This window comes from Phacochoerus africanus, chromosome 5 (assembly GCF_016906955.1).
Source record: "Phacochoerus africanus isolate WHEZ1 chromosome 5, ROS_Pafr_v1, whole genome shotgun sequence".
Taxonomy (NCBI): domain Eukaryota; kingdom Metazoa; phylum Chordata; class Mammalia; order Artiodactyla; family Suidae; genus Phacochoerus; species Phacochoerus africanus.
The window spans coordinates 22,482,462-22,600,450 of record NC_062548.1 but is presented as its reverse complement, the minus strand read 5'-3'; the positions used below and the strand labels follow the sequence as shown (position 1 = coordinate 22,600,450).

General features: G+C 45.5%; 2 protein-coding genes, 1 long non-coding RNA gene and 1 other non-coding gene across 7 annotated transcripts; 2 read left to right on the top strand and 2 right to left on the bottom strand.

Moving 5' to 3' along the window:
* Nucleotides 1-15,994: 15,994 nt before the first annotated feature.
* LOC125128543 (small nucleolar RNA SNORA31) lies at nt 15,995-16,119 on the bottom strand. Its single transcript, XR_007135250.1, has one exon. It is a non-coding gene; the product is annotated as a small nucleolar RNA SNORA31 (small nucleolar RNA).
* A 23,491-nt stretch (nt 16,120-39,610) lies between these two features.
* On the top strand, nt 39,611-50,139 carry AQP8 (aquaporin 8). The gene is made up of 6 exons (XM_047779133.1): nt 39,611-39,698; nt 39,837-40,090; nt 43,550-43,676; nt 45,864-46,078; nt 48,286-48,420; nt 49,845-50,139. The coding sequence occupies exons 1-6, from the start codon at nt 39,687-39,689 to the stop codon at nt 49,891-49,893; spliced, it is 792 nt and encodes a 263-aa protein (XP_047635089.1). The 5' UTR covers nt 39,611-39,686; the 3' UTR covers nt 49,894-50,139.
* A 10,443-nt stretch (nt 50,140-60,582) lies between these two features.
* Nucleotides 60,583-76,879, bottom strand: ZKSCAN2 (zinc finger with KRAB and SCAN domains 2). 2 transcript variants are annotated; one of them, XM_047780263.1, is made up of 8 exons: nt 75,769-76,218; nt 74,205-74,391; nt 71,470-71,561; nt 70,744-70,870; nt 67,444-68,127; nt 64,675-65,166; nt 61,592-61,632; nt 60,822-60,989 (listed from the first exon to the last, which is right to left on the bottom strand). In XM_047780263.1, the coding sequence occupies exons 1-8, from the start codon at nt 76,171-76,173 to the stop codon at nt 60,921-60,923; spliced, it is 2,097 nt and encodes a 698-aa protein (XP_047636219.1). In that variant the 5' UTR covers nt 76,174-76,218; the 3' UTR covers nt 60,822-60,920. The 2 variants fall into 2 exon arrangements, with proteins under 2 accessions (XP_047636218.1, XP_047636219.1); XM_047780262.1 differs by having other exon boundaries at nt 60,583-61,632; nt 75,769-76,879.
* A 151-nt stretch (nt 76,880-77,030) lies between these two features.
* On the top strand, nt 77,031-113,710 carry LOC125127358 (uncharacterized). Of its 3 annotated transcripts, XR_007134920.1 has the most exons (5): nt 78,827-78,855; nt 81,808-81,901; nt 85,355-85,456; nt 112,558-112,590; nt 112,780-113,710. It is a non-coding gene; the product is annotated as an uncharacterized LOC125127358 (long non-coding RNA). The 3 variants fall into 3 exon arrangements; XR_007134921.1 differs by lacking the exon at nt 78,827-78,855 and adding an exon at nt 77,031-77,108 and having other exon boundaries at nt 112,558-113,710; XR_007134919.1 differs by having other exon boundaries at nt 112,558-113,710.
* The last annotated feature ends 4,279 nt before the right edge of the window (nt 113,711-117,989 follow it).

Here is a 117,989-nt window from a genome sequence, read left to right as displayed (position 1 = left end):
TCTCACCAACAGTGTAGGAGGGCTCCCTTTTCTCCACACCCTCTCCAGCATTTGTTATTTGTTGACTTGCTAATGATGGCCATTCTGACTGGTGTGGGGGGTAACCTCATAATAGTTTTGATTTGCATTTCACTAATAATTAGTGATGCTGAGAATTTTTTCATGTGCCTGCTGGCCATCTGTATGTCATCTTTGGAGAAATGTCTATTTAAGTCTTCTGTCCATTTTTCAATTGGGTTGTTTGTTTTTTTGTTGTTGTTGTCATTGTTGGGTTGTATGATTTCATATTTTGGAGATTAAACCTTTGTTGGTTGAGTCATTTGCACAAATTATCTCCCATTCTGTGAGTTGTCTTTTCATTTTTTTAATGGTTTCCTTTACTGTGCAGAAGCTTTGGAGTTTAATTGGGTCCCATTGGTTTATTTGTATCTTTATCATCTTTATTCTCAGAGGTGGATCAAACAAGATGTTGCTGTGATTTATGTCAAAGAGCATCCTGCCTGTATTTTCCTCTAGGAGTTTTATAGTGTCTGGCCTTACATTTATGTCTTTAATCCATTTTGAGTTCTTTTTTGTGTATGGTGTTAGACAATGTTCTAATTTCACTCTCTTACATGCAGTTGTCCAGTTTCCCTAGCACCATTTATTAAAGACACTATCTTTCCTTCACTGTATGTTCTTGCCTCCTTTGTCATAGATTAATTGAGTATAGGTGTTTGGGTTCATTTCCGGGCTTTCTATCCTATTCCATTGATCTGTGTTTCTGTTTTGTGCCAGTACCATACAGTTCTGATGACTGTAGCTTTGTAGTAGAGTCTGAAGTCAGGGAGCCTGGTTTCTCCAGTTCCCCTTTTTCTTTTCAATATTGCCTTGGCTATTCAAAGTCTTGCGTGTTTCCATAAAAATTTTAAAATATTTGTTCTAGTTCTGTAAAGAATGTCTTTGGTAATTTGATAGAGATTGCATTGAATCTGTAGATTGCCTTAGGTAGTGTTGTCATTTTGACTAAATCGATTCTTCCCATCCAAGAGTATGGTATCTTTTCCATCTATTTGTGTCTTCTTTGATTTTTTTCATCAGTGTCTTACAGTTTTCAGAGATAGGTATGTTGTCTCTTGAGGTAGAGTTTATTCCTAGGTATTTTATTCTTTTTGATGCAGTGGTAAGTGGGACTGTTTCTCTGGTTTCTCTTCCTGATCTTTCATTGTTAATATATAGAAATGAAATAGATTTCTGTGTATTAATTTTGTATCCTGCGAATTTACCAAATTCATTGATGAGCTCTAATAGTTTTCTGGTAGTGTCTTTAGGATTTTCTAGGTATAGTATCATGTCATCTGCAAACAGTAATAGTTTTACTTCTTCCTTTCCAATTTAGATTCCTTGTATTTCTTTTTCTTCTCTGATTGCCATGGCTAGGAGTTCCAGGACTAAGTCGAAAAACATTGGTGAAAGAGGACATCCTTGTCTTGTTCCTGATCTTAGTGGAAATGCTTTCAGTTTTTCACCATTGAGAATGATGTTAGCTGTGGGTTCATCATAAATGGCTTTTATTATACTGAGGTAGTTCCCCTCCATGCCCACTCAGTGGAGAGTTTTATTTTTGTTTTTGTTTTTGTTTTTGTTTTTTGTCTTTTTGCCTTTTCTAGGGCCGCTCCCGTGGCATATGGAGGTTCCCAGGCTAGGGGTCCAATCGGAGCTGCAGCTGCCAGCCTACACCAGAGCCACAGCAATGCGGGATCCGAGCTGCGTCTGCGACCTACACCACAGCTCACAGCAACACTGGATTGTCAACCCACTGAGCAAGGCCAGGGATCGAACCTGCAACCTCATGGTTCCTAGTCAGATTCGTCAACCACTGAGCCACAACGGGAACTCCTCTGGAGAGTTCTTATCAGGAATGTGTGTTGGATTTTGTCTAGTTTTTTCTGGATCTGTTGAGATGATCATACGGTTTTTATTTTTCAGTTTGTTGATGTGGTGTATCACATTGATAGCTTTGCAGATATTGAAGAATCCTTGTATCACTGGGATAAATCCTACTTGATCATGGTGTATGATCTTTTTAATGTATACTTGTATGTGGTTCGCTAATATTTTGTTGAGGATTTTTGCATCTATGTTCATCAGTGATATTGGCCTGTAATTTTCTTTTTTCGTGGTATCTTTGTCTGGTTTTGGTATCAGGGTAATGGTGGCTTCATAGAATGAGCTTGGGAGTGTTCTTTCCTCTGCAATTTTCTGGAAAAGTTTCAAAAGAAGAGATGTTAACTCTTCTCTGAATGTTTAGCATGAAGCCATCAGGTCTTGGACTTTAGTGTTTTTTTGGAAGTTTTTTTGTTTTGTTTTGTTTTGTTTTTTAATGGATGCCTCTGTGGCATGTGGAAGATCCCACACTAGGGGTCAAATCAGAGCTGCAGCCAGATCCTTAACCCACTGAGCAGGACCAGGGACCGAACCCGCATCCTCACAGACACTATGTCAGGTTCTTAACCCCACCGAACCACAGTGGGAACCCCTCCCTACTTTTTCCTGTCCTCCTCAACTGGGTGGCCACGTTCTATTGATTTTTTTTCAACCGCGATGATTTCTTGTAACCATCTCCCCTATCCTGCTGCCAGCCCACTTCAGCCTTCCACACTTAGCCTTTCAGACTGTCATTCTCTACCTCCTGCCTCCCCATCTCCCACAGCCAGCCTGTCCTTCCTAACCCTGAGCACCTTCCCACAGCCAAAGGCTGTCAGGGCTCCTTGCTTAGCAACTTACCCAGCTCTTAGCCAGGCAAGGATATTGCTCCAGGAGGGAACCTTAGCCTACATTTACGGTCTTGTTCTCCAGTCGCCTGACACTGGGTCTCACCTGCTGCTAGTCTCTCTCCTTGCCCTGTGCTTTCCTTAGGATTCATCCCAGCAGAGCTGCCCACCTTCAAAGCCCATTCCAGATGTTGACGGCCTTGTCCCTTTCTCCCTTTCATCATGATGTTGCTATTAGATGCAAGAAGAGATGAACAAGATATACATATTAGAAATGCCCTTAAAAACCTTCCATTCTTTTGAAGAAGATGGACAGTTAAAGTTGTCTTGCCATAAAGCATAGCAGGTAGCATGTGGGAAAGCCATGGATTTACCTAACAAGAGCAGCTCAGCCATTCAAAACCGGTCAAAGAGGTTTGGGGGAGGAAAAGTCCCATAAAGAAGAGACGGAAGAGTGGCCTCAGCATGTGTGAGAGAGCTGCCTCTGTGCCACCCATGATCACCAACTGATACTTGTGTTTCTAATTGCCTTACTTGTATTAACTTATCCTGCCCTTATGAGAACTCCGTCATATCCTGTTTTTATCCTCATTTTTAATGAGGAAATCAGGGCCAATGGGGATTTTGTAATTCATTCAGCCGTCTAGCCAACAAATGATGGAACTGGATTTGAAACCAGGCAAGTTGGCTCTAGAACTTGTGCTTTTGTTTATATATATATATATCCCTTCTCCCCTTGCCCCAGTCAGCACATAAAAATTCCCCATCACTATTGCTTGAGGATGTGGTTGCCCTGGTGCCTCAGTTCCTTATTTCTGATACAATTTACATTTATTAAACTGGCTTATTTCCCATTTGAGGGCTGCCCTAGGTGCCATTGATGAAGAATGATCGTTTTCTTCAAAACCTTAGGCTTTTGAATATATAGTAGCAGAAGTGACATTGTAGGAGTTCCCTGGTGGCCTTGCAGGTTGAGGATCTGATGTTGTCACTGCTGTGGCTTGTGTTCGATCTGTGGCCCAGGAACTTCTGCATGGTGTGGGTCAAAAAAAATGACATTGTAAACAACAACAACAAAAAAACCCCACTACCACTGAGTTACCATATGATCCAGCAATCCCACTCCTGGGCATATATCCAGAAAAGATAAAAACTCTCATTTGAAAAGATACAAACACCCCAATATTCATAGCAGCATTGTTTACAGTAGCTAAGGCATGGAAGCAACCTAAATGTCTCTCAGTAGAGGAATGGATAAAAACAATGTGGTGTGTGTGTATACACGCAAAATGGACTATTACTCAGCCATTAAAAAGAATGAAATAATCCCATTTGCAGCAACATGGCTGGACCTATAGATTATCATACCGAGTGAAGTAAGAGAAAGACAAATATCATATGATATTTATAAGTGGGATCTAAAAAAATGAAACAAGAGAACATATTTAAAAACACAAATAGAGTCATAGGAAATTCAAGGTAACCAAAGGAGGAGGTGAGGAGGAGTAAATTAGTAGTTTGGAATTAACAGATACACACTACTATCTATAAAATATATGGGCAATAGGGACCTACTGTCTAAGCACAGAGAACTATATTCAGTATCTTGTAATAACCTATAATGGAAAGAATCTGAAAAAAAAATTAAAAACTGAATCACTTTGCTGTACACCTGAAATTAACACAGCATTGTAAACCAACTGTACTTCCACAAAAAAAGGAAAAACAAAACCAAATACAACCCAAAAAACACCACCACCACCAGTGTGTATCTAGAATACCTAGTTTCAACAATAGAATTTTTTTTTCCTAATTTTTAGGGCCACACCTGTGGCACATGGAGGTTCCCAGGCGAGGGGTCTAATTGGAGCTGTAGCCACCAGCCTATGCCAGAGCCACAGCAACATGGGATCCAAGCTGTTGTGTGACCTACACCACAGCTCATGGCAACACTGGATCCTTAACCCACTGAGCCAGGCCGGGGATTGAACCTGCCACCTCATGGTTCCTAGTCAGATTCGTTTCCACTGCGCCACGATGGGAACTCCAGCAATAGAGTATTGATTGAAGGATATCTTCAAGGACCTGGGGTTTCTCTTTGTGCTCTGTCTTCCTTAGTATGTTGCCTTTCAGTTTTGTTTAACAAAAAATTAAAATCAAAGTAGGTGCTAGAGCATCAGGCATCACAACTTCATTCATGGTAGGAAAAAAGATAGGTCTTTTCTTTAGCAGTCTCTCTCTCTCCTTTTTTTTTTCTTTTTTCTTTTTCTTTTCTTTTTTCTTTCTTTCTTTTTGTTTTTTCTTTTGGTTATTCTCACAGCATGCAGAAGTTCTCGGGCCACGGATCCAACCCACACTGCAGCAGCAACCTGAGCCACAGCCGTGACAGTGCCAGATCCTTAACGCACTGACTCACACAAGAACTCCTGGATGTCTCTATGTTTTAATTTTATTTAATTATTTACGCAGCACCCATGGCATGAGGATTTCCCAGGCCAGGACCAAACCTGCACCACAGCAGTGACCCAAGCTGCTGCAGTGACACTAGATCCTTAACCCACTGAGCCGCAGGAGAACTCCTTCTATCTTTTCATCCAGAATAGAATTGTTCCCAAATGTGTTTGTCTCATAATAAGAGCTGGGTAGGATTTCCAGATAACATGCAGGATGCCCAGTTAAATTTGAATTTCTGGTAAACAGCAGATTGATTTTTGTTGTTGTTGTTGTGGTACATGTGTCCTATGGGAAATTAAGATTTAACTGGGTGTCCTCTATTCTTATTTGTTAAATTTGGCAACACTAGAACTTGGTCTACTTGCAAGAGAGGGGTGGGAAATAGAATAGCTGGCCTTCTGGCTTTTATAAATTCAAGACGGGCCAGAGAGAAAGAAACTGGAATGCTTTCAGATCATCCGCCACGCTGTGTGGAGTCATTTTGATAATGTTTGCTCTACTGCCCAGGGAATATTTTTGTGTCATATCAGAAACTTTATGAAGTCCAAAGCAGAGTGTAACTAAATTTTCATCTTAGGCTTTTTTACTTTCTTTTTTTTTTTTTTTTTTTTTTTTGAGCGGGGAGGAAGGCGTGGCATGGATGGGTCATGACTAAAATGCCTCTCATGGGCAGGGTATATGATTTTATTCTGCTTTACTTTTTTGTATCCTCCTGTTCCACAGAAGGAATTGAGATGGCTAATAACACTCTATCAACACAAAAAGGCAAAAATACATGCTCTGGGGAGATGGAACATGAGTTTTTTCAAAAGAGCCGACAGATGTGTAAATTTTGTCTCACACAGGTACTGAAAGTGGGCTACAAATTGACTTCCCCAGAGTCCTCAGAAGGATTGAAATATGATTCAGGTCCCATAAAAATCACAGCCAGGCTCCTACTCAAGAGAGGCACAACTCTTTTGACACAGAGATGCAGGAAGCTTGCCCTGAGCATCCTCAGTAGGATCTCCAAGCATCCTCATTGGGATCTCAGAGCATCTTCAGTGGGATATCTGGGCATCCTCGGTGGGATATACGGGCATCCTCAGTAGGATCCCTGAGCATCTTCAGCGGGATCTCTGAGCATCCTCAGTGGGATCTCTGAGCATCTTCAGTGGGATCTCTGTGAATGCTTGGGGCTTGGCTTTGGGGCTACTGCTCCAGGGTCCCTTGACGCCAACCAATGACCAAAGGGAAATTCCAAAACAAATAAGGCCAAAACAACACTGTCCAGTTATAGAGCTCTGGCTCACTAGAGTTGATACCAGAGTAGACTTTAGAATATCTGGGGGAAAGAAAAGGCCTGTGGAACAGACTATGTAAACATTGCCTCTCCAAGCTGGACATTATTTATTTATTTTTTCTTTTTTGCAGCCGCACCTGTGGCACATGGACGTTCCCAAGCTAGGGGTCGAATTGGGGTCACAGCTCCACACGTGATATCATATGATGTTTGTCATTCACGGTCTGACCACCTTCACTTAGTATGATCATCTCTAGGTCCATCCATGTTGTACTTACACGTGGAATCTAAAAAAAGGAATACAAGCGAACTTATTTGCAGAACAGAAACAGGCTCACAGATTTGAAAACAAACTTACTGTTACCAAAGAGGACAGGTGGTGGAGGGGGATGGACTGGGGGTTTGGGATTGGCACATGCACACTGAGGGGTAGGGAATGATTGGCCAGTGGGGACCTGCGATGTAGCACAGGGAACTCTATCCAATATTCTGTGATGATCTATGAGTGTACAGCAGAAATGGCCACAACCTTGGAAATCACCTCTATGTCAGTAAAACTTAAAAAAAATGAAAAACATACAGCACCGGGAACTCTATCTAGTCACTTACGATGGAGCGGAATGGAGGATAATGTGAGAAAAAGAATGTATGCATGGAGGTGTGTCTGGGTCACTTTGCTGTCCAGTAGAGAATTGACAGAACACGGTAAAACCAGCTGTAATGGAAAACATTAAAATCATTTAAAAATGTAAAAAAGATTCTCTTCAATACAAAGCGAGTATAAACAAATACAAAATGAAAAAGCGATAAAACAAAAGACAACAACAACGGACTTCCCGTCGTGGCTCAGTGGTTAACAAATCTGATTAAAAACCATGAGGTTGCGGGTTCGGTCCCTGGCCTCGCTCAGGCCTTGCTCAGGTGAAGGATCCGGCGTTGCCGTGAGCTGTGGTGTAGGTTGCAGATGCAGCTCAGATCCTGTGTTGCTATGGCTCTGGTGCAGGCTTGGCAGCTACAGCTCCGATTCGACCCCTAGCCTGGGAACCTCCATATGCCGCAGGTGTGGCCCTAGAAAAGACGAAAAGACAGGAAAAAAAAAAAAAAAAAAAAAAAAGCTCCTGAGGGCCAGCCAGGTGTAGGGGCTACAGGTTATCAGAGGAGAATGAAATAGCCCATTCTAGAGGCAGAGCTTCATTCAGGGGACATGCTTCCAGTGTCCAGGGGGCCCTTCTACACCCTTCCTTAAAACCCTACTCCTTTCCATGGCACCCAAGATGCAAGGCCCTGCGTGTTCCAGCCCCTCCTCACCCCTCCTTCCTCACTCCACGACCTCCTTCTAGCTCTGCCTTCCTTCTTTCCCTCCCCCTACCAAACTCTGTCTTTGCCACAGGGCCCTGCAATCAGGGTGGTAAGAATCACGGGATTGGATGGAATTCCCGCTGTGGGGCAACAGGAACCTGGGAGCGCTGGGGTGCAGGTTCAATCCCCAGCCCCGCACAGTGGGTTAAGGATCCTATGTTGCCTCTGATTGGATCCCTGGTCCCTGGTCTGGGAACTTCATATGCCAAGGGGAGGCCACCCCCCCCCAAAGAAGAATCATGGGATTGGAGGAGTTCCCATGGAAATGAACTTATTATCCATGAGGATGTGGGTTTGATCCCTGGCCTTGCTCAGTGAGTGGGGGATCCAGCATTGCCATGAACTGTGGTCACAGACACAGCTCAGATCTTGCTTGCTGTGGCTGTGGCTGTGGCGTAGGCCTCAGCTGTAGCTCTGATTCACCCCTAAATCCATATGCTATGGGTGCAGCCCTAAAAAGCAAAAAACAAACAAACAAACAAACATGGCATTGGAGATACATGAAATGTAGCCAGTGATCAACACTCAAATTCCTTGGTTTATTGCCCATGATTAGCACACAGCACAGGTTAAAGTAGGGATAAGAGGGTGTGGAACCACCCCGAGAAGTCCTGGAAGGAGGCATCTCAGCCCAAGAGCAGCTGTCTCCCGGCCAGCTTCGGGTCTCCGCTGCCTTCTGCTCCAACAGGGCCATGGCAGCCTCCGTCCGGAGCAGCGCCCAGGAGCCAGGTTTTGGGTCCTTCAGCAAAGAGACTTCAAGTCATGTGGCTCAGTGGGCTCTTTCTAAGTAAAAGTTCCCAGGGCAAGGTAAGCAGTTCAAAATGGAGTCACAGTGGCTCCTGTTCTAGTCCATCACATTCCTTTTTCTTTTCCTCTTTTATTTTTATTTTTTATTTTTACCATGGCCCCTGCAGCATGTGAAGTTCCCAGGCTAGGGGTCTACTGCAGCTGCAGCTGCTGGTCTACACCACAGCCACAGCAATACCGCATCCAAGCTGCATCTGCAACCTACCCCGGCAGCTCAAGGCAATGTCAGATCATTAACCCCCACTGAAAGAGGCCAGGGATCGAACCTGCCTCCTCATGGAGACACAGTCAGGTCCTCAACCCGCTGAGCCACAAGGGGAACTCCCTTCCCGTCACATTTCTTTTCTGTCCCTCTAAGATGCTCCCAGCCCTGCAGTGAACGTTTCAAACCAACCAATGTGGGCATTCACTTTGGCCACTGTGACTCCATTTTGAACTGCTTAACACAGCTTAAATGCTGTGACATCAGATGAATAGGACTCATCATAACAGAAAAGGAATCACATCATAACACAGCCTCTGCTGGCCTTTGCACCTGCTGTTCCCTTTCCTGACTCAGCCTTAGCTCTTAAAGTTGAGACATCACCTCCCCATCACCCTGTGTAAACTTCCTCCGGGGTTGTAACATGACATCCTGTTTTTTCTTTTTATAAAGCCTTTATGGTCCTTGCCTGAACTTGTCATCGTTTTTATTTATTCCACAAGCATTTATCAAGCATGTCCTATGTAGCAGGCACTGAGAGACAGTGGGGCAAGTGAACCAATAAACCACAATAATTACAGGGCTCATGTGACTCAAGTGACTCCAGATGACTCAAGATTGTCATGGTGTGAAAGATGACGCAACCCTACCTTTATCAACACATTTGATTTTTTTATTATTATTTTATTTTCTTTCTTTTTCTCTTTCTTTTTTTGCTTTTTAGGGCCATACCTGAGGCATGTGGAGGTTTCCAGGCTAGGAGTCGAATCAGAACTGCACCTGCCAGCCTACGCCACAGCCACAGCCACAGTGGCGCTGGATCCGAGCCGCATCTGAGACCTACACCTACACCGCAGCTCCACAGCAACGCCAGATCCTTAACCCACTGAGTGGGGCCAGGGATCGAACCCGCAGCCTCTTGGATTCTAGTCGGGTTTGTTACCAATGAACCACAGTGGGAACTCCAACGCATTTAATTTTTAACTACAAAAACATTGGGATTCAGATATGGGGGGACTCAGGAACTCTCCCCAGGGATGGACACCCCAACAAGTTAGGAACACGGTCCTGAACCCACACTGGGCTCTTGTTTCACATTAGTCAACTTAGGGACCAGCACAAGAAGAAAAAAAAAATGTCTCCAGTAGCAACAAGTCTTGCAAGAAGGCAGGTGCTGGTTAAGTGAGGGCGCCTTTCAAGGCCAGACCCGTTGAATCCCTGGAGGGACAGGCAGACAAGTTGGGAAACAAGATCCAAGATCTTGCTAAGCTTGATGCTGGAGAAATCAGCCTGCCCTGTCTGCAAATAGAACCTGCTAAACTCAGCGGTCCAGTGAGTAATAAAATGACCTGGGAGAGCTCCGGGAACTCAGGTAAGGCCCATTGTTCTGGTTTCATCCTCCCATTGTTTCCCAATTGCGGAGGAGTTTGGGTGCTGGGGGCTGAAACCTCTGGGTGCATCATGGCTTCCAGACAGCAGAGGAGGGGGAATTTATAAAGACCCAAAGCCTTTTTTTTTTTCTTTGGTCTTTTTAGGGCTGCACCCCACAGCATATGGAGATTCCCAGGCTGGGGGTTGAATCAGAGCTGCACCTGCCAGCCTATACCACAGCCACAGCAACGCAGGATATGAGCCGCATCTGTGACCTACCCCACAGCTCACAGCAATGCTGGATCCTTAATCCACTGAGTGAGGCCAGGCCTCAAACCTGCGTCCTCATGGCTGCTACTCAGATTCATTTCCACTGACCCCTGATGGGACCTCCTGAGAATTTAGAGATACAAGGAGATGGGACTCATGAAGGAAGTGAGAAGTGGGGCTAGTCCTTGAGTGGGAACCAGGGGATGGGACCTTGATAAGATCAAACTGGAAGGAACATTCAATGAAACCACACAAACACATTGGAAAAGGAGGCACAAAGGGTAGCTTTTCCCTGGTGCTGGTGATGAGATTAGATTAGATTGCAAAGCATGGCCATAGGACTTCTGGAGTCTCTTTCTCCACTCCTTGAATCAGGAGTGGCCAATGGGACGATAAGAAACAAGAGGCGCGCAACTTGACAGGTGCCTGTGCATTGGGGTTCATCTTCCCTTCCTCTTCTTGGGAAACCACTGTGGTGACAACATGGTGGATAAGTCCGGGGTTGGCCTGTTGGATGAGAAGATGATGCAGCGCTGACCTGCACTGTCCAGATGAGGCCCTTTCCAGACCCAGGACCCAGTCAACTCGCCAGCTGACCACAGATGTTCAAAGGAAGCCAGAAGAACTGCCCAACTGCCTTGTAGAATCATGAGTTAAATGCACGGTTCTTGTTTTAAGCCATGGCATGTGGGAATACTTTGCCACCCCTCAGTAGCTAACCAGTCCAGGTCGGGGAGCAGGTTGGGGAGAAGAAGGTGCATCATTGGTGGATTGGTTTCTTCCTTAATGCTTATTGTGTGTCCAGCTGTGTTCGGATTTAACGATGCAAGGGCAGGGGTCTCTACATTCACAGAGCACCAGCCGGCAGTGGCCTCTGATAAAAGGCTTGGTCATTTCAGTGTCTTATGTGAGTCCAGGCGGGTGCTAGGGGAGGTACCGGGTGGGGGGGGTGGGCGGGGAGAGATGTGTCAGCTGAGATCTGAGGAAGTGCCAGGTGAGCAGGACACGAGGAAAAGTTAGAGGAGATGAAAAAGGGAAAGAAGGGAGTTCCTGGAGTTCCCGTCGTGGCGCAGTGGTTAACGAATCTGACTAGGAACCATGAGGTTGTGGGTTCGGTCCCTGGCCTTGCTCAGTGGGTTAAGGACCCGGCGTTGCCATGAGCTGTGGTGTAGGTTGCAGACGCACCTCGGATCCCAAGTTGCTGTGGCTCTGGTGTAGGCTGGCGGCTATGGCTCTGATTAGACCCCTAGCCTGGGAACCTCCATATGCTGTGGGAGCAACCCTAGAAAAGGCAAAAAGACAAAAAAAAAAAAAAAGAAGGGAGTTTCTGACTGGAGCGCAGGATGCCCTGAGGGGAGGCTGGAACCAGGTGCTGTGAAGGGGCTTCTCACGGGGAGTCACAGAGCTGCCCCCCCTCCCCCCAGGCACTCGCAAGGATGCTTCTAAGGCATCCATCCCCAATGGAAGTGCTGTTGCCCCCTACGTGGCCAAAATCAGTTCTCGGCGGGTGGGTTGTAGCCCTCCAAGAGTCACAGTACATAACAGGTATGATATGTATCTGCGGTATTGAAACCTAATGGAGGGGTGATTAAGAAGAAAAAAATGGGAATTCCCGTCATGGCTCAGTGGTTAACAAACCCAACTAGTATCATGAGGACGGGGGTTCAATCCCTGGCCTCGCTCAGTGAGTTAAGGATCTGGCGTCGTCGTGAGCTGTGGTGTAGTTCGCAGACACGGCTCGGATCCTGCGTTGCTGTGGCTGTGGTGTAGGCTGGCAGCTGTAGCTCTGATTTGACCCCTAGCCTGGGAACCTCCGTATGCCATGGGTGCGGCCCTAAAAAAAGACAAAAAACCAAAAAACCAAAAAAAAAAAAAGCAGAAGAAGAAGAAAGAGAAAATGGCTAAAAAGCCTCCATAGAGGGGGAATCATGCAAAAAGGTGGAGAACTACTGTTTTCAGGGAATCTACTTCCAGATCCTCACCCCATGCAACCTGCTGTCTTTCTCCAAGGCCCTCCTCCTACTTCTAGGGAGAGTGTCCTTCTCCCTCATCCTGAATCTTTAACTGCTGTTTTGTCCTGGAAGTTGAAACCTGGGGTGGAGGAACAATGAGAAATGCTGGATGGACACTGAGAGAGTGAATAAGTAATAATAATAATAATAATAATAATAAATAATGACCAAGTATCAAATCTTTTTTTTAGATTCAAAGGAGTCTTTGCTTTCAAGAAAATTGAAGGGGGATATGATAGCTTGTCAGTATTCTTACATTTAAAAAAAGCAATAGGCTTTAAAAAGAAGATGTGGTACATAGTATACACAATGGAATACTACTCAGCCCTAAAAAAGACAAAATAATGCCATTTGCAGCAACATGGCTGGAAATAGAGAGTCTCATACTGAGTGAAGTCAGTCAGAAAGAGAAAGACAAATACCATATGATATCACTAATATGTGGAATCTAAAAGAAGGCACAAATGATTCTATCTACAGAACAGAAGCAGATTACAGATAGGGAGAGCGGACCTATGGTTGCCACGGGGGAGGAGGGGAGGAAGAAGGACGGATGAGGAGTGTGGGGTTAGTAGATGTGAACTATTATATGTAGAATGGATAAATAATGAGGTTCTACTGTACAGCACAGAGAACTCTATCCAGGCTCTTGGGAAGAACATGATGGAAGATGGCACGAGAAAAAGAATATAATATATATATTATATATATATATAATATATATAATGCATATATATATATATATGCATGACCGAGTCGCTTTGCTGTACAGCAGAAATTTACACAACATTGTAAATCAACTACACTAATTAAAAAGATAAAAACATATTAAAGAATAGGTTTTCAGCATATAAATCAAAAGGTGTTCAAAGGTTTGCTGTAGAAAACCTCTTCCCGTGCCCTTCGTCTGTTTTTGTGAACGATTTCTCCATGTCTACATCTATAAAAATGAAAACATGGAAATTGAATTGATATCAAATGCTGTCATGTAGAAATAAGCCATAGTCATCATGGAATACCTGAAACTCATTGAATGAATAAGTAAAACCTGCTCTATCCATCTCATTTAAAGAGGAATGTCCAATAAAAATTTATTTTTTATGTTTAATCAGTAATTATCAACATGTGTAGTACCGTAGGGTTATACTAATCAAGGGTCTATGACTAATAATTGTAATGACAACTCGATCCAGAGGGAATAAAATTAGTATTTGTCTTTTTTTTTTTTTTTCTATTTCTTTGGGCCGCTCCAGCGGCATATGGAGGTTCCCAGGCTAGGGGTCGAATCGGAGCTGTAGCCACCGGCCTACACCAGAGCCACAGCAACGCGGGATCCGAGCCGCGTCTGCAACCTACACCACAGCTCACGGCAACGCCGGATCGTTAACCCACTGAGCAAGGGCAGGGACCGAACCCGCAATCTCATGGTTCCTAGTCGGATTCGTTAACCACTGCGCCACGACAGGAACTCCAAAGTTAGTATTTGGAGCCGCTGGTCACAGACAATTTATAAAACTATTTCTCTCTCATCGATCTCTTTCTCTGCATATATATAAGATATATATACTCCAGGAGTTCCTGCTGTGGCACAATGGGTTAAGAATCCAACTGCAGTGGCTCAGGTCACTGCAGAGGTGTGCATTTGATCTCTAGCCTGGCACAGTGGGTTAGAGGATCCAGCACTGCCGAAGCTGTGGTGTAGTTTGCAGCTGTGGCTCAGATTCAGTCCTTGGCTTGGGAACTTCCATATGCTGTGGATGCAGCCATTAAAAAAAAAAAAAAAATTGAAAACCTATGTAGGGAGTTCCTGTTGCGGCTCAGTGGGTTAAGAATCCGATTAGTATCGGTGAGGATGAAGGCTTAATCCTTGGTCTCGCTCAGTGGGTTAAGGATCCGGCACTGCCATGAGCTGTGGTATGGGTTGCAGACGTGTCTCAGATCTGGCATTGCTGTGGCTCTGGTGTAGGCTGGCAGCTACAACTCTTATTGGACCCCTAGCCTGGGAACCTCCATATGCTGCAGGTGCGGCCCTAAAAAGCAAAACAAACAAAAAAACCCTCTGTGTGTATAGTATGTAATTTTGTTTGGGAGAGCTATGATAGAGTAATAAATAAAAAATCTTGAGCTTAAAAAAGTCAGGGCGGAGGTGCTTAAGTAGAATGAAAATGCACGTTCAAGGGGTAGCAACTACCATGGAAAATTTCTATCTGCTTAAGATGATTTGTTTATTTTAAAAGTAGATTCTGAGTGGATATCAAAGTGGCTACGGTATCTGCATGCCATTGTGTACCTTTAAAAGAATGACCCAATGGTCTTAAAACTACAATGTTTATAATATACTGGATATACCTTCTCTGCAAGTACAACCCACACATATGCAAACATATCCTTTAAAAAACCACACAAAAGCAGTCATGCCCTAAATGCTATAATTTAGCTTGTTTTTCTTCATTTTATAAAACATTTATATTTTCATTTAGAAAATTTAGCGATTTTTCCATATGAATACGTATTAACTTATTACCTCGTATTACCAATTACCTCATTTTTTTCAGCTTGGTTTAGATGTTGCAGGATATATTCAACTCCTGATGGACATTTCAATAATTTCTCTTTATTTATTTAGTTATTATTTTTTCTTTTTTAGGGCCACACCTGAGGCATTTGGAAGTTCCCAGGCTAGGGGTCGATTTGGAGCTGCAGCTGCTGTCCTCTGCCACAATAACAGCAATGTAGGATCTGAGCTGCATCTGCTACCTACGTGGCAGTTTGTGGCAATGCCAGATCCTTAACCCTCTGAGCAAAGCCAGGGATTGAACCTGCATCTTCGTGGAGACAAGGTTAGGTTCTTAACCTGCTGAGCCACAATGGGAACTCCTCATCTTTTATTTTTATATCTAGTCTTGCAACTGATACCTCTGAACACATGTGCTGGGAAGTCTTTGCGCATTTATCTGAAGAGTCAATTTTTTAGCAGTGACATCGCTGGATCAGAGGGACTGTATTTTACATTTCGAGAAGTGCTCCTCCGATTTTCTTCAAATAGATTGGAATTTCCACTAATGAGGTTTGAAAGCGTCAGTTTTTCACATCTCTGTCAGTCCAGGAAAAAATATAAAATGCCCAATTGGCTTAAAAAAAAAAAAAGAAGAAGAAGAGCTTGTTTTGATTTTCATTCCTGTAACTGTAAGTAAGTTTAAGCCATAATAAGTGAGGTTGAGCAAATTTTCATAGATTCATCAGCTATTCCTTATCAATATCTGCCTTATTAAAAACTGCATTGTCCTTTTCTTATTAATGTATGAGTACTTTGTCAATTGGGAAATTAACGAACCCTTTTCGTCAATCACAGGTGAGGCAAATATTTTCCTCTATAGTTTACTCTGTTTTTCGTCTTTGTGTGCGTGTGTTTGTCTCTCGATATTTTGTGTTTTCAATAAAATCTTGAACAAATTAAGCCTTTTTTTTTTTTTTTTTCATGGCCTCCTGTATTCCCCCATTCAGTCTGGGCTGTCACCATCGACAGACCGAAAGCGCAAGGATGCTTTGTTCTTGCATCTGGAGTGGACACGTGACAGGAACTGCTCCAGGCCTGTCAAATAGATGCATTCAAAAAATTAAGCCATGGACTTCCTGTCGTGGCTCCGTGGAAACGAATCTGACTAGTATCCATGAGGCTGAAGGTTCGATCCCTGGCCTCGCTCAGGGAGTGAAGCATCTGGCCAGGAGTTGTGCTGTAGGTTGCAGATGCGGTTCAGATCCCGAGTTCCTGTGGCTGTGGTGTAGGCCGGCAGCTGTATCTCCGATTCGACCTCTAGCCTGGGAACCTCCATATGCCATGAGTGAGGGACCCTAAAAACACAAAAATAAATTAATTAAATGAATAAGCCTTTTACCTTGAGGCAGTTGCAAATTCATAGGCAGTTATGTAAGAAAAGGCACAGAGTGTTCTGGAGTACTCTGTCCCCACGTCCCCTAATGGGAACAAATTACAAACTGTAGCACGAAATCACAGCCAGAATATTGACAGTCAAGATACAAAACGTGGAGTTCCTGTCATGGCTCAGTGGTTAATGAATCCGACTAGGAACCATGAGGTTGCAGGTTGGGTCCCTGGCCTTGCTCCGTGGGTGAAGGATCCAGCGTTGCTGTGAGCTGTAGTGTAGGTTGCAGATGCAGCTTGGATCCCGTGTTGCTGTGGCTCTGGCGTAGGCCGGTGGCTACAGCTCTGATTCGACCCCTAGCCTAGGAACCTCCATATGCCATGGGAGCAGCCCTAGAAAAGGCAAAAAGACAAAAAAACAAACAAACAACAAAAAAAGATACAAAAAGTTCCCTCACCACCCCAAAGATCCCTTTTAAGACACACCCATTCCCTCCCACCCCCACCTCCTCCTTAACCTGACAACCACTAAAGAGTCTCCATTTCTGGAATTTTGCCATTTCAGGAAATGTTTTATAAACAGGCTCATATGATATTTTACCTTCCGGGACTGGCTTTTTCTCGCCCAGCTTAATTCTTTGGAGGTTCATGCAAGTTGTTGTGTGCATCACTGACTTTCATCACATTGTATCAAAGGCACACACTGTCATCCCGATGTATGCCTGGTTTTGTTCTTTGTTTTCTGTTTTTCTTTAATTCAGGGCTGCACCTGCAGCATATGGAGGTTCTCAGGCTAGGGGTTGAATCAGAGCTACAGCTGCTGGCCTACACCACAGGTACAGCCATGCAGAATCCAAGCCGCGTCTGTGACCCACACCACAGCTCACGGCAATGCTGGATTCTTAACCCAATGAGCGAGGCCAGGGATCGAACCTGCGTCCTCCTGGATGCTAGTCAGATGCGTTTCTGCTGAGCCACGACAGGAACTCCCTGATGTATCACAGTTGATGTTGACTTTGATCACAGAGTTTCTGCTCTTCTTTGCTCCCCTTTCCATACCGTCCTCTCTGTCTTTTTTGTCTTTTTAGGGCTGAACTTGCGGCATATGGAAGTTTCCCAGCTAGGGGTTGAATTGGAGTTGCAGCTGCCAGCCTACGCCACAGCCACAGGAACTCGGGATCTGAACCCCATCTGGCACCTACACCCCAGCTCACAGCAACGCTGCATCCTTAACCCACTGAGCGAGGCCAGGAATGGAACTGGCATCCTCATGGATCCTAGTCGGGTTCATTACCACTGAGCCACACCAAGAGCTCACATACTCTTTTCTTTGGAGGGAAGTGGCGATTCAGAGCCCACCACTAACAACTAGGGAGGTATGTTCCACTTCCTTTTTTTCTTTTTGGCATATGGAAATTCCCGGGTTATGGGTCAAAGTGGACCTGCATCTGCCACAACCACAGCAACACTGGATCCGAGCTGCATCTGAAACCTACATGGCAGCTTTCAGCAAAGCCAGATCCCTAACCCACTGAGTGACACCGGAGATCGAACCCACATCCTCAGGGATACTAGTCAGGTTCATAACCCACTAAGCCACGAGGGGAACTCCCAATTTAGAGTTAATTTTTATATGAGACTTCGGTTGAAATTCCCTTAAATTTTTTTTGGGGGGGGGGGCTGTGGATGCCTAAAAGCTTAAACTTCTTAATTTGGATAAAATGCTATCTTTCCTCCCATGTATTGCTTTTGTACCTCTGTCAGAATTGTCTTTTTCTGTATATGCCATATGTTCTGTGTTCTGTTCAGAAAGGTCTTTCCTATTTCAATAATAAAAATCCGCTTTATTTTATGTTTTTTTACATCTAAATTTTTTGCTCTGTCTGAAAGTTATTTATTTGCCTGTAAGAAAGAGGGAAGGATCTAGTTTTCTTTTATTTCCCCAAAGATTAACCTAGTGCCCATTTTCCTTTTACTCCCACTGATTTAAACTCTACCTTTTATCTTTTTTTTTTTTGTCTTTTTGCCGTTTCTTGTGCTGCTCCCTCGGCATATGGAGGTTCCCAGGCTAGGGGTCCAATCGGAGCTGTAGCCACCGGCCTACGCCAGAGCCACAGCAACGCAGGATCCGAGCCACATCTGCAACCTACACCACAGCCCACAGCAACACCGGATCCTTAACCCACTGAGCGAGGCCAGGGACCGAACCCGCAACCTCATGGTTCCTAGTTGGACTCATTAACCACTGAGCCACAACGGGAACTCCAACTCTACCTTTATCTTAAATTCCTAAAAATACTCAGGACTGTCTCTAGGCTCTTTATTCAGTTCCAGTGGCTTATCTGTTTCTTCTCCAGTTCTAAGCTATTGAATCTATTTTTTTCCTTTCTTTTTTAAATTTTTTATTGAAGTACAGTTGATTTATACAGTTGTGATGATTTCTGCTATACAACACAGTGATTCACTTATGCATGTACACACATCCATTCTTTTTCAGATTCTTTTCCCATCTAGACCATCACAGACTGTTGGGTAAAATTCCCTGTGATATACAGTAGGCCCCCCTTGTCCTGTCATTCAGTATACCTCAGTGTGCCTGTGCCAATTCCAAACCCCCAGTCCAGCCCACCCCCCACCACCTGTCCCTTTTGGTATCCATAAGTTTGTTTTCAGAATCTGTGTCTGTTTTTGTTCTGCAAATAAGTTCATTTGTATCCTTTTTAAAGAGTCCACATATAAGTGATACCATATGATGTTTGCCTTTCACTGTCTGACTTCACTGAAATGAAAATCTCTAGGTCCATGCATGTTGCTGCAAATAGCATTATTTCATTCCTTTTTATGGCTGAGTAATATTCCATTGTATACATGTACCACATCTTCTTTATCCATTCCTTGATAGACATTTAGGTTGCTTCCATGTCTTGGCTATTGTACATAGGGCTGCCCTGAACATTGGGGTGCATGTATGGTTTCAAATTACAGTTTTCTGTGGATAGATTCCAGGAGTGGGATTGCTGGATCATACGGTAGCTCTATTTCTAGGCTTTTGAGGAACCTCCATACTGTCCTTCATAGTGGTTGTACCAATTTATGTGACCACCAAGAGTGTAAAAGTGGAACAACCACTATGCAAACAACCACATGGAGTTGTTTCTATTTTAAATGTCATTATTTGGTACCCAGTAGAACTAGTTCCCTCTGATTCTCTTATTTCTCAGCACGCTCCTGGCTGTTCTCACATGTGTGCATTTCTTGGGTGATTCATTAGCAAATTTAGTTAGCTCTTCCTCAAATGTTCATTCCCTCTTTCCACTTTCGGGGTGGGGGTGGAGGTGGGGGTGGGAAGGCTGTTGCCCAGCCTGAGACTATAATTCCCAGGCACCCTGGCATGTAAGGAGTGGCCATGTGCCTAGTTCTTACCAATGGAATGTGTGTGGAGGTCACAGGGGTCACATTTGTCCTGCTGTGGCTAAGAAGCAGTCTGCTTCTCTACCTTTTCTAGTCTCCTCCTCCTGGAAGGCAAACCTTAAAAATCATGGAGACACCAAATGAAAGCAGCTTGGTCCCCCCAGTCACTGCATGGACGGCCCCCTGCTCAACACTAAGGAGTGATTAAAAAAAAAACCCCAAAACCCCAAATCACATATTTAATGTGTTTCGCCACTGAGATGAAGGGTTTATGTGTTACAACAGCTTATGTTATTTTAACAAATATATTTATTTATCATTTTACCAAATTCTCCCAAACTCCTCTTGTGTTATTAAATGTATAACTTAAAGAGAAAACTAACCTCATTATAGTACTGAATCTGATCTCTTTCCATTTAATGAAGCCTTGTTTTATGGCCACTAGAAGAACTTAAAATATATCTTTGTACCATCCAAAGATAGGGACAGTTAATACATTGTTAACCATATTTCAGATATTTCTCAGTGCAGACATATTGTATATGTATTTAATTTTACCTAAACACAATCATACGATACATACTGTCATAAACTACCTTTTTAACTCCAAGTTTCTATAGCAATTCATAGAGATCTACAACAGAACTGGCAATTTTTTTAAAGGGCTGGATGGTTAATATTTTTGACTCTGTGGGTCAAGAGGATATTATAGGGATACTTAATAACTATTTAAAGTGTGAAAATCTTCTTAGCTTTCAGTCCATAAAATAACAGACAAAATAAACTAACCAGATTTGGTGCACTGGCCTTAGTTTTCCAACCTCTAATATGGTATCATCATTTAAAAAGCCACTTATTTATTTATTTATTTTTATTTTTAAATTTTTTTGGTCTTTTTGCCATTTCTTGGGCTGCTCCCGCAGCATATGCAGGTTCCCAGGCTAGGGGTCACATCAGAGCTGTAGCCACTGGCCTACGCCAGAGCCACAGCAACACGGGACCCAAGCCGCGTCTGCAACCTACACCACAGCTCACGGCAACGCCGGATTGTCAACCCACTGAGCGAGGGCAGGGACCGAACCCGCAACCTCATGGTTCCTAGTCGGATTCATTAACCACTGCGCCACGACGGGAACTCCAAAAAGCCACTTATGTAAATAGTAGTCTTCTGTTAATATACATTTATGTCGCTTCCATATTAATTGGATATTACAGATAATGCAACAGTTATACACAATCCTTGTGTATAAATCTTTTCACACTTATCTGTTTACCCTTAAAGGGTAAATTCCTAGAAATAAGACTGGTGGGTCAGAGCATATGATATTGAACTCTGCAATACACATTGTCTAAATTGGTATGTATATTCCCAGCAAGTATGTACAACAGACCCTCTTTCACCACAGCCTTATTAACACTGAATATTCTCAATCTTTTCATTTGTTAATAAATGAAAAACAGACATTTTGTTGATGTTCTTACACTTCTTTCTTTAGTTACCATGGCTATCTTTTCACACATTATTGTGAATTTTTTATTTACAATTCCCTGTTTGCATCTTCTGCTCTTTTTTCTCTGTTTTGTCTTTTTTTCACATTGATTTATAAGAGCTCTTTACATAGTAAGGATAGTGGCACTTTGTCATTTGTGTGCAATAGTTTCCCCAGTTTTTAATTTGTCTTGTTTCTGGTAATCGTTTTTCTTTCCTGATTTAAAAAATACATATTTTATCTTGTTTCAGGTTAATAAAACCTTTTCCTATGTAATTGAAGTCTATGAATTTCAGGTCTCTCATAATTACAGAAATATTCACCCATGTTTTATTTTACTGCTTTTATGGTCTCTCTTTTACATTTTAGCCTTTGGCTCATTTAGATTTTATTTTGAAGTACAGAATGAGGTATACAGGTTTTCTTTTATCGTTTTTTTTTAAGCACTATTTAGATATTTTTAACTCATGATTATGAACTTGAACATATATTTCCATGCATATATTTGGTCTAAAACTACTTATTTAAAAAACCTACCAGCTATCAAAGAATTGAGTATTTTGATTCAAGCAAATTATTCACTCCCGGCCCTACATGAAGGATTTCTTGAAAAACAAGGCATGCCTGATCTTGAACTTGGAAGCAATTTGTATAACAACGATAAATTCTTATTATTCAGGTTTATAGCATTGTTTTTATTTCTCCTGAGCACAAAGATAAAATTATTTAGAATTGGCGTTCCCATCGTGGCGCAGTGGTTAACGAATCCGACTAGGAACCATGAGGTTGCGGGTTCGGTCCCTGCCCTCGCTCAGTGGGTTGACAATCCGGCGTTGCCGTGAGCTGTGGTGTAGGTTGCAGACGCGGCTGGGATCCTGCGTTGCTGTGGTTCTGGCGTAGGCCGGTGGCTGGAGCTCCGATTCGACCCCTAGCCTGGGAACCTGCATATGCTGCGGGAGCAGCCCAAGAAATGGCAAAAATACAACAACAAAAAAAATTATTTAGAATTGAGAAATACAGGTCTGTGAGTGCTATCTATCTGTACTCTATCTGTATATCTACCTATCCTTCCATCTACCTATCCATGTAACCATTACTTGTGGAAATAAAGTGGTTTGCAGAGTGAGTTGCCAGACCTAAAGAGCTAAAATAAAAAAGAGTATAAGATGACATGTCACCACGTTTGAAGAATGTAAGTCAAGGCACAGTTTGGAAGCAGTCTTGGTTGAAATCTAGCTCCATGTGTCATGGGTGCTTGGTCTTGCCAAGGCCCTTTCCTTCTCTGGGCCTCAGCTCTGTCCTTTGTCAAATGGATTGACAATGAAAAAGTTTGCCTCACACAGTTGGGAGGACTACATGAAATAAAGCGAGAGTTCACTGTGCCTGGCATTTGCCATTGATATCCAGGTGCTCTTAGAGTTGTGATTTTTTTTTTTTTTTTTAAGGGCTGCACCTACAGCATATGGAAGTTCCTGGGCTAGGGATTGAATTGGAGCTGCAGCTGCAGGCCTGTACACCACAGCCACAGCGACACTGGATCTAAGCCACATTTGTGACCTCCACCACAGCTTGTGGCAATGCTGGCTCCTTAACCCACTGAGCAAGCCCAGGGATTGAACCCGCATCCTCATGGATACTATGTCCGCCTCTTAAACCACTGAGCCACAGTGAGAACTCCAGACTTGTGATCCTGACTTAACATTCTTTTTTCTTTTTTTTTTTTTGTCTTTTCTAGGGCCGCTTCCCGCGGCATATGGAGGTTCCGAGGCTAGGGGTCGAATCAGAGCTGTAGCCACCGGCCTACACCAGAGCCACAACAACGTGGGATCTGAGCTGTGTCTGCAACCTACACCACAGCTCATGGCAGCGCCAGATCCTTAACCCATTGAGCAAGGCCAGGGATCAAACCCGCAACCTCATGGTTCCTAGTCGGATTCATTAACCACTGTGCCACAACAGGAACTCCTGACTTAACCTTCTTAACTAATCTCACACATGGGAACCCACAGCTTCTGTGTCATTATGTCACAGACCAGCTCCTGACTAAAGAGTACACTTAGCTGAGTCCTTGATCTCTGGCATTTTTTCTTGTCTACTCCTACCTACCCCATGACTCCCTGGGTCCTACTCCCATTACAGGCGAGTGTCATGTGACTTCCATTCTTGCCCCATCCCAGAAATTCCTGGCTCGCCTGTGGGTGAGAAAGTGCCGTTCCCCGCAGAGGTCACCATGTCCTTTGAACCCTCCACTTTGGGCTGCTGGCTGGCATCCCACTTAGTCCTCGCTTTCCCTTCCCTTTGAGGATAAGGAGCCTCCTTAATTCTCACCTAAGCACTCGCATTCCTAAAGAGGATGGCTGGGAATGCCAGTGACTGCTCTGTCGGAATTTCTGGCATGGTGACAAAGGAGGCACATGCTGTCTGTTGGCCCAGGGTCAGGGCAACATGGTAACAGCCATAAACTCCAGGGCAATTCATCTGAAGATGGATTTTGCCCTCCCATTCTTCCTTTATGACAGTTATTTATGTGCCTGACACATCTCCCTGATTTGACTGTAAAATTCACAAAAGATTATCTCTTAAAGTTATTTCTTCACCATCTCTATTCTGGATGGGCAGGCGTGCCACAGGTTGACTAAAATGATGCCCCACCTCCTCCCAGTGTTGGTGCCAACAAACCAAAATGTCAGAGTTTGGAGCAAAGAAAGGTTTATTGCAGGGCCATGCATGAAGAAGGGTGGGTGGTGCTCCCCAAATACCCCAAACTCCCTGAACTAAGTTTGCAAAGCATTTTTAAAGGCAAGGTGGGGGGAGGGGGAGTGGTTGGTTGTTGCAAACTTTTTGATACATAAATACTTTGTTCTTGCAGCTGTCCACAGAGGTCAGGTCACGATGTTCCCAGAAGCTTCCAATAAGATACATGGTATATTTCAGAGAGGAGCTAAAGCAGAGGATGGGTGAGGGGGAGGGCCTTCTCCAGGCAAGGCCCCAGGGGGTCCTGTTTGGTTACACAGGAAGAGCAAGTAGTAGCTATGGAAGAAAGAGTATATGAAACAGGATTCTTTTTTTTTTTTTTTTTGCAAGGAACAGAAACCCACCTACAACTGCCTTAAGAGAGAAAAAAAACTAAAACAACCAGGGATGAGAGTTCCCATTGTGGCTCAGTGGGTTAAGAACCCAACTAGTATCCATAAGGATGTGGGTTCTATCCCTGACCTCACTCAGTGGGTTAGGGATCTGGCATTGCCGTGGCTGTGGTTTAGGCAGGCAGCTGCAGCTCTGATTTGACCCCTAGCCTGGGAACTTCCATGTACTGAGAGTGCGACCCTAAAAAGACGAAAAAGAAAAGAATAGAAAGAAAAGAAAAAGCAATCGAGGGAGTTCCACTGTAGTGTGGCTGGTTAAAGATCTGGCATTGTCTTTGTGGCAGCTTGGGTGCAGGCTTGCTCCCCAGACCAGTGCAGTGGGTTAAGGATCTGGCACTGCCGCAGCTGTGGGTAGGTCATAGTTGCAGCTCAGATTCGATCCCTCGTCCAGGAACTTCCATATGCTGCGAGTGTGGCCAAAAGAGAAAAAAAAAAAAAAAAGAGGGATTGTCTGCTTTCCCCCCATGGAGAAGAGGTGCTTCATCTTTATTAATTCATTCATTCAGTACTAATTATCTAGCACCTCCTCTGTGCCAGGCATGAGCGATACACAGCAGAAAGAGACAGTCCCTGCCTTGCTCTGAAGAAACTAACAGTCCAGAAGGGACACAAACATTAAACAGATACTTCCATATACTTGTCTGTGGGTGAAATAAATACTCTAAAAGGGGACAGAGCAGAAAAGACAAATGGACAACTCTGAATAAGTAATGATAGAAGGTGTCAAAATGAAAACAGAAATTCTCAGGCAGCAAGGACAGACCAAGTACCAAAAATACCTACAATCAGACACCCAGTAGTGAAACTTCAAAACCTCAAGGATAGGAGTTCCCATCGTGGCGCAGTGGTTAACGAATCCGACTAGGAACCATGAGGTTGCGGGTTTGGTCCCTGCCCTTGTTCAGTGGGTTAACGATCCGGCGTTGCCGTGAGATGTGGTGTAGGTTGTAGACGCGGCTCGGATCCCAAGTTGCTATGGCTCTGGCGTAGACCGGCGGCTATAGCTCCAATTCGACCCCTAGCCTGGGAACCTCCATATGCTGAGGGAGCGGCCCAAGAAAAGGCAAAAAGACAAAAAAAAAGACAAAAAAAACCCCCTCAAGGATAAACAGGTACTCATGGGAGTTCCCACTGTGGTGCAGTGGGTTAAGAACCTGACTGCAGCCACGTGGGGCACTGTGGAGGCAGGAGTTTGATCCTTGGCCTGGTGCCGTAGGTCCAGCATTGCTGCAGCTGTGGCATAGGTCAATAGGCTTGGATTTGATCCCCGGCTTGGGAAATGCTATGTGCCACGAATGCGGGGGGGGGGGGAAGCCACCAAGAGGGAATTATTAGACTCATTATTCACAATAACCAAAAGGTAGAGGCAATCCAAATACCCATCAACAGATGAATGGCTACACACAATGTGGCCTATCCAGAGAATGGAATGTCATACAATCTTTAAAAGGAAGGACATTCCGACACCTGCTACCATATGGATGGAGCTTGAGGACATTTGCTAAGTGAAACAAGCCAGACACACAAGGACAAATATTGTATGATTCCACTTGTATGAGGGACGTGGAGGAGTCAAATTCAGAGAGAAGGTAGAATAGCAGCTGTCAGGGTTGGAGGAGGGGAATGGGGAATTTGTGTTTAATGGGGACAGAATTTCAGCTTGAGAAAATGCAAAAATCCTGGCGATGGATAATCATGATGGTTATACAACAAAGTGGAATGTATCTAATATTGCTGAATGGTACGCTTAAAGATGGTTAAAATGTTAAATTTTATGTTATGTGTATTTTACCTTAATAGAAAATTAAACGAAAAAAAGAACCAGTTGTAATTGGGAAAACTTTCCCCTGCTTTCCTGAAAGAAGGCAACCTTTAACCCCATACACTTGACAAGGCACTAATTCAATGCACTCATCCTAGACTTTGCCTAGTGCAGTGCTCTGCAAACAGAAGGGGTCATTAAGAATCTGCTAACTATATCCATAAAGCAACTTGAGCTGTTCTGGCTGCATTGCCAGCAATAATTTCTGAGCAAACATTAAGGTCATCAACTCCAAGTGCCATGACACAGCCCTGGATGCTTGGGGTCTGGGCAGGCGCCTCAGCATCTTCTCACAAGGCCTTCACCATCGGCACCTTGTGGGTGTTGGACGGAGGAACTTCCCCCAAATAATCCACATCCGCTTGTGTTTGTAACCAGCGTTACTCCCCAGAGCACATCTGGAATCACCTGGAGACCTTTTTGGTCCTCATGACTCAGGGCGGGTGCGAGACCATTAGAGAGGCTGCTAATCCTCGTGCAATGCACAGGACGTCCCTCCAGCAAAGAACTATCCAGTCCTAGATGTCAGCAGTGCTGGGGCGGGGGGAGCCAGCCCGGGAGTCCTCTGCAAGGGTTCCCCCCCCTCCACCCCACAGAAGCATGCACATACACAGGCACACATGCATACACACTCACCCTCACTTCTGCCCTTAAAGGCACTTTCCTGGCCTTTGTTCATTTTCAATGGGTTATAAGAAGTTAGAAACATCTAGAATTATCTTCTTGCTCAATATCCTTTAAAGCAAAGGGCCATGCAATACATTCGCCTTGACTTTAGTTCTGTGCCTGGGGTTTTATATAACAGAGCAGCGGCAGATGGAGGAAGAATGGGATTAGGATGCTCCTCCGTCACAAACAAGGACCTTACTCTCTTTTTTCCTGGGTTCCAGTGACCTCCCCTGAATTCAGCAGAGAGATGTAAAAAGCCAATCAAGGCTGACACAAAAGACAGACTTTCTAGAGGTCAAAGAGGAGGGGAGGGGCGCATGTTGTTTGGAAAACTATGTTCAATATAGTTACCTGGTTTTATTTCGAGAAATGCATATCGCATCTGTGTGTCTTGAGAGGTGGTATTACTTAAAGCATGTCGCAATTTCACACTTTGATTAGAGTCAGAAGTTAAATTTTACATTTGACTGGCAGAAACTCTCTTTTACAACAAAGTCATAAAAATAAAAGAAAAAGCAAGGAAGTTGCTTTTCATTGTTCTACTCCTGCTTTTCAATGTTTTACACCCAGTTAGCTTCTGTGTGGATGAATGTGGCTCAGCAAATTTCAAACTCGCCAAATAATTCAAGTAGCTCTTTTCCCTCTTTCAGGTTAAAAACAAGTCTGAGTGTTTTTCTCTAAGTTTGTCATAGACTTTAGACCCTTTCTTTTTTTTTTTAAGTCTTAAGATTTAACATTTAATTTTTTGTTGTTTATCAACTTCACCTCATATCTAAACTCACCATCCCATCTTTTCTCCCATTGTTGGGGTTAAATACTGCTCTAAGCTTTTGAGAAAATCTTATTTTTCTCATTAGCCTAGATTTTCTGAATAAATTAGAAATTCTGGAGAAGGAGGAAAAGAGAGAATAGAATAAATTTGGAGAAGATTCTTAAGCCCAAAATCTGTTCCCTAATTCTTCCCCAGAGCAGTATTTTCTCATCTGGGAGTCCATTTTTGCAAATCAAATCAAATCATATGAGTTTGACTCATAAGAGAATGAAAGGACAAACCAGACTAATAGAAAAGTTTGCTAAACACATAATTGATAAAGGATTCATCTCTAGACTATGTCTAGTATTCTCCAAACTCAGTAATAAGAAAACAAAGAGCCACATTGTAAAAAAAAAAAAAAAAAAATGGCTTAGAGAGTTCCCATTGTGGCACAGCAGAAACGAATCTAACTGGTAACCACGAGGTTGTGGTTCTATCCCTGGCCTCACTCAGTGGGTTAAGGATCAGGCGTTGCTGTGAGCTGTGGTGTAGGTCGCAGACATGGCTCTGATCCTGCGTTGCTATGACTGTGGCGTAGGCTGGTGGCTGTAGCTCTGATTGGGCCCTTAGCCTGGGAACTTCCATATCTGCAGCTGCGGTCCTAAAAACCAAAATAATAACAATAAATAATAATAAATTAAATAAAATTTTAACATGGCTTAAAGATTCAGACATTTCAGCCAAGAAGATAGGCTGAGGACATACACAGGCATGAAAGATGTTCAACAAAATTAGTCAATATTAATGCAAATTAAAACCACAACAAGACAATAACCAACAAGGGCCTACTGTGTAGCACAGGGGCCTATACTCAATATTTTGTAATAACCTAGAAGAGAAAAGATTCTGAAAAAGTATATTTGTGTTCAGAATCTTTTCCCTTATTGCTGTGCGGTATGCCTGAAACTAACACAATGGTGTAAATCAACTATACTTCAATAAAAAAATTAAAAACTAAAATAAGATAGCACCATATGCCTATTAGCACCTAAAAGTCTCCTATCTTATAACCACTTTGGAAAACAATGTGGCAGTTTCTTAAAAGTTAAATGCTCACCTACCTTTCTACTCGAATTCGTTCAAGAGAAATGAGAGCATATGTCACTACCAAGACTTGTACAAAGAATGTTCATAGTAGCTTTCTTGGTAACATCCCCAAACTGGGTACATGTCCAGCCATGGGTGCATGGATTAAAAACAGAATCCCACACACCAGCTGGAAGCAATGAATTTCAGACAGACCATGAGAGAGAGGGGTTGAAAGTACGTACACAGAGTGAAAGAAGCCAGCTGAAAAAGACCACAGGCTGTTTGCTTCTACTTGGTTCTAATTTTAATTTTTTATGCAATTTTAAAAGGTTACACTCCATTTACAGTTATTGCAGAATATTGGCTATATTTCCCCTTGTCATACAGCACGACCTTGGGAGCCTGTCTTGCACCCAATTAGTTGGTACCTCCTACTGCGCCCCTCTCACACTTCCCCACCTTCCCTCCTCACTGGTAACCACTAGTTTCTTCTCTATACATTTGATTCTATTTCTAGAAAATTCTAGAAACTTCCAACTAATTTATAGTGACAGAAAACAGCTAGGGTCCTGAGACACTCTGGGGTGTCTTGACTGTGGTGTTGGTTTCATGGATATATCCATATGTCAAAACATCAGTAATACACTTGATGTGGAATTGGTGGTCCATTAGTTATACTTCAATAAAGTTGTTTTTAGAAATAATTGAAAAAATTCCAAGATATTTCTGGGTTTTTTAAATTAATTAATTTATTTAGCTAGTTTACCTCTTGCAGAGATATTGTGCCTGTTAAAGTTGGCACATACATTTTGCCTGTAAGATGTGCCTGGGCTCTGGAGTTAGCAAACCAATTCTGACCCGGATGACCTATGACCTTTAGTGAGTCACAAGGTCTTCAAACTGAGGTTTCCTCATCTGCAAAGTGGAAACAACACCCACCTCAGGACTCTCATAACGAGCCATCGGGGTGATATTTGTTAAATGTTCAGGACAAGCCTGGGATAAGGCTTGCTCACCAATAACCTGTGCTGTTATCACTGGAAATTTCAGTGACTGGAATAATAAGGGGCAAAGGTGAAATCTGATTTTTAAAGGCAACTTCTACACATGCACAGTTTTATCTTTATGGGGATAAAATGTTGCAGGCAACAACGGCAGAGACTGAATTCAGAGTTCTCTTCTCAGATAGCATTGCTTTCCTACAAATTGCCTCTTGGTTCTGTCCAGAAGGCAACTTCCTAAAATAGATTGGGTTTATTTTTAACTTTTTATTGAAGTCTAGTGTACACACAGAAAAGTACACACATGGTAAGGACTGGATGAATTTTGACAAAGTGAACCTGCCCTGTAGCCAGAGTGCAGATTGAGAAACAGAAAGTGTCTAAAGTCTCCACATGCCCCATCGCAGTAACTACTACCTCCCAAAGCTAACAGCATGGCCAGCTTTGCTTATTCTTTTTTTCTTTTTCTTTTCTTTTTCTTTTTCGCTTTCGCATTGCACCTGTGGCATATGGATGTTCCCAGGCCAGGGGTCAAATCAGAGCTATAGCAGCAAGCCTACACCACAGCCACAGCACTGCAGGATCCAAGCCACATCTGTGACCTATGCCACAGCTTTTGGCAACACCAGATCCTTAACCCACTGAGCAAGGCCAGGGATCAAACCTGCATCCCCATGGATACTAGTTGGGTTCTTAATCCACTGAGCCACAATGGGAACTCCTGTTTTTTGTTTTTTGGGTTTTTTTTTTTTTTGTCTTTTTGCCTTTTCTAGGGCCGCTCCCGCGGCATATGGAGGTTCCCAGGCTAGGGGTCGAATCGGAGCTATAGCTGCCGGCCTGCACCAGAGCCACAGCAACGCTGGATCCGAGCCGCGTCTGTGACCTACACCACAGCTCATGGCAACGCCGGATCGTTAACCCACTGAACAAGGCCAGGGATCGAACCCGCAACCTCTTGGCTCCCAGTCGGATTCGTTAACCACCGTGCCACGACAGGAACTCCAGAACTCCTGTTTTTATAATTATAACCATTCAAATAGTTCTCAGATTTGTCTATCAATGAACAATAATGAAATCAATGCCCCGTACCTATACTTTTAACAGAGTTTTCATTTCTTTCTTTTCTTTTCCCTTTTTTTTTTTTTTTTTGTCTTTTAGCTATTTCTTGGGCCGCTCCCACAGCATATGGAGGTTCCCAGGCTAGGGGTCCAATCGGAGCTGTAGCCCCCGGCCTACGCCAGAGCCACAGCAACGCAGGATCCGAACAGCGACTGCAACCTACACCACAGCTCACGGCAACGCCAGATCGTTAACCACTGAGCAAGGGCAGAGACCGAACCCGAAACCTCATGGTTCCTAGTCGGATTCGGTAACCACTGCACCACGTCGGGAACTCCTTTCTTTCTTTCGTTTCTTTCTTTCTTTCTTTCTTTCTTTCTTTCTTTCTTTTTCTTTCTTTCTTCTTTTTCTTCTTTCTTTCTTTCTTTTTCCCTTCCTTCCTTCTCCTCCTTCCTTTCTTTATTTCTTTCTTTCTTTCTTCTTTTTTCTTCTTTTCTTTCTTTCTTCTTTCATTTCTTTCCTTCTTTCTTTCTCTTTCCTTCCTTCCTTCTTTTTTTGCTTTTTAGGGTTATATGTGTGGCATATGGAAGCTTGCAGTTCAGGGGTCGAATGGGAGCTGCTCCTGCCGGCCTACACCACAGCCACAGCAAGGCCAGATCCAAGCTGTGTCTGCGACCCACACCACAGTTCACGGCAACTCCCGATACTTAACCCACTGTATAAGACAAGAGATTGAGCCTGCATCCTCTTGGATACTAGTCCACTTCTAAATCTGCTGAGCCACACTGGGGACTCTCAGAGTTTTCATTTTGCTAGGACTGATTTTCCAACATAAGGCTGGTTGGGTCTAGGGATAGGTGAATTTAAAGCTTTAATAAATATTGCAGTACAGGAGTTCCCATCACGGCTCAGTGGTTAATGAATCCGACTAGGAACCATGAGGTTGTGGGTTTGATCCCTGCCTGGCCTTGCTCAGTGGATGAAGGATCCGGCGTGGCCGTGAGCTGTGGTGTGGGTTGCAGACGTGGCTCGGATCCCACGTTGCTGTGGCTCTGGTGTAGGCTGGTGGCTACAGCTCCGATTCGACCCCTAGCCTGGAAACCTCCATATGCCACGGGAGAAGACCTAGAAAAGGCAAAAATACCAAAAAAAATATATATATATATATATTTCAGTACAAAATACTGTAGCAATTCACACTTTCCCCAGCAATGCCTGGGTTTGTCTATTCCTCCATCTTTGTCGGCAACTGGATATTAACCACCCTTTAAACTTTTCAGTTCTGTTGCTTTCATTTGCATTTCTTTCTGGCTATTATCTTTTCATATGTGTTGACCATTTGGATTTCCTCTTCTGTAGAGTTATTTAATTTTAAAGCTATTACTATCCAACTAGTAGAGAAAATGATAAAGGCAAAAAAAAAAAAGATGACACTATGGGAACATTCTGATTCTTCATGTGAAATATGCCCATAGTGAAAGCTCTTCAATAAATGGGAGACGCTATTACTACCATTTTAACTGTTGTTCCAAACGTGCAGACGATGAGCAAAGAAACACTTACTGATGAGACATCGCACTGCTCCTTCAGCCCTAAGACCTTCTGGCTTTAAAGGGTTCTGAAATAGCCGATGTTTGATGTCTGGTTACTACGGACTCCAAACACATCAGCCTTTGAACTGGACTCTGCGGGGGAATAAATAGGCTGCTAGTGGCTTCTACAGGGGAAGGAAGGTGCTCAGGTGCAAACTAAGCCTGCAATCTGAGCAGCAAGGAAGCTAAAAACTAATCGCTCCCAATGTGGCTCTGTGGGTTAAGCACCCAACTAGTATCCATGAGGATGAGGGTTCAATCCCTGGCCTGGCTCAGTGGGTTAAGGATCTGGCATTGCCTGGAGCTGTGGTGTAGGTTGTAGATGTGGCTCAGATCTGGCGTTGCTGTGGCTGTGATTGATGTAGGCTGGCAGCTGCAGCTCTGATTCAACCCCTAGCCTACGGAAATTCCATATGCCCCAGGTACAGCCATGAAAGAAAGAAAGAGAGAAAGAGAGAAAGGGAAAAGAAAGAAAGAAAGAAAAGTGAAAACAAGATTCATGTCCAACAACCCACTTGCCCTGAGCTCCAAGTGAGCAATCATACACTGAAAACACCTGCCGAGCTATTTAGATAGAAATAAAGCCACAGTTTCAAAAGAGTGTGAGGGGGTTCTGCTTTAAGTTTCTGTGATTGTCTACAGAGCACACATCTCAGGATCAGCTTGAATTATCAAGCATCGGCATTGCTACAAATAGAGCCCATTTCAAGAAGAAATTCTTAGACTGAAAAACTTCTCAAGCTGGAATATTGGGAGGGAGTTTATCAGCTAGAAAACTCAACTTCCAGTGCCTGAAAGAGAAGGACGTGTATTGTTTATATTATTATTTTATTTGGTTTATTTTTTGGGCTGCACCCATGGCATGTGGAAATTCTCTGGGCCAGAGACAGAAGCCTGGCCACAGCAGTGGCCTGCGCCACAGCAGTGACAATGCTGGATCCTTAACCCACTGAGCCACCAGAGAACTCTATTGTTTATTTTAGATTTTCCAAAACTTTCTTGGTTTACAGTGTTCCTTGGCCAAAAAGTATACCCAATAGCTCTCTTTATTAGGTCCAAAAAAGTTAGTATTAATTAAATTGAGTTCTTAAATAACTTTCATTCTTCCTTAAGTACTATAGCTACTTCCCATGGGTTATGTATACCTTTGGGGCACTGCACAATTCCTCAGACCTTGGAATCAGATGGGACACTTCTACCCTCACTTCCTATTCCACATTGATTATTGATTTTCATGCAGTACCTTATCTTTTTTTTTTTTTTTAACCACCAGAAAACCAGCTTTGCAAAGATATGATGTAGCGGAAAGGAATGTAGGGCTATTTAATATAAAACTGAACTACCTTGAGCTAATAATAACTCACACATTGTCTGACAGATATTGGGCATCCCTATATTTCCCTTGAAGATTTAAAATATCCACAGCTCCGGAGTTCCCATCGTGGCGCAGTGGTTAATGAATCCGACTACGAACCATGAGGTTGTGGGTTCGATCCCTGGCCTCTCTCAGTGGGTTAACAATCTGGCGTTGCCGTGAGCTGTGGTGTAGGTCGCAGACGCGGTTCAGATCCTGTGTTGCTGTGGCTCTGGCGTAGGCGAGTGGCTACAGCTCCGATTAGACCCCTAGCCTGGGAACCTCCATATGCCGCAGGAGTGGCCCTAGAAAAGTCAAAAAGACCAAAATAAATAAATAAATAAATAAATAATTAATTAAAACAATAGAATATCCACAGCTCCTTTATGAGTTCATTGTGCTCTCTGGGGGTGCTCTCTAGGAAGTGCAAGATAATTTAAAGAGAAGTTAGGACAAGAAAGCAGGAATAAGTGATCTTGGAGTTAGTCTGATGGCTTGGGGATATCTTCAAGGAACCATACTTCCGGCACCTCGTGATGTCAAGATAGTTGCCGTGGTGCCAGCATCACATTTTTTTTTTTTCATGACAATGCAACGGTGACTATGAGAAAGGAGGGAGGAGTGCAACCTGCTTTTATACTCTGTCTGGATCTGGTGGTGGATGCCAGAGGGGCCTACAGATACAGAGATATCTTGAAATGTTGCCATCCAAACAAAGACAAAAATGAGAGGCTTTGGTCATGTCAACCAGACCTGGGATCGGGAGACTGAAAAGGTCCCCAGTACAGCAGTTTCTTGGGAAGACACAATTTCCCTAGTCCACCAGTTATTGGGTGGTTTGGGGAGACCAGTACATTGCCTGTGAAGATATCAGGTTATACAAAAGTTCTTGTGTTGTGGAAAGAAGCTGTTTTGCTTGAATGACATTGTTTTTCTCTGGAGAGCCACTGGTTTGGCAGCTACTGAGTTCAGCCCTAGCTCCAGCAAGGGAGGGGCAGCTGGTGAGCATGGATGCCTAGTTGGCCCACGAGTCAGGGAGGGCAAAAGAGAACTCCAAGCAAAGGGAACAGCCTGGACAGGGAGGAGGGCAGGGCACATGGCCCCTCTGATATACCTCGTACAGCTCACGTGGCAGGAGTTGATTTAGAGGCGGGACTCATGGCCCTTGTGGTTGCTATGACAGTGTGTTTGGTTTTGCCCTGGACACCCCAAGGAGGTGCAGGGAGAAGGTTTGAAGTCAGAGAGGGATGTGGTTAGATCAACAGTTTGGGGAACCACAGCGCCCACCCACCATGTGGCAGAAATTTCTGGCTGCTCACAAAATGCCTTCCTTTACCCTCTTGGGTGCACCAGACTGCATTTCCCAGACTCTCTTGTGTTCTGATGAAGCCACATGACAAAGTTCCGGAAGTCATATGTGGATGGAAATGCTATTTGCCATGACATCCCCCCTGCTCCATCTTCCTACCTTCTCGTCCCCCATTCGCTGGCTGGTGGAGAAGATCCGAGGTCCTAAATAGTGGATCTCCAAGGGGGAAGTGTCCTGCTCCCTGAGTCACCATGTGGTGAAGGGCCTGCCAAGGACTATTCTGTGAACAATGAATCATTGAAGCCATTGAAATATTGGGGTTATTTGTTACCCAGGTTGGCCTATGCTGACGAATGCACATCATAGTAAAGAGCTACTAGTTACTGGGCACTTGCTGTGAGATGGACACTGTGCAAAAAAGACACTGTCTCATTGAATCCACACAACCACCTTATGGGGATGGGTCCCCCCATTAGGCAACTTTTATAGATGAGGAAACTGAGGCTGAGAGAAAAGCTAGAGGGTCAACGTGGAGGAGCCTGATTCCCAAGCCCAGATGCAAGTGCCACACTGTGCCCTGCTGGCTGCCAGTTTCAAAGGAAACTGAGGAGTTCCTGACGTGGCACCGCAGAAAGAATCCGACTAGGAACCATGAGGTTGCGGGTTCGATCCCCGGCCTCGCTCAGTGGCTTAAGGATCCCGGCACTTGCTGTGAGCTGTGGTGTAGGTTGCAGATGTGGCTCGGATCTGACATGGCTGTGGCTGTGGCGTAAGGCTGGCAGCTACAGCTCCGATTGGACCCCTAGCCTGGAACCCTCCATATGCTGTGGGTGTGGTCCTAAAAAGACAAAAAAAAGAAAGAAAAAGAAAGAAACTGAAAATGTCCTTCAATGAAATTCTAAAGCATGAAAATTGGGGGAGACAAGAAGACCAGAGGAAGAGTTATTGTAGTCATAGCAACAGCCGGAAGTTCCTACCTGTGAGCGGAGTAGATGTTAATTATGGAAGGACTGCATGCGAGGTGTTCCCTGCCAGGTCTGCATCTGGCAGATGTAAAATAAATGTTTGACTTATTTTTCAAGAGACTAAGCAAGAACTGATGAGGGCCTGGGTGAAAATAGGAGAGAGACATTCTGGAAGCAGCACTTGGCAGGACTTGGGCCAAGAGGGAAGAGACGGGGAAGCTGACGGATGACAATCTTATGTTGCCATTTGCAGGGACACGGGAGGAAGGGTCTGAGAAACATCCTGTACAATGTGCAGTGGGTTCAGAGGGGGAGAGAACAGTCCTCGAGATAATCAGCAAGAGAGCAGCCCTGAAACGTGCAGTTTGGTAGAGGCCTCGAGCTGGAAAGAGCTCTCAGCCAACTGTCAAACCCTTGTTCAGAGACCTTTGCTTCCATCCTGAAGCAGATATTTTTATCTATATGACCTTGGGCAGGTTACTCTTTGTACCTCGTTTTTATCATCTGAATAAGGATAAGAAGTCGTAGGACCTGTATAGGTTATTGGTGGTTGTGAATATACACAGAGTGCTTAGCACAGCATTAGTTGTCAATCAATGGTGGGAATTTTCATTAAAATTGTCTTATCCCCACCTATGGAATGGGAGAAAATAGGTTCAAATGATACAACTGACAAGGGCCTCATCTCTAAAATATACAAACGACTTATACAACTCATCAGCGAAAAAACCAACAACCCAACTGAAAAAGGGGCAGAAGACCTGAAGAGACATTTCTCCAAAGAAGACAGACAGATGGCCAACAAGCACATGAAAAAATGCTCAGCATCAGTGATTATTAGAGAAATGGAAATCAAAAATACCATGAGGTACCACCTCACATCTGTCAGAATGGCCATCATTAATAAGTCCACAAATAACAAATGCTGGAGAGGATGTGGAGAAAAGGGAACCTTCCCACACTGTTGGTGGGAAGGTAAATTGCTACAACCACTGTGGAAAACAGTGTGGAGGTACCTCAGAAAAATAAATATAGAACTATCATATGACCCAGCAATCCCACTCTTGGGCATATATCCACATCAAACTTTCCTTGAAAAAGACACATGCACCTGTATATTCATGGCAGCACTAGTCACGATAGCCAAAACATGGAAACAACCTAAATGGATGGATTAAGAGCTATGTAGTATATATACACAATGGAATACTACTCAGCCATAAAAAAGAACAAAATAATGCCATTTGCTGCAACATGGATGGAACTAGAGATTCTCATACTGAGTGAAGTAAGTCAGAAAGAGAAAGCCAAATACCTCATGATATCACTTACATCTGTAATCTAATGTAAGGCACAAATGAAACTTTTCACAGAAAAGAAACTCACAGGATTGGAGAAGAGACTTGTGGTTGCCAAGGGGAAGTGGGAGGAAGCAAGATGGACTGGGAATCTGGGGTTAATAGATGCCAACTATTGCATTTGGAGTGGATAAGTAATGAGATCCTGCTGTATAGCACTGGGAACTATATCTAGTCACTTGTGATGGAACATGATAATGTGAGAAAAAGAATATATATGACTATGACTGGGTCATATATGAATGACTGGGTCACTTTGCTGTACAGTATAAAATTGACAGAACACTATAAACCAACATAAGGGAAAAAATAAAAATCATTTTAAAAATAGCAAAAATAAATAAATCAAGTTCTCTTATCCCTGGCATTACTTCTCTCTCTATACACACAGCACTCAGATCATAGTTATGGGCACTAAAGAGCATCTTTGTCTGTCTTGTTCACTGCCACATTTCTTGCCAGCTCTTAGGGTAATGACCGGTTCACAGGAGGTATTTCAATATTTCTTGAAAGGATGAACAAGAAAATCCATTTTCCTCCCTCCCTTCCTTCCATCTATCCATCTGCCTGTCTTTTCAACTAGCTCTTTTTTCCATCATCCATGCATGCATCCATCCATCCATCACCTTAGAGAAGCAGCAGTGGACATGATTTTTTTTTTCAATTATGGGAAAATACACATAACCCAACATTGTTCAGTTTAACCATTTTTAAGTGTATATAGTTCAATGGCATCAAGCATAGTCACGTTATGGTGTCACCATACCACCAACCATCTCCAGAACTTTCTCACCTTCCCCAGCTGAAGCTCTGTACCCATTAATCAATAATGCCCCCCCCCCAAAAAAATAATGCCCCACTCACCCCTCCTCCCAGGCCCAGGCAGCCACCTACTACTATCAGTCTTTATGCATCTGACTACCCTGGGGAGCTCATATCAGTGGAATCACACAGTATCTGTCCTTTTGTGACTTAGCCCCCAAGTTCTGCAATCACAAAAACTATTGATCCTGGGAGGTTTAACTTTCCCGAATCTCCACTTCTGCATCTGTAAGATGGCTCTAACAATACTAGCTGCCTCATTGCATTGTTGTGAGGTTTAAATAAAATGCATAGAAGGTACTTAACCCAGTGCCTGGCAGGTAGGTGCTCGATAAAAATTTCAGTGGACATAAATATATGTTCTAAATCAGCAGGCACTGGTATTGTGCCTATCATGTGTCTGGTACTGTCATAAGCACTTTATTATATTAACTCATTTACACAACACCAGGAGCTCCTGCTGTGGCTCAGGGGTAAAGAACCTGATTGTATCCATGAGGTTGTGGGTTCAATCCCTCGCCTCACTCAGTGGGTTAAAGATCCAGCGTTACTGTGAGCAGGGGTGTAGATCGCAGATGCAGCTCAGATCCTGCGTTGCTGTGGCTGTGGCGTGGGCTGGTGGCTGCAGCTCCGATTAGACCCCTAGCCTGGGAGCCTCCATATGCCAAGGGTGCGGCCCTAAAAGGACAAAATAAGTACATAAATGAAAAGCAGAAGAACCCCATGTCATTGGTACCGCTACTATTATGCATGATTCAAAGGGGAGAAAACAACGGGGGCAGAGAGTTTATTCATCTGCTTCACAGAGGAGCTGGGATTGAAATCCAGGCAGCCTCCTGACAAAGTCTGAGGGCTTTACCATTGCCTCTGCTGCCTCAGGAGCCAACTGTCTGTCTACACCCTCAGCCCTGGATCAGCCGATCAGCTTGAGCGCGTGGAGGTGTAGGGTCCTCAGATACGAGGAGACCCCCTTGGAAACATCGCTGAAGATGAGTTTACTTCCCACGTGCGGTCTTGAGCTGGCGGGGCCCTCCTCGTGTTCCCTCACATAGGTGGGTCTCCTCGGGGCCCTGGTGACCGTGGGAGCCGGGGAGCGGGAAGCTGGACCCTCTATCCCTGCCCAGGAAGAGCTGGCACCCTCTCCAGGTGACAGCTGAGCCAACCAACGCCTTTTCCTGTTGGCAGAAAGCTCAGCAATCCTCACTCACCCCTTGCCCTACCCAGTTGAGATGGAAAAAAAAAAAAAAAGATTTCCTTTTCTGAGCCTCAGGGCCACCTCCCACTGAGCCTTATTGCTTTCTCAACACCCTGTGCAGCCCTTTAAAAGAGGCAGAGCCTGCAATGGGCTGGCAGCCCCCGTCCTGGAGATAAGTGAGTCCTGGCCGGGAGAGCAGGTGCGGGTGGTCCCAGCCAGCTCAGGTGACAGCCCTGTCCACACGCGCCTCAGCTCTGATGTCTGCAGAGGTAAGTCCACCGCGAGCCTCTTCCTCTGCAGCCTGGGCATCCGAGCGGGTGCTGGGAATTCATCCAAGATTAGGGCACCGGGGGCTTCTTTGGGGGCTCCCCTCCCACCTGTGTCCCTCTCCCGTTTCCCAATTGCAGGCAGCTGCCTCCATGTGTGACCTGGAGTTTGGGGGCATCAAGGTGAAGGAGCCCAGCAAGGGGGGCAGGTGGCGTGAGGGCTGGTATGAGCGATTCCTGCAGCCCTGCCTGGTCGAACTGCTGGGCTCGGCCCTCTTCATCTTCATCGGCTGCCTGTCGGTCATTGAGAACAGGCCGGACACTGGGCTGCTGCAGCCGGCACTGGCCCATGGGCTGGCCCTGGGCCTCGTCATTGCCACGCTGGGGAACATCAGGTGAGAACAGCTCAGAGCACTCAGCCTGGTTCCAACCTGGGGGCTGAGCTGTTGCAGGGATCCCGGGCACATGCCCAGGAGCCCAGGAGCAGTGTGGATAAGATTGGGGACCGGGGGGGGGGGGGGGTGCACGTTTCCATTGCGGCTCAGCAGGTTGAGAATCCAACTGGTGTCCCTGTGGATGCAGGTTCGATCCTTGGTCTCACTCAGTGGGTTAAGGGATCCTGTGTTGCCACAGGTTGTGGTGCGGTTTGCAGATGTGGCTTAGATCTGATAGTGCTGTGGCTGTGGCGTGGGCCAGCCGCCACAGCTCCGATTCGACCCCTGGCCTGGGAGCTTCCATGTACTGCAGGTGCAGCCCTAAAAAGAAAAAAAAAAAAAAAAAAGAAAGAAAGAAAAACAAAGAAAAAAGAAAAACAATGTGGGTGTAGACTGGAGGGTCAGGCTGCCTGGGTTAGAATTCTTGATTTTCAGCCTGCCAGCTCTGTGGCTTTGGGTGGGTCACTTTTTAAATCCACAATTTCCCACCTATGAAATGGGAACAGTAGAGCATTTTCTTTCCTTTTTTATTTTCTTCTTCTTCTTTTTTTTTTTTTTGTCTTTTTGTCCTTTTTAGGGCTGTATCCAACGCATATGGAGGTTCCCAGGCTAGGGGTCGAATCGGAGCTATAACTGCTGGCCTACGCCACAGCCACAGCCACGCCAGATCCAAGCCACGTCTGCAACCTACACCACAGCTCACGGCAACACTGGATCCTTAACTCACTGAGCGAGGCCAGGGATCGAACCGGCAACCTCATGGTTCCTAGTCGGATTCGTTTCTGCTGCGCCACAACGGGAGCTCCAGTAGAGTATTTTCTATGTCTTATTTCCCAAGAGAACACAGGTATAGTGCCCACCATAAACTATTCTATTCAAGCACTTGGCAGATAGCAATTCATTTCATTCTCCCAACAACCCCATGGAGTAGGTACAGTTACTAACCTCCTTTTCCAGCAATGAAGGACAGAAGCCAGGTAATTCATCCCAAGTTTCATGGCAGAGCCAGGAGGCACATTCCAGCTGTCTGGCTCAAATCCAACACCCCACGGGGGAGGCGGGAGAGTGAAATGATGTGAAGGGCTTTGTCCGGAGCAAGTGCTCGGTCGCTGTTGGTTGCTGTGTTCACACTGGGACGGGGTTTTCGCTCCAGCCCAAGGGGAAGCAGAGCTGTGCAGAAGAACCCACCACAGGGCAGGGAGGGCGCCGAGGGGCTCCTCTTGCATGGCCTTCCCCTGGATGGGGGCTCCACCTAGAGGTGGTGGGCTCCCAGGAGAACCAACCACAATGATGAATGTCTCAGATGGGGCACTTGGCAAGGGGAACTAGAGCATGGTTGGTCTACACTTAATCTTGCCCAGAAAACAGATCTGAATAGGGAAATCAAAATGTCTTTTTTTTCTGGAGCTTCCTTGTGGCTCAGTGGGTTAAGAACCCCGACATGGTGTCTGTGAAAATTCGGGTTCAATCGCTGGCCTCACTAGTGGGTTAAGGATCCAGCATTGCCACAAGCTGCCATGTAGGTCACGGATACAACTTGGATCCAGTGTTGCTGTGGCTGTGGTGTAGGCCCGCAGCTGCAGCTCCAGTTCGACCCCCTAGCCTGGGAACTTCCATATGTTGCAGGTGCGGCCATTTTTTAAAAAAAATATTGCTTCCCTGAAAAGCGGAATGGACAGAGAACTTTAGCATTTCTCCTTAAACATCCAAGGGAGGCTGCAGGTGGAATGAAAAAACGCAGTCTTGGTTCCAGGGGGCGTGGGGTTGAAGGCAGCATTTGTCACTGCTTAGCTGGGTGATCTGGGAGTGTACCTGAACCTCCCTCTGGGCCATGGTCTAGATGGGGAGATGAATAATAGCTAATATTTCCTGAGTACTATGTATGTAACACTCTGTGTGATCATGCATTACTTATCTTTTCATGTTTTAAAGTTTTATTGAAGTATAGTTGACTTACAATGCTTTGATCATTTCTGCTGTGCCACAAAGTGATTCCCTTATATGTGTACAGACATCCATTCTTTTTCAGATTCTTTTCCCATGTAGGTGATCATCAGTGATCTTTGCAATAGCCTTTATGAGGTCGGGGTCATGGAGGCACAGATGGGTTATATAACTTGCCCAAGGTCACACAGCTCTTCAGTGGCAAAGTTAGTTAGGGTTTGAACCCAGACTGGCTGGCTGGAAACAGGTCTTATGTAATGCAGGAAACTGCCTATCTGTAATACCAGCCTTTTTTTTTTTTTTTTTTGCCTTTTCTAGGGCCGCTCTCATGGCACATGGAGGTTCTCAGGCTAGGGGTCGAATCAGAGCTGTAGCTGCTGGCCCACGCCAGAGCCACAGCAACGCGGGATCCGAGCCGGGTCTGCGACCTACACCACAGCTCACGGCAATGCCAGATCCTTAACCCACTGAGCAGGGCCAGGGATCGAACCTGCAACCTCATGGTTCCTAGTCAGATTCGTTAACCACTGCACCACGATGGGAACAAAATACCAGCCTTTTTATTCAACCATTTGTGCACAGGGCTGGGCCAGACAAGTTAGACCAAGTCCTTGTGTCCAGAGCCGTGGTCCTCGGTCCAGTCTCAGCTCAATGCCTGGTGTCCACTGGGGATGGGCAGGCCCATTGGTGGCTTCGAAACCTCTGGGATGACATGGGGGAGGGTCTTGGGGTCACTGTCCCTCTTACTGGGGAGTGTTCGTTTCATGCACCTGAGGCATCTGGGGGACTAACCTTTCAGGATAGCTCCTCCATCTGAGTGGGATTGGACAGGATATTCATGGGGGTAGCAGGGCACCGGGGGGCCTCCTGGCTCTGGGACCTCGGCTGGTTGAGCATCTTGGTCAAAAGACAGGCTCTTTACCCATAACCAATGCAACCTGCCCCATGGAGCCACCTGGAACCTGCCCTTTGGCTCTAGGTTCGGCTTTGTCTACCTCTCCTTCACATCCCAAACTCCAGATCTCAATTCCCAACTTAATCGTCAACCTCTGACCTCACTCCTGATCCCAAATGCCACTTCCATGAACTTATAGTCTCAATTTCATACTCAATGTTAATCACACCTTCAGACCAAAACCAGGAATTTTATTGGCTGAGTAGTTCAACCAATCAGGAGCAGTGGCTCAGGGCCTGGTTACTTCTAAGGGGAGGCCAGGATGCCCCTCTTGGGCTGTGGACTTGAAGCCGGGGGCCTCATGCTTCCTCTGGGCCATCCTGGGTCTGGGGCAGGAGGGGGCAGAGCTGCCCTCCCCTCCCAGGCCTCCCCTGTATCCACGGCCCCACCACCTGGCACCTCAGTGGAAACGGGTGTTCTGCTTGGGCCAGCCCCTGGTTGACTCTGGCCGCCAGGGGGACTGAGGGGACACAGTGGATGCGCCTTGGCCTCACGACCCCTTCTGCTCTCGTGGGGGACAGTGGCGGACACTTCAACCCTGCGGTGTCCCTGGCAGCCATGCTGGTCGGAGGTCTCCACCTGACGATGCTTCTTCCCTACTGGATCTCCCAGCTGTGCGGGGGGCTGATCGGGGCTGCCTTGGCCAAGGTGGGTGAAGCCCAAGGGGGCTGGGCCGGGGGCTTTGGCTCTGATGGGGCTACTGGGGTGAGTGGGGTGTGGGGGGGTGGAGACGGCACAATTCTTCTCCTGTTGCTTCCAATGGGACTGGGTGAACCGTTTCTGCTGGGGAGGGGACACTCTAAGGGCCTTTGGTTTCCTCCAAACCCACCCTGTTCTGTCCCTATCTGGACACAGCCCTCCCTGGAGAGACCAGGAAGCAGAATTCAGGACTTGAGGTTTCTCTTCCTGAGTCCATTTCTGGCTTCAGGTAATCCTAATGTTTTTTTGCATTCATTCATTCATGCATTCATTCACTTTTTGTTTTTCTTTTTAGGGCTACACTTGAGGCATATGGAAGTTCCCGGACTAGGGGTTGAATCAGAGCTGTAGCCACCGGCAGACACCGCAGCCATGGCAACACCAGATCTGTGACTTATCTCACAGCTCACGGTAGTGCCGGATCTGTAACCCACTGAGCGAGGCCAGGGATCGAACCTGCATCCTCATGGAAACTAGTCAGGTTCATTACTGCTGAGCCACAACGGGCACTCTCCATTCATTTTACATTCATTCCGCAAACATCTCTCACTAAATACCCACTGAGGGTACAGGAGGCATGTGATTATTCTCCCTGAGACACTCCTGAACCAACCTGTGTTCTCCAGTCCTCCTGTCTTTACACTGAGTCACTCTGAGAATTCCCGCTATGTTGCAACGGGATCCGCAGCATCTCTGCAGCGCCAGGATTCAGGCTCCATCCCCAGCCGGGCACAGTGGGTTAAAGGTTAAATTTGTGCTGCAGGTCGCGATGGCACCTCAGATCTGATCCCTGGCCTGCGAACTCCATATACCATGGGGTGGCCAAAAAAGAAAAACAAACCAAAAAACCGAGTTACTGTCCCTTTGATGGGCATTCTCAATGGACTTCTCATCCCAGCAGAAGGCTGGCTCTTCCTCTCAGCCACAGGATTTTCGTGCCAGGCAGGGCCTTCTTCCTCCCTCTTTGCCTGCCTGACTTCCCTTTTTCCTTCTTCCCTTCTCTCTCTCTTCCTCCTGCTCTTCTTAAGTCTCAACCAGGGGCTCTTCAAGATGGTGGGAGGTGGGAGGGTGGAGGTGGGGGGGTGGAGGTGGGGGGGTGGAGGTGGGGGGTGGAGGTGGGGGGGTGGAGGTGGGAGGTGGGATCCGGGAGAGGGGAGGAGGGAGGGGGGAGGGGGCGCCCTGGTAGCCTGGCCCGTGGGGGGCGGGGCTTCTTCTGTGGCTCTAAACACCACCCATGGCAGACTTTGGTCTCGAATCTCATTTTGCTGCCTTCCCTGCCTTGATCTTCTCAGGCCCCCAGTCCTTTGAGACCTGTGTTCCCCCGTCTGTGTAGAACGGAGCCCAGAATCTTCCTACACTGCTTCTCAGTGGAAAGCAGAGGCCAGAAGCGCCCTCAGGCGGGGCCTCTTGCAAGCTTGTCCAACACAAGGGAGACCCGTGTGGGGGCAGCAGCTGCCCTTCTGGAGAGGGCCCCGCCCAGCCCTGGAGGGCACGCCTCTCCTTCAATTCAAGAGGGTCCTGCTTCACCTGAAGCCAGTGTCGGTCCATAGAGGGCGCTCACTCACCACCGGGGCCGGGAGCTATTATTATTATTATTATCACGCCCACTTCACAGAGGAGGAAGCAGAGGCACAGAGAAGGCAGGACCTTCCCCAAATTCAGGGGAGCAGCAGAGCCCAGCCCAGATTAGGGTCCTGGGTGCAGAAGCTTGTCTGCCCTGCCATCCTCCCTCCCCAGGGGCCGTGAAGACCCCAAGGCTGATTTCCTGGGAAGCCAGTGGAGTTTAAAGTTCAGGGCTCATCTTGGTCCCTTGGAAGGGGCCTTTTAGAGGGCTGGCCATGTGTTTGCAGAGTTTGTCAAAGTAAGGTGCGCTGGTATTGGCTCTCAAAGAGGGTCATCTAAGTGGCATCTGCTTCAGCCTCACCCCACCTGGGGCACTGCTGGGTTAACTCTTTTTCACAGATGAGCAGAATGAGGCTCAGAGAAGTCCAGTAGCTTAGGCAAAGCCACACAGCAGGAAGTGGTGGAGCAGGGATGCAGATCCAGTATGTCTGACTGCCTTTGACCCTTCCCAGCTTTCAAGGATAGGGTCCCTCCTCTCAGCTCCCAGCTGAGGCGGAGCACATGTCTCTGCAGGCAGTGAGTCCTGAGGAGAGGTTCTGGAATGCGTCTGGGGCAGCCTTTGTGACGGTCCAGGAGCCGGGGCAGGTGGTAGGGGCAGTGCTGGCAGAGATCATCCTGACGACACTGCTGGTGCTGGCCGTGTGCATGGGCGCCATCAACAAGAAGACGCAGGGTCCTCTGGCCCCATTCTCCATCGGCTTCTCTGTCACCGTGGATATCCTGGCGGGGTGAGTGCCCCTGGGCTGTGGGACCCCAGTGCTCAGGCAGGGGCCCAGGCTCAGCACTGGAGGTCACAGACTCAAATGGTCCGGGGACAAGGGGAGTGGGCTGGCATGAGGCAGACAGCAGGGAGTGGTGGGGACTGTGGTATTTACACAGGCCACCACCATGCAGTTCTTTTTTTTTTATTATTAAATATAGTTGATTTACAATGTTGTGCCAATTTTTGCTGTACAACAGTGACCCAGTTTTATATATATAAAATATATTATATATAAATATATATAAAGTATATATATATATAAAATATATATATAAAATATATACTGCCAGCCTACACCACAGCCATGGCAATGTGGGAACCTTAACCCACTGAGTGAGTCCAGGGATCAAACCTGCATCCTCATGGACACTAGTCGGGTTCATTACCATTGAGCTATGATGGGAACTCCCTACTTTTTAAATATTGTTTTCCATCATGTTCTATCCCAGAAGACTGGATAGTTTCCTGTGCTGTACAGTAGGACCTCATTGCTTATCCATTGTTTTTGTTTTTGTTTTTTTGTCTTTTTGCCTTTTCTAGGGCCGCTTCCCGTGGCACATGGAGGTTCCCAGGCTAGGGGTCGAATCAGAGCTATAGCCACCAGCTTATGTCAGAGCCACAGCAATGCCAGATCAGAGTCGCGTGTTCAACCTACACCACAGCTCATGGCAATGCCGGATCCTTAACCCACTGAGCAAGGCCAGGGATCAAATCCGAAACCTCATGGTTCCCAGTCGGATTTGTTAACCACTGCGCCACAACGGGAACTCCTGCTTATCTATTCTAAATGGAATAGTTTGCATCTACCAACCCCAAACTTCCTGTCCATCCCCCCACCGCCCCCGGAACAAGTCTGTTCTCTGTCTGTGAGTCTGTTTCTGTTTTGTCAATAGGTTCCTTTGTCACCGCCAGTGCACTTCTGAAAAGCTATTTCTATGTGGGAATATGGGCTCCTAAACCTTCTAATTTCATTCCAGGGAATTCAGAAGACTGGATTTTAATGTGAATTTTCTAATTTTTGTAATATCAGCAAAACATTTCTGTAGGCTGTTTATCCAGCCACTGGGCAGCCAGGTTTCAGCCTCGGGCTTACAAAGAGCGTCCCTACCATGGTCTCATTTATCTTGAGACTTTCAGTCTTGGGGAGGGATTAAGGAGATCAGGTTGGGTCGGGGATTATTTCTCCTCTTTTATATATGAGGAAACTGAGGCTCAGAGAGGACATAAGTGACTTACTTAAGGTCATTGGGCAGTGGCACATTAAGTGACAGATCTGGGATCTCCTTCCTAAGGGCAACCCCTTTCTTTCTCTTGCACGCGGAACCAAGCCTAGCCTTTTCCAGCCCTGCCATCCAGCCGTCTTCCTTTGGGAGGGGGAGCTGGGGAAATGCAGGTGCAAAGTTGTGGTAGTGCTTTGCTGCCCCCTAGTGGCTTTGGCTTCACTTACAAGCCTGCTGACATGCATTTGGCATCTGCTCCTGGACAAGGCTCAGAGGGGAAGCGTGAGGCTTGACAGAGGGCCCCAGCTTGAGTGAATGGGGTGGGGTTACAGGCACCAGGACTTGGTGGATGATCCTGGGAACCAGTCGCTCTGTGGGAGATGCTGGGCCCCCAGCTTACAGCACCACAAAGGCCTCAGCTGGGTCAGCTAGATGAAATAAACAGTTGCAGGTGGTTAATATGCAAAACATGGGCTCTAAATGCATTTTCTCATTCACCCTTGACAATAACCGATGAGATGTGTACTTTCACCTCAAATGAAACACAGACAGGTTAAACAAAGGTTACAGCTGGGCTGGGTTGAATCTAGGTTGGCTTGACCGCAAAGTTCATAGAGCTGACAACTGCTAGATTTTGCATTTGGACTTTGGAGAAGGCGTAGCTCCACCTTCTTTCCTGCCATCAGTAAACAGGCGCGCCTTGCTGGCCATTTCTCTAGAAGGGTCTGTGGGAGTGGCAGACCGTCCGCCCAGGAAGGAGTCAAGCCTTTTACCTCCTAGTGTGAAAAACCTCTTGACCTGTGTCTTCTTTGGAACCTCCCAGAACCCCGTGATATAGTAGCTTAGAGAGGGTTTCCAGGTGGTGTGTGAGGCCCAGGTGGGGAAATGAACTGGGGGGAAATGGGGGTCCTTGGCTGGGATTCTGCTGACCCGTGTGGCTGGGTGTTTGCAGCGGTGCTGTGTCTGGAGCCTGCATGAATCCCGCCCGAGCCTTTGGACCTGCTGTGGTGGCCAGCTACTGGGACTTCCACTGGATCTACTGGCTGGGCCCGCTCCTGGCCAGCCTGGTTGTAGGAGGGCTCATCAGGTAGGACCGTGACACGGGGTCCATCTGGTTCCAGAGCATCCAGGGCTAGAGGGCTAGGGTCTCACTGGGATTTGATGAAGAGAAGAGGGAGCCTTCTTCAGACGCAAAGATTATGGCTCTGGGACCTCTGGTCGCAAGCAACAGAAATCCATCTGAACACAGCTTTTGTCATAAAGGGCAACTCACGGGCTTCCATAACTGAGAAGTGCACAGGTAGCTCTGGCTTTCAGTGGGAGCCCAAACAACTTTGTTAGAGCTTAGTCTTTCTCATAGGCTCTACTGTCCTCTGTGTAGGCTTCATGCTTAAACAGGCTCTCCAGCAGAGGCAAAGATGCCCATCAGGCCCTCTAGGCTTACATTTTAGCAGCTTAGTAACTGGAAACAGAACTACAGCTTGTATACACGTCTTGGGTCTGCTCTGCTCAAGGTTGGCCTGGTCCAGCTTGGGCCGTGTCTGCCTCTGAATCAATCCCTGTAGCCATGGGACCAGGCAGCTTTATTGGCTCTGTTTGGAGCCTGTGTCTAATCCTGGAGTTGGGGTGAGATCTGCCTCACCTGAACAAGGGTATGGACTGAAAGTAGGGGAGGGATAGGTCCCCGCAGGGGTGCTGACACCTCTGGGGAGCCTAGCCACTTAGAAAGCCAGGTAAATGGTGCCCCCAAGAGCACGCATGTCAGGAGAGGCCATTCACATTCACCACGTGAGCAGTGCCCCCTGGAGTTATGCAATGGCTAAAGAGGTAGGTCTTGTTATCTGAAGGATCCTATCTGCTTGGCTCCTCCTCCAGCTCTCTTCTTGTGAACCTCGAGGATCCGTGGGGCCCCACTCTTTCTGCTCCAGGTTGTGCAGGTATACAAGCTGGTACAGCACCCACTGTCTGGGAGAGGACAGTCTCTGGGCTGGGCTGATCTACACTGCTTGCGTCGCCGCGCATCGGTGGCGCTGGCTTAGCCGATGGCTTGATGGAGAGCATCACCAATGATTCTTGGATGCTTTCAGAATGGTGGAGATGGGCATCTTCCAGAAAAGGGTTGGAAACCCAGCAGGAGGAGTGTCTCCCTCTCCCCAGGGAGATCTGGCTGTGAGAATTTTGGGCCTGGACACCTGTGATAAAGGGCCGGGTCTCTCCTGGAGACTCAGAGACCTCACTGGGCTATGTTTTTTTTTTCTTTTTCTTTCTTTTTTTTTTTTTTGTCTTTTTAGGGCTGCACTCAAGGCATATGGAGGTTCCCAGGCTAGGGGTCCAATTGGAGCTGTTGCCACCTGCCTACACTAAGCCACGTCTGCGACCTACACCCCAGCTCATGGCAACACCAGATCCTTTACCCACTGAGCGAACCCAGGGATTGAACCCGCAATGTCATGGTTCCTAGTTTCTGCTGCGTCATGATGGGAACTCCTTTTTTTTTTTTTTTTTTGGTAGGTTCTTTATCGGAGATGGGAAAACTCGCCTAATTCTAAAGGGACAGTGAAGCTGAGATGGTGGGATTCCTGCTGCCCCAGGGGCCCTCAGTGGCCCCATCCTGGACTGCAGACAAGACAGCTCTGCCTTTCCTGCTGGGGCAGAGCTCCCGAGGAGCAAGTGACCTGCGTCCCCTGACTTGGGCCTGGCCTCTCAGGTGGGCCAGGTTCTTCGACTTCCTTTGTGGTCGTCAGAGACCTCAGCCTGGGGAATGTGTTGCCAGCGCCGCCCAGAAGGAGGTGGCAGCAGCACAGCAGAAGAGCTTTTCTTGACAGGGGAGGTCCCAGGAGCAGAAGAATGGTTGGAAGAGGTGGCTGTTTATGTATCTCTGTTCATTTCCCTCATCCCCTTTCTCCTTCTCTTGCCCCCCAATACCTCTGTTCTAGAGCGTCTTCTGTGATCTAGTTCCCTGCTTCCTGAGCTGTCAATCTAGCTTTGCAATAAATAGCCCAGTGTTTCCTTGTGCTGGCCTTTCCTTTCAGAAATGGACACTGCTGGGGAGGAAGCAGAAGCCCGGCTTGGGTCCTAGCTGACCGCAGTCTAGCTGCAGCCCAGCTTAGTGCAGGGCTAGGGTGGGTACCGAGAGGGTAGACCTGCCCCGAGCCTGTCTCCCACTCAGCCAGACCTCCTGGCTCTCTGCCTAGACTCTGGTCAGAATCAGTTTCAGACCATAGACCTCAAGACTCAGATGAAAAGCAGACTCCAGGGTCTATTTTCTTTTCTTCTTTTTTTTTTTTTTAGAACCATACCCACGGCACATGGAGGTTCCCAGGCTAGAGGGAGAATCGGAGCTGTAGCCGCTGGCCTACACCACAGCCACAGCAACACCAGATCTGAGCCACATCTGCCACCTACACCACAGCTCATGGCAATGGCAGATCCTTAACCCACTGAGTGAGGCCAGGGATTGAACCTGTGTCCTTATTGATACTAGTTGGATTCGTTTCTGCTAAGCTACAGCGGGAACTCTCCAGGGTCTGGTTTTATGCAGAAAACAGACTGACCCCACTGCACTCTGGGTGGGGATGAGGGTGAATGAGGGGGTGGGCCAGAGCTGCAAGGATTTCCTAAGGAAATATATAATGAGGCATAATACATGTCTGGAGAGACAAGGGCATTTGGATGGAAGATATGAGTATAACGAATAAGAATAGAAAATAAAAAGACTCATTCTGAACTCAGACCTTACAAGTAGAGTGTCTATCTTCTAAGAATCTATGGGTAATTTTTGGAAGATGATCATTCTAATACTGCAAAGAAGTGCTAGGGAAAAAGAATTCTTTTTTTTTTTGTCTTTTGTCTTTTTGCCATTTTCTTGGGCCGCTCCCACGGCATATGGAGGTTCCCAGGCTAGGGGTTGAATCAGAGCTACAGCCGCCGGCCTACAGCAACGTGGGATCCGAGCCACGTCTGCAACCTACACCACAGCTCACGGCCACGCTGGATCCTTCACCCACTGAGCAAGGGCAGGGATCGAACCCGCAACCTCATGGTTCCTAGTCGGATTCGTTAACCACTGCACCACGATGGGAACTCCAAGAATTCTTAACAAACAAAAACAACACCCACTTCTACCAGACGAGCAAAATACTCACCTGAGTGAAAATGAAGAAAATGCTCACTGGAGAGAATCACCAGTTTCATAAGAGATGATCTACTGAGAAAATAAATGAGCATTATATAACCAAACATCCAAAACATTCTGGAGAAAAAGACAATTACAAATTGAAGAGTTCCCACAATGGCACAGTGGGTTAAGGGTCTGACTGCAGCAACACGGGTCACTGTGGAGGCGCAGGTTCCATCCCTGGCCTGGTGCAGTGGGTTAAATGGATCCAGCATTGCTGCAGCTGTGGCGTGGGTTGCAGCTGCAGCTCAAATTCAATCCCTGGCCCAGGAACTTCCATATGCCACGGATGCAGCCATAAAATAAAAAAAAAATAATAAAGTTTTAAAACCACATTTGAATAACAATAAGCCTAAAGAAATGAAAAGGGAGGAAATAACATAAAATGTTAAAATGTTTAAAATGTGTAAATGTTAAAAAGTTTAAAATCAGAAACAGGCAAATGGGAACACTCACAAGGAGTGAAAAATGTTAAAAATTAACATATCCTTTGGTGAAATAAACAATGAAATAAACCTTTGGTCAATCTAGTAAAAATATGTACGTGTATACACACATGTACATATACACACACACAAATACACACATGCATACACGTGTACAGCTAACACTTATTGAGTGTTTATTATGTGCTTGGCACAGTGCTGAATGCTTTACCTGCATTATCTCATGTACTTCCCACAACAATCCTATGAGGTGGTGTGGTGGGTTGAATAGTGCCCCCCCAATTCATGTCCACTTGGAAACTAGGCATTGACCTTATTTGGGAATAAGGGCTTTGCAGAAGTAATTACACTGAGAGGGTCAAGGGGAGACCATACTGGATCAGAGGGGGCTGTAAATTCAATGAGTGACAGAAAAGGTCACACAGAGACACAGAGGAGGTGGCCATGTGGAAGAAGGAGGGAGGCAGAGTCGTGGTGTCATATGACAGTACCTGGAGTCCCCAAGAGCTACAAGAGGCAAGGAAGACTCCTCCCCTGCAGCCTCTGGAGGGGAGTCAACTGCTGACACCCTGCTTTCAGACTTCTGACCCCCAGAATGATGAGAGAATCAATGTCCGTTTTTTTTTTTTCCAATTAACTATGCTTAAAAAAAATTTTTTTTAAATGTCTATTGTGGAGTTTCTGTCCTGGCTCAGTGGTTAATGAATCCGACTAGGAAGCATGAGGTTGTGGGTTCGGTTCCTGGCCTTGCTCAGTGGGTTAAGGATCTGGCGTTGCCGTGAGCTGTGGTGTAGGTCTCGGACTCGGCTTGGATCCCACGTTGCTGTGGCTGTTGTGTAGGCCGGTGGCCACAGCTCCGATTAGACCCCTAGCCTGGGAACCACCATATGCTACGGGAGCAGCCCTAGAAAAAGGCAAAAAGACCAAAAAAAAAAAAAAAGTCTGTTGTTTTAAGTCACCAAGCTTGGGGTCATTTGTCTCGGTGGCCCCAGAAAATGAATGCATGTAGGTGCTCTTACTCATTTTCCGGTGGGAGCCAATGGAGGTTCCAAGAGATGGTCCTACCCAGAGTCCCATGGTTAGGAGATTGGTAGAGCAAACATTTAAGATCAAGTGTGTTTAACTGCAGGTCACACGTCACTGTGGCTGAATGGGGGACAGTGTGTCTCCTGCCTTGTCTTCTACTTGCCCCACAGTCCCCCATGAAGAGGGAGACAGAAAGACATGTATCATACGTCTTCTCACTCTTCTCACTTCTCACCCAACTTGTATTTGGGTTTCAAATCCTGGTCTTCAGGTCAATTTCTAGACCCTAGGTTCTCCAGAGGAAAATTGCTGTTTGGCTCCATATTATTTGGCTTAGTATTGGTTGTATAGAAGGGACCAAGAATTCGCTGACTGAGAGAATGGCACAGGCTGCTCCTAATGACTCCCAAGTCCATTCTGAGCCTAAAGAGTAGAATCCAAAATTGACCCAGATCACCTAAATGTACCTCAATCCCACTTCCTGTTTTCTCAGGAACAAGGAGGTCACAGAATTTTAGGCTGTTAGGAATTCTATGGCAGTCGTAAAATGTCGTTGCTCCAAGTGTGGATTCTGAGAAAGATCCAAGTTTAAATGTTAGAATATTCACTTTTTTGGCTGTATAGGTTTGAAGAAGCTGTTGAACTTCTCTTAGCCTTAGTTTCCTTATCTGTCGAATGGGAGAACTGCTTCAGCATGCTGGTGAGAATAAGTAAGATGCTTGTAAAGGGAGTTCTCATTGTGGCTCAGTGGTTAACGAATCTAACTAGGAACCATGAGGTGGCGGGTTCAATCCCTCACCTCGCTCAGTGGGTTAAGGATCCGGTGTTGCTGTGAGCTATGGTGGAGGTGGCAGATGTGGCTTGAGTCCCGTGTTGCTGTGGATGTCGCTGTGGCTGTTGCTGTGGCTGGCCAATACAGCTCTGATTAGACCCCTAGCCTGGGAACCTCCATATGCTGCAGGTGCAGCCCTAGAAAAGACCAAAAAAAAAAAAAAGACAAAAAGATTAAAAAAAAAAAAGATGCTTGTAAAGCATTAGCACAATGCCTGGTACCTAGTAAGTGGATGATGTGATAGATCTTCTATTTATTATCCTTTAATCAAAGGTTTTGAAACTTGCAGTTATCAGAATCACGGCAAGGGGGTGGAGTTCTGGTGAGGAGATTCTAAACGGACTTTGCACATATGTGTTTTTCTCAATCAGGATCTTTGGGACTCTTCAGCGGAAACGGTTGGAAACCACTCATGCTGTCCAACCCCAAAGCCCAGAGAGACTAGCTAAATAATTTGACTATAATCACACAGTGATCTGGTGGCTGAGCTCATTGAGAATCCAGATTCTGGTGGCTGAGCTCATTGAGAATCCAGGATTTTGGACACACCCTCTAGTGTCCTTCCCACTGCAGCAGCATGTGCTACTTCAGACCCTTGGAGCACAGATACTGACTCATTTCCTTTTGCCAGAATTGGCTTGAGTCCTCACCCGCCACGTTGTTGAGAAGCCTTGCTTTGCGTTCTTGCATCTCTCTCTCTCTCACCAGACAGTCCAAGAACTCTGAGAGTTTAAGCGATCCAAAAGGGATTTATGCCAATCTTCTGCCTTTATATCCTAACTTTTTATTTAAAAAATTAAAAAATATCTATTGTAGTTGATTTAAAATGCTATGTTATTTCTGGTATATAGCAACATCATTCAGTTACATATAAATACATACATATTCAGTTTTATATATATATATATATATACACACACACACACATGCACATATTATTTTTCAAGTTCTTCTCCATTATAGTTACCACAAGATACTGATTATAGCTCCCTTGCTATACAGTAAGGTCTTGTTGTGTCTCCAGCTTATATAGTTCAGTCTATCTGTTAATCCCAAACTTCTAATTTATTCCTCTCCCATCCTCCTTTGGTAACCATATGATTGTTTCCTATGTCTATTTGTTTTATAAATAAGTTCATTTGTATCATTTTTTTGGAATCCATATATAAGTGACATCATGTATTTGTCTTTATTTGACTGACTTCACTTACTATGAAATTCTCTAGGTCCATCCATGTTGCTGCAGATGGTATTATTTCATTCTTTTTTCTGGCTGAATAGTATTCCACTGTCTATATGGACCCCATCTTCTTTATCCATTCATCTGTTGATGGTCCTCATGTTCTAACTTTCGACTTCCTGCCGGCTGCTGCTACCAGTTGCCTGTCTACCACAAGGTGCTGCTGTTGGGAGTGGTCCTCAGAGATGAAATGTGCTGTAGCGGAGTCACGGGTGTCAAGGCCAGTGTGGTTTCCGGAAAGAGGGGTCCTTTACAGACAATGGTGCAACGTCCATGCCAAGCACCCCTTCATGCGCTCTGGGCTCCATGCTCATGTATCTAAGCAAACCTTAAGGCCAAGGCCTCATCTCTCTTCCCACACCACCATTCTCCTCCAGAGTCCTACCACCTCGGAACAGGCTTAGGCACTTTTCTCTCTCGGAACCCCAAACCACTCCTTCTCTTCCAAGTCCCTGGACTCAGTTTTGACTATGCTCCTTTTGGTGTTTGAAAAACACATTCTTCTAATCTCCTTAATTCCTGGTTTATAGGGATGGAAAATTTGTAGCCTTAGAGGTTCAAAGTGTCTCATCTAATTCCAAGCCCTGAGTTGGTTCACAGACCTCAATCTCTGTAACGGAGTGGAAGACCAGGTAAGCTCATGGAAGAACTCTGATGTAACGCCACACACAGATATTCTGAGCTTTTATTTTTTATTCCAAGAAGGTTGTAGCATTTACTCAAATATAGAAACATACAGGGAACCTAAGATACGGACTCTGAGCAGTTCTAATTCTTGAGAACCTTGGGTGCTACTGCAGTTAGCTGCTTCTAAAGTCCAGGTGAGAGATAAACTTTGCCTGGAATCTAACAGGTTTTGGTGAACTGGCTCTCTAAATCCATCCTTTGGTTTTCCTCCCGTTCCTGAGTAGAGTCAGAAATATATCCAGCAAATGGCAAAATCTCCACACTGACTCTGTGACCCAAGGAATTGGAATTGTTATGAGAAGAAGGGCTAAGAATTTTTTTTTTGTCTTTTTTGTCTTTTTAGGGCCACACCGGTGGCATATGAAGGTTCCCAGGCTAAGGTTCTAATCGGAGCTGTAGCCACCAGCCTACGCCAGAGCCACAGCAACGCCAGATCCAAGCTAAGTCTGCGACCTACACCACAGCTCACGGCAGCCCCGGATCCTTAACCCACTGAGCGAGGTGAGGGATTGAACCCGCCACCTCATGGTTCCTAGTCGGATTCATTTCCACTGCACTACGACAGGAACTCCTAAGAATTCTTTGTGTGTGTGTGTGTGTGTCTTTTTGTTGTTGTTGTTGTTGTTGTTGTTCCTATTTCTTGGGCCGCACTCGCGGCATATGGAGGTTCCCAGCCTAGGGGTCGAATCGGAGCTGTAGCCACCGGCCTACGCCAGAGCCACAGCAACGCGGGATCCAAGCCGCGTCTGCAACCTACACCACAGCTCATGGCAACGCCGGATCCTTAACCCACTGAGCAAGGGCAGGAACCGAACCCGCAACCTCATGGTTCCTAGTCAGATTCGTTAACCACTGCGCCACAATGGGAACTCCCTAAGAATTCTTTAAATCAAATAGTAAACCAGGAGCAAGAGTGTATCTGGGGAAATCGTGTGAAGGCTTGTTCCACCGTTGAAGGCTGTGGGCGCGTGCCCTACTGAGAACACACTCAGCGTGTGCCTCCAAGGCGAATTCCACTCTAGGATCAGAGCTGAGTGTGTTCTGGGACAACGGCTGGGACAACCATCAGAGAACTGCTGCATGGGAATAGCTGTGGGCTCCCAAGAGATCCACTGCTGGCTATGGGGGACAGCAGTGAACTGGGCAGATTCTGAAATCCCCTTGAGCTACGGGGGTCACCTTTTATTACCTCTTGGGTACCTTTTCTTTGCCCTTAATAGAGGACACCCTTTGCATTACGGCAAAAACCAATGGGAGTCATTTATTGTAGACATTTATTTCACATACAAGCGTTCAAGACGACATCTTCAGTGGACGTTAATACAAAACAATGAGCAGACGTACACTTGCAGCTGGAATGCATTCAGAGGCAAAGGCTTATCTCTACGCAAGTTACTCAGATGCTCCTTGCATCTGGGGTTTCCCTGGCTCCCTCAGAGTCGCGTCTTGTCTGTCATTGGGCACCAGAGCTCGCACAACAGGCTCTCGTCACGGCAGCTGCCTGCCACTGCCTATGGAGGTGACTGCTATTGGATGGATTTGTCTTTTCTCCTTACTGATCGAGCTCCTGCACTGCTCACCGCATCATCTTCCTATAAAGGAGGAAATGGATTCAGCACGGCCTGAGGATGCCTGCGGCGGGTGAGGCAGGCCGGTGGTCTGGTCTTAGTGCAGCTTCCTCACCTGCGCTGTGCTCCATGGCCTCACAAACCTTCGAGCCTGAGTAGTCTTGGCGATCATGCCCAACTTCTTTGCAGGTAAGGCTCTCAGGCCCAGAGAGAGGCTCATTTGTCAAACTACGCTCAGGAAGTGGTATCGACAGGGCTGAAATCTATCTTTTGGCTTCTGGTCTAAAGCTCATTCTACGTGGCAGGCTGTCCTGAGCTGTTTAAGGACATTTTGACATGTTCTTCTTTAAAAAAAAAACTAAGCTTTTTTTTTCCCCCCAGATGAATAAAGTAGGTTGTTTGTGTAATAAAAACAGGGTAAGAACAGGGGTATCATGGGAGTAACCAAGGAAGCCTAGGCAGGGATACAAGCCAGGTTCCACAGTGCCTTGGGGAAGAGGTCAGAGAATAAAATGCTTGTTTACACCACTTGTAAAAATAAGATTTGGGCTAATTTTTAAAGGTATAAGACAGGATGAAATAAATATAGGTTTTAGAGAGCAGGTTGAGGTGAGTTGTAAGTTTTGTTTTTGTAAGTTTCTTCATTCCAGCAGCCAGAACAAAGAAAAGCAGTAAGTTTTATATATATATATATATATATATATATATATATATAAATAAATTCACAGTGCTTGTTACTTTTTTTTTTTTTTTGCCTTTAGGATCAGAGTTTTCCCTAGTACTGAGCCCTAAGAAAAAACTATCCTATGGACCTTCATAAAGGCAGTGCTATGTGATGTCAGAGACACATTAATCAGAGGAGGTATGGTCATCTCAAATTTCATGGTCCACCTGAAAAAAAGATAGATGACAAAGAGTTTTGGTCTAAGATGGTGGACTCAGACTTTCTATTTCTTCAGAAGCAGAAATGAAGTTTATTAAGTAAATTTAATACACGTTCAAATACCCCAGTTACAACTGGGTATGGGGAAGGGAGTCCAAATTCCACCTCATCTTGACCCCAGACATATGAGACAGACGGAATGAGTCTGTCCCACTGGAGAGGGAAGGGTCTTGAGCCTTTCCTGTCAGTGGGGGAACTGAAGAGACTGAGGTACAGAATGTGATTTTAGGCAACTAGAAGGATTCTTTTTTGCAGGTGAAGGTAACTTTTTTCATGAATAAACTTTTGATCTTCTGTAACGGACATGAAGGTAACTGGCATTGCCTTTGCTGCAATACTTCCTCCATCAGATTGCAAGTTCCTTGAGCACAGACACTATGCCTTTTTTTTCATTTTCATATCCCTCACTGTGCCTAGAACATAGCCTTACACAGAACAGTGCTTAAGAAATACTTAGGAGTAAATCATCTACTTTCCCGAATCATGCTTTGATATAATTATCAATCCTGGGGACCTATTACTAAGTGGTGGTTTCTACTAATGCGCATCTTCTCCAGTGCTGGAATTCCAGACCGTCTACACAATAGAAGCACACACCCACTGGCACCACACACACCGTAACTGCGGCAGGCACATGACCAACATGAAACTACGTTTACCATGAGCAGCCTAGAATTCAGACAACACCAAGGCAATCAACCGACTGGGATGTGAACAAACAGTAACATGTCTGACACGTGTAGATAAGAAACATTTATCAGTGTTTACCTGAGTCACCTGTCTTCCAACAGGCCACACCCTATTCTGGCACCATAAGCCGGATTTCTTTCTCCACTGCCTACCCTCCTTGGGACTTAGTTGAACAAGTTTCAAAAGATTCAAACATAGTCAGATGTCTTCAAAAAAGACAGCATCTGACGAAGGAAAAGAGATGCTGAAAAGAATAATCTGCACACAGTCCTGACTCTGGTTACCTTCCCATGAAACTTAGGACTTCTCCCTCCTCCAAGCCCCTGAAGTTACCTTCACATGAAGGGGATAAATACCACTGGCCTCATCCTGAAGTCAGCCTTGGCTGCCCAAATCCTGGTTTTCATCTGTGATGTCCAGAAATGAACCATCTCCTCATCTGAACCTTTCTTTCAATATTTATTGGGCTACTGCTGGGGATGATCAAAGAGATTTTTCAGACCACCATCTAAATGAGGAAAACAAAAACAGTATCCTGGACGGAAAGGTTCTGTACATATTTGCACCTTCACTCAGTGAGCCATGGGATGGTCCCAGTTCCTCAGGGCTCTCCAGGGGAGATTTATGCTCCTGTGAACAGGGACAAGAAGCCTCAGAAAAGAGCATGGCACCCTTAACAAGCAGCCCTGGAGTGTTGGTCTGGACCAAGGTGGCTACCTGACCTAAAACAGGACCGAGGGGTCCACTGGTCTTGGGGATACGGAACACACCTCGATTCTTCCCTACCCACTTAGAGTTTTAGAAAACTATCGTTGTATGTGGTTATACTGAAGTGTGTGGTTGGGAGGCAGGAAATGTACCAACGCTATGGTCATCTTCTAGATGAAAACCTTGGAAGTTACACACTCAGAACTAGAATGTGTCTGAAATTCTCCTTTAGTGAGACACACCACAAGCATGCAGGTGATTCAAATCTGAGGAGGCCATGGTGGTTCACAAGAGTCAGACAGGACACCCAGAACCATGAAGAGGTACGTGTGGGACATATGAGAAACAGGAAAAGGAACTGGATTACTTAGCAGCTGGAGAAGCCACAGCCACGGGGGGATTCAGTCTTCAGGGACAGAAAAGGTGAGTCTCTCAAGGACGATGGTCATTAGTTGCTTCTCATCTCTGTGGAGGGCCAGGCATGGTTCCAGTGACAACGCAGGGATTCCACCCCAGCCGTTTAGAGCAACTTCTGGATGCAGAAAACGGACGCTGCAGCAGGCTTCGGAAGGAAACAACAAAATCTCCAAGCTCCTTTTTTGAATATCTTCAAAACCAGGATGGGTCTGATGTGGATCTTCTCAGACTCCTGAAAGGTCTATGCAAACACAAAACACTATGATCAAGCTGCACCCAGGATCACACGTGGCAGACAGTGAAAAAACCCGAGCATTTTTTATCTCCTTGGAAGTGGCTCTCGCCCATACTGAAGGCTTTGGATGTTGCTGGATTTAGAGATCCCATAGCCATGGCCTCGGCCTGCTGAAGGAACTTCACTCTGCACTCTGACGCTGTACCTTCCCCATTGTGTTAAAGGAAAAGCTGAGACACACAGATGGGGGAGAACAGACCGATCGAGGTAGAGGCGGAGGTGAGAACAGGATCCAAGTCTTTATTTATACTCGCAAGCTTACTCACACTTTAGAGCTAAGAAAAGATTGCTTCCCAGAGTGGGATGAGGGTAGAGCAGCTAAAGGGACGTGTGGGAAGGGCTCATCATCAAAAACTTGTCCTGAACTGGTCAGTCTTTCCCTTCTGTGGGTTCTCGGGGGAATACAGAGCTGGAGGGTGGGGCAGGAGCTTCTCTCTGGTGTGAACCTCCCGGTGTTTGGCGAGAACAGAACTCTTGCTGAAACGTTTGCCACACTGGGCGCATCCGTAGGGCTTCTCACCGGTGTGTATCCGCCGATGTTCTCGAAATCTTGTGCAGTTATTGAAGCTTTTTTCGCAGTCCGCACACTTGTAGGGATTCTCGCCGGTGTGGACTCTCCGGTGGGCGCTGAAATGAGAACTGTTGGTAAAGCTTTTCCCACACTCCCCGCACTGATAGGGCTTCTCTCCAGTGTGGGTTCTCTGATGAATAATGAGACTCGAGCTCTGACTAAAGCATTTCCCGCACTCGCCGCATCTGTAGGGTTTCTCTCCCGTGTGGATTCTCTGGTGGGCGCCGAAGTTGGAGGAGTCGTTAAAGCTTTTCCCACAGTCGAGACACTTAAAAGGTTTTTCTCCTGTGTGGATTCTTTGGTGTCTGATTAGACTCCTGCTCCTACCAAAGCACTTCCCACAGATGCTACACTTGTAAGGGTTTTCCTTCTGGTGGGGCATCCGGCACAGAAGGCGGGCACTCCGCCCGAAGCCTTCTCCGTACCTGAGAAGCCGGTAGGGCCTCTTCCCCAGGAAAGGCCTCTGATGCACTACAGCTTTCCCCAAGTCTCTAGGCTGAGCCATCGGTTTTCCCTGTCTGATTCCTTGAAGGTTTTCCCACTGTCTTCCTGAGATGCATTCTCTTTTGTGATGTTTGCCTGGATCAGCATTCTGGGAAACAACCCTTTTGGCCTTTTCTATTAATGCCCTGTGCTGTTCCAGGTCCTTATAGATTACCTGTGTTGCATCTTCCTTGAAACTACTTCCAATTTCAAAATCTGAAAAAAAAAAAAAAGAACATGTCAGACCAGTCCTGTATTAACATCAACAGCATGGCTGACGGGCCTCAGGTATTGGGGTCTCCACATGCTTCAATGGCCTCAGTCTTCCTGGTTCACCGGGCGGGGGTGGGGGGCTGACTTTCTTTCAGTTCCATGAAGAGCCAATAACACCCGGCACCAAGTAAAGCCTTCAGAAATGTTTCCAGAATTGAATTAGAAGTCAAGCCAATATTGGAGTTCCCGTTGTGGCACAATGGTTAACGAATCCGACTAGGAACCATGAGGTTGCGGGTTCGATCCTTGGCCTCACTCAGTGGGTTAAGAATCCAGCATTGCTGTGAGCTGTGGTGTAGGCCAGTGGCTACAGCTCCGATTTGACCCCTAGCCTGGGAACCTCCATATGCCGCGGGAAGCGGCCCTAGAAAAGGCAAAAAGACAAAAAAAAAAAAGAGGTCAAGCCATTATTCCCCAGCTGTATTCTGATTAACATGGGGGCAAGTTAGCATCTCTCCCTGAAATTCTACTTCAGTTCATCCTCCTTTCCAAACTTCCCATCCACACTAGAGCACACTATGCTTCACCAGTGTTTGGAGTAGATTCTAATGATCAAGTCCAAATTCCTCAATGGATTTCTAAGTTCACCAACATCCAGTCATAGCCTATCCGAGAGTCTTTCTTTCTTCTCGAATGTTCCTGTCACTTTGGGTTTCTGCCTGTCTCACAGGTGGGCCACATCTAACTCAAATCTTGTTCTGTTCACCGGAATGGAGTTATCTCCTCTCTCCTGCATCCACACCCCAAGGTACATCTTGGACCCAGCCTTCCTGGGAAGTTTTCTCAACAGGGAGCATGGCGTGGTGAAGAGAACCAGATGGCTCTAGTTCTGATTCCATCCTGATCACTTATTAACTGTGGGGTTTTGGTATCAACATTTCTTCCTTCTTTTCTTTTCTTTTTTTCTTTTTTTTTTTTTTTGTCTTTTTAGGGCTGCACTCTCGGCATACGGAGGTTCCCAGGCTAGGGGTCAAATCAGAACTATATCCACTGGCCTACACCACAGCCACAGCAACGCTGCATCCGAGCCGCATCTTCAACCTACACCACAGCTCACGGCAATGCCGGATCCTTAACCCACTGATCGAGGCCAGGGATCGAACCTGCGTCCTCAAGGATGCTAGTTGGGTGAGTTAACCGCTGAGCCACAACAGGAACTCCTGTATTAACATTTCTTTATGGAATATTCAGACATACAGAAAAGTAGGGAACAGTATGTACACTGAACTTCCACGAACTACTTACCCAACCATCTACTCATGGCCAGTCTTGGTGTGCTTCATCTCTATTCCCACATGCTCTCTGCTCTCTCTACCCAGATTATGTTGAAGTAAATTCAGATCACATTATGTCACCCATAAATATTTCACAAACTGTGTAACTCAGGCCCGGTCCAGGTGTGATTCTCAGACCTGCCTTCCTCAGCATTTCTACTTGCTGACTGTGACGTTACTTTCCTTCCACACTGAGCTGAAACTGCCCACATCTCTCAGTCCCCAGTGGGGCAGCTGAGACCTGGGCTGGAAGAGGAAGGCAGCCCCCAGTGAATCCAGTGACTCAGGTAAGAAGCCCTAACAATGCCATCTTTTGAAGAGTTCTAATTGGGTTCAACCTCATCCTGGGATTTGGAAGAAGCGACAGGCTAGCAGTTGGCTCAGACAGAGCCTGATAATTTGGAGACAGGTCTGAAGCTCCCCTTAAACTACAAGATTGACGAGAGATGGCACCAAAGGACTTTGTTTCCAAAGTTATCAACGTTATCAACCTAACAGTTCCAGAGTTAACAATTTCAGCTCTCATACTACAAGTTCCCCTGTAAATACCACCAGGGAGCATTCGCTGTCAACTTCCTTTTCTAATGTTTGTCTTAAAAAAATCACAGACTACAGAAGGAAACTAATTAACAGGCAAGGTTGGAAAGATAGGCTCAGGTTAAGGATGGCTGTGGAACCTTAAAACAAGTGGAATGGAGAAAACCAGTTTGGAGGCTTTTACAATAGTTTAGGCAAGAGACAGAGAAAGACTAAACTAGGGCAGAGGTTATGGTAACTAAAGAGAGGACAGATGGAGGTTCTACAATGGTTGAAGAAAACAGGTCATTTGCCTGGATGTAAACAATGAGAGAGAAAGCATCAAAAAAATCTCTTTTAAGTCTGGATGCCCTGTGGGAGGACACAGGGAAGTGCCATGGTGTAGGAAGGAAGATGCTGAATTTAGTTTTGAAACTTTTAAGGCTGGCTGCTGGTGAGATGTGGATGAGGGCAGCCAGCAGTCCCTGGGAAACCCGCGGGTGGGGCGTGGAACCAGAATAAAGCCTCTTTATCATTTTGGCTCTGCCTGTCCCTTTTCTCCCACACACCACACATAACTGACATTTCTGTCTTGAGCTTACTGACACACCTCCTCAATCTGAGTGTTTCTCATGTATGATTCCAAGTTCTTCCTCCCTCCAGTATTTCTAGGAGATATAAAACATTATCTGCTCCATATACACGAAAACTGAGGCTGAGATCCCAAAGACCAAATCATGAGCGTATGAGCTCCTCCCTTGCACAGAAGCATCACAAGAACAGGGACTCAATTTTTTTTGTCTTTTTAGGGCTGCACCCAAAGAATATGGAGGTTCCCAGGCTAGGGGTCCAATCGGAGCTGTAGCTGCCAGCTGATGCCACAGCAACGCTGGATCCCAGCCGTGTCTGCGACCTACACCACAGCTCACGGCAACGCTGGATCCTTAACCCACTGAGCGAGGCCAGGGATCGAACCCACGTCCTCAGGAATACCAGTCGGGTTTGTTAACCGCTGAACCTTGACAGGAACTCCCAGGACTCTGTTTTATTCATCGCTACCTTCCCTCTTCCTCAAATGGCACAGGACACACCAACATCTGCTTGATGAATGGACACTCATGAGCAATGTGCCAGGTCTTCTGATCTGCTAGTCCCGCTTCCTCCTCCTTAGACCACCACCCCTGATGACCCTTACCACGCGGGCTTTGCAGCAGCCCTGGAGGTCCCAGGAACTCTGGCTCTTGTACAATTTCCTCCTCACTCATTCTCTCGCTGCCGGAATCTTCAACTACTGCCTCCTGTGAGGCCTCTTCAGGTTCCCAGCCCACAGGTTCCTGGGGTTCAATCTCAATGTCCTCTCTCTCTTGAAATGAGGGTGATGGGACTTCTTCTGGGGTGCCAGCGGGAGGGGCAGACACCCGAGAGTTAATCAGGGCGTCCATCTCCTTGTAGAAGGCGCAGGACTCCAACACATGACCGTTTTTCACTTTGCGGTAACTCTTCTGAAGGCTTTTGAACTTGGTCCGGCACTGTTCCGGCGTCCGGAGGAAGCCACACTCTCGCAGCTGTTCGGCCACGGCCCCGTACAACTTGCTCTTTCGATGACAGGCTTGCAGCGCTTCATAAAACCGAGTCTCACGGAGGATCTCAAGAAAAGTCTTGGTTTCCTCATAGCCCCAGTGCACACCTGCCATTCAAGGATAAAGTTCAAAGAAACAAGGTGTCTGTAGCCTTGATACATTACAAAATATAAGCAGTACAAGAAAACAAATCCCATTCCCAGGAAAATCTATAATATCATATTGAATGTTATAAAAGAACGAGAAAGAATGCAAAGACACTATGTTTCTGGTGAAATTGGATTGTTATGATCATTATACAACTACAGATGTGATAAATTCATTTGAGTAACAAAAAAATAAAAATAAAAATAAAAAGGATGAAAAAGTGAAAAAAAAAGACACTATGTTTCTGGCTAAGAAGACTTATGTTATATAGATATCAATTCTCAAATGAATCTCTAAAGTCAAAGTCCCACTAGGATTTTAAAATTAAAGCTGATAAAGAGATCTCGAAGTTTACTTGGTAGAATAAAAATGCAATCCCCCAAATCTGCCACTGCTATGGTTATTAAAGATTTAGCTGTCTTGGAGTTCCTGTCGTGGCTCAGTGGAAACGAATCTGACTAGTATCCATGAGGACACAGGTTTGATCCCTGGCCTCGCTCAGAGGGTTAAGGACCCAGCGTTGCCATCAGCTGGGTCACAGATGCGGCTCGGATCCTGTGCTGCTGTGATTGTAGGGTAGGCCGGCAGCTGTAACTCCCATTTGACCCTTAGCCTGGGAACTTCCATATGCCGCAGGTGCAGCCCCAAAAAGACAAAAACAAAAAACAAGATTTAGCTGTCTCTTCAAAATGGTCAGGAATAATGGACTAGGACACCCAGAAGGAACTTTTCCCTGAAAGTTCCTATCATTCTTCCAAAGTTCCTATCATCCTTTAGCCTGTCTTCTTTGAAGAGAAGAACTATGTCTAGGGCAGTGTTTGATGTCACTGGGTCCTCTACTTTGAGAGATGAAATGATCTGTAAGATAAGCACGCGTCCTGCTTTTATAGCAGAATAAAACTTTTCGGGACATGTCTGAATACACTTTGTTAAACATTTTTGGGGGGTGTTTTGTGATCTAGAGTAGGAAAGGCATTTCTATCCTCCACTTTACTGGGTGGCCTCTTCCAGGCCTGCCCCTGGATTCTCATATTTGAAACCACCCAACCCCCATGTCTATGGATTTCCAGAATCCTGAATACGTGTATATGCACAGGGCATTTCCCCATATTGTTCCTGAGATATGCTTCTTTTGAATAAGTCATGAGTATAGTCTTAGCTCTCCTAGCCAGTTTATTTTTCCATTCTGTCTAGGAAATTATCTTTTCTTAAGGTGGAATACAGAAACATTACTAGTCACAGTGACACAGGCAAAGTTTTATTGCATTTTGGCATCTGCAGGATGCCTTTATATTATCTCATTGGACTTGAGCAACCCTAGTATTCTTAGCCATATTTCAGATAGAAAATTGAAGCTTAAAGTAATCATGTGATGTCAGACAGATACTAACCGGTGGTTTAATACTGCACGTCTCAGTCCTCAAATTTCAACACTATCTCTCTTTTCATAGTATCTTTTTCTGTCTTTCTAAGTTCAACATCTCTGGGGTCTTACATTAATGACATTTGGATTAGCTACCATTTTACTGTCTTTTCCCCAATTGATGCATCTACTTTTTTTGTCCTTTCTTCTTTTAGAATGTCAATTATTATTATTATTATTTTTGTTAGTAACACCTTCTTTGACTGGCTATCCCTAAGAGTATAATAATGTATCCTTGGAGTTCCCATTGTGGCGCAGTGGTTAACAAATCCGACTAGGAACCATGAGGTTGCGGGTTCAGTCCCTGCCCTTGCTCAGTGGGTTAAGGATCCGGCGTTGCCGTGAGCTGTGGTGTAGGTTGCAGACTCGGCTCGGATCCCGCGTTGCTGTGGCTCTGGCGTAGGCCGGTGGCTACAGCTCCGATTGGACCCCTAGGCTGGGAACCTCCATATGCCGCGGGAGCGGTCCAAGAAATAGCAAAAAGACCAAAAAAAAAAAAGTATCCTTGACTGTTACAAGCTAATACTTGTCTGCTTTATAACAATTCTCAGATAACATTAGACCCTTAGAATCCTTGGACCCCATTTGTCGTCCTTCCATTGCCCCCAAATACTCAAATTCCATCCTGTGCTCTAACCTGGCTCTAACCCCACTGCACTGGGGGTGGCAACATACCTCTGGGAATACTTTCGGTTATGTGGCCGATCATAGCGATTAGTGGCAAGGTGTGCGTGGCAGAATTCCCTGGCTTTGGTCACTTCTGGTCTACTTGCTTTTCTTACAAGGAAAAAAAAAAAAAAAGCACAATCCTTACCACTCAGGTTCTGAAATAAGACAGGAGCACCATGAAGCTCAGACTTCCGGATAAACTCAATGCCCATCTCATCCCCATCAGATTCTTCTGCAGCATCTTCTTCCTCCACCAGGTTGATCCGTTCTTTAGCACTGATACTGATCCTCTTTAGTCTGGGGAGAGAGAGAATCTCCTTTGGCTTATCCGTGGATGAAGCATGAGCTGTGGGGTTCAAGAGAGCGTCCATGTCTTCAAAGAAGGCACAGGGTTCTAGCACGTGGCCATTTCTCACTTTTCGATAGCTCTTCTGGAGACTCTTGAACTTGGTCCGACACTGTTCTGGCGTTCGGAGGAAGCCACATTCTCGCAACCATTCCGCTACAGCACCATATACCTGGCTGTTTCGGGGACAGGCCTGAAGGGTTTCGTAAAAGCGAGACTCTTTGAGGATGGCAAGAAAAGTCTTCGTTTCCTCGTAACTCCAATGCACACCTGCTATTTTTTCATCTTCCAAACCCCACTGCTTCTGTTCTCTCCAGGTTTTCCCTGCATTCCTTGCAGGGATCTGAAGAGCAGGAACTGGATTTTCCTTGATGTAGCTGTTTCGTAGGATATTCCTCTTACTAGAGGAATGCAGACCTATAGTCCATGGCTCCTTTCTTTGCTCCACCCGGGGGATCTTGTTAGATGTTGTCACTGTACTTCCTATAGTAAGAAAAACATACTTCATGCCAGAGAGCTCACAATGCATGCTCCGATCTTCTGCTGCAGCATGCTCTCCTGGACCACTTGTTCACACCTCTCCTTTAAAGGTCACATCCAGTTCATCTCCTTTCCAAAGCCCTCTTCCCCCACGAGAGTGCTCACTAAATTCTCATACCAATGATTTGCCACAATCATGTACTAACTCATAACACCATTTCACTTCTCATGGACCACTTCTTGCCCCAGCCAGTTCTTAAAGGAAAACCTTTGAGGGTAAGAACCACACATTTCATGGCCTTTGATTCCTTCTCAGTATGTAATCAGTATTCTTTACTTACAAAATAAACTGAGCTTACATCTGCTCCTCACACCCCCTCACTCCCCTTCCTCAAGATACATATATATATATATATATCCTGGGGCTATAGGAGATGAGAAGTCAAGAATTTTTGGAGCTATTCTGGCACAGTTAATGGGACAGAGATGTAAGAACAGGAAAGCAACTCGAGTGTTTTACCTTACAGTATTGTGGAGATCAACATGTCTTAAGTTTGAATCCTAGCTCCACCTTATTTGAATCCTAGCTCCACTTTATGTTTTGACCAGGGGAAGTTTCTTAAGCTCTCTGGGCCTCAGTTTCCTAGGGAATAATATCATCTATTCAATGAGGTGCTGGGAACATTAAATAAGTGATCACCCGTAAAGTGTCCAATGCCTAATAGATATACAATACCATTTAGTTTCCTTCTACAAAAAAAAAAAAAAAAAAAATAGGGCATTCCCCTGTGGTGCAGTGGGTTGAGGATCTGGCATTATCACCGCTGGGGCTTGGGTTGCTGCTGTGGCTCAGGTTTGATCCCTGGCCTGGGAACTTCCGCATGCCATGGGCCTGGCCAACCGCCCCCCACAAACTCCCAATACACGCAATGAACCAGGAGCTTCAAGAATTCTCTTAGAGAAGCAGCATGAAATCAAATTCTTGGTGAAAGAACCCTAAGGGTGGAGATTTGCTCCTCAGTTTTTACATGGTAGACGTTAGTGTAGGGACAGCGGAAGTTCAAATGCGTCCAAGGACCAGGCAGGCAAAGTAAAGGAGTGCGGTGGCTGGAGTGAGAGCCATGGCAGTTCAGCGTGAGCTCCTCCACTCAGCCCTGGTCAACTGCTACTGTGTGAGAAGGGGGGCCCATTGTGTCTGACGTTTGCGTTTTCAAGTGGTCCTGGAAATTCAGATTTGTAAACGAATTTCAAATTAAAACTCTGTGCAAGGCCCCCATATATTTATAGGCTAAATTCAGCCCAGGAGCCTACAGGTTACAAGCTCTGATAAAAAAGACTGAGCCAGGTCCTCTGGGCCGGGGCCTTTCCATATGTAACTATTACACAAGAAAGCCCTGGGCTAAATCTGAATGTCCACAGTCTCTAACCCATTCATGGCAGATTGTACTAAGGACTCTAATTCATCATTTTCCTGGGTGTGGATGCTGTGTGATTCCAGGCAACAGTAGGAAACACCTATTGTGGATGCAACTGCCATTGGGACATCTTTTACTGGTCCCTGAATAACACCAACGGCAATGACTACTGAGATAACCACACGGATCTTTGAAGGATGGATGACTGGTGGTGAAGCACAGAGGCCCTAAGTGAAAATTAAAACCAAAGGGGCCTGCTGTTTTGGGAACAGTGCTTTGTTACCGGTGTGACATCCGTGTCACCTTACGTTGGTCATTTTTTTTTTTCTATTGCTTTAATTGCTTTCTAATTATAAACGATTGTTGGTTTAGCTTTATTCAATCAGTTTGACATGGCCCATTTTGCCATTTCTATACTTTGTTGGGCATATGTACTGTTGTCCAACAGAACTTTCTGTGATGATGAAAATGTGCTGTCCAATACAGCTATTGAATAACTTAGATGTGGCTACTGCCACGGAGGAACTGCATTTTCAACTGTATTTCATTTTAATAATACTATGTGTACATTTTAAGCCTGTAATTTTATTCATCAGTAATCTGCAGTAAGACTTGCAGCTTACATACGAAGGAACCAGACTTATCCCTGCTGCTAAAGCAGACAATGTAATTCTTCAAAAGTCTGCTTGTAAAATTCTACTTCGGTAGTTATGTGTGCCCGTAAAAATTTGTGCTATTTAAATATTTCACAACATGTTATCCAAGTTATTGGACGGAAATTATTTCCTTTTCTTTCACTTATAAGAGTTCTATCCATCCAACACCCACCCATACGTCAGGCTCTATGCACAGTTCTGGGGTTACTATGGGTTACATAAAAACAAATCCTAAAAAGACCTTGTGACTTTATGGAGTTTTTAATCTAGTGGAGGTGCATAAGTTTACTTAAATAATATGACAGTCGCATATAAACCTCTCCAGTGTTTTAATCACTAAATTATAAGAGTATGTATAAATCAAGACTATAAATTGGAAGAAAGGCATGAGTGAGGTAAGAGAACATGGTCTATGCTAGACCATAGAGATGACCAGACAATCCATGGAAGTCCTTAAAGTGATAACACTTATAACTACTTTATCATAGGTAGAAGTGAATATATGAGAATCCCCCAATCTTTTATTTGAAAAGGGATAGAATCCTTACCCAGGGAGACCATGTTCCCAACACTCTCCTTTCTAATATCCCCGCAGAGGTCTCTGTGAGCAGGAATCTGATGCACACTCTTTTTGTAGGGAAAACCTCTTGCCATGTGGATATCTTTCCCTGGTCTCTGTAACACACCAACATTAATGACTACCAAGATAAACACATGGGTTTTTGAAGGATGAATGATGGTGGATAAAGCACAGAAAGGCCCTAAATAAAAATTAAAATCAGGAGTTCCCACTGTGGCTCAGTGGGTTAAGAACTCGACTAGTCTCTGTGAGGATGCGGGTCTGCTTCCTGGCCTCACTCCGGGGTTTAATGATCCCGCACTGCCACAAGAGGTGGCTCGGATCCCGTGTTGCTGTGGTTGTGGGGTAGGACAGCAGTTGCAGCTCCTTTTCCACCCTTAGCGTGGGAACTTCCATGTGCCTCAGGTGTGGCCATAAAAATAAAATAAAATAAACTTTAAAAATGAAATAAAATCAGATAAACAAGAGTATGTTATGTGCCAAATGAAGCAGAAGGTCCTAGAAAGAATCGTAAGAGAGATGGCCCAGCAAGGAGTCCCATTACACAGAGGTGGGGTGCAGTCTTCTTGGCAAAGCAGCAAGGGGGAAAAGGCCTCTTGGAAGGAGTATGTAAGTTTGAGGACAGTGATGGCACAGGAAATACTGTGACTGAATATCCCAGAGAGGGAGGCCAGAGAGAGAACAATTACATTACCTGGGACCCAACAGGAAGTTGTGTAGCTGTTACTTCCTGAGCCATGGTGTTCCAATCATCAGCAGGAGCAGGAACCCAGGGAGAAGGCTGAGCTGTAAGAAGAGAAAGAAACAATGAGTATTGCGGGCTCAGTCCTGTTTACTCCTGCTGCTTCTCCTTTTAGAAAATGAGCAGGCTTAAAAACCCAATAAACAGAAACTGGTCATTTTCTCAATGAGTTCAAAATAATGCCCCAAACCAGGGCACCTTACAGCAGGGCTCACCCACAGTAGTGTTTTTTGGGAGTTCGCAGGTGAAGTACATTGTGAAAGGGGAGGAGTAAGGACTGTGGGGAACTGGAGAGCACACATCCCGATGAAAGGGGACAGCCAGGGAGTTCCCATCGTGGCGCAGTGGTTAATGAATCCGACTAGGAACCATGAGGTTGCGGGTTCGATCCCTGGCCTTGCTCAGTGGGTGAAGGATCCAGCATTGCCGTGAGCTGTGGTGCAGGTCACAGATGCAGCTCAGATCTGGCGTTGCTATGGCTCTGGCATAGGCTGGCAGCTACAGCTCCAATTGGACCCCTGGCCTGGGAACCTCCATGTGCCGGGGGTGCAGCCCTAGAAAAGGCAAAAAGACAAAAAAAAAAGGGGGGGGGGACAGCCAGAGTTCAGCTCCAGCTGATGCTCATTATGAGACTATGGCCCTGGGATAGCCAGAGCTTCTTTTGCAAGCAGAGCCAGAAAACTGGACTTTCATGTACAATCTCAAGTCTTAAGACTTGAAAACTAAAAACAAAGAAACAAACAAAACCCCCAAACCAAAAACTCTTTGTAGGTGAAACAAAACGAATCTGACTTGGCAGGTGAGTTGTCAGTTTGCAATCTCTAGCATAAATTAATCCCCTAGGAGTGACTACTGTCCTAAAAAAGTTAGCATATACAGATACATAGTATTGAACACATAGACAAATATACCCCTGGGAAGGTGGAAGGAAGATATGTAAACTTATATAGTATGAGACAATCTGTGGTCCAACTTCTACTCTAGAATTCACCATCTAGGAAAATTTCAAGAATAAATATTATTGTGGAGTTCCCGCTGTGGTGCAGTGGTTAACGAATCTGACTAAGAACTATGAGGTTGCGGGTTCGATCCCTGGCCTTGCTCAGCGGGTTAAGGATCCGGCGTTGCCGTGAGCTGTAGTGTAGGTTGCAGACGCGGCTTGGATCCTGCGTTGCTGTGGCTCTGGCATAGGCCGGTGGCTACAGCGCCAATTCGACCCCTAGCCTGGGAACCTCCATATGCCGTGGGAGTGGCCAATGGCAAAAAGACCAAAAAAAAAAAAACTTTGAAAAAAAAAAGAATAAATATTATTGTGACCAAGAGCTCAAAAGCTTGCTCTACTACTTTCCAAAGAACCAAATGGAATCACATCCTTGGAAACATTAGTCCCTTGGGAACACTTGGCTGAAATCCTAGGTCCTCTCTTAGAAAAAATTCACCTTTCTGAGATACCTATCCCTCGGATTTTCTGTCTTCTATACCCCCAGTAAGGACCTCAACAGAACAAATGTTCCCACTTTATGAATTCCTTATCACCCTGGGACAGCAAAACCCAGGAACACCAGGAATTTATTAGGCAAAGTAACTGACAGCGCCTACTCCATGTGAATAAGGGAACTCTGAGACTGATGAACAAACACTGAAAGACCCAGAAACCATTAACATTTGCTAATCCATTCTATCACAATATGAATTTCAGAAAGGATTCGTGGCGAAACTCGCCTTTTGAGGAGAGATTGTGTTCAGTCAGATATATTTGAAGTTTAAAAATCGTCATGCCATTATGGGGGAAAGGAAACTAACATTTATTGAGCACTATTATGCACTGACTTGTTTCTGATGCCTCCTTTCATCTCCACGACCAACCTTATTATTTTCATTTTACAGATGACAGAATGGAAAGTTTGAGACGTTTAGTAACCTGACCAAGGCCACCCACACAGATCAGGGATGGCAGAGCTGGGTTTTGAGGCCAGGTTGTCTGCCTCCAAAGCCTAATCTCTTAATCCCTGTGCATTAATACAGAGAGGTTAATTAATGTTACTTGCCCCAGATCACAGCGAGAGAGGGGCAGAGAAAGGATATACACGCATGCCTTTCTACTGCAGGTTCAGTGATCTTTCCACTCCTCTCTTTAAGCCTGAAAGCACACGCAGGGAACGGAGGGAGCACTGTGGACTAGGAAAGACAGAGTCTTCATTTCCTTGCATTTGACTGGATCCATTAATGTCCCGGGCAGATGTGAACATAAGTGGTCCTTTCTCTATGAAGTCTTATGGCTTCTCCCTCTCATATGTCACTTCTGTGCTCTTTCTTTGTTTCACAAAGAAACCTCATTTCCTCTTCTAAATAGTTTTTCCAAGTTGTTTACGGTCAGCCAAGAACATGTACACTTCCACACGCTGCAGTACTAAAAACCAGAAGCTTACAGTAGAATTGAGATTCTCATACAACACTGTTAAGATCCTAAGGCCAGCCTGGGCACTTTCTGTTTTCTCAGGTTCCATCTTTAAGATCCCTTTTCTTTATGTCATACACCTTCCCAATGCTTGAAGCTAATGAAGTCTTTCTCCCCAACCACTCGATTTATTTTCAACTGAGGGGGACCTACTCTGAACAAGTTGGAGTGTTGGGGGCTACAGAACAAATCTGCAGGGTCTCTGCCAGGGCATGCTCTGAGTTCTTACCATTCTTGGGTAAAGGCCGAAGTTCTCTCTTTTGGTTCAGCGGCTCCTGGTGTCCTGAGTGAAGGTGTTCAACTTCCTCCCGAGACATCAGCCTGGGTTGGGTCTCCACCTGCTCTGGCTCAAAGTCTGCCACCTCCCACGCTGCTCCAACTGGGACTTGCTTCTCTGAGTGCACAGGACTACCAACCTGGGAAGTAAAGTCAAAGCCATAATGGAAAAAAGGCAGGGGGGAAGAGAGCCAGGTTAAGGCCAAATGCCCCCCCCAGAAAGATATCAGAGAAGGACAGAAGATGTGAGAAGGAATGAAAATTTCACTCCATTCCCAATGGGGCCTCTGAGGACACTGGGTCAAGAGCACTGTCCCGAAGTATGGGCATAAGGGAATAGGAAAGTGCACTTTATTAATATATGGGGGGCGGGATATCTGTTAGGAGTGAAATACAGAACCTCCTTGTTATTAAAACAGACAGTATTTGAGCCTCACATCTATTACGTTCACAGAGAAGTGAAAGGACTGAGAATACAAATTAATTCATCAGTGAACTGAAAACTTAGAAAATTAATCTCGACATCTCGTGTCTATCTCTGACCAACACAGCAACCTGCTGATAGTTCTTTACACAAATGCCAATTCTGTGCAAGGTGAAAATGCAAATCTTGCAGGATTTCATGAAGTTAATGAAAGGACTGTTGAAAAACAACTAGAAGAGCATGCAAAGCCACTGACAAATGAGGGTCAGCAATTAAACTGGAGAAGAGCAACAATGATAATGGCATTAAGGGTGCTTCAAAAGACACGGATTGGAATCGTAAAGGATTACAGAGGGCCCTGGACTAAGTGATGAAGTTCTTTCTTTTTTTTGGGGGGGGGGAAACCTTTTTAGGATCAAGCTGCAGATCCTGTAAAGTATAATGTATTGTTCTCTCACATATTTTTTTGTCTTTTGTCTTTTTAGGGCCACACCCGCAGCACATGGAGGTTCCCAGGCTAGGGGTCGAATCGGAGCTTACACCAGAGCCACAGCAACGCCAGATCCGAGCCGTGTCTGCAACCTACACAGCAGCTCCCGGCAACGCTGGATCCTTAACCCCCTGAGCGAGGCCAGGAATCGAACCCTCAACCTCAGGGTTCCTAGTCGGATTAGTTTCCGCTGCGCCAAGACGGGAACTAACTTTCAGAAATTTTTTTTGGCCACGCCCACTGCATGTGGACGGTCCTGGGCCAGGGATGGAACCTGCGCCACAGTAGCGACCCTGGCTGCTTAAGCCGCAGCACCACAAGAGAACGCCTCTCAAATAATTTTTTTGGGGGGGAAACATTATGCAAAGATTTAAGATAAATACATGCATGTTTAGTGTCATTTGCAAGAAAATATTTCAATCAAAGCTTTTTTCCCCCTATTGTATATGAAATTCTGATCCCTTTTAAGTACATTCCCCTTAAAGGTCTTTCATTTGTACCATTTATCCTTCCATAATGAGCATTTCCTGAAATGCACCCCCTGCCCATCTTCCTTCCCATTCCTTTTGCTAAATAACAAAAACTTGGACAATCTTCTCTCACCTGTTGTCTTAGTCTTCTATTCTCTTTCTCCAAATGTATTACCAGGGCCACAGCCTCCTCTCCACTTTCCGGACACTGCTTCTGTGCCCACGCCTGAATCTTCTCGGGTAAAATGGTGAGAAACTGCTCAATCACGAGCAGCTCCAGGATCTGCTCCTTGGAACGCATTTCTGGCTTCAGCCACCGGCAGCAAAGTTCCCAGAGTTTACTGAAAGCTTCATGGGGTCCAGTCACATCATCATAACAGAATTGCCTGAAGCATTTGCGAAAGGTCTCACACTCAGAGCCGTCCGAGCCTTCCAGAATGGGCTCCGATGCCCACTCGGGCTCTTTTTCCACCTTCATGATTAGGCATCCCTCAGCTTCCAGAGATGCGTGGATCTGAGGGTCCAGGGATGCAGCCATGCTCTAAGCCAGGGGTCAGCCTCACGTCGAGCTCAAAGGAGACTCAAACCAAACCTCGAGAACTCCCTGCTAATGGTTCTGGAAGTGTGGGAAGGCAGGGAAGTGAAGGCAGCAGCAGGCACAGGGTACACTAGGCTGATTAGTTAAATCTATCCTAGACCCTTGAAAATGTGAACATGTACCCTGAGGTCCCCAAACTGGGCCTCTTCTCCAAACAGGACGTGTCCCCGCGATGTGGTTTCCCAGGGTGCATCTTTTAGTGCAAGGTCGGAAACGGCGAGGCTAGAAGGCTGGGAGAAAATCAAGGGGACCCAGGACTGAAGGGCGGGGTCGGACAACCCTTCAGGAGGGGGTGTGTCAGACACCCCGGGTCAGGTTCCAGGGAAGCGAGGCGCCGAGTGGGTGGGGCCGGGTGTGCAGGCCCCGCCCGTTCCCGGGTGCGAGGCTCGGGGCGCGACGGCGCTCTCAGGCCGCTGCGGGTGGCTGGTGGGGGGCCGGCGTTGTCCGAGGCCACCACTCTTCTGGCCCAAGGCGGCCCCGGACGTCCTCAGGAAACCTTCGAACGCTGAGAAAAGCCGCAAAGCGGACCCGCCCCGGCGGGGAGAGAAGCCTGCGCGGACCAAGCAAGGCCTGGCGGGGGGGAGAGGGAGCCGACGAGTCCACACTCGCGGCCTCGTCTGCTCCGCTCGCGGACTGCGCGGGGGGCGCTGGGAGCTGTGGGGACGCATGCGCCGCTCGAGCCCGCGCGCCGCGGGGTTCAGGGGCGACTGCCTCGCAGGCGAAGGGCTGGGGGGGGGGGCTGCTCGGTGGACTCTCGCGAGAGCGCGTAGCGCAGTGACTCGCCGCTGAGACACTTGGGGAATGAGGAGGGGTGCGGCTCGGCTTCTTCGGGGCAGAGGGACTGGCGTAGGCATTTTGCCAGAGACGGTGGAAAGGTGTGAGAAAGGGGAATGGGCGTCCTCGGGGAAGCCGGAGGGTTAGCGAGACGTCTGTGAGGTGGAGGCGCACTGCCAAGGAGGCGGTGCAGAGTCCTCTCTGTCCCGGGGAGTGGGGACTCGTTTGCCTGGCGGAGGGGTCCGTGAAGCGCTGAAGGTCGGTCGCGAGCCGCCGTAGCTCCTGCTGGCGGTGACCCCCAGCGGATCCGCGGCTCCCGCGGAGCCGCAAGGCGCAGTTCTGTTCCTTCCCCTGCGGGAGCATCTGTAATGGTCCCATCCGTTGCCCGAGGAGCGGCGCGAGGGGCGCATCTTCGCCTTGGGAGTTCTTACTGCCCCGGGCACCGGGGAAGTCGGTGTGACCAAACCTGTTCCGAGCGGGTGTCATTTCTGGCTCCGAGTCCCCCCTGCCAGGCCCCAGCTTCCTCCCTTCTCTTGGTGCCAGGAGGCGCTGTCTCTCAACTTCTGGAAACCCTAGAACTGTGCCCGCCCTTCCATCCCTCTCTCCCCCGTTCCCTCCGTGCCTTTATTGGTTGGGGGCCAGGCAGTTTTAGGCATTTGGCAGACAGCAGTGGGCAAAGCAAAAACCCCTGTTCTGGGGTGGGTGTGTGTGTGTGAGGATAGATAACCCATTAGAAAAGGAAAGTTAGAGATATTCCTTGCTTGCAGAAAGTCTTCGTTAAAACTTGACATGCAAATTCTAGTAACCAAGAGGCATTAGGTGAGAATCAGTTGGATTTCTAGTTTATGTCAGATAATGGTCTTTACACAGCTTTCTGCAAAGCTTAACTTGCCTTTATTTCTGCCTCTAATATTTATTGAACACCTGTGTTTTCTGTTTTTTTTTTTCTCCCCCAGACATGGTGATAAATGGTGAGGAAAAAAAAAAAAAAAGCAGTATCCTCTGCCACTGTTGAGTTTTCTGTCTGGTGGGAGAGGCAGGTGTTAAATAATCTACAAACTGATGTTCAGTTGTAACTGCGGCAGGTCCTGTGAGAAGAGGAACGTGGTGCTGAGAGTTTGTGTATATTAGAGTTGACCTAGTAAGGAGGCTTGGGAAAGTTTCTTTGAAGAAGTAAAGCTAGGGATGAGATCTAGAGGAGAAGTGAAGAGCTGACTAGGCAAAGTCTAGTCCTCACAGAAATCCTCTAAAGCAGATAAGATTACCTCTGTTTTAGAGTTGAGAACATTGACACCTCAGCAAGGTGGTGTAACTGCCGAAGGTTATTTCGGACTAAGTGGCAACCCACAATTCTGATTCAGCTAAGAATAGGGTCTTTCACATGCTCCTTGAGCCATTTGGTGGTTTTAGGAGAAGTCAATGCCACAAGCAGCTCAGGGACATTAGGGAGCAGGGGTCACAAATTCCAAAGGCTGTAGGGCTCAGGCAGATGGCATAAGTGAGTGAAATAGGCAGAATGTAAGACAGTAGGGAATGGGGAAGGGTGGCCACTGTGGTGAACCGGAGGCTGTATTTGCTATCTAAAGGAAAAAGCCAGGTGAAATTATTACTTTTAAATAATTGGCAGGGAGTTCCTACTGTGGCTGAGTGGTAATGAACCCGGCTAGTATTCATGAGGATGCAGGTTCAATCTCTGGCTTCGTTCAGTGGGTCGAGGATCTGGCATTGCTGTGGGCTCTGGTGTAGGTCACAGATGCGACTAGGATCCTACATTGCCGTGGCTGTGACAAAGGCAGACAGCTGCAGCTCCGATTCGACCCCTAGCCTGGGAACCTCCATATGCTGCAGGTGAGGCCCTTAAAATAAAAAAAAAAGGCACGTACATTTATCTGTCTCCTCCACTAGAATGTTAGTTCAATGGAGCAGGACTTTATCCTGTGTGTGTGTGTGTGTGTGTGTGTGTGTGTGTGTGTGTGTGTGTTATGCGTGCCTGGTGCTTAGAGCAATTTCTCACCATAGTAGACACTCAGCCTCATCCTCTATCTGAGCAATTTTTCCCATGTGTGCATAGTTTTGCAGATTTTGTAGCACATTTATCACTCACTTTTTTATTTTATCCACCATTCTTGTGTTGGCTCCTTGTTTGCTTCTGACATGGCCATTGCATGAAAAGCGCCCCAGCTCCTCTTTGGGTGTGTCTGCCTTTTGTACTTCTTCACTCTCTTCTTATTTTAGTTCCTCTCCCTGTGTACATGGCATCATATTTTGATAACCTCCGCTTATCTAGCTCATTTGTGTTTAAACAATGTTTTGTTGTTTGGGGTCTGCCTAGAATTTTAGGTGTTGATCTTGGACCCACCATCACAACCAGGTACCCTCTCTGTACCTTGAGCCTTAGCCCCTGAAGCCCTAGGCTGCCCTCCAGCTCCTTCTTGTTGGGGAAGTGCATGTAAGGTTTCGTTTCTTAGAAACTATTCTCCTGAGACATCTTGCTTCCAAGAAAGTGAACTTCCCTAGACATCTGAACTTCCCGTCCCATCACATGGACTTGAGCAAGACAGATTCTCAAGTCTGAAGGGGACTATTACAGCCTAGCCTCCTTAAAGCTCCTCTCAGAGCAGAGGATACGAGAGCTTGCTCTTCATTATCTCTTAGGTGCAGGATCATATATTCTTCAGGAATCATTGTTACTTGTAATTTTTTGTGGCCTCTCAGTAACACACACACACACACACACACACACACACACACACACAAGTTTAATGGAAATTTTCAAACATAGTAGAATTAACTCTCATGTTCTCCTGCTCTGGCTTTAACAATTAGCAATTCATGGCCAACTTTTGTTTTCTCTATACCTCTACCCACTCCTGTGGTTCTGGCTTGTTTTGAAGCAAACCCCAGACATCATATTATTTCTTTTGTAGTTGTCAGAATGTACTGCTAAAAGAGAAGGACTCCATCTTAAACATAACTTTAACATAATCCTAAATGCTTCCCGATAGCAGCAACAATTTCTTAGTGTCATCTTTTTAAAATAGCTGATTTGTTTGAATGGCGGTTTGCAAAGGAAAAAAGGGGTCATGGATACTTCAAAGATCCTTCGTATTTTTTAGTAAAGTATTTACGTTTAATTCAGCATGAACATGTTGGCACCTAGGGAGTAGAAGAGCAGATCGTTAAAAAAGTCATGAATCAATATAGGTCAAAAAATGAAGTAGATCTCGCTGCTCTAGACATCATCTTCCTTAAGACCCCATCCTCTGAGCTGACCCATACCCTGACAGCATGCTCATCCCGTGATCCCCAGAGGACCATTTACCCCAGTCTCCCCTTGGAGAGACTCTGCCCTCATTTTACAAGCAGCCTCAGGGTAACCTTTTGCACTGTTTCCCTCTGTCCATGGTGCTGACCTGCCAGCCAGAGGAACTATAACTTGCTTTGGGCCATTGGGATCTAATGTAGAGTTACCATCAAAGTGAACATTAAATATACATTAAATAGTTCCAGGAAGAGCTGTCTATGCTTATACTCTGTTTGGAAAAAAAAAAAAGCAAAAACAAGCTGAAAGTGAAAAGTAAAAAGGTTGAGTATGTGTGTATTGGTATCTCTATCTCAGACATAGTATAAATATTTTCAAATATGACCTCTTAACCAAGCTATAATGAGTTGAAATAAATTCCCATTTCACAAATTAAAAATTGCCTCTCCCACTGGTTCACTAATGCAGGTCTGATAATTGACAGAATAACAACCGTTAAAATGTTCCAATTCTTTTCACTCCATTGAGCAAAACAATAATGAGAAACTCTCAGTTATTTCTTGATATGCATGTATAATTGTCGACACTTTTTTTTTTGGTGCATCTCTCTACGAGGCCCCATGCTAGGCACTAGTGGGTAGACAGAGCCATAAGTCATAACCTTGTTATGCACAGTATTAATGGCAAAATGGGGAAATTAGTCACAGAATTGTCATATAGTAGAAAAAATGTTGGGATAGAAGGATGTGTGTACGCCTGTGACAGTGTAGAGTGTAGCCTCTCTTGGCTACCAGGAAAAGCTTCATAGAGGGAATCTTTTTTTTTTTTTTTGTAGTGTTGAAATTTTTTATTTTATTTTATTTTATTTTTTATTTTTTGGTCTTTTGTCTTTTTGTTGTTGTTGTTGTTGTTGCTATTTCTTGGGCCGCTCCCGCGGCATATGGGGGTTCCCAGGCTGGGGTTGAATCGGAGCTGTAGCCACCGGCCTACGCCAGAGCCACAGCAACGCAGCATCCGAGCCGCATCTGCAACCTACACCACAGCTCACGGCAACGCCGGATCGTTAACCCACTGAGCAAGGGCAGGGACCGAACCCGCAACCTCATGGTTCCTAGTCGGATTCGTTAACCACTGCGCCACGATGGGAACTCCCGAAATTTTTTATTTTAAATGAAAAATCAATAGAATACCTAAGTCCCTCTAAATTTCTGACTACAAAGAAGTTAAAACAACAAACGAGGCCAAACAAAAATTTTACTCTAAATCCAAGAGGCAGAAAAACTTGTGCCAATTCTCAGATATGTTCAGTTGGGGCAGAAGCCAAACTCTGGCTATTTTCATAGTGAGTACACAGGGGGTTGAAATAGTATTACCAAGTTCCTGCCATGTGGAGCACCCTAAATAAACAAAATAGCCTCAATCCAGTTTGCTAGCCCTGATGATTGCATGTGCTCCATGTGGTAGAATTTCTTCTGTTTTTTTTTTTTTCAATTTGAAGTCTTTTTAAAATTACTCAATGGATTTTATTACATTTATAGTTGTACAGCGATCATCACAAGAGGGACTCTTGAAGGATGGTTCGCAGAAGGGGAAAGAAAGGTGTTCCAAAGAGAGGTACCATCGTGAACACAGGTATTTTCATGCAATGGTATGTAGTTCAGTGTGCCGAGAACTTAGCCTAGCGGAAGGAAGTGGGGGAAGATGAAGTTTTGAGCACAGGCTGGAGAGAATTTGGATTTTTCTATAGGAAAGTGAAGGCATCTCTGTGTCTTTGGGAGAAAGTTCTCTCCCATTTAGACTCCTGGGCTAAAGCCACTCTATAAATACTATGCCAAGAGAGTACTCCACATACAGGGACTCGAGTGAGATGATTTCTAAGGTCTGTAATTTTTCTATTCATCCATCTATCCATGAAACACACATATAGAAGCTGATTATGTTTCAAATAAAGTATGAAGTACTGAAAACACAGTGGTGAAAGACATGTATGAGTCCTGCCCTGAAGGCCCTTACGTTCTAGATGGAGATTAGAGAAGGAGAAAAGTAATAGAAAGGAAACATATATAAGTAAATAGGATAATATCAGGTTATTATAAAAGTTAAGCAAGTAGGATGATGAGACAGAATGTGACTAGGCGGGGGTTACTCTAGAGAGTCTGCTCAGGGAAGGGTTTCTCTCAGGTTTGATATTCGAGCCAGAGTCTGAAGGATGCGAGGGAACCTCAGATGCGCAGGTCGTGGAAGAGGGTTTCTGGAAGGGGGAGGAGCAAGAGAGCATAAAGACCTCGCGTGGGAAAGTGTGACGCATTCTGAAACAGACCACGTTGCAAGAGTCTTGCGGGCTGTGGTCAGGGGTATGTAATTTATGTAATTATTCTAAACACTGACAGTTAGGGATTTACAACTAGCGAGTCACATGACCTGATGTCCACTTTAGCAGAATCACTCTGGGTGATGTTGAGGGTAAATTGGAGTGAGGCAAGAGTAAAGGAAGAGTGGCCAGATAGGGGCCCCTGGATTTAGTTCTGGCAAAAGGTGATGGTGACTCGGACTTGGGAGTGACCACAGAGGGAGAGAAAAACGGATGTGTTCCATGTGTTTTCAATGTAGAACTGTCGGGACTTGAAACAGCTTGGTTAGGGAGCATAAGAGAAAAAAGGCACTGAGGGTGGCTTCTGGGTTTTTTATTCGAGCAACTGGATTGATGGCGCTACAGTTTTGATGTGGGGAGAGCTGCTAGGAGCCTATGATTTGAAGTGGAGTAGTGGTGGGGAAATCACTCATTCTGACTTGGATGCAGTAATTTGGAGAATGCTATCAGATCTGTATAGGAGTTCCTGTTGTGGCTCAGTGGAAACCAATCTGACTAGTATCCATGAGGACACAGGTTCTATCCCTGGTTTCGCTCCGTAGGTTAAGGATCTGGCATTGCCATGAGCTGTGGTGTAGGTTGCAGATGTGGCACGGATCCTGCATTGCCGTGGCTGTGGTGTAGACCAGAGGCTACCGTTCCCAATTTGACCCCTAGCCTGGGAACCTCCATATGCCACGAATGTGCCCCCCCCCCCAAGAAAGAGATAGATATGTGTCAAGTAGACAGTTGGGTGCATGTCAAGAGGAAGGCCACAAGTAGGGATATAAATCTGGATGTCATCAGCCTGTATTAAAAGCTATCAGATTTGATGACAACATATAGGGAAAGAGTATAGGTATTGAAGGGAAGAGGAGGGAGGCCCATGCCCCTGGAGCACCCCTTTACTTAGCAGACAGTAGAGGAGGAAATATGTATCCCTTCAAAATTCACATGTTGAAGTTGTAACCCCCAGTACTTCAGAACCTGGCCTTATTTGGCACGAGAGTCATTGAAGATGTAAACAGTTAAGGCGACATCATATTGAGTAGGGCGGGCCCCTAATCCATTATGACTGGAGTCCTTATAAAAAGGGAAATTTGGCAGTAGACACACACACTGGCAGAACTCCATGTAAAGATTGGAGTTAAGCCACCACAGTCAAAGGACCAGAACCCAGAACACATCCTTCCCCAGAGCCCACAGGATGAGCATGGCCCTCCTGACACCTTGATTTCAGACCTCTGGCCTCCAGAACTGTGAATGATAAATTTCGCTCATGGTATTTAGTTGGGAATATTTTGTTAAGAGCAGCTCTAGCTGACTATTAGATGAATCCAGCATAGAAGACTGAGCAAAAGTCACCAGGGAAATAAAAGAAAAACAACTTGAGTGTGGTATCATGGAAGCCGAGGAAAAGAGGCATTACCGGAAGGGAGCGGCGGTTTTTATTAAAGGCTGTTGAGGAGTTCCCCTCGTGGCTCAGTGGTTAATGAATCTGACTAGGAACCAGGAGATTGCGGGTTCGATCTCTGGCCTTGCTCAGTGGGTTAGGGATCCAGCGTTGCTGGGAGCTGTGGTGTAGGTTGCAGACGTGGCTTGGATCCCGTGGTGCTGTGTCTCTGGCATAGGCTGGCGGCTGCAGCTCCGATTAGACCCCTAGCCTGGGAACCTCCATATGCCGTGGGAGCAGCCCAAGAAATGGCAAAAAGACAAAAAAAAAAAAAAAAAAAGAGGCTGTTGATAGATTATGGAGTTCCTGTTGTGGTTCAGCAGGTTAAGAACTGGACTAGTATACAGGAGGAGATGGGTTCGATCCCTGGTCTCGCTCAGTGGGTTAAGGATCCTGCACTGTCACAAGCTGAAGCATAGGTTTTAGATGTGGCTTGGATCTGACATTACTGTGGCTGTGGTGTAGGTGGGTAGCTGTAGCCCTGCTTTGACCCCTAGCCTGGGAACTTCCGTATGCCGTGGGTGTGGCCATAAAAAGGAAAAAAAGGGGGGGGGTTGTTGAGAGATTAAATAGGAGGGAATAGAAGAAGTATCACAGGATTAGATTTTGCAATATATTTGGGGATTCTTGTCTCCCTCTCCCCCGCACCTCTTCATGTTTGAGATTGACATGATATTCACCTATTGACGATGACTGAGTTATCAGTTTCTCTTCAGTGTTCGAAGGGGCTGGGTGTGCTGCCAGGTAGATCGAGCTCGTAGTTTTTCTTCTGGTCCCCTGGGAGTTGGAGGATACTTTCGGCAATGTCCTGTGTCTTCCTCCTTTGTGTTCAGAATCACTGCTTTATTCTGTAGGAAAGGGTGGTTGCTGCCGCTCCCCAGTGGCAGAAGCATCTCCGTGAATGAGCCGACCACTCAGCTGTCCTGAACTCAGTTCTCTGATTACTCCATTCACCGGTCACCACCCAGTGCTTCCCTGTCTTGAATTTGGACCATCTCTCAAACCATGCCCATCCTCACAGCCAATCCCTTTCTGCCCGTGTTTTTAGCTCTTTTTGTTCTGTTCAGAATTTATGGTCCTTGGCCGTACTTTTTCTTGATTTTCATCAATGTTATGCATTTATTATTTAACAGTATCTTTTCTTGGGTCATTTCTGGGAATTTGGACTGAGAGCTGAAGTAGGCACAAGGATATGTTCTGACATCTTGAATCAGTCCTCTGCGATGTTCCCTTTTTGTGGATTAATATTGATTCCATTATCATGCCATGTTTGTACTCCTAGAGCACAAATGCCTCCTGATCATCAGGGTGTGATCAGAATTCACTGGCAAGTCTCCTTGGATATTTCTTCTGAACTGTGCTATTTGATTCGGCACCACCAGTGGTAAGGCCCTATCTATACATGTAGCCTTTATTTATTGACTTACATAGTTTGTTGATTGTTTGCTATGTACATATTACAGTTGGTGATACAGAGAAATATAATATAGGGTCTCTATTAATGAATTCATGAGAAATTGGGAAAAAGAGGCATCCACGCGAAGGATGTTAAATGACAATGCAGGAATTAAGCAACATGAATTCTTTTTTGATAGGGCCATTTCAGTTGCAAGTGAAGAACTCTAGGTTTACACATATTATGATTAAAAATGTTAACTTAGGGGTTCTAGTGTCTAGAACAGTAAGCCGTCAATAAATGTTTGTTGTCTCATGTAACTGAAATGACCAAGGAAAGTTTAAGTTCAGGAACACCCAGATCACGCCCTCAGGCATCTCATTCCCCACTTTCTTCAGCTCTGCCGAATTGGCCCTATTTTCATGAAGGTTCTCTCTACCATTCCCTCCTTTTTTCCCCTGCAAATAATTCTTGCAAAAATTCTAGGGCTGATATTCATAGGGTTGGTTGACGTGGGTCATGTGCCTATTCCTGAGCCAATCATTGTGACTGGAGCAGGGGGTGGGGTGGGGGTGAAATACCTGGTAGGTCAGGCCTGGGCCACGTGTCCATTCCTAGAGCTGAGGTTTCTGAAGCACTTCTGGTTCATAAACTCGTCCCCATACACAGAGGACAGGGAGAGACTGCAACGAGGCGGGCCACTTCAGATGGATAAGTGACAGGTGTAACAAGCAAGGGAACTTACCTCTGAGGCTTGTTCTGAGCAGCCCCAAGATGCGTAGATCTCCACACCTGCCTGCCAGAATCTTAAAAGTTTGTGTAGAGACCTTAGCAGTGTTCAGTCACGTATACCATCCAGGTGGTCTCAGCAGCACTTGACTCTGTCAAGGCTGCGTCCTTGAAACAGCTCCTTCTGTGGAAACGCTGGGCAGAATGTACATTCCAAGCACAGGAGAGGGGGCAAGGAGCCTCCAGTGACCTGGGTCCCGCTTGTGGGATCAGTTGACTGTCAAGTTCTCTTGGTGACCTCCTCCAACGCCCCACCCCTCGTGACAGGCTCTTACAATCTCACACAGCCCCTTCCTCCAAGACGGGCTCTGAGCACTCATCAGGGGGTGTCACCAGCATGGAGGTGGCTCCTTGGGCATCTGTCTGGCTGCACTGGGGGCAGATGCCACAGCAGCCATAGAGGTACATGAAAGAGAAAACAGAGATCAGGATAGTGATTCCCAAAATAAGTAACAATTTTTTCCACCAAGAGCCCTGTGATCTGAACCACTGATTTATTAAGGACCCTGGGCTCGGGGTTGGATCATTCAGGGAAATCACTTGTGCCCTCTTGTGGCTTAACGAAGATGATACACCCCGCTGACTCATCAAGTCAGAACACACAATGCTCTATTTGCATAATGGCACAGGTACCTTCTTGCAAGGCAGTAAAAACGTCCAAGGCCATCTTATCTTGCAGGGTGGCTTTTTCTCGTTGGAGGCATTTCTGTGTTCAGTAAGGACAGGCTTTACTGCTTGGCACTTAAGGCCTTGCTGGGTGAACTTAGTAAGGGCTTCTAGGATACCCTCCAGACCAGTGGAGGGGACAGGGATAGGGGCCAAATGAACTTGCCAGTAAACAGAATGCACCCATGTGGCCTTGAGGAGAGGGAGGTTGGTGATTTTTGTTGCTGTGGGGTGGATTCTCCCTGGGCTCAGGAAAACCCAGGGTGCAGCAGCCCAACCACAAGTGGACGCCATGGCCAAAGCTTTATGCCACAGACTGGGGGCCACCCTTATAAGTATGTGGCTGGTATGACCTGTCAGTGCCAAACCAATCACAAGCCTTTAATGTGACAAGAGGACCACACAGTTCCAGTGAAACCCATCCCATCTCTCTGGTGCAGTTGGGTTGGTTATTTTTAGGGTGATTTTTCTGTACCCAACATAATGTTGCTCAGGTGCTCAAATGTCCCCAATCCAGGGTGACCCACAGGAACCCATGTGTGCACAGCCACATCATGATGGTGATATTTTTAGGACCCTTCTTGTCAGTAGTTTGATGGGCTGCCCATCTAGTTTGATTGACCGAAATAGAGTACTGGTGCCCAGGGTTATGGATCGTGTATGCCACAGGCTGGGGTTCCGGATCAGTACTGGTGATAGCAGAGCAATTAAGGATACGAGTCCTAGCTGGTCCTTCCTTAATATACTGATTTAGGGCCTTCCAATCCCCTCCCTGGGATGGCATTACCTACCATGCCATTTCTGATTTGCTGAGAGGGGCAGCCGCCCACTTACCTGACAGGTGGATTGATTCTTTTGCTGTGCATAGCAGTGGGCCTGCCATGGGAAGATATTTCTATCAGGTGCCCATCCCTTGACCGGACGCCACAGGAGCAGCAGAAGTATAAGGTCAAAAAGACAGATAAGTGGCCCGGAATTGCATGGGGAGGTCTTCCCTTTCTGCAAGAACTACACCTGTGCCTGATCCTTGGCTGTTAGTGTGGCTGCAATTTTGGGACCCGGTCGTGCAAACCAGACGTACTGGCCAGGGAGGCAGCACTGTCAAGGCATGAGGAGATGGACCAGGGGGCAGGATACGCCAGACCAGGACCCCACCTTCTCTCCTCTTTCAGTGGTGCGGGTTCTGTTCCAGGTAGCATGCATTTCACCTGGCCTGGCTTGCAGCAGGACAGTGGGATTCCAGTGGGGTAGTAATTCACCCTCCCCAGTGGGACAGCCCATTGCAAACTCCAGTAGATAACACCTTTTTCAGGCGTGACGGGGCTTGGTATTCTCAACAGCAGAGCACCTTGATCCCCAGTGAGAATCGGGGCACTGTCTGTTCGCTGTGACTTCCATGCCTTTAAAGCATCAGTATCTTGGCAGGGGCCCCGCGGTCTGGCACATGGGGTGACAGGCCCTACTGGTTGTCATTCAAATGTCTTAAAGGCTGGGACAGTACTGGACACAGTTTGTCCAACTGGCCAAAGTGGTTTTTAACCTGTTAGTAATTTAATTTGCTCCTTTAGTATTTCATCCTTCCTTTCTATCAATGCTGCTGCCTGCAGCTTATAGGGGAGATGAGCCTCCATTCAATATCGTGTTCTCTTGCTCAGCTGTGTGTTTTGTGACCTTTGAAGTGTGACCACTGATCACGGTCTACGCGACAAGCCTAACTTCGAAGGGTAGTCTGTTTCTCTAATCCCCTGATGGTGGCTGCCTGGTTTGCATGGCGACAGGGGCAGTCTTGGGTCAGACCAGATGCAATGTCCACACCAACAAAGGCATATTTAGAGCCCTCATTCAGAGGGAGGGGCCCAATATAATCAATCCTCCAGTCCCTCACCAGTTGGGGTCTCCAGTGGGTGCCCCTTGACTTTGGCAGTTGCCTTGGGTGTTATTTAGAACCCACAGGTCATGTTGTTACTGCCTTAGCCAGGTCACTGTGTCTCAAGGGCATTCAGGCATCCTTGGCAATGCACCACCCCACTCAGGCACTGCAGAGGCCATTCTTTCCATGCACCCAGTCTGCTCTCTCTGCTGAAGCATCAGCTTCTAGGGCTCGTACCCGAGCTAGGACATCAGCACCCTCTGAGTCGGGACACAGAGAACAGTGAGCACTGACTCACGTTCTTACAGGCAAACCCAGTGTCTTTCCGCATGTCCCGACTCCGTAAGGGCTTATTCATGATGATCTCCTTCTCAGCTTCCCATTTTCTAAGCCACAGGGTTAATCCCTTTAGAACAGCCCAACTGTCAGTGCCAAGTGTTAATGGCCAGGGAGGGCTCAAGAGTGATCAGCCTTCCTGCAGCTGCAATTCATCCCTGTTTCCACCAGATGGTGTCAGTGTTGGGCTGAATAGCAACTGCAGTCCGTGTGGGCCGGCTTCTGCAGCCAGACCCATCTGTTACCAGGCACGGTACACTCTACTCCCTCTCTGCAGGCCACGGGGCCCTCTCCAGGATTAGGGACAGGAGCATTTAGAGGCTCTCCACACTCTACAGGGCCTCGTAGCCCACAAGGGAACTTAAACACGAGGCTTGTCCTGAGCGGCAGGAAGATGAGCACATCTCCATACCTGCCTGCAAGCAAAAACCTTACAAGTTTTTATAGAAGCCTTAACAGGGTTTGGTCCTATATTCGGTCCAGGTTGGTCTCAATGACCCTTTACTCTCCCAAAGCTGCATCCTTGAAACAGCTCCCCCTGTGGGACTGGTGGGCAGAAGGCACATTCCAAGGACAGGGGAAGGGGGTGAGGAGCCTCTGATTGCCCTGGTCCAGCTCGAGGGACAACAGGCAGTCATGTCCTTTTGATGACCTCCTCCGGCAGCTACATGGACCAAGAGTTTGGAAAGGCTTTTCTCCCAAAGAAAAATCGAGCAGGTATTGCTACCAGAAGAAGGACTAAAGCACGGGGAACTATATCTAATCACTTGTGATGGAACGTGATGGAGGATAATGTGAGAAAAAAAAAATATGTATAACTGGGTTACTTTACTGAACAGCAGAAATTGACAGACCATTGTAAATCAACTATAATATAAAAAGGTAGGTATGGGAATAATATATAAGCACTACTGTATGTACAATAGATAACTAACAAGGACCTACTGTATAGCATGGGGAAATCTCAATATTCTGTAATAACCTCTATGGGGAAAAAAAGAATGGATATATGTACAACTGATTCACTTTGCTTTATGCCTGAAACTAACACACTGTAAGTCAATTATGCTCCAATAAAATTTTAAAAAATAAAAAAGAATGCTATACAGGTAAAACCAATGATTTTTTTTTTTTTTTTTTTTGCTGTCCTGCAAGGCTCTAGTAGAAGAGCTGCCATAAGACAGTGCATAATTCCACCTGATTCTGTCAGTTCAGTGTGTTTGAAAGTGGGTCAAAGCAAACTTTCTGAAGGAGATTGAAATTTAGTTAAACTTGAGGAATGAGCAGGAATTGACTTGATAGAGAAAAAAGAATCTTCTGGAGGTGAGTGGGAGTAGAGTACAGGCAATGGACCAGAGTGCCCTGAGTGGATCCATTGGTGAAGGAGAAGGAGGTTGGAGATGCCGAATGTGAAGATGACCTTGACAAGATACCCTGAGCTACAACAGCTGCAAACGAGCCTTCAGCAAAGTTTGCTTGAGCCAGGCTGTAGATAATCTCCATCCTCACCTCCATGCCTGGATGATAACCCTTCCAAGTTCTATAGCCTTTGCCGCTGGAGTTCTGGGAGCACCTGTCACTGACCCCGGTGCCTGCTTTGTAATGCTGCTTCCTCATTGTTAGTAGAGCCTGATGTCCATTTATGCCCTCCTGTGACCAACTCAGCTCACCTCTTGTAATTGATGGTACTGAGTCTTCTTAGCCTGAAGGCAAGAAAAGCGTGCTGCTGACCTTTCCCCTTTTTTAGAGTCAGCCAACAGAAGGGTTTGTTCCAAGACTGACAAAGAGAGGAAAAATCCCTCCCCATCAGAAAAGCAAATGCACAAGAGCAAGCGTGTAAGGAAATCAAAACTCCTTGGGGGAGTTCCCATTGTGGCTCAGCTGAAAGGAATCTGACTAGCATCCATAAGGACACAGGTTCGATCCCTGGCCTCACTCAGTGGGTTAAGGAACCAGTGTAGACACTGCTTGGATCTGGTGTTGCTGCGGCTGTGTTGTAGGCCAGCAGCTATAGCTCCTATTCGACCTTTAGCCTGGGAACCTCTATATGCCATGGGTGCAGCCCTAAAAAGACAAAAAAACAAAACAAAGCAAAACAAACTCCCCCAAAAAAACTCCTTGGGTGCAAGCCACACCCCTTATGATATTCCCACTTTGCTTCTGGGGAGTCCATGGAGAGACCCAACACTCGCCCTGGGTAATCACCCAATCAACCATGTAGCTGTAGACATGGAGAATACTTCCCTGAAGGAAAGGAGTCCAGGTTGCGGCTTGTAGAATTGCTAATATGTATTCAGTGTTATTATGAGCCAGATTCAGTTTTTAGGAGCTAGTTATAGATGTGAACTAATTTCTTTCTCATGCTCATCCTGGGAGGAAGATGCCATTATTATCCTCATTTACCAACAAGGAAACTGAGGCACAGGGAAGTCAAGTAACATGCCCAAGATGATCTTGCTATGGAGTGGAGGATCCTGGGTTCTGATCCAGGTGGTCTGAATCCAAGGCTGTGTTCTTTTCCATCACTTTATACTGTATCCAACTCTGTTACTCGAACCCACAGTGACAAGGTGAATAAGCACACTTCACCAGGGAAAGAACTTCAGTACTCCTCATAGCTGGTCAGGAAGGGAGTCCAGTGTCTAGATGCTGCTACTGATATTTCCACTCTGTTTTATGTGTATTCCTTTTCAGTCAGGCTATGTTTGCCTCTCATAGACAACAGGAAGCCCCCTTTATCTTGGCATCTGTTCCTCCATTCTTTTCTAATAAGCTCTCTGGCCTTTGTATACACCTGCTCTTTTTAATCTGTCCTGAGAAGCCCCATTTGCCCTGGATTCTCATATTTTTTAGAGCAAGATACCTAAAGACCATGAAACCCTGTGGCTAATATGCATCAGCTCTCATAGGATAACTTTGATACATTATCACACTCTAAAGACTCTCTTTGGAGTTCCCATTGTGGCTCGGTGGTTAATGAATCCAGCTAGTATCCATGAGGATGTGGATACAATCCCTGGCCTTGCTCAGCGGGTTGGGGATCCAGCATTACTGTGACCTGTAGTGTAGGTGGCGCATGTGGCTCAGATCCCACATTGCTGTGGCTGTGGCATAAGCTGGTGGCTACAGCTCTAATTTGACCCCTAGCCTGGGAACCTCCATATGCTGCAGGTGCAGCCCCCCTGAAAATAATAAAGACCCTCTCTATGTCAAAGGAAAAGTTGAGGTGGGCCAAGGGAAAGGAAGGGGCAGAGGGCCCCATCTTGCCGTTGTGGGGACAAAGCCAGATAAAGGGGCTGGTGATTAGGTAGAGCAATGGGCCCTGTACCTTCAAGACCAGGACCGCTGGCTGGAATACTATGAGAATTTCTTGTAGGAAAGGCAGTAAGCTCTCAGAGAGGAGGAAACAGAAAAAGGCAAATGATTACCTTGGCCATATGTGCCTGGGTCCGAGCCTGTGAGCTACCCCCTTTCCCCTGTTGGCCTAGGACTGAAGCCAGTGCGTCCCATGTGAGCGTGTGCAGGAAGGGCTGACCAGCTCCTCAGAGTTGAGGAGACTTCTCTCTCTCGTCCCTCAGCACATCTGCTTACACCGAGGGTTGAGTATCAGTCCTGGGACTCAGATCCCGATGATGGACTTCCGGTTTTTTTTTTTTCTCTTATGAACAATGTCAAATGGGGCTGGCTGCCCTTCAGCCTTCTCATTTGGTTTGGGGGGCTGATGTCCAGCTGTGTCTTCGTGTATGTGGCTGGTTATGTGTGTATTTCCGGGGTCTGAGTAGGTGTAAGGGAGTAGACACTTCCCTACTCAACTATGTGATCTGAGAATGGGCTAGTGGGTCATTTCCCAAGTGAGGAGCTAGCTCTCCCGGTTCTGTAGTTGCTGAGAAGATAAGACATATGCAGGGAGCTGTTGGCTCGTCTACTAGCTTGCCAAAGATAAGGCTACCTGAGAGTGAGGTCCAGACAGAGGAAAGCGGGGCCAAAGGGTGGAGAGGGTGCCTTAGAGTTCTAAAGTCATCATTTGAGCTCATAGACCAAAAGCTGGAGGCCCTGGTCTTTTTCATATTTTGAGCCAATACATTTCTTGTTTTACCGAAACCACTTTGAAGTTTCTGTCACTTACAACCCATACAATCCTGACTAATATATGTAATAAGCATTTACATGCTATGTTAGGTAACTTAGAAATTATCATCTCCATTTTACAGGTGAGGAAATGCAGGTTTGAAGGCCCAAGTAATTTGCATGGATGTTACAGGTAGTCATTGAAAGAGCTAGGATTTAGCACAAGGTTGATTTCTTCCTTCTTCCTTCCTTTCTTTCTTTTTTTTTTTTTTTGTCTTTTTGTCTTCACACCCGTAGCATATGGAGGTTCCCAGGCTAGGGATCTAATTGGAGGTGTTGCTGCCGGCCTATGCCAGAGCCACAGCCACGCCAGACCCAAGCCACATCTGTGACCTACACCACAGCTCACGGCAAGGCCAGATGCTTAACCCACCGAGCAAGGCCAGGGATCGAACCTGCATTCTCATGGATACCAGTCAGATTAGTTTCTGCTGAACCATGATGGGAACTCCTCTTTTTTTTCTTTTCTTTCCTTTCCTTTCCTTTCCTTTCCTTTCCTTTCCTTTCCTTTCCTTTCCTTTCCTTTCCTTTCCTTCCCTTCCCTTCCCTTCCCTTCCCTTCCCTTCCCTTCCCTTCCTTCTTTCCTTTTCCTCCCCACCTTCCTCCCTCCCTCCCTTCTTCCCTTCCCTTCCCTTTCCCCTTCCTTCCTTCCTTCTTTTTTAATTTTGCAAGTGTGGAAGTTCCTGGGCCAGGGATCAAACCCACGCCACAGCAGTGACAACCCTGGATCCTTAACCCACTGAGCCACCAGCCCACTCCTACAAGGTTGATCTTGGATCTAAAGAGAATGTACTTTCCCCAAAACCTTTGAAAATGTTTTCAGGTTTGGTTTCCTCAAGGAACACAAGCACCTGTCATTCAGTCTCCTTTGGAGAGGCTGCCTTCCTCATGCTCAGTTCTAGAATTTAGCTGATGAATTGTTGGCTGACTCTGGTTGTTGTTTATACAGTTTGTGAACTTGCAGTTTATGATATCTTGTAATTGTGTTTTCCCTGCCATTTTGCGAATTCAGCTTTGTGAGCAAACATTGCCTGTGATTTAACTCCATTACAGTAATGAAATGCATGAGCGCATGCACACACACACACACACACACACTCACACACACACACACACACTCACACACACACGCTTCCTCAGAACAGTCCACAGCTCTCTGATTAATCACATATGTAAAGTACAGTGTTTACAGGAAATCAGCAGGTGGCAATTAGCATCTTGGAAATTACTGGGGAAGCACAACTGGAGCTGCCACTTCAGGATGGATACATAGCAATAACCAGCAAAGTGACAAACCCCCCTAGGAGCTGGAAATGAGTCGGGCTGGGAGTGGGGGCTACTAGGCACACAACCGCTGGTAGGGCAGCCTGGTGTGGCTCACAGATTGCATTGCAGTCTCTCCTGACACTCAACAGTCAGTCTTTGGGTAGAGACATAAAACAGTTTCCCAACAGGTAGACCATCTTAGAAGAAACTTAACCCACCCAAACACCACCACCCTCCAAAAAAAAAAACCCCTCAGACCTCAGTCTAGGCACAGATAGACACTGGCACTCCTGTACTAGTTGTCAACGTATTGACCTAATTCCATACCGATTAGTGAACCACTGCTGTCTTGAACTGGCGGAGTGGTGTCCCACTGCAGTTTTCCCTGGCGAACTCTTCAGGATCCAGTGACCAAAAGCCTGGCTCCCACTCCAGTACTGAGTCCAGGGTGCATTCTGATTGGTCAGGGCCTGTGCTGCCTGCCTGGGTAAACTATCACCCCTCAGAAATTTCAGGGACCACTGCAGAAGACAGAGACAGCGGGTGTGTTTCTGGAAAGAGCAAGAAGAGCAAACAGCGCATGGCCCCTCGTTGTGCTTGAGAGGCCCTTCATCAATAGTTGAAACAAAATTCAGTATGTATATCTTTGCCTACACCTATGTCATCTCTATCTCTGTACCTGTCTGTGTCATCTTTTGGGAATGAAGTGGCAGCGTAGCCCTGAATCCCAGGCTCTGCCCTACCATGTGCAAGCCATGTGACCTCATCACGAGAATCGATGCTGTCAATTCTCAACCCCGACTACCTATTAAAATCACCTTTTGGAGCTTTTACACAAACTGCAGATGCTTGGATCCCACCTACCAAGGTGCTGATTCCGTAGACCTGAGATGAGGTCCAGTCACCAGAATTTCTTTTTCAGACTCATTCCTCAACTGATTTTAAGGTGCCATTGCACCACTAGCAAACTTTCTAAGCTTCAACTTCCTCCTGTAATAAAAAATGAGCACTAGTGCCCATGTCGTGGGATTAAGTGAGATAATGTTATGTAAGGCTTTTTGGGCACAGAATGTGGGACATGACCTTGTAAGTGTTAGTTCTATTAATAACTAATATTCAGTACTCTAAAAAGCAGTTTTTACGAGTTCCTGTTGTGCCTCAGCGGAAACGAATCTGACTAGTATCCATAAGGATGCAGGTACAATCCCTGGCTTCACTCAGTGGGTTACGGATATGGCATTGCCATGAGCTGTGGTGTAGGTCGCAGATGCAGCTATCCTGGGAAGCTCTGTATGCTACAGGTGTGGCCCTAAACACACACACACACACACACACACACACACACACACACACACACAAAATTAAAAGCAGCTTCTCATTTTATTTTAATGACATAGGTAACAAGTAGATTCATCCTAGTTACAAACAATTCAAATAGCATAGAGTAAAAAGTGTTGAAAGATGGAGTTCCTGTTGTGGTTCAGCAGGTAAAAGACTGGACTTTGTGACAATGCAGGTTTCATCCCTGGCCTTGCTCAGTGGGTTAAGGATCTGGCATGGCTGCAATATTCGGTGTAGTTTGCAGATGTATCTCAGATCTGATGTTGCTGTGGCTCTGACATAGGCTGCAGCTGCAGTTCTGATTTGACTCCTAGGCTGGGAACTTACATATGCTGCAGGTGCAGCCGTAGAAAGAAAAAAAAAGTGGTGAAAGGTATCCTCACTCCATATGTGCACAGAGGTGGACACTATTGCGAACTCCCATGTGTATTCTTCCAGAAATTTAGCATTGCCTTTATTTATGAAGTGTGCCTCTTTAAAGATGTGAGTGTTTAATAATGTAAATAGAACCACTTACCCTGCTCAGTGACTTCCTTCTTTTTACTTAGCAATAGGTCTGTTTCCCTCGGAGATCCCTCCATGTCGGTAAATATAAGTTCACCCTCTGATTTTAACAGTTGCATCTAGCATGTGAGTAATGGATGCCCCATAGCTTACTTAACCCTTCCCCATACTAATGGGCTAAATTTTAGAGGGTTTCCAGATATTCACTCTTCCAAACAAATTTGCAGTGAACCCTTTTGTCTCTGCATCTTTGTGCACAAGGGTGAATTTTCTTTAGCGTATCCCTACAATTGATATCGCTGGGTCAAAGATTATTGCATAAAATGGTGTTAAATTCTGCCAAATTGCTCTCCAAAAAGCTGTTCCAATTACATTCTTAATGATGAACGAGGGTGCTGATTTTCCATGCCTTTCATGTCGCACATTGTGTGAAGGGAGTTATTTTTGTTTTGGAATGTACAGCCCCTAGCTGGGTAGCAGGACACCAAAACAGAGTCTGTCTTTTGCATTTCCCTAATAACCAGTGACATTGAGCATCTTGTCCTGTACTTATTGGCATATGAAGTTTCTGCTCAAGTGTTTTGCCCTCATGGGGCTTTGGCAGTGGGTTAAGGATTTGACTGTAGTGGCTCAGGTTGCTGTGGAGGCACGGGTTCAATCCCTGGCCTGGTGCAGTGGGTTAAGGATCCAGCATTGCTGCAGCTGTGGCATAGGTAACAGCTGCGACTTGGATTCGATCCCTGCCTGGGAACTTCCATATGCCACGGGTGCCATCCAAAAAAAACAAAACTAACCAAACAAACAAACAAAAAACCAAAGCGAAAAACGAACGAAACAACACAGGGCTTTGAGCCTTTTGCATTTCAAATTCATGTTCGTGTATGGAGTGAGGCAGAGGGGGAGATTCTTTTTTTTTTTTTCCTGATTGTTCCAGCATCATTTGTTAAAAAGTCTTCTCTTTCTGCATTGCATTGACTGAGCACGTTTGTTGCAAATAAGTGGATTGAGTAGGTGAGAGTCTTCCTGGACTCTATTCCGTTCCATTGATCTATTTGCCTGCATTTCCTTTGAGTCTTTGTCTTTTAATTGGGGATTATTGATGTTCTTTGTTGACTCCCTTCTACATATCCTCATGTCTTTAATTAGGCCCAATCTTTCTTGGTAACAGCAAGGGATAAGAAAAGGAAAAAAGGCAGATGGCTCTCTGACCACTCGTAAGCTGGTTCACAAAGCCAGGAGGAGAAAGAGCCCTGCTTTTACTTGTGTGGGGTTTCCCTTCCACTGGTCAGTGGTCTCAGATAACAGGATTAGGCAGTGGAGTTTTATGAACATTTTTTATCCGAGTTACGCCCATGGCAGCGAGAGACAGAGTAGGGCTGTCATAGCCAGGAACTTCCTGAGCTTCCGGCTTCAGCCCAGTTGCCTCAAGTTCACATGCCATGCCCATCTCTCCCACTTACCATTTGCTGACTGCTTGTCAACCTCCCAAACTGCTGCCAAACTAGAACTGGCTAGACCATAGGCTCCCCTACCTCATTGCTCTTCGTTCTGTCCATTTCATTGGCCTGTGAGTTTTCTAGTTAGAGTATCACTTTCAGGAAAAGGAGGTAAGCTCCCATTGTGGTTCAGCGGTAACAAACCCGACTAATATTCTTGAGGACGTGGGATCGATCCCCAGCCTCGCTCAGTGGGTTAAGGATCCAGGGTGGCCGTGAGCTGCGGTGTAGGTTGCAGATGCGGCTCGGATCTGGCACCACTGTGGTGGTGGCATAGGCTGGCCAGCAGCTGCAGCTTTGATTCCACCCCTAGCCTGGGAACTTCTATATGCTGTGGGTGCGGCCCAAAAAACCAAACCAAACCAAACCAAACCAAAAACAAAAACAGCCAAAAAAAGAAAAACCAAAAGAAAAGGAGACCCTCTGTATTAATTTGCTAGGGCTTCCATAACAAACTACCACATACTGGGTGTCTTGAAAAACAGAAATGTATTTCTTTACAGTTCTGGAGGGCAGAAGTCTGAGATCAAGGTGTCAGAAGGGTTGGTTTCTTCTGAGGCCTCTCTCCTTGGCTGTGGATGGCTGTCTTCTGCCTCTGTCCACACGTGGTCCTCCCTTTTCTTAGAAGGACAACAGTCAAATTGGATTAGGACTCACCCTTATGACCTCATTTTAACTTAGTGACCTCTTTTTTTTAACTAAAAGTATAATTTGCAGTGTTGTGCCAATTTCTTCTGTACAGCAAAGTGACCCAGTCCTACATGGGTCACTGTATATACGTATATACATATATCTACACATTCTTTTTTGTTTGTTTGTTTTGTCTTTTTGCCATTTCTAGGGCCGCGCCCGCGGCACATGGAGGTTCCCAGGCTGGGGGTCCAATCGGAGCTGTAGCCTCCGGCCAATGCCAGAGCCACAGCAATGCGGGATCCGAGCCGCGTCTGCAACCTACACCACAGCTCACAGCAACGCCGGATCGTTAACCCACTGAGCAAGGCCAGGAATCGAACCCTCAACCTCGTGGTTCCTAGTTGGATTCATTAACCACTGCGCCACGACGGGAACTCCCACATTCTTTTTCTCATATTTTATCTTCCATCATGGTCTATCCCAAGAGACTGGATATAATTCCCTGTGCTGTACAGCAGGACCTCATTGCTTATTCATTCTAAATGTAATAGTTTGCACCTACCAACCCCAAACTCCCCGTCCATCCTACTCCCCCTGCCCCGACTCCCCTGAGTCACCTCTTAAAAAGACCCTATCTCCAAATGGTCGCATTCTGAGGTACTGGGGGTTAGGACTTGAACTTATGAATTTTGAGTGATGGGGGGGGGGACACAGTTCTTCAGTCCATAACACTCTCTGGGTGGTCAGACATGGCCTTAGCCCCACTGAGTCACAGCTGGACCTCAGGCTGAACCAGGCTGGACTTGGCTGTGGATTTGGCTCACCTCACTCCTGAGGCCCTAAGACTATATATAAACCTCTGTTTTCACTACTGCTTCTCAAGTCTTTTTCTTCTAAGATCCTCCCTGAATTCACAGTTTGAATTTTATGGCTAGCATATGTGTCTCTCCTTTAATACAGTAGATTTACCTTCTGATCCATTTGCCCTGTAAGAGTTTTGTATCTTTTTCCTTCACCATATTTTATGTTTTCTGTTTGTAATACTTCTTTGTTCTCTGCCCCCCTCCCCCTTTCCACAGAATATTATTGCATTGACTGAGTTTCTTTGGCTCATTTTTTTCCATATTGGGTTTTGGAAGTTATAGATCCTATTCTATTCTTCAGTGGTTGCCCTAATATTTTAACACATTAAAAAATCATTATTAAATTAGAGCACAAATGTGAAAAAAAAAAAAAAGGCTAAGCAATACAGAAAGGCGTAACACGAAAAGCAAGACTTTTCCAGACTTCCCACCCCTCATTCCACTCCTAAGGATTATCAACTTTTTAACCATTTCTCTCTATCTCTCTCTTTTTTTTTTTTTGTCTTTTTAGGACCACACCCACGGCATAAGGAAGTTCCCAGGCTAGCTGCCAGCCTTGGCCTCAGCCTCTACCACAGCCACATCAACTCCAGATCCAAGCTGCGTCTGTGGCAACAATGGATCCTTAACCCACTGAGTGAGACCAGGGATAGAACCTGCGTCCTCATGCATACTATTCAGGTTTGTTACTGCAGAGCCATAATAGGAATTCCATAACCATTTCTCTTTTAAAGTATTCTGCTTGTTACTTTCATCACAAGTAATGTTTGTATACTTTTATTTTTTTATCATATACAGACAGTTTTTATAGCGCTCTGTTTTGAAAGCGAAAGAATGGTCTTACTTAAAAGGCCCACCTCCAAATTTTAACTAGCTGCTTTGTTATTTGAAATTCTAGCAATTGTTCTTATAAATATGATCGATGAACTTTATTGTTCTATTATTATCTTTAGACATGCTCCTGCAGCATGTGGAGGTTCCTGGGCCAGGGGTCGAACCCATGCCACAGCAGCAACCCAAGCCACTGCAGTGAGAACACCAGGTCCTTAACCCACTGTGCCATAAGGGAACTCCTAGACAATATCTTTTGATACTACCAACGATACAGAAATGAGTACTTCTACGTTTTTTTTTTTACTTTCCTCTGCCTCCCAACATCTGCACATTGCAAGGTTCATAACATTTACATTTTGCTAATAGGTTTAGTACAGCAATATTATGATGATGTAAATATCTTTCTTTGCAGAGCCAATTAGTATGATTGGACTTGTAGAAAGGAAAAGTATGATCTTATGTTGCTAAACTTGTGTGTTTGAAGATTGGTGTCCCAGGGCATCAAAATGAGATGAGTTATCTTTTCTTAGAATTCATCAGTTGGTCAAAATCACTTCACACTTAGGTTGGCTTTATATTTAGACCCTAACTTTCTTTCTTTTTTTTTTTGTTTGTTGTTGTTGTTGTTATTGTTGTTGTTGTTGTTGCTGCTATTTCTTGGGCCGCTCCCACGGCATATGGAGGTTCCCAGGCTAGGGGTTGAATCGGAGCTGTAGCCACCGGCCTACGCCAGAGCCACAGCAACGCGGGATCTGAGCCGTGTCTGCAACCTACACCACAGCTCACGGCAACGCCGGATCGTCAACCCACTGAGCAAGGGTAGGGACCGAACCCGTAACCTCATGGTTCCTAGTCGGATTCGTTAACCACTGCGCCACGATGGGAACTCCCTAGACCCTAACTTTCTTATACAACTTTGGTTTTTGTTGCTCTGGAAATTCTAATTGTCTTTCCTTTTTTCCCCCCTCTCCACAACCCAACAGGCACATCTTCATGATTTCCCTAAGCGTAAGCATCTTTCTAGCAGATGTCTAACTCCACTCTCTACTGAGTGGGGTCTTCTTTACAAAGACATCTCACTCAGAGCCCTCTGAACTCCAGCTGGGACAGAAACTAGTTGCTTTCTGGGAGTTCCCATTGCAGTGAAGTGGAAACATCCCAACTAGTATCCATGACGATGGGGGTTTGATCCTTGGCCTCCCTCAGTGGGTTAGGGATCCACCGTTGCCATGAGCTGTGGTGTAGTTCGCACATGCAGCTTGGATCTGGCATTGCTGTGGCGGTGGCATAGGCCAGGGGCTGCAGCTTCAATTCCACCCCTAGCCTGGGAATTTCCATATGCTGAGGGTGTGGCCCTAAAAACAAACAAACAAACAAACTGGTTGCTTTTTAGACCTGCCACACAAATGTCTCCCTTTCATATATTTCTGTGTTAACTCCATTGTACCGTAGATTCTGTTTTCTGCTTTTCTGATTTTTTTTTTTTTTAAGAATGAGAGGTCAATTTTCCGAATCCTTAAATGTCTGAAAAATGTTTATCACATTTTATACCTAGTTGGGCTGTTCATAGATTTATATTTCTTAATGTGAGGAAAGTTTTCCCTTATTACTTCTTTATTTTATCTCCTTTGTTCTCTGTGTACCCTTTTTCTGGAGCTAGTGATAGACAAATGGTGGAAATTCTGTATTTATTCTCCACTTCTCTGAACTCTTTTACCTAAGACTGCTAATCTTTTCATCCTTCATTCATTCTGGGAGTCTCTCAGCTTTATCTTTCAGATTATAAATTCAGACTTCAACTCCATGATTCTATGCTGTCCATATAAAGTCTTTTATAAAATTTCCAAGTAATTATTTATTTTTCTTAACAGTTTTTTTTTTTTCTTTTTGGACCACACCCATGGCATATGCAAGTTCCAAGCTAGGGGTCGAATCAGGGCTGCAGCTGTCCGTCTGCACCACAGCTCACAGCAACAGCAGATCCTTAACCCAATGAGTGGGGCCAGGGATCAAATCCACATCTTCATGGATACTAGTTGGGTTCATTACCACTGGGCCAGAAAGAGAACTCCAGATTTTTTAAATGTATGTGATTTCTTATTGATGTTTCTGAAACTATTAATTATATGGTTTTGATGCTTTCTCTTGCTTCCTCAACTAAGTAATTTTTAGGGGTTAATTTTCTCTTTCATGAGACTGGGGATTTTCTTTTATGGCATAGGCTGGACTAGAGCTAGAAATCTAGATTCCACATACTTTTCCCTCAAACCTTTGTAGACATTGTCTATCTTCTGATATTCATTGTGGTTAAGAAGTCTGATGATATAATGATATATTTTTTTCTTATCTGGGTAACTGGTTTTCCTTTATTTCTTGGAGACTCTAGGTTATTCTTTTTGTTAATTGAAAGGTATGTACACCTTCAGGAATCAAAGAGATATCTGGGAAATAACATTATTCAAAAGTAGGTAAAAGCTTGAGTAAACTGAAAAACTAACACACAAGGAAACAGGAAAATAGGAAATATGGGAAATAAATTATTTAAAATATAAATAGAATTCAGTGGCCCCATGATAACAAACCTGACTTGTATCTGTGAAGATGTGGGTTTGATCTCCGGCCCCACTCAGTGGGTTAAGGATCTGGCATTGCTGTGTCTGTGGCATAAGTCAGCAGCTGCAGCTACAATTTGACTCCTAGCCTAGGAACTTCCATATGCTATGGGTATAGCCATAAAAATAACTAAATAAATAGAATTCATGTTGTAAGAGTTATTAGAGAATAAATAACATTCACAAAACATTAAAAGGCTGATATGAAAAAGAACCATTAAAGGTCTTGAAACAAGCACAATGGCACTTAAAAAAAAAAAAAACTCGAGGTAGGTTAAATCACTGAAAAGACAGCACTGAAAATAAAACCTATGATGGTTTCTCCCAGCATCCAGCATAAAATGTCAACAAAAAGAAGAGTATGAAAGAAAAGTTAAGAAATATGAAGCCTCAATCTAGAAGCCCCTGCAAGGCAATTTAATCAGTGTTTTCAAATTTGTGAGGCAAAGAGATTTTGAACTTAGACTTCTACCTTCAGGTAAATTAACATTCAAATATGAGGTTCTCATCCTTCTGGAACAGGAATGAGAGATTCTCATCCACGAACTGGGGTTTCTTGCTGGAAAAGAAACCAGCAAGATTTGTTGGAAAGATCTGTTTTTATGCCTTTGGTATACTTCTTCAGTGCATACTTTGGTTCTGCCTTACTCCCTTTTTCTATTTTTTAAGTTAAAAAAAGACCAATCCATAGTCTCTTATATTGTAGAAACTGAACTCCTTAAAGTGTTTTTTTAATTAACAATTCTGGTGCTATTTTATGTATATCCTAATCAAGAAATATGTTATGGAAAATGAGAGACAAGTTTCTCACTGCCAGAAAAAGGGCAAAATATAGGAAAAGAGAGGGCTAGGAGTTCCCGTCGTGGTGCAGTGGTTAACGAATCCAACTAGGAACCATGAGGTTGCGGGTTTGGTCCCTGCCCTTGCTCAGTGGGTTAATGATCCGGCATTGCCGTGAGCTGTGGTGTAGGTTGCAGACGCGGCTCAGATCCCACGTTGCTGTGGCTCTGGCGTAGGCCTGTGGCTACAGCTCCGATTCAACCCCTAGCCTGGGAACCTCCACATGCCGTGGAAGTGGCCCAAGAAATAGCAAAAAAAAAAAAAAAAAAAAAAAAAAAAGGAAAAGAGAGGGCTAGAATAAACCCAGTGATGGTGGATTGGAACTAGATGTATCAGTGTGAATTCATGGTTTTAAATATAGTAGAAAAATATAGAAATAAACTTATGTATGCATATGTACATCTGTCTATCTGTGTCTGAGATGGCCTAGAAGCAATGATGCCCCGGTAAAAATGAGCACACCTGGTACCCGTATCTTGGTGTCTAAATCCCATTCTCCAATGAAAGGAGTCTTGCAGAAGTGTCTGACTCCAAGGCAGGGAGAGAACAATATGAGTTTGGAATATCTTGTACCAGAAAGCAAGGAAGTCCTCAAATGATGAGGATATGTGCGAAAGACACAGGAGCTAGTTTTAAGTGTCTCCCGCTGACCAAATCTGGGGCAGTTTGAATGACCAAATACATAATGATAGTCATAATAGTAAATAATGATAGTAATGGTCTGTGGAATAAAATAGGAATCCATGAGTCCATTTATGTAACTCTATAGGTAAATGCGGAGGGGGGACACCTTTTTGCTTACAGTAGAATTCCACCTACTAAATATAGATGCAGTGAGGGAATTAGAAAATCATCACTTGGCAGTGACCACAGCAATAATTTTTTTCAGGCAGGAATCATCCGTGGATGTTAAAACGGGTAAGTAAATGCACAATGAGAAAGGGGATATTTACGTAATCTCAGAGTCTCTCCCAACAGGAAGTTTATCGTTTACAGAAGGCAAAATGGTGATTTTACAGTAGAGGAAGCTGGCCGACATTCTCCTTAGTCCAGGGGTCATATGTCTTTCTGCATTACTTACATCTGTAATGTAAGTCCCCAAGCACAGGGATTTACTTCTGTTTTAGTCACTGCTGTAACTTGAGCACCTAGGTAATGTCGGGCACATAATAGGTGCTCAGCAAATAGTTTTTGACTGACTTGATAGTCAAAACTAGATATTCATTTTTATGCCTGTATTTCTAAGCTCAACTTCATTAACCATATTAGTTGTAAACTCTATATCCTTACTATATTTTATCTACTTGATCTGTCAGGGGCTAAGAAAATTGAATGAACAGTTACTGCCATTGTCTTTTTGTCTAATTTGCCTATAGTTTCTCCTGTTTGTGGTGCAGGCACTCGGAGGGCATGTTATTTGGTTTATAATAAACATTTATGATGGTTAGAGCTTTGTCGTCATCAACATAAAGCTCTTTGCTTAGTTGAATACTTTCTTCTTTTAGTTCGATTTTATAATTATAATGTCGTTCATGCTTTATTTTTTTGATCTGCGTGTTATTTTTGTAGCACTCTAATTCGTTGCCTATTCATTTGTTTCATCCAATCAGTTTTTCTAAGACTCTGCACCTTTTTTACTCTGTTATCCACAGCAGTCAACAGAAACGTGACTATTTTGAGACAGTTTCTGTTTGTTCCAACTGAACAGTTTTCTTTTTACTTCTCCATCTGTCAAGCTATCGTTTCACCTTGAAATGTGAAATGTTCTTCAATTTCCCAGGTAGAGTCCATTATGTGCTCCAACGTGTACATATAATACTTGGTATTTCTGGAATAGCCTTTAGCATATTTATCAGGGTGTATTTTAATGACTGCTTTAACAGAGAGGTTTCGTTCTCTGAGGTCTGAACTTCCTGAGGCCAAGGCCGTTACGGCAGTTGGCATATTGGTTTCTCCTTATGCATCACTCGGGTTTTCACCTTGAGATACAGTTAATGCAGCACATGGTAGTTCTCCACATCCCCTGAAACAGAAGGCAGAAGGCACGCTTCCCAAAGCATTCGTAAGCCGTGCAGATCCTCCTGAAGATTTTGTAGGAAGCAATAGAGAGTTTTACATGACACAGCCCGTGATTTCCAAAGAAAACCTTTCTGCCAAGTGTCTCCTCACCTGTTTCTCCTTGGCCGACTTTCAAGTGTCAGGCTTCAGTGCCCCCACCCCAACCTTTCCTAGAAATTGTCCTCTTTCCCTTTCTCAGACTGGACAAGTCAGATGACTCTCAGCTTTTACATCCAAACTTGCAAACCACTCTCATGCATCAATACTGCCTTCATGGTGGCCAGAGATCAGTTTAGAAGATTAGGGATAGGTTGCTCTTAGGGAGTCGCATGACTTTCTTTTGAGGGGGACAAGCCCTTTGGTGGCTTGTCACAGCTTACGGGTCTCCAAGCGAAGTCACATTCCCTGGTTTGTGGACGTTCAGCAAACCCCTTGAATTATCATGAACCCCAAAGAAACCAAAACTGCAAGATTAAGGGATTTGCCTTAAACCAGCTCCACATCAGTGGGAAAGGCAGGTCTAGGCTATAGCTCTTTGGAGTTCAACTTCCATGCTATTTCTCCTCTTTTTCAGTGGGCACACATTTCTCAGGCTACAACACTCCAGTGTGCAAACACATCACCTTTGATTTTTACACCCCAGTTTAATTTCTATTTTGAGTCTCGCTGTGCTGAAAGTGGGAATATAATCTTAGCCAATTCGAGCTAACTTCATTCAATTCCACCTTTTCTGGGTCAGTTCAGATTAGTCTCTGTCAATTCTCTGTTTTCTCTCCCTCCTCTTATGTCCTGCTCTGGGTGGGGGCTTACCCATTCCACAGTGTTGGTGGTCCAGATTCACTCCCAGCTGGCCCCACTGGCATCCACCAGGATGGCTCTCCTGGCCAATTCCCAGGTTTACTTTCCCAGTCAGCCTTGGCGGAACTGCAAGGGCTCCTTGGGTCCAGCAGCCATCGCTCAGCTACCTGTGGAGATTTCCAGGTAGAGTAGAGGCTGGAGAGAGTGGGACACTTCCCATAGTCTCCTGACCCTTTAGGGGATGAAAGTCTCTGACTTACTTTGTCCGGTTGACCGGATGCCATTTCTGTTCTACTGTTATTGCATGAGGCTGGTGCTGGTGGTGATGGAACTGGGGTGTGTGGCCACTGGGAGATCTGCTGCCATCCTGGACTTTGCCCAAGAAGCAAAGACTTAGGTCTCTTCTCCTTCCTTTTGGTTTCTCAGCCCGATCTGGAAGTTCTGTCTTCCACTCCCCGCCACCCAAGACTCAGCCAGAGCAGACAGGATTAGCAACTAACACCTGCTTTCTCTCAGATTCTATCCCCTCCTCTCTCAGTCCAGATGAGCTGTCTCTTTGGAGGGCAGGAGAACATGACCCGTCCCCCCTCCAACTTTGTGGTCTGTGACCTAAACCCAATGCCCGGGTTCTCCTGGGCCTTGGTGACTCATAGACCAAGCCCAGGTTTTGAAGAAACAGAAACCATTTCTCTCAGTTGGTTTCCTCAGTGAACCCGACTAGTATCTGTGAGGATACAGGTTTGATCCCGGGCCCTGCTCAGTGGGTTAAGGATCCAGTGTTGCCATGAGCTGTGGTGTGGGTTGCAGACACTGCTTGGATCCCGCATGGCTGTGGCTGTGGCATAGGCTGGCACCTGCTGCTCTGATTTGACCCCTAGCCTGGGAATGTCCATATACTGCACCTGTAGCTCTAAATTAAAAAAAAAAAAATCAAGTGGTTTCCTCTGCTCTGAGTTTCAAAAGCTTATTTTTAAAACTAAAAAGGGAGCATTCATGCTTTTCTTTCTCTTTACATCTGTGCACCTCTACTCTGAGGGCATGGGTATAGGAAGATTCGCTATTTTCTAGAAGGCTAAGATGGGTAGGGGCGCAGGAGATGCTGAGAGAAGAATCATAGATTAAAATTAGAAAGTGCTCCCCACCAGGGACAGAGTGATGGGGGTACATGGCATGGGGTCCTGCTAGAAACTACAAAACCTTCCTATCGGAAACAAGACACTCACCACAGACCAGTGATGGAGACTTGGAGCAAGGCAGGAAGGGACCATGAGAAGGAGTCTTGGTTGCTATAATGACACGTCATGGCTTTTTATTCCTGAATTTTCTGCTTAACCTTTGAGACTTTGAACAAGTAATTTCCCCTTTGCTGCCCTTCAGCTGTGCTGGAGTAGGGTTGGGAGTTTTTTGGTTTTTTTTTTTTTGTCTTTTTGCCTTTTCTAGGGCCGCTCCCGTGTCATATGGAGGTTCCCAGGCTAGGGGTCTAATCGGAGCTGTAGCCGCCGGCCTACACCACAGCCACAGCAACTCGGGATCACGGCAACACCGGATCCTAAACCCACTGAGCGAGGCCAGGGATCGAACCCGCAACCTCATGGTTCCTAGTCGGATTCGTTAACCACTGCGCCACGATGGGAACTCCAGGGTTGGGAGCTCTTGACTTGTGGTCCCACACACTGGCTCATGAGGCTGACTGCGAGTCTTGCAGCCTCCCAAAGCCTCGATCCTCTCACCTGCAAGACAGGCTACCAAGCCCTTCACCCCCCACCCAACTCCGCCCCAGGTTGCCCTGCAGGGTTTGTGTGGAGGATTCAATGAGCAAGTGGGCAAATAATTGAGTCCTTTCAGAAGTGGATGCATGGATAGGAGGTGACTGTGTGTGAAGCTTTGGGAGATGTCTTCCCCCACATACCGTCCTTCAGGGGCCTCTGAGGAAGTCAAGCTTGCTGGCAAGGAAGATAGGGCATTCTGATAACTGGTTATACCTGGTTTCTCCTGGGACAATTTTGCTTCTTCAGGTGACACTTGTGGGTGCTCATCCAAAAGTGACCAGCAGGGGGCAGCCTGTGCCCAACAATGACTGTCTCCTCCAGCAGGCTCTGGAATGCTCTAAGAATGCAGTGGCGGGGGATTATGATAAACTGCACGTAGAGTCCACTCATATTAGGATCTGGGAGAGCAGCTCAGGATTGTTATTTGTTTTGGCTCTATTTCTTCAAAATTATTGTTTTGAGAGGAACACATACGTTTGGTTAAAAGAAATTGGAACAGTGCAGGAGTTTACCAGAAACTCCTAGTAGTGACCCACAAGCTCCTACACAGCCTGTCCCCTGTTTCATCTCTCTGCCTTCAAATCCTACAGTCTCCCCAGGCTCCAGCCCACCCTGGGAAGTCCATCTTTGCCTTTTCGTTCCCTCTCCCAGGAGGACTGGGATTGATTTCTTTTTTTCTCTTTCTTGCTTGCTTTCTTGCTTTCTTTCCTTTCTTTCTTCCTTCTACCTCTTTTGTCTTTTTAGGGCTGCACCCATGGCATATGGAAGTGCCCAGGCTAGGGGTTGAATTGGAGCTGTAGCTGCCAGCCCACACCACAGCCATAGCAAAGTCAGATCGAAGCTGCGTCTGCGACCTGCAAACACAGCTCACGGCCATGCTGGATCCTTAACCCACTGAGCAAGGCCAGGGATCAAGCCTGCGTCCTCATGGATGCTAGTTGGGTTCTTAACCCACTGAGCCACGACAGGAGCTCCATCCCCCTAGATTTCAGTGAGGCGTGTTCACTCAAGTCTTCACATTACCTCCTTCTCACAGAGGTTTTATCTACAAGACCCACTGCAACACTCCCCATCCCCACTGAAACTGCGCCTGGAACAATGCTCTCCATTGTTACTGTTTTTCTCCAGAGCACTTATCACTATTGTTCAACGCATGGTACCTAGTAATTTAAAAAATTTTCCGCCACTTACTCCTAGAACACAAGCTTTATGAAGCAGGGACATTTTTCATCCCCCACTCCTCTGCTTCCCCACTGTTAGATCATCAGTGCCTAGAACAATCCTAGCATGGAAGGGTAGGGGCTTAATGGATCTTGATTGAGTGAAGCAACATCGTAGCTCTGCTTTTGAAAAATCTTACCCCTATGAGGAGGTGATGAAATGAACTGGCATCTTATATTAGCTCTTCCTGGGATTTTGGGATTCGGTGGGTTGGCCTGGGCTCAGCTGGCGTGGCTGGTCCTGGCTGGGATCACTCATGCATCTGACCAGTCGAAACAGCTCCACTGAGGCACCTTAACTTGCCTCTTTGCAGCCTCTCATCCTATAGCAGGCTGGCTTGGGCTCATTTGCAGAGTGGTCTCAGGTTTCTAAGTACAGGGAAGAGAGGCCATTCCCCAGGGACAAGTGCTGTTAAAACCTTCACATCGGTCACCTTTGTTATCACCCCTTTGGCCTAAACAAGTCACATGACTTACCCATGTTCATGGGGGGGAGGGGCTGCAGAGTTACACTGAAAAGGGGACATGCACACGGGGCTGAGAAGAAATTGGGGCCATTTTGCAACCTACTGCAATAAATAGGATTCAATTACCCTTTAAAAAGAATAAAAATCCCACTAACAATTTGTTAAGGTGCCTATTACTCCACCTCCGTTCTGGACTGTTTATTGCCAGAGCGAAAAAAAAAATTTTTTTTTCCCCATTAATCCAATAGGTGAAGAGTAGTGTCTTATTTGCTCAGAGAATTTAAGAGACGCCCTTGGTAAGAGGCAGAGCCTGACCCCCAAACGCAGGCTCCCACCTGGTTTGCAGTGCCTGCTCACTGCGGGCAGGGTGACAAGCATGGCCATGAAACTTGCTTTGGTCAACGGGGTATTCGCAGATGTGATGCGAGCAGAGGCTTGACATGGGCTCAGTGCTTGCTCTCTTGTACCTTTCTGTGTGCCGTGAGAACCTCAGGCTAGAGTGCTGGGGCATGAGAAACACTGGGAGCAGAGCAGAGCCCAGGCACCTGTCAAAGGCCGGTCCAGGTCAGCTGACAGCCAGCTGACCCCTGAACATGGGAGCAGGCCAGGCAAGATCAGCAGCGCCACCCGACTGACCCTCAGCTGATGGCAGGAGAATGTAGTATTTGTCTTCATCTCAGCCTATGAGTTTAGAGCACAGAACTATGGGACCCACAACCCCAGGTTCCAGAGGAGCCCACGCAGAGCCCAGGCCCTGGGGAGCCCCTGGAGCTGTGCCTGGATTGGTGGGTGTGGGCCCACTGCCTCGGCATCCTCTGCCAAACAGGTGACACTTTCATGGACTCTTGATGCTTTCCCAGCTCTGGAGCACTCTAGGTGGTGCAGAGGCTGCTTGCCTGGGTTAGAAGACTCTTCATAATTGTCAACAAGCTGGCCAGAGCTGGACCCTGACGTCTGATGGAAAGGGTCATGTGTGGCCACGAAGGAGGCCGGCTGCTGCTGCCCAGAGCCTGCTGAGATGATGGATGGGAGGTCTGGAAGGCTGGGGAGGATGGAGGTGTTTGTGTTTCCAAAGGCAGGGCATTTTCTCCCAGGGCACTTGGCTAGTGGAAACAGGATCAGAACAAATCACTTTACATTTTCTCTCTCTTTTCTTTTTTTTCTCCTGATGAGAAATAACTCTTACTCCCAGGGTACGAGGGACCAAGGAAACTGTATCAGAGTTCCATGTTCCATTTATTTGAATAAAATTTTTTCCTTTGAATTTTAATTGCATATACACTGACCTCTCTGGTCACCTGATAAAAGCTATGGGCCCATTCCCCAGGAATAATACTCAGAAACAGGACATTGTACTTATAATGCCAAGGGATTTATAGTTTCTCTGAAACCCACTCATGGAACTTAGATTTAGGGGAAATTCTAGGAGAGTCGGGGAGAGAGAGAGGGAGGAAGAGGGAGGCAGAGGGAGGAGAGAGAGAGAAAAACTGAAAGGAAAAGGAGGAAGACAAAGGTAGGGATGGTTTCAGAAATAAATGGCAGAGTTTGGAAATGGAGATGTTGCGTTTTAACCAAAAATTGCTCTGGTGTCGAAGAAATCCCCTCTTCACACTTCTCTAGTCCCGGAACCTATATTTCTAAAAATCACTTCGGTCAATGACATTGTACTTTATGTATCATTCTGCCAATTTGCCTTTTCAGTCAAGTCTGTATATCTGAGATCCTTTCGTGGCGATGTACATTGACCTAGATTATTCCTCTTAACTATAGACAGTGTTCTGCAGAACGAACAGGCCATCTTTTATCTATCCATTCCCTGATAAGAGACCTTTCAGTCGCTTACTTTCCCTCACGTTACCAACAGGAAATACCCTTGTGTATGCCTCCTTGTACACAAGTGAGAGAAGTTTCTCTGTGGACTCTAGTTAGAAACAGAGCTGTTGGGTTCCAGGCTTTTAAGTTTTGTAGATCTTGCTCTCTGGATTCACGGCGCCAGTTTACAACTTCCACCCACAACGTCTGACAGTTGTGCCCTCCCCCATTTCTTTCCCAGTGCTTGTTATTTTCTGACATTGACATTTTAATTTTTAGATCATTTACTTACTTTTTGGCCGTGCCTGCGGCATGCGGAAGTTCCCGGGCCAGGAAATGAACCCGTGCCACAGTAGTGACCGGGCCCCACCAATACTGGATTCTTAACCACAAGGGAATTCCTGACTTTTACATTTTTAAAATGGTGTAAAATTATATATATATGTGTGTGTGTGTGTGTGTTTTAATTTCTATTTTACTTGCATCTTTTTACTTGTTTCTGGCATTTATGTGCCTCTTCTTCAAATTACCCATTCATATTCTTTGCCTGTTTTTCTCTCAGTATCTTGCCTGTGAAGTCTTTCTGGGTCTTGTGGGATTCTTTTAGTTTGGCCATAGCTCTAACTCCTCAACATTTGGTTAAAAAAAAGAAAGACCAGCTTGGTGTAAGAAAAAGTCTGAACTTATACCTAGGGTGTTCAGTTTGAGTTCTGGCTCTGATGCTAACTGGCTGTGTGAATTTGGGCAAGTCTTTAACCTCTCTATGTCTACGTCTCTTCTCTTGTAGGATGGGGATAACCATCTCTACTTCACAACCAAGGTGAGGCTTAAACACCTGATATTTCTGAGTAATCAGTGTTGAGATGAAGAACCCAGATGAAGGTGTCTCTATGCCCAAATGCCTTCAGATGTAGCTGTGAACCTGCCCAGGATGTATGTATTCCATGGAGGAATTCAGGTGTCCCTGTGGGACACAACCTTCCCGTAAGACGGTCCTACTGTTTTTCAGGTGGTCCTAGGAACTGACTCGTGGCTCTGGAGGCCCACAGACAGAGCCCACCTTCTCTGCCACTTCCAGAGAAGTCTCCTGAGGCCGTTGCTAACCTCCACATTACAATGGTTCTGGAATGCCAAACCCATCTGTATAGCTCCCCCTAGTGCCCACTCAGGAAATCATATCCTTTGGAGTTAATAATAACAACAGCAACAAAATCAATAGCTAAAGTTTCTGAATGCTAACTGAAGAAATATACGTAGAGCACTTAGAACTTTGCCTGGAAAATAGAAAGTACTATGTGTTAGCTTCAATAAGAATAATAATAATTAATTATTATTATTATTATCACTATGGTGATGATGTGCTAAGCATTGAGCGAAGCATAATGGGCGTAAATTGGTTTAACCCTTGTAACTGTAGGATTTTTGCTTACATCTCATATGTGTAAGAAGTGCTAGGGCTGGACCTCCCCCGCCAGCATTTCTCCAAGGGTCGGGTTTGGTGGAAATATCCTTTCTCTGTTGCACAGAGCTGTTGTACCAGAAGGAGAATAATTGTTCCCCTTAGATGATGATAATACCCCCATCTATCCTTTGTTCATCAATTATCAATTTATAAAGTGCTTTTGCATGTTATCATTCATCAAATTCTCATAACATCCCTGTGAGGTAGTATTTTATCTCCTTTTTGGAATCATCCCCACTCAGCTTCCTAAGCCATATCTCCTGGGCCGCTTCCTACGTCACTGGCCACTTACTAGTTTTCTTTGGCTGGTTCCCTCTCCGTTCCCCAGTCTCTAAACATAAGTGTTCATTAGAAGGTCTAATGCCTGGGTTCCACCTCCAGTGCTTCTGATTTAATTGATTTCATGGTAGGGTCTTGGCAGCAGCACATTTAAAAAGCCCTTTAGGAGATTAAACCTTTGTCAGATGAGCCATTTGCTTTCTTCAAAATATGCAAACAACTCATACAACTCAACAACACAAAAACAAACAACCCAATTGGAAAATGGGCAGAAGACCTAAACAGACATTTCTCCAAAGAAGACAAGCAAGATGGCCAGGAGGCACATGAAAAAAATGCTCAACATCACTAATTATTAGAGAAATGCAAATCAAAACAACAATGAGGTACCACCTCACACCAGTTAAAGAGGCCATCATTAAAAAGTCAACAAATAAAAAACGCTGGAGAAGGTTTGGAAAAAAGGGTACCCTCTTACACTGTTGGTGGGAATGTAAATTGGTACAACCACTATAGAAAACAGTATGGAATACCTCAGAAAACTAAATATAGGACTACCATATGACCCAGAAATTCCACTCCTGGGTATATATCCAGAAAGAGTTTTCATTGAAAAAGATACATGTACCTGTATGTTCATCGCAGTGCTATTCACAATAGCCAAGACATGGAAACAACCTAAATGGCCATTGATTGATGAATGGATTAAGATGTGGTATATATATACAATGGAATACTACTCAGCCATAAAAAGGGGCAAAATAATGCCATTTGCAGCAACAAGGATGGAACTAGAGACTCTAATACTGAGTGAAGTAAGTCAGAAAGAGAAAGACAGACACCATATTATATTACTTATATGTGAAGTCTAAAATGTGGCACAAATGATCTACCTACAAAACAGAAACAGATCATGGACATGGAGAACAGACTTGTGTTTCCCAGGGGGGTTAGGGGAGGGAGTGGGATGGATTGGGAGTTTTGGGGTTAGTAGATGAAAATTGTTGTATTTAGAGTGGATGGGCAATGGGATCCTGCTGTGTAGCCCAGGGAACTCTATCCAATCACTGGTGATGGATCAGGATGGAGGATAATGTGAGAAAAAGAATGTATGTATGTGTACAACAGGGACACTTTGCTGTACAGCAGAAACCGGAAGAATATTGTAAATCAATTATAATAAAAAATAAAAGCCTTTTAGGTAATTTATCGAGCAGCTAGGGTCAAGAATGACTGATCTAAATGCTGAAGAGATGCCCTTTCAGCCTCTATCCAAGACCTCTCTTCTGGCTCCACTGAATCTACTTGGCATTTTCACTTGATTGCCCTAGGAGTTTTAACATGTCCAGCCCCGAAAGCTTGATTTCTCAACTCCTCTCCTCTGTTTATACATTTCTCCCATAATCTGCATCATTTTAGCAAATAGCATCATTTTTCTTCCTGCTGCTCAAGCCAAAGACCTGGGAGTTGCCTTCGATCCCATCCCTTTTCCGTATCATTTTTTTTTTTCAATCCGTCAGTAGATGCTGGCGACCCTACCTCCAAAATTCACCCAGACCTCCCTTTTTTCTTGCCACTGTCTGAGCTAAAGTCACCACCATTATCTCTTTCCTGGATTACTTCCTGCAGTGATTCACCCCAACCCCCTGCTCCTGTCTTCATCCTTGCTCCTCTCCTGAGCACTGTCTACAGAGTGGCCAGAGAGACCATCCAATCTGAAATGAAGTCAGGTCATTTCATCTCCCCTCAATGGTTTCCCAAGGATAACACACATTATTCTGCCTTTTCAGGGTCCCGCATCTCTCTCCAGACTCTCTTCTGTCCGTTCTCCCATCTCACTCATTTTGCTTCAGCTGCACTGGACTTTTTCTCATTCCCGGAACACTTTCAAACCCATCTCCCCAGAGCCCTTTTGCTTTGTTTTTTTTTTTTTTTTACTTGGGATCCATTCTTGACATCGGTTTATCAGACTTCTTTACTCTTCACTTTGTATCCAGCTACGGTTCAAATGTTCACCTTGCTGATTATCCTTATTTAAGGCCAATCTCCCATATTCTTTATTTCATTTATTATTGTCTTGCTTGATGACTTTTTTTTTCCCCCTCCTTCAACTGATTAGATTACAAACTCTGTGAGGGCAGGGACCATGGTTCTCTTGCCGGATTTAGCAAAACATACAACACAAAAGACTAAACAGGAATGATATTAAACTTATATATCAATTTGGGGAGAGTTGACATCTTTAGTACAGTCTTCTCATTCATGAACATGGTGCATCTGTTTAGTTAGATGTGTGATCTCGTAATGTTTGGCACATACTTCTTGTGTGCATTTTGTCAGACTTACACCTAACCATTTCATCTATTTTAGCAATTGGAAATGGTATTTTTAATTTTTGTGTCCATGTGTTTAGTGTTAATGTATAGAAATGCACTTGATTTTGTATGTTTATCTTATATCCCAGCACTTTGCTGAACTCATTTGTTCTGTTTGTATTTTGTAGATTCCTTGGAATTTCTGTGTAGAATAGCATGTCATCTGCAAATATGGTGCACTTTATTTCTCCCTTTTTTAAAATCAATATGCTCTTTCTTTTCTTTTCTTTTCCTTTCTCACTTTATTGTACTTCCAGAACTATGTTAAATACAGTGATGAGAATGGATGTCCCTGCCTGGTTCACAACTAGTCCATCCTCCCCCCCGCCCCATTTTTTTATTGGAGTGTAGTTGATTTACAGTGTTGTGTCAATGCCTTCTGTACAGAGTAGTGACCCAATCATACATATATACACATTCTTTTTCTCATACCATCTTCCATGATGTTCCATCCCAAGAGACCGGGACATAGTAGTTCACGTTTTTAAACACAAACTTGCATGATGCCACGGTGAAGGAGAGCTTGGGTGTTAATCTAACCCATAGTCACACAGATCCTGCATACTATCTACGTGATCATAGAAAATGGCTTTGTCGCTCCCCATGTTTTCTCATCTCTGGAATTTGAGATAATAAATCTACGCCACGGCTCTGTTAGAAAGCAGGCAAAAGGCAGAGATTACAGGCTAGCTTTCCTAGGCTCCGATTCCAGCACAAACACTCTCAGCTCTGTGACCTCAGGCAAGGTTTCCTCTGTACCTCAATTTCCTCTTCTGTTAAACAGGCAGACTTATGATTAACCACTTCATCAAGTTGTTGCAGAGACGGAATGAGGTGATAAATGTAAAGCGCTTCCTATCTGGCAGTGAGCAATAGAGAAGCGTTTGTTGTTTTTGTGACGTTTATGTGAAATAATGTGCGTATAACACTTAGCAGAAGGCAGATGCTTGGTAAAACTTTTCCTGACTCTAAGTCCCGTGCTAACTAAAAATAACTAGATTGCATGGAGAGCTTGTAGTGAGAAACAACAGTCTCTCCTTTCCTGGTCTCTGGAGGCAGCCATTTTTACCTCTTTTGAGTTGTTTTCCAAACAATAGGCTCCTTTTTGCACTGCTTGAGATATCAGCTTGAGATTTTATCTATTTACATCCTGAAATTATGGTTGCATATTTACCTCTATTGCACTCTCATCCTTCTAATATAATGACGTCATTGTTTATGGAATTGAACCTTGAATAAGGCAGCCGTTAGGGGTGCCGACCACCACATAGTCAAGAATCCACGTATCACTTTATAGTTGTCCTTGTGTATCCATGATTCAACCAAGTGCGGATCATGTAGAACTGTAGGATGTATTTATTGAACGCAATCGGCGTATAAGTGGACCCATGAGGTTCAAACTTGCGCTGTTCAAGGATAAACTGTATCAGTGTTGGTGAACAATGACAGATATTGTTCACCAAAGAGCCAAAACGTGTGCAATGATTATACTTCTCTTCTTGAAAAAAATGTCCTTATTGCCTTCTTTTTTTTTTGGAGTTTCCTGGAGACTCAGCAGGTTTTTCTTTTTATTTGTGCCATTTGCTTTTCTCATATCCATATTATTTTCAAGTGCTTAAGCCTATCAGCTCCTCGATCACATTCACTTGTTTTTCCTGGAGACTTCCAAGTCTTCTGTGGTTCTCTGTTACACATCTGTCCTGACAGTAACAAAGAAATTAGTCTTTTTCCCTTTTCCCTTCCAGCCCAATACCACCCGCCCCAATGGCACTCATTGCTTGCCTGTGTTTCTCTTGCTCCCTTTTCTTCTCTGTCCATGGTTTGGTCAGCTGCCTTCTTTTTCCCAGCCATGTTCTTTCTTGGTCCGTTCATTTGGCCTTCTCAATAGTCCACTCATAGTAGTAGTATTATTACTCTGTCAGTCAGCTTTTGGCTCATTATAAATTAGCATTTTGGAGTGTGCTCATTTACATAGGGCACCCCAAAGATAACTTGATCCACAGATAAAAGGGCAATTGTTCCAGTGTTTATGTGAGTGAGGCAAAGCCCTTGCAGGGAATAGCAAGCTAAGGGCAGCTGATTATAATGAAAGACTTAAGTAAG

Bases quoted from the DNA above. Each gene is read 5' to 3' on its own strand.
- AQP8 (XM_047779133.1), top strand. The intron at 43,677-45,863 runs GTGGGTGAAGCC...ATGTCTCTGCAG, and splicing joins TCGGGGCTGCCTTGGCCAAG to GCAGTGAGTCCTGAGGAGAG. The intron at 46,079-48,285 runs GTGAGTGCCCCT...GGGTGTTTGCAG, and splicing joins ACCGTGGATATCCTGGCGGG to CGGTGCTGTGTCTGGAGCCT.
- ZKSCAN2 (XM_047780262.1), bottom strand. From the start codon at position 76,173: ATGGCTGCATCCCTGGACCCTCAGATCCACGCATCTCTGGAAGCTGAG. The intron at 71,562-74,204 runs GTAAGAACTCAG...CTCTTCTTACAG, and splicing joins TCGGCCTTTACCCAAGAATG to CTCAGCCTTCTCCCTGGGTT. The intron at 65,167-67,443 runs GTAAGGATTGTG...CTTGAATGGCAG, and splicing joins CTTATTTCAGAACCTGAGTG to GTGTGCACTGGGGCTATGAG.